The sequence below is a fragment of the Bos indicus genome, chromosome 5 (genome assembly GCF_029378745.1).
Source record: "Bos indicus isolate NIAB-ARS_2022 breed Sahiwal x Tharparkar chromosome 5, NIAB-ARS_B.indTharparkar_mat_pri_1.0, whole genome shotgun sequence".
NCBI lineage: Eukaryota > Metazoa > Chordata > Mammalia > Artiodactyla > Bovidae > Bos > Bos indicus.
Window position 1 is genome coordinate 34,140,147 of NC_091764.1, and position 144,179 is coordinate 34,284,325.

Here is a 144,179-nt window from a genome sequence, read left to right on the forward strand (position 1 = left end):
ACTAGGTTCAAGATAACATGAATTTTAAGAAAGTTGCAGAAGGATATTTAGGATATTTCAATTTATGTAAAACAAGATACTTATATTAATATATACCTATACGTAAATAGAAAATTTAAGTAAATGCCTCTGGAAGGAGTTTGTAGGAACAGACATATCTCAGTATTCACGCTTGTACTCTATAAATGTTTACTATGTTCATATATTATTTTTAAATTAAACTAATGATAGAGAAATGTAGACTCAGTGTTTCTATGAGCAAAGCACTGCATCTGGAGCAAATATGCTTAATTCCCTGTCCTGCCACCAAGGAAATTGGCATTTGTTATGGAAAAGGACCATGTGTACACACGGTCTTCTTGCCAAGCAGGAATTTAGTGCTGTAAATACACAGATTTCAAATAAAAGGAAGGAAAGCTCATCTCACTGGGGTGAATAGAGAAGGTATCAGAGTAAGCAGCATTAGAACTGGACCCTGGGGCAGTATAGGGCTTAGAAGAGTGAATTCTGGACCCAAAGTCCCTAGAATCCAATCTGGCTTCAGCAATGATATGCCATGTGATTCTGGGCAAGTTATTCAGCTTCGCTGTCTTTAATTTCCTTATTAATAAATTAGAGATAATAATAGTGCTTATCTCATAGTGTGGTGATAATGTTGAAATGAGTTCTTATCCATACAGAGAATATGGAGTAATACATGGCATACAAAACACAATTCAAGTACTTGCTATTACTATTTATTTAAACAGGAAAAAAGGTAAATTATTTTCAAAAGGAAGTATGAGAATCAATTAAAATAGGAGGAAATTAAGCTCAAACCCTTTTTCAAACCTTATGCAAAAGTAATTAGCAAGTGAATTATAGATTTAAATATTTTTTAAAAATGACAAAGGTATAATAGGAAATATAGATGCATTAATCTTCTACCTTAGTCATGAAAGACACCTTTCTAAATATGATCCTCAAAGTTAATATCTCAAAAAAATCATAGACTGAACATGCTAAAAAATAAAAAACTTCTTTAACTCACACACATATACACAAACTGTTGCAATCAAAGTTCAAAGAAAAACAGTGATGAAATATTTGACTTCGCTAAGGATCAAAGAAATGCAAATGAACAACAATGATTAATGCTCATAGATCTTGCAGGTAAATGTGGCAAAACAGGCACTTATCTACAGTATCAACCAGAGTAGAAGTTGGAAAATATTTTTTGGAAAAAAATTTTGGCACTATGTTTCCAAAACTATAAAATGCACATACCCTCTGGCCTAGCAATTCCACAGTTAGGAATTTATCCTAGGAAAATAATCAGATATGTTCAGAATGCATGCATGCATGCTAAGTCACTTCAGTAGTGTCCAACTCTGTGTGACTTTACGGACTGTAGCCTGCCAGGCTCCTCTGGCAGGCCGGGAAGAATTTTCCAGGGAAGAATACTGGAGTGGGTTGCCATGCCCTCCTCCAGGGGAATCTTCCCAGCCCAGGTATTGAATCCTCAGTTTTCACATCTCCTGCACTGACAGGCAGGTTCTTTACCACTAGCGCCACCTGGGAAACCAGTGTTCAGAACCCAAGAAAACAATCTCAAGACACATTTTTAGACCAGTGAAAAATTAGAAGCAACTTTAAATTTTCATCAATAGGGAATTGGTTCAATAACTTATGATACATCCAGATAAAAAATACTATACAATTATTTACTAATATGGAAAATGACCAGATTCATTTTAGATGAAAAAGTCAAGTTCAAAGTAGTATGATTAATATGATCTTTTTCTTGTGGAAAATATTTCTGTGCATGGACACAGAAAAATGTCTGAAAAAACATGTATTGCCAAAATGCTAAGTGTATTAATTACTAGATAATAAGTTTCCAGTTGATTTTCATTTTCTTCTTTAAAAATCTCATTACTACAAAGCAATTATCCTTCAATTAAAAAGTAAATAAATTTTTTAAAATCTCTTCATGGGAAGTATTTTCTTACAATAACTAGGTATTACGTTTTTAGCAATTTTTTAAACAATACTTTCCATTAGGGAAATCAAAATAGAAGTGGATGTTGAAAAATGAATATGACATACCTTTTCCCTGCTGCTAATTTTGGGTCTGTCACCAATGTTCGTGTGTGTTTGATGGGCTGAGGAGTGAATACAGACTAGGGGGTAAATATTTTTATTATGAATGTAAATACTTGATCTGACGGTTAACCACTCAAAGCTGATTTAAATATACCAGTCCTGTGGGGTTTTTTTTCCCCCCACTAAGGTTCAGCAGAAGAGGGTTTATACAGAGTGAAGTAAGTCAGAAATAAAAACACCAATACAGTATATTAACACAAATATATGGAATTTAGAAAGAAGGTAATAATGACCCTGTATGCAAGACAGCAAAAGAGACACAGATATAAAGAACAGACTTTTGCACTCTGTGGGAGAAGGCGAGGGTGGGATGATTTGAGAGAATAACACTGAGACATGTATATTACCATATGTGGAATAGATTGCCAGTCCAGGTTCGATGCATGAGACAGGGTGCTCAGGGCCACTGCACTGGGACGACCCTGAGGGATGGGATGGGGAGGGAGGTGGGAGAGGGGTTCAGGATGGGGGACACATGTGCACCCATGGCTGATTCATGTCAATGTATGGCGAAAACCACTACAATATAGTCAAGTAATTAGCCTCCAATTAAAATAAATAAATTAATTTTAAAAAATAAAAAGTTTTTTAAAAAAGAAATTCAAAAGAGAAGAGTTAGACAATCATATTTGCTTTCTCTGAACAAATAAATTTAAGATGATCTCCAAAAAAAAAGAAGAGAGTTTATAGTTTCCTTAATCATCAGGTTTTTTAAAGGTTTCTGACTAGAATAATGATATTTTTAAACAGCACTATAAATAGGCTGGTGAACTACACCAGAGGAGGTGAATTTTTCCTTTAAAGTTAGCCCCTCCACTCAACAAACCCTTACTTTGTGCCAAGCACAGAAAATACTAAGTAAGTACTTAAACATAGTCTCTCTCCTTACAAGGATTCAGTTAAGTTCAGTTCAGTCGCTCAGTCATGTCCGACTCTGCAATCCCATGAATTGCAGCACGCCAGGCCTCCCTGTCCATCACCAACTCCCGGAGTTCACTCAGACTCACGTCCATCGAGTCAGTGATTTCTAGCAAAATGCAGACAGACGAGTAAACATGTAACACAGTTAACTCTGATAGATGCTAAAGTAAGAGTAACAAGCATAGAGGTAAGTCTACCTGGGGAGTGAGTGATGAAAGCTTCATAATGGAGAAACTCTTGAGCTGACTTGGAAGAGATAAAAATGGGGAAGGAGCTCTTGAAATTCAAGATCTGGATTTAGATCAAACTCCACCAACCAGGTGCCTCTGTCCATGGGATTTCCCAGGCAAGAATATCCAAGCAGGTTACCATTTCCTTCTCCATGAGATCTTCTCGACCCAGGGATTGAAACCCCATTTCCTGCATTGACAGGCAGATTCTTTACCACTGAGCTACCAAGGAAGCCCATATATGATATATATAGATATAGATACATGTGTATATGTGTGTAGGAGATAATAATAGTATCTAACTCAGGGATTGTTATGAGGATTGAATGGCTAATGCAAGTTAAGAGTTCAGAGCAGTTCTTAGCACAGGGTAAGTGATCAGTGCTGTGCTGTGCTTAGTCGCGCAGTCCTGTCCGACTCTTTGCAACCCCCTGAACTGTAGCCTACCATGCTCCTCTGTCCATGGGGATTCTCTGGGCAAGAATACTGGAGTGGGTTGCCATGCTCTCCTCCAGGGGATCTTCCCAACCCTGGGATCCAATCCAGGTCTCCTGCATTGCAGGTGGATTCTTTACCATCTGAGCCAGCAGGGAAGCAGTCAGTAAGTATGGTAAAGCAGTCATTGATGGAATTCAGGACACCCTACCCCCCAAAAATGATACGTATTGAATATTTCAAGCTGAAGAAGTCTGAGAAAATAGCAGAAACAAGAATGTCCCTCTAAACTTCCCTGCCCTGTCCTTCTCTCCTGAAATAAAATCATAGCACCTTCATGTGAGAGGTGCCCTCCCTACATCTCTTTCTCTTATTAATCTGCTGCTGCTGCTGCGTCACTTTAGTCGTGTCCGACTCTGTGCGACCCCATAGACGGCAACCTACCAGGCTTCCCATCCCTGGGATTCTCCAGGCAAGAACAGTGGAGTGGGTTGCCATTTCCCTCTCCGATGCATGAAAGTGAAAAGTGAAAGTGAAGTCGTTCAGCCATGCCCGACTCCAGCGACCCCGTGGATTGCAGCCCACCAGGCTCCCCGGTCCATGGGATTCCCCAGGCAAAAGCACTGGAGTGGGGTGCCATTGCCTTCTCCGTATTAATCTGCTAGTGTCAGTTTAATCTTCAGATCCAGCCAAGGACCATAAGAGAGTTGAGGAAAACCTTTTCCTCCCCTTCCACTATTCTTCTACATAGTTTTCTTGTTTCCTGGTTTTTATTTCTTTTTCAAATGAACCTAAAATAATTCTGTCCACAAAATTCTTAGGATTCCTATTCATATATGCACAGGGTATGTATCTGGAAGAGATTACAACTTGTAACCATAGTTTCCTCTATAGAAGGAAGTAATTTGGAACTTCATACAACTGAATTTCTAACTTGTGCATATATTACTTTAAAAAAAATAAAAATCTGTTTTAAGTTTTTTTTATAACATCTTAATATTCTCATTCAAATTGCATTCATATATACTGTAGCCTGGTTTTGTGTCTTTATTATGAGAATCTGGGTGCTATTGAGCTATTTAAAGACAGCTAGTATGTCTGGGCAACGGCACCCCACTCCAGTACTCTTGCCTGGAGAATCCCATGGACGGAGGAGCCTGGTGGGCTGCCGTCTATGGGGTCGCACAGAGTCGGACACGACTGAAGCAACTTAGCAGCAGCAGCAGCAGTATGTCTGGGCAGTGGAAAACTTAATGAGAGAAAAATATCTAGACCTTGAAGGAAGAATGGCTGTTTTTCTGATGAAGGGGAGTGGTGAGGGCATGCCAGAGTTCAGGAATGTTCTTGCCTGAACACAAAGATGTGAACAAGCATCGCATATGAGCAGCAGAACCCCAGATGCTGGGAATGGGGCTAGAAGGGAGAAATACTGGAATCTCTGTGAAAACAAGGACCATTCCCCTCACATTAAGCACTCTATCCCCAATTCCTAGGGCAGTGCCTGTAAGAGCTCCAAAAAGTATTTACTGAATGAGTGAATGAATAAATGAATGAAAAGAACATCCAAAACAACTGCAAATGTTTTACATAAGAAATAAAAATAGCTCTCTCAGTTTGGACTCCAGGCCTCTGTCACAACCATGCTCCACGAGATCATTGGTCAGGTGAATCCAATCTTCATGTTTACTGGAGTGGAGGAGCTAGAGCGTCGCGGTGTGTCACGCACCTGGCATTCTTCACTCCCTATGTCAGGTGGGACAGAAAAAATAGCCCAGAACCCTGGAACAAACTAGGTCCTAATGATCCGTACGAGCTCTACTCTGTGAATGTAGATTACAGCAAACGGAAGAAAGAAGGTCCAGACTTCTAAATGAAATATTTCACCATAAAGCAGCTTAGAATGAAGGTCTTCCAGAAGCCATCTGCACAATTTTCCACTTAACCACGAATTATTTCCCCTCTAAATGCATGAAATCATGTTGGTATATTGTGTTGGGGTTTACACTGATGAATAAATAGTCGGAAGGTGGATATGTGTCATTATTTAATGCTGAAATGCTACTCTGAACTTCATGACTTAGGATATGGGAAATAAACTATTGGAATTTAAGGGAAAAAAAGAAATAAAAATAAATGATGATTTTGAGTATTTTAAAAAGAAGTTAATAATAGCATGAGAAATAGAAAAAAAGATCACTGAGAAATCTGTTTTAACACTAGTGACAAGTATGTGGTGAATAGCTAGCTACTGAATCAAAAAATGCATTTACTGTGGGTCTGAGAGCATTAGGAAAACTTCTTTTTTGTGGGAGACACACCCCCACCAAGTTCATACTTGAAAACCAATACTCGAAAATGCATTATTAAAATAGTGTAACCACAATAATTGAGGAGGCTGGGAAAGCAAAAGTAAGGGACTTTAACAATGGTCAAAGATGGAAACCTGAATAGAGATTTGTGGAGCAGCTACTTATGGCACCTCGTCACAGTTGTCAGGATGGAGATGGGGGGTAAGTCAATGACACGAAGAGGCTGTTGAGTTTGGTGGCAGCAGCTCTGGCATGGATTCAGGACACCTGGGCTCCAGTCCCAACTCTCACACTCACTCAGCAGCCCCTGTTCCCAGCTCCTCCATCTGTAAATGATTCCTAAGTCCCCAGCCAGCTCTGATACTCTGTGTTTCCAAATCATGAAGAGAAAGGAAAGAAGTTCTGCAGGTTGGAGATTTAAGGTTAGAACATCATCCACTGGCTATTGCAGTCATTTTAGGAAAGAGCTATCCATTTAGTCAACAAATGTTTATCTGTCTCATGCACTGTCCAATGGTAAAAAATTGATGTAGCATAATCCCCGCTCTCAAAAAGCTTACAAGTTAGTAAAACAGAGGATAACAAATATTTTAAAATAGAAATTCAATGCAGAGTGTGGCAAGCACCGTGTGTGTGTGTGTGTGTGTGAGTCGCACAGTTGTGTCTGACTCTTTGCAACCATTTAGACTGTAGATCGCCAAGCTCCTCTGTCCATGGGATTCTCCAGGCAAGAATGCTAGAGTGGGTAACCATTCCCTTTTCCAGGGAATCTTCCTGACCCAGGGATGGAACCCAAGTCTCCTGCATTACAAGCAAATTGTTTACTGTTTGAGGCAGCACCATAGAAGAAATACAAACGAAATGTTACTGAGCATCTAAGAGCAGTTGGGTGAGACTCCCCAGCTAACGCAGAGCACAGTTTGAAGGTGAGGGCACTGCAGGAAAGTGGGCTACTGCAGCTGGCCCTGCCATCCTTTCTGGAGCCACGTCCACTCAGTTTACACAGGCCAATTTACAGCACTGGCTTGTGGAGCTAAGTCTATTCCCAGGGCTACAGTTGCCTTCAATGTAAACAGTTCCCTACTAACAAACAGGTGAACTCCAGAAATGCATTTGCTAGTTAAATGTTGGGTACTCAGATTGCACACATCATTCTTTATTGGTGATGAGGTCCTCAGATCAGCCCTTAAAGGAAAACTTAAGCCATAACGTAACTGAGATATAGTGTTGAGACTATTTAGACATCATTTGGGATTTCCTGGTGGCTCAGGTGGTAAAGAATTTGCCTGTAATCCTGGAGAGCCAGGTTCAATCCCCTGGAGAAGGGAATGGCTACCCACTCCAGTATTCTTGCCTGGAAACTTCTCTGGACAGAGGATCCTGGAGGGCTATAGTCCATGGGGTGACAAAAGAATTGGACATGACTGAATGACTAACACTTTCACTTTCAAACATCATTTAACTCCTTACATTCTGCATTACCCAAAGTGCAATTCTGAATTTCAGAAACAAGAATATATAATTTCAGAACACAACAGACTTCTCCAAAAGCAGATTCTGAGGAAACTGTTCCATTTATATGTTGCTGGGTGACAAAGAAGCTCACCTCCAAAATGGTGACTTGAACCAACAATCATTGTTACATCATGATTTTGTGGGCTTGAACAGATTTGAAAGAGAAACTTTCTCTACTTACAGTGTTCCTACTTGAAAACTTTTAATTAAAAATGAGATTTTTTTAAAATTAGATGAGCCCTAATGCTTGAGATGAGACAGAAAAGCAATATTTTTAAGGGCTTTCGGGTGATTCTTCTGTTTCTTCTGGTGGAGGAAGAAACACTTCCACTTCTTCTAATGGAAGTCACTCAGTGGTTAGCTGACAGATGGTGGATTTGGAGGAGACAAGATGGTTCATTCACACATCTGGCTCCTTGGCAGGGCTGTCTGGAAGGCTGGACTCAGCCCGGACGGCCCACCAGAGCACCTACAGGCTGCCTCTCCCCTCTCCAGCAAGGTGACCACAGGCAGTGGGACTTCTTACATGGAAGATCAGGCCTCCAAGAAGCACAAGAAGTCTTAGCCTGAGAAATGACACAGCACCATTAAGACACTTTTATACTCTAGCCTATTGGTTGAGGAGTCACAAATCTCCCCAGATTTGGGGGAGGGACTCTAGATGCTGCCTCTAAATGGAAAGTGGGCCAAATAATTTGTGGCCTTGTTTTAAAACTTCCAAAGGGATGGAATTCACTGGAGGATAGAGGCATGTCCACCACAGCACAGGATGGGACTGGGAAAGAAAGGTAACAAAAACAAAGATTTGACCCGGGCTTGAAGAGTTCTTCCCATTTTGGGAATAGATGTTTCATTAATATTCATATCAAATCTTGAGTGTGCTAAGCTCCCACTCAGCTCATCAAGGAGCTCCCTTGTGAGGTCATTTGGGATCCCTTAGGAGTTCCCAAGGAAGGTCTTGCACACACTTAAGAATCAGTCTGTGTCACCTCTTGCATTGGTGTCCCTGACACCATTTCATGCAATATTTTTGAGGGGCCTTAGAAGATGTTCAAAGGTGCAAAACTCCTTAAAGAGATACCACAGAAAAGGTCTGTTTCAGTTTATCACTACATCTGCTGGCTACTGGCAGTCTAAACCGAAGAGCGCTGCTGGCCTCAGCTGCTCCAAGCTCTGCATGGTCCCTACTGAGAATACTAATGAAACATCTATTCCCAAAATGGAAAGAACTCGTCAAGCCTGGATCAAATCTTTGCTATTGTTACCTTTCTTTCCCAGTCCCATCCTGTGCTGAAGCAGATTACTGATGCTTATTGCATTGACTACTGATCCTAGCCATCTTCACCATGCTGTAACATCTCTGTAATCTCTTGTGAAATGAAGAAGATGCACTTTATTCTCTATTGGAGATTATTTAGAGTGGGGGTCCCCAGCCCCCCAGGGCTACTAACTGGTACGAGTTTGTGGCCTGTTAAGAACTGAGCCACACAGCAGGAGGTGAGCAGAGGGCAAGAGAGCAAAGCTTTATCTATCACTCGCGTTACTGCCTGAACCATCCTCACCTACACCCCCATTCATAGAAAAGTTGTCTTCCATGAAACTGGTCTCTGGTGCCAAGAATGTTGGAGACCGCTGATTTAGAGTCCTGCCATAGAAGGTTGCTTAAACTTCAAAACAGGAGAAATTTTTAACTCACACACAGAAATACAGGATGCTAGAAGACAGAAGGAGTTCAGAGGTCAAGGCCACAGTACGTAGGAAGCACGAACTTGCCCCCACCCTTGCTCAGTCCTTTTGCTAAGTTTGGCTCGGCATATCAGAGTCCACCTTCCCGTAATATGGCTTCTACCCTGTCCCCGACACATTTCAAATGTGACAAACAATCTCACACCAGATATGCTTGAATATGCCCAGATTCAATTTTAAACACATTTTCAAGTTCTCCACCTATTATGTGGAAAGAGTATGATCTTAAGAAAGAGATATGGCTTTGTTTCACATTTCAATGTAGCCAAGCCTCAATTTCAGCCCAGTGAGGATGGCTACTCTACCCCTAATTATAATCCTTTATTTATCTGTCTCCACATGTAGACTCTGAGCTGCAATCAGGGAGGATACTAAGCCAAGTCTGTAGGTCACTAGTTCAACCTTATATCCTAGTGGCCGGCATGCCCCTGGGCACATGGTGGGTATCCATAAAATATTTGTTGAAAAACTGACAAAAGGGAATTCAAAACAAAGCCACAGGTCTATAAAGTAACCACAGAGTCTCAGTTATATAAATAACTGTCAACAATCTGTCTTCAATAATAATAATCATTTAATATTTCCCTAATAAAACAACAATGTATCTTAATAAGCATGCAATAAGAGATGACACTATCAACTGCAACTCCAAACATAACCTCATCAAAGTGTAGGATTTCAGTAGTCTGTTCATCTGTGTATCGTCTGTGAAATGTCACTGTTTCATACGTATAATCAGAGCCCTTCCTGTATAATTTTTTTAATTTGAAGTGAAAAAGATAGAGAAACTAAGGGAGAGCTTTTGAAAAGAGTTGTTCAAGGTCTCAAGGGGAAGGAAATTAGGGTGTGAAGAGGCATCTATGATTTTTTACTATAAATGAACAATGTGCAAATTTATGCAAATTCTATGCCAACCAGAGCCTGCAATTCCCAATAAATAGCCTACGTTCCCAGGAAGCAGTAATTCTTTTCTACAGTAATTCTTTTCTATGTTGTAGCAAAATAACAACAAAGGAATATTAATCTCTGCCAATATTATGATCAATATGATACTTTTTCAATGGGATGAGGGGAATGAGATAGTCCCTAAAATGAAGTCCATCAAGTGGACAAAAGAAAAAATGCATTAATTTTCCTAAGCGATGTTGCTGGCTTGAGTTTGTTATCCGGACAGGTAGTTCACATCAGAGCCGAGGTGCCCTGGTACTGTTCATCTGGGGCCACATGCAGTGGACAGCAGGCCTCCTCACATGGTGTGCCAGTGCTTCCTCACCCCGGCACAGAGATAGAGTGTGGTGATGACTACCCTGTCCCCAGCCTCCCACTGGGCTTGTTAACAATGGTGCCACTCGGCACCAGCTCTGAGGCCCTGCAGCACTGGGAAGGGACCACCTCATTTCCCCTGGATGACAACATGGTCTGCAGATGTCCACAGGCAAGTCACCACCAACCTAGACTGGATTTTGACATGATCTAGTGATCCCCCACGGACATGAGTTGGACACAACTGAGCGACTTCACTTTCACTTTTCACTTTCATGCATTGGAGAAGGAAATGGCAACCCACTCCAGTGTTCTTGCCTGGAGAATCCCAGGGACGGGGGAGCCTGGTGGGCTGCCATCTATGGGGTTGCACAGAGTTGGACACGACTGAAGCGACTTAGCAATAGCAGCAGCAGTGATCCCCCAAATCAGTCTTTCAAAGAATGCATGCTACGTAGATAACAGCCATTCTCCAACGGCCATGCTTGTTAGATGAGTCCAGTATAAAGACTTTCCATTTGCCGTTTGACCTGATTAGACCTGAAAGGAAAAGCCAGGAGACGTACAAAAGCCTAAAATTATCTTAGGTCCCCAAGAGAAAATACAGTGCTCAATACAAGGGATAATGTACCATATGTTCAATTATTAAAAAATGTATCTGGACTGTGCATTCTTTTGAACATTTCCACATGAAACTGGGAATGTAGACAAAATTTTAGTGTGCTGTGATATGACAGAGAAAGAGAGACTGTCTGCTCTGCAAGGCAGCTGGATTAACAACTCAGACAGAACTGATGTCAATTTTTTTAAGCCAGCTAGTCAGTTCAGTTACACATTAAGTCATTTAAATAAATGCTTGGTCTGTTTCTCTCCTTTTCAATGAATTAACTGGTTGCTTGGAGGAAATGCTCAAAGGGGTTTGATATTTTAATGTTGGTAGGTATAAGAAAAGACGCTTTGTCAACAACTTAAAAAAGGCAAGATGCTGCTGCTGCTAAGTCACTTCAGTCGTGTCTGATCCTGTGCGACCCCATAGACAGCAGCCCACCAGGCTCCCCCGTCCCTGGGATTCTCCAGGCAAGAACACTGGAGTGGGTTGCCATTTCCTTCTCCAATGCATGAAAGTGAAAAGTCAAAGTGAAGTCGCTCAGTTGTGTCCAACTCTTAGCGACCCCATGGACTGCAACCTACCAGGCTCCTCCGTCCATGGGATTTTCCAGGCAAGAGTACTGGAGTGGGTTGCCACTGACTTCTCCAAAAAAAAGGCAAGAGGAAAATCAAAACTGCCTAGCATATACTTTAGATGCTTCTGTCAGTAAAAATACAGTACCACCAGCACCACTCTTCCAATAGAAAGGTTTAAAGACTTTCTCACCCTTTCATCTCAACTGTTCAATCCAGCAGCATTACAGAACAAAGTGTCTGGTGCTTATGATCAGTGTCTTATTTTAGTGAGTGGTAAGAAAAGGGATTCATATAAAATATATTGTATTTGGGCAATATTATCTTCCACAAATGGTAACCCATTCTCTTCCACAATTAAGTTCCTGCTGCTGCTGCTAAGTCGCTTCAGTCGTGTCCGACTCTGTGCGACCCCAGCCCACCAGGCTCCCCCATCCCTGGGATTCTCCAGGCAAGAACACTGGAGTAGGTTGCCATTTCCCTCTCCGATGCATGAAAGTGAAAAGTGAAAGTGAAGTTGCTCAGTCGTGTCTGACTCCTAATGACCCCATGGACTGCAGCCTACCAGGCTCTTCCATCCGTGGAATTTTGCAGGCAAGAGTACTGGAGTGGGGTGCCATTGCCTTCTACAAATTAAGTTCCTACCCTGCCCCATATAAGTAGGAGCTTCCTTTGTGCCTCCCTTTGCTGTCATCGCTTCCCTCGTGGCTCAGCTAGTAAAGAATACATCTACAGTGCAGGAGACCTGGGTTCGATCCCTGGGTTGGGAAGATGCCCTGGACAGGGGAAAAGCTACCCACTCCAGTATTCTGGCCTGGAGAATTCCATGGACTGTATAGTCCATGGGGTCGCAAAGAGTTGGACACGACTGAGCAACTTTCACTTTCACTGTCATTGTTCCTATCAAAGGGAAGAGAGGTGACCTACCCAGTAGTTTGATTGGAATGCCTAGGAAGCAGGAACTGAGTGGGGAGGTCCAGCTCTGTCTTTTTTGCCTTTTTCTCTCAATCTCTTAGGATGGACTGACCTTAAGACAAGCACATTCCCTGCTCTAAACAGGCAGGAAGTGGCCTGCTCCTTGGAGAGAGAGCCACAGCCTGTGATGGTCCAGCAATGGTGTAGGTGAACTCAGTTCAGGCGCAAGGGATTTGGACACCAGCTTGGCTACAGAGCTAGGCTGTGACTCTTATCAGGTTTGCTAGTCATTAGTTGAGATATTGATCTTCTGTCTTTCCCTTGATTCCAAACTCAGGAGGGAAGAAGAAAGGGATGTTACTTATTGCCCTTCCTAGAAAATTCAATATATGTAAATTCTAATTGTCTTTATAGCTAATATTTTGATTCTTCATTTGAGTTTCTAATTCTAGCACCAGCTTAATGCTGAGTACAGAAATGAGAAAGTTTGGACTACCTATCTACTAATATTGATGAGCTGGTAAATATTCATCAGCCAGCTTTCTGGGAAGAAAAAGCTCTGTTTTGTAGTATTCAATCATTTCTGTCATGTAAATACTGCTATCATGGCCAATTTCAAGCCGCCAATATCAGTGACATCACTGCCTCAAAGTGGAAAGAGAGGCTCATGATGCTGAAACCAACTGCTATCTACAAAGCATGCTGAAGTCCTGTTACTTCCTAAAAATTAAATTCCAAGGATTATTGTGCCACTTTTATAAACAAAATACCACTTTATCATCTATTGAAACTGATAAGTGACTACAATACTTATTATCCAGCTATTTATTAAAGAAAAGATTCAATATGGAGTTCAAATAAAATATCATTAGTTGACTCCTCCACCGTTTCTTCCCCCCACATCTTTTCTTTTTGCCTTCTCTCTTCCTTCCTCTACAAACCAGACTGTTTGACTGTCAGTAGTAGCAACAGAAAGAATCCTGTGAAGGGCTATTCACAGTAGTTTGAGAGATGTTGATGACAATGTTCACTAAAATTAAAACTAAAGACACATGAAAAGGTATTCATATTTGTGGAATCCCCTAGCTAGGACCTCCTAAAGTTTGGACAGAGTGTGACGTATGGGAAATAATGGACTTGCAAGTGAGAGAGAGCTGGATGTGAGTGCTAGCACTGATGTTTATGGGCTCTGCCACCCTGGAAAGGTGAGCAACAGCAGGCCTGTAACACATTCTCTCCCTTTATTGAGGTAATATCCCTGGGAAAGATGGAAGAAAGATAATTTGGACAATTTGCTTGCAAGTATGTAATGATAGACCTCCAGGAAAACACACGACTAGTGCTTGCAGCGAAATAATCCTTATCTATGGAATGCTATAAGCAGGTGAGCCTGATCTGTCTAGGACTGATTACCATGGTAATCAAATCTGCAATTTGTAGATTTATGGAATTTCATTTTCCTAAAAAAATATCATGTGGTCTATGTAACTACTGGAGTACAAAATGGAGACATTTCATGAAAGAAACAGCTCTCTTCTGCATAAGTGATGTGACTGCACACATCACTTAGAGACCCTTTTTGTAAGCAGGGACAGAACTAACTCCAATGCGGCAGTAAACGCCCTGGGAGTTGTGTTATGGTCCCCAGACTTTACCGTTTCATCTGTGCCTTGAAGCTATTCATACCTATTGACTTAAAACAAAGAGACTACCAGTTATTTCTCTAGCAAAGATGGGTTTATTCAGGATCAGCAGAGAATTGAAATTCAGGGTCTGCAACCATGGCAAGCCGCATGCAAGTCCCCACATGAAAGGGGAAAGAGACTGCTTTTCCAAGGGAAAAGGGGACTTTGGAGAGCTACAGTAAACAAAGAGTCTATGGTTTTTTATTGGCTGAGTCTTTGCCAGGAAAAAGAGTCTTTCTTCTTCCTATTAGGCTCTGCTATTAGCACAGGATATGAGAGCTCCCACTTCAGTCTCCTGACTCTAATTGAGGCTTCGTCCAGTTTATTAATTTTTTACATTTCCCTCTTTTGATCAAGATCTTTGAAAGCACCATTTTCAGTTTCACCACTTCCAGTTGCTTTTCCCCTCTCAGTACAAGGAAGGACCTTTCCTGGGTGTAGTGTCTCATTTTGAAGGAAAATGCAGATTTAAAACCTACTGAGGTCACATATGAATAACAAGGAGAGGTAGGAGTGTGATCTCTCAGTCACTTTTAATTTAAAGTTAGTATGTTGTCAAGATCATGATGATGTTATGTCTTTATCAAAGGTTTATCTGCAAACTTCCAACAAGCCATGTCTGGATATCTTGGGAAAACTGTCTCATCAGATGTCATCTGCTTCAATTGTGGGAAACCTTTACTTTCATGCCACCAGATGATGAGAAATGTTAAGTCAGGGTTTGACGTTTTCTGTAGATGTGTCAGGTGTATCCAAGAATCTATTCCCTGGAGTTTGGCGGTGTAACAGTCGGTTAGCAACACCTGATGACAGGCTTTTCTGCAAGGTTGAAGAGAATCTTTCTGGAAGTGTCTTTCCTAGTAGGCAAAGTCTCCAGGTTACAGAGATGTGATGTATAAGGTCTCCATCTCCCAGAAGTACACTGTGAAAATTGCTCTATCAGAACATAATTACCATGGATAGAAAAAATTAAGCCATTGAAATATTGTATTATTGTTCCTTTTATCACTTGTGGGTCAAAAGAGGCAGAAGTGCATTGGGTGTCCGGTGACTATCTCAAAAGTTTAAGAGTTAATGAATTCCAAAATCCTAATCCTAAAATGATGGTGTGAAAGGGCAGCACTCAATATGCCAGTAAATTTGGAAAACTAAGCAGTACCCACAGGATTGGAAAAGGTCAGTTTTCATCCCAATCCCAAAGATAGGCAATGCCAAAGAATGTTCAAATGACCACACAGTTGCACTCATCTCACATGCTAGAAAAGTAATGCTCAAAATTCTCCAAGCCAGGCTTCAATGGTATGTAAACCAAGAACTTCCAGATGTTCACACTGGATTTTAAAAAGGCAGAGGAACCAGAGATCAAATTGCCAACATCCGTTGGATCATCAAAAAAGCAAGAGAGTTTAAGAGAAACATCTACTTCTTCTTTACTGACTACACCAAAACCTTTGACTGTGTGGATCACAGCAAACTGTGGAAAATTGTTCAAGAGACGGGAATACCAGACCATCTTACCTGCCTCCTGAGAAATCAGTATGCAGGTCAAGAAGCAACAGTTAGAACCAGACATGGAACAACAGACTGGCTCCAAACTGGAGAAGGAGTACATCAAGGATGTATATTGTCACCCTGCTTATTTAACTTATATGCAAAGTACATCATGAGAAATGCTGGGCTGGATGAAGCACAAGCTGGAATCAATATTGCCAGGAGAAATATCAATAACCTCAGATGTGTAGATGACACCATCACTATGGCAGAAAATGAAGAACTAAAGAGCCTCTTGATGAAAGTGAAAGAGGAGAGTAATAATGTTGGCTTAAAACTCAACATTCAGAAAACTAAGGTCATAGCATTGGGTCCCATCACTTCATGGCAAATAGATGGGGAAACAATGGAAACAGTGACACACCTTATTTTGGGGGGCTTCAAAATTACTGCAGATGGTGACTGCAGCTGTGAAATTAAAAGAAGCTTGCTCATTGGAAGAAAAGGTATGACCAACCTAGACAGCATATTAAAAAGAAAAGACATTACTTTGCCAACAAAGGTCTGTCTAGTCAAAGCTATAGTTTTTATGGTAGTTATGTGTGGATGTAAGAGATGGATGAAAAAAGCTGAGCACCTAGAATTGATGCTTTTCAACTGTGGTGTTGGAGAAGACTCTTGAGAGTCTCTTGGACTGCAAGGAGATCCAACCAGTCAATCCTAAAGGAAATCAGTCCTGAATATCCATTGGAAGGACTGATGCTGAAGCTGAAGCTCCACTACTTTGGCCACCTGATGCAAAGAACTGACTCATTTGAAAAGACCCTGATGCTGGGAAAGATTGAAGGCAGGAGGAAAAGGGGATGACAGAGGATGAGATGGTTGGATGGCATCACTGACTCGATGGACATGAGTTTGAGCAAGCTCTGGGTTTGGTGATGGACAGGGCAGCCTGGTGTACTGCAGTCCATAGGGTCACAAAGAATCAGAGACAACTGAGCTACTGAACTGACTTATGAATTCCAAAAGGGGTGGATTGAGATTTAGAAGAACCAACAGCAGTGCTTTTGGCCAAGGTATGTAGAGAGCCTCTACAAATTTTGCCAATTTAGTCTTATTAATGTTGTCATTGTGCTCAGTCGCAGTCGCTTAGCATGCCCGACTCTGTGTAGTCCCATGGGCTGTAGCCGGCTAGACTCCTCTGCATAGCATTTTCCAGGTAAGGATACCTGAGTGGGGTGCCATTTCCTCCTCTGGGGGATCTTCCCCACCCAGAGATTGAACCTGCATCTCTTGCAGTTGCCTGCATTGGCAGGCTGATTCTTTACTGCTAGCACCACCTGGGAAGCTCAATAATGTTGTTACTGTGTTCGATTACATCAGAGGACGGAGGGTAGTAAGTGCAGTGAAAGTGCTGCAGAACCAGCCAGACGGCTCAGGCTTGTCAAAGTACCCGACCAGTAAGATGGGTTTCTTGATCATCTTTAAAGTTCAAGAGCCATTCCCCAGGTAATAATGTTTTCCAGAAGGATTTTCACCACAAAAGAGGCCAGTCTGCAAGGGAAGGCTTCGGTCCAGTTTGAAAACCTACAGGCTGTGACAAAAACATATTTGTATCCATTAGATGGAGAAAGTTGTATGAAGCCCATTTGCCAGACTTCAAATGGTCCATTAGACAGTTTAAAATGTCTGGGAACAGTACAGACAGGCTTCCCCAGGCTGCACTTCAGACAACTGGACAAGTGAGGTAGGCACTTTTTGCAATCTTGTTAATGATCCCCATCAATAATGATTCATGAAGTCTATGGTTTTGTCAGTAAACCAGTGGTTTAATGCATGTACGGTGGTGAGGAGTGAGAATTTTAAAGTTCCCAATAGTTTTAGGTTGTTATTTAGTCAAAATCAGAGCTTTTTCTTTGTATCAAACCAACAATTGTTAAATTTCAAATCTTGTTTTTCCTTTTCTGAGATCAATTATTAGTCTTCTCCAGACAGTTTTTCTAAGTTATCATTTGAGGAAATATCCTTTGGACAGACAGAAATCTGGCTGCTCTTGGTTTCTTTAAGGACAGAATCCTTGTAAATATGTCAGCAAGGTGATTTCCCAAAACTTCTAGAGACTCAAGTTTAGAAGCCCCAGAATCTAAATCAGCCCCACTTCAAATTGTTTTTACTGAAGTGTAGTTGATTTACAATGTTGTTATAGTTTCTGATGATTCAGATATATCTATATCTCCATATATATACATTTTCATATTCTTTTCCATTATAGTTTATTACAAAATATTTAATATCGTTCCTTGTGAAGCCCCAGAATCCTGATAACAGCTAAAGCACGTAAAGGTATTGCATCCAATAATTCCTAACCACAGAGGCCGTTTTTAACTTTATTTATGCTGGAAATAAGAAACCCATGCTGCTTCCATGGTATTCACAAATCGTGAGTGACTCCAAAGGCCTATCTGCTATCAGTATAAATGTTGGTAGTTTTGCCCTTGGCTAAGGACAAGCCGTATATAATTCAGCCTGTTGGGCCAAGTAGCCATAGGTAAAGCTACCACCTCAACAACTTCAAAAGGAGTTGCAATAGCATACCCAGCACAATATTTGCAACTGCCTTTTAAATTAGAACAGTCAGCATTAAGCAGTTGTAAAGGGCTTCATCAGTGACGGAGAGGAGAGTAGCTGAGTGAAGTGAAGTGAAGTGAAGTCGCTCAGTCGTGTCTTATTCTTTGCGATCCCATGGACTGTAGTCTACCAGGCTTCTCTGTCCATGGGATTTTCCAGGCAAGAGTACTGGAGTGGGTTGCCATTTCCTTCTCCAGGGGATCTTCCTGACCCAGGGATCGAAGCCAGGTCTCCTGCATTGCAGGCAGACGTTTTACCCTCTGAGCTACCAGGGAAGCCCAGCTGAGTTAAGGTTATTACATAGAAGACTTACGTGAAAAGAAGTTAATGAAAGGAATTCATAGGAGGTGGGAGTTGCTGGCTGAGAAATGTTGGAATGTGATGAGAATTCAGGATGGCTTCTTCTGCATGAGGCACAAAAATGGTTAGAGGAGATCCCCAGTAATTTTCTCAGTGCCCTTAATCAAAAGGACCGTGGCCCTAGTGGCCCTAAGGCAAGAGGTATCCCCATGGCACTGGCTCCTGTTGTTGGGTGTAGTATTCTATGGGTCAGTGGTGGTCCCTGTATTATGGGGTGAGTACCCCAAGGGCATTCCCTTCCTTTTTATATACAAAAAGGGAATCAGATAATTGGATTAACTACACTAAAGCTTTTGACTGCATGGATCACAACAAACTGTGGAAAATTCTTAAAGAGATGGGAATGCCAGACCACCTTACCTGCCTCCTGAGAAATCTGTATGCAGGTCAAGGAGCAACAGTTAAAACTGGACGTGGAACAAGGGACTGTTTCCAAATTGAAAAAGGAGATGTCAAGGCTATATATTATCACCCTGCTTATTTAACTTATATGTAGAGTACATCATGCAAAATGCCAGGCTGGATGAAGCACAAGCTAGAATCAAGATTGCCGGGAGAAATATCAATAACCTCAGATATATAGATGACACCGCCCTTATGGCAGAAAGTGAAGAAGAACTAAAACACCTCTTGATGAAGATGAAAGAGGAGAACGAAAAAGCTGGCTTAAAACTCAGCATTCAAAAAACTAAGATCATGGCATTGGAACCCATCACTTCATGGCAAATAGATGGGGAAACAATGGAAATAGTGACAGACTTTATTTTCTTAGGCTCCAAAATCACTGTGGATGGTGACTGCAGCCATGAAATTAAAAGATACTTGCTCCTTGAAAGAAAAGATATGACCAACCTAGACAGCATATTAAAAAGCACAGACTACTTTGCTGACAAAGTTCCATCTTGTCAAAGCTATGGTTTTTCCAGTAGTCATGTATGGATGTGAGTGTTGGACCATAAAGAAGACAGAGCACCAAAGAATTGATGCTTTCAAACTGTGGTGTTGGAGAAGACTCTTGAGAGTCCCTTGGACTTCAAGGAGATCAAACCAATCAATCCTAAAGGAAATCAACCTTGAATATTCATTGGAAGGATGATGCTGTAGCTGAAGCTCCAATACTTTGTCCCCCTGATGTGAAGAGCTGACTCATTTGAAAAGACCCTGATGCTGGGAAAGATTGAAGGTAGGAGGAGGAGTAGGGGGCAACAGAGTATGAGGTGGTCTGATGGCATCACGGATTCAATGGACATGAGTTTGAGCAAACTCCAGGAGATGGTAAAGGACAGGGAAGCCTGGCATGTTGCAGTTCATGGAGTTGTAGAGTTGGACACAACTGAGTGACTGAACAATAATGAAAGGCAGATGGGTTCATCCAAGTTTCCTTTAAGGCCTTAAAAACTGCCAGCTGGTTCTTCCCATAAAACTGGATCAGAGTTTTTATTGTTCAGTAAAACCGATAGATTTGGCCATAGGACAGAAATTTGGAATCCAATTTTGGAAATAACCACCTAGTCTGAGAATACCTTGCAAAGTACAGTTAGTTTTGATTTGGGGAAACGTAGGGCACTGGAAAGCCTATCTGGATGTAGGCATGCCCATCAGATGCCCAAATACCAAACTGGGGTTTAGGAAAACTGCAATTTTTCTTTGGTTATCTTATGTCGCCTTAAGGCTGAAAGCTTTAGTAAGGGGATGCTGTCTTCCATGAGGAGTCTTGAAGAAGAGAACAAAGAAGAAAATCATCCACTTATGGCAACTAAGTAGAATCTCTAGGGACGTTTATATCAAGATCAGCTGTCAGGATTTGTGAGACGTGAGGACTCTCAGGAAAACCCTTGTTTTTCTTCCTAAGTGGAGACAGATTGGTACTGGCTAGCATCAACCAGAATACTGAAGATGCACTGCTTTAATCAGTCAGGGTGGAGAATCTGCTTCTATTGGGAATGGATGTTAGTAACATGTGAGGGTTAGGAACAACAGGCTCTTAAGGGATAACGATGTTCTTTACTGCTCGGATGTCCTGGTCAAACCTGCACTCTTGGTCCTTAGATTTTCTCACCAGTAAAATGGGAAGGTTAGAGGGGCTAAAACAAGGGATAATGAGGCCTGGAGCCCTGAAATCTATTATGAGCATTCTGCCTTGAAGGGATTCTTTCCTTATAGGATATTGATTAAATATGGGAAGGGGTTTTAAAGGGTTTATTTGAATCTTGATGGGAGCTTCTCTTTGAATTTAACCAATATCTGTTGGAAATTTTGCACATAAGGAAGATGGTAGCTGATTTTGCCCATAAGGAGGATGGTACTTCAGTCATTTCCTGAGCCTTGCCTCTACCCCCAAATTTCATCATCTTTTATCCATCCCTTTACCCCTCAATCTGAGACCTAGACATACTTGAGCTAGAAAAACTGATGCCAAAAATGAGATACGTCAGCAACATAAGATACATCAGATAACTTAAATGCATTGCAAACGGGATATTCTAAACCTTAATATACATGTTGCTTAACATGCAAATTTCAAACCCCAAGGCCAGAAGAGATGTTTATTAAACTGAGACAACTGTTTAGCATCCCCCAAATTACAGCATGAAGTGGCATCCCAAATTCTTAGTTTATCTCACATTTCTTTTTTTTTTTTTTGTAATCTCACATTTCTTGACTCAATATCTTCTCTAACTCAATCCCAACAGGGTGATTCTGTTTCACGGTTCCAAGCACATCACATTCTTAGTTCAAACTCACTTAGAGGTTCTTTTCCTGCTCCCATCCCACCCTCCTTCAGTTGGCAGAACATACTTTGCCAATGCCCCCACCTATATCGCTGGGGTGGGAAGTAGTTAGGGCCAAAGAAAATAATGCATTCTTTCTTTTCTTCCATTTCTATACAGAGATCACAGAAGAATTCTCTACCCAGGAATCTGTTGAAGCCCTGAAAGTAGAGAAATATATTTACTTTTCTGTGTATGTAGGAATGGCAGGGAGAGGTTAGGGCAATCTTAATTTTGTTTTTAATTTTTATTGGAGTATAGTTGATTTACAATGTTGTGTTAGTGTCAGATGTACAGAAAAATGAATATGTATATATTCATTCTGAATGAATTCAAATGAATTGATTCAAATTCAATTTAATTCATGTGTATTCAAAATGAATATACACACACACACACACATACACACACACACATATTCACTCTTTTATAAAAGATTCTTTTCCCATATAGGCCACTACAGAATTTTGAGTAGAGTTCCCTGTGCTGTACGGCAGCTTTTTATTAGTTATCAGTTTTATATATAGCAGTATGCATGTCACTCTCAATCTCCCAGTTTATCCCTCCCCCATTATCCCCTGGTAACCATAAGCTTGTTTTCTACATTTGTAATGCTACTTCTGTTTTTTAATTGAAATTTTTATGGCAAAATTTGTGATTTCACATGCAGTTGTGAGTAGAGAGATCTTTGGTTGTACCGTTTCTACCCATGATAACACTTTTCAAAACTATAAAATAGGGACTTCCCCGGTGGTCCAGTGGTTGGGAATTCACCTCCCAGTGCAGAGAACATAGGTTTAATCCCTGGTTAGGGAACTAAGATGCCATATGTGCTACAACTAGAGAGCCCATGCACCACAACTATTGAGCCTGGTGCTCTAGAGCCTGTGCCCCACACTAAGACCCATCGTTGCCAAATAAATACATAAATAAATATTTTAAAAACTGTAACATAATATCCCAACTTTCATGCATTGGAGAAGGAAATGGCAACCCACTCCAGTGTTCTTGCCTGGAGAATCCCAGGGACGGGGGAGCCTGGTGGGCTGCCATCTATGGGGTCACATAGAGTCGGACACGACTGAAGCAACTTAGCAGCAGCAGCAGCATACTGACATTGATACCACTCAGCTTTCTTATTTAGATTAGATTCCTCCAGTTTTATTCAAATTCGTGTGTGTGTGTGTGCATGTGTATATTAAATTCTATGCAATCACTTGTATGGGTTTATGTATTCACCATCAAGAAACTCTCATGTTGTCTTTTTATAATCACAGCTATCTCTTTTCCCTCAGACTGCAGTCCCCATGACCTAGCAATCACTGATCTGTTCTCCATTTGTAAATGTTTACTTTCGTAAATGTCATATAAATGGACGGTATAGCATGTAACTTTTTTACGTGACTTCTTTGGCTCAGCCTAATTCCCTGGAGATTCATCCAAATTGTTGTATGTATCAAAAGTTCAACCCTTTTTACTGCTTAGCAGTATTCCATGGTATGTATATGCCACTATTTGTTTAACCAGACAACTGTTAAATGGCATCTGGATTGACTGCAATTGTCAACTATTCCAAATAAAATTGCTATGAACATTCGTGTACAGATTTTTGCGTGAACATAAGTTTTCATTTTTCTGGGGTAATGCCCAAGAGTGCCAGTGCTAGGTTGAATGGTAATTGCATGTCTAGTTTTTTCAGAAACTTCCAAACTGCTTTCCAGAGTGACTGTATCATTTGCATTCCCACTATCAATGTATGTGTGATTCACATTTTCACTCAGACTTTCTTTTGGTCTTTCTTTCATCAAGATGTGCTATCAGAAGGTAGTAGCTCTGATATCTCACTGATGGTCCTCACTGATGAAGATTTCTGATCAAACTCCAAAAGCAAGAGGATGAACAAAAGGAAACTACTGCTCATCTGGATAATATAATAATAATGTGTGCTCAGTCACTCAGTTATATCCAACTCTTTGCAACCCCATGGACTATATATAGCCTGCCAGGCTCCTCTATTCATGAGATTTTTCTGACAAGAATACTGGAGTGGGTTGCCATCCCTCCCAGTGGATCTTCCTGACCCAAGGATCTAACCCGAATCTCCTGCGTCTTCTGCACTGGCTGGCGGATTTTTTGCCACTGAGTCACCTGGGAAGATAATAGAACAGTAGTAGTTGACATTTATTGAGTGCTTACTGTATGCCAGGCACTGTGCTAAAGGCTTCCTATGTACAAATCCATTTATTACTCACAACAGCTACATGGGTAGATTCTATTATCATCCTCAATTTGGAAGCTGAGGCTTAGATATAAAAATACTTGGTTTGTGGTTACACAGCCTGTTGACTGGCAGAGCTAGGGTTTGAGCATAAGGGGCTGTGCTCTCAGCTACCACAATATACTGCCTTCAGTATAGTAATGAAAGAAACATATTTGTGTTCCCAGAAGCAGCTATATAGGTTACATCATAGTTAAGACAATGTTTTTCTTTTTAAATATAAATTTAGATTTTACCACCTGGGGAATTAAAGTACATCCTTGGGATGTATGTGTGTATGTGGGTGTGAGATTCAATTAGATATGCATTGATTTTCCCTTAAAAGCTGCACACATCCCCAGCTGATGTCTAGTCTTATCCTCTCCCAGCTTCATATACTTCAGGTAATAGGAGAATTAATAAATACAGCACCCTGGTGTTCATCTGCAACTTAAAAGAGACAACTTAGTTCATATGAGAAGGGAATCAAGAATAATTTATCCACAGTATTCAAAGTAAATCAAAGTTCCTGGCAAATGATTTCCCTGCTAAGCATGAGCAACAGGAAAATAAATACAATGATCAAGCAAATATACTAGAGCAAAATAAAAAGCAAACAGTTAAAAGAAGGGCATATAGAACAAGCATATACAAGAGAAGTGAAAGACCAGTCTAAAATAATACATGATTTAAAAAATTAGAAAAAAAATTTCCTGCCAATGTTTACACTATCAGTTCAGTTCAGTTCTGTCACTCAGTCGTGTCAGACTTTTTGTGACCCTATGAATAGCAGCATGCCAGGCCTCCCTGTCCATCACCAACTACTGGAGTTCACGCAAACTCACATCCATCGAGTTGGTGATGCCATCCAGCCATCTCACCCTCTGTTGTCCCCTTCTCCTCTTGCCCCCAATCCCTCCCAGCATCAAGGTCTTTTCCAATGAGTCAACTCTTCGCATGAGGTGGCCAAAGTACTGGAGTTTCAGCTTTAGCATCATTCCTTCCAAAGACCACCCAGGACTGATCTCCTTTAGGATGGACTGGTTGGATCTCCTTGCAGTCCAAGGGACTCTCAAGAGTCTTCTCCAACACCACAGTTCAAAAGCATTAATTCTTCGGCGCTCAGCTTTCTTCGCACAATTGCACTCATCTCATACGCTAGTAAGGTAATACTCAAAATTCTCTAGCCAGGCTTCAGCAATACGTGAACCATAAGCTTCCAGATGTTCAGGCTGGTTTTAGAAAAGGCAGACGAACCAGAGATCATATTGCCAACATCTGCTGGATCATCGAAAAAGCAAGAGAGTTCCAGAAAAACATCTATTTCTGCTTTATTGACTATGCCAAAGCCTTTGACTGTGTGCATCATAATAAACTGTGGAAAATTCTGAAAGAGATGGAAATACCAGACCACCTGACCTGCCTCTTGAGAAACCTATATGCAGGTCAGGAAGCAACAGTTAGAACTGGACATGGAACAATCAGATCAGATCAGATCAGTCACTCAGTCGTGTCCAACTCTTTGCGACCCCATGAATTGCAGCACGCCAGGCCTCCCTGTCCATCACCAACTCCCGGAGTTCACTCAGACTCATGTCCATCCAGTCAGTGATGCCATCCAGACATCTCGTCCTCTGTTGTCCCCTTCTCCTCCTGCCCCCAATCCCTCCTAGCATCAGAGTCTTTTCCAATGAGTCAACTCTTCACATGAGGTGGCCAAAGTACTGGAGTTTCAGCTTTAACATCATTCCTTCCAAAGAAATCCCAGGGCTGATCTCCTTCAGAATGGACTGGTTGGATCTCCTTGCAGTCCAAGGGATTCTCAAGAGTCTTCTTCAACACCACAGTTCAAAAGCATCAATTCTTCGGTGCTCAGCCTTCTTCACAGTCCAACTCTCACATCCATACATGACCACAGGAAAAACCATAGCCTTGACTAGATGGACCTTTGTTGACAAAGTAATGTCTCTGCTTTTGAATATGCTCTCTAGGTTGGTCATAACTTTCCTTCCAAGGAGTAAGTGTCTTTTAATTTCATGGCTGCAGTCACCATCTGTAGTGATTTTGGAGCCCAGAAAAATAAAGTCTGACACTGTTTCCACTGTTTCCCCTGGTTCCCCATCTATTTCCCATGAAGTGATGGGACCAGATGCCACAATCTTCGTTTTCTGAATGTTGACTGGTTCCAAATAGGAAAAGGAGTACGTTAAGGCTGTATATTGTCACCCTGCTTATTTAACTTATATGCAGAGTACATCATGAGAAATGCTGGGCTGGAGGAAGCACAAGCTGGAATCAAGATTGCCGGGACAAATATCAATAACCTCAGATATGCAGATGACACCACCCTTATTGCAGAAAGTGAAGAAGAACTAAAAAGCCTCTTGATGAAAGTGAAAGAGGAGAGTGAAAAAGTTGGCTTAAAGGTCAACATTCATAAAACAAAGATCATGGCATCTGGTCCCATCACTTCATGGGAAATAGATGGGGAACCAGTGGAAACAGTGTCAGACTTTATTTTTGGGGGCTCCAAAATCACTGCAGATGGTGACTGCAGCAATGAAATTAAAAGGCACTTACTCCTTGGAAAGAAAGTTATGACCAACCTAGATAGCATATTGAAAAGCAGAGACATTACTTTGCCAAAAAAGGTCCATCTAGTTAAGGCTATGGTTTTTCCTGTGGTCATGTATGGATGTTTACACTATAGCAAAACATAATAAGATCTTAGAGATAAAATGATAAAGCAACAGAGGTGAAAAGAAAAGCAGTTGAAACCATGACATGAAGACAAAAACACCACCATGAGAAAACTAATAAAACGAGAAAGATCAAAGATCAAATAAACTGAAAATGGAATTAAAATACTGAGAGAGAGGGAAGGCTTAGTACAGTCATTCAGTTCAGTTCAGTTCAGTCACTCAGTCGTGTCCGACTCTTTGTGACCCCATGAATTGCAGCATGCCAGGCCTCCCTGTCCATCACAAACTCCCGGAGTTCACCTAGACTCACGTCCATCGAGTCAGTGATGCCATCCAGACATCTCATCCTCTGTCATCCCCTTCTCCTCCTGCCCCCAATCCCTCCCAGCATCAAGGTCTTTTCCAATGAGTCAACTCTTCGCATGAGGTGGCCAAAGTACTGGAGTTTCAGCTTTAGCATCATTCCTTCCAATGAAATCCCAGGGCTGATCTCCTTCAGAATGGACTGGTTGCATCTCCTTGCAGTCCAAGGGACTCTCAAGAGTCTTCCCCAACACCACAGTTCAAAAGCATCAATTCTTTGGCACTCAGCTTTCTTTACAGTCCAACTCTCACATCCATACATGACCACAGGAAAAACCATAGCCTTGACTAGACGGACCTTTGTTGGCAAAGTAATGTCTCTGCTTTTCAATATGCTATCTAGGTTGGTCATAACTTTCTTTCCAAGGAGTAAGTGTCTTTTAATTTCATGGCTGCAGTCACCATCTGCATTGATTTTGGAGCCCCCAAAAACAAAGTCTGACACTGTTTCCCCTGGTTCACCATCTATTTCCCATGAAGTGATGGGACCAGATGCCATCCAATATCTTTGTTTTCTGAATGTTGAGTTTTAAGCCAACTTTTTCACTCTCCTCTTTCACCTTTATCAAGAGGCTTTTTAGTTCCTCTTCACTTTCTGCCATAAGGGTGGTGTCATCTGCATATCTGAGGTTATTGATATTTCTCCCGGCAATCTTGATTCCAGCTTGTGCTTCTTCCAGCCCAGCATTTTGCACATTCAGAAAAAAGGATAAAGGATTTGAAAATTAGAGAGGAAATAACAGATGTGAAAGAGATAGTGATGATATTATACAAGGATAATTGGTGTCTCTGGAGTAGCGAGACAAAAAAATGAAACAAAAAAAAAGTATTTTAAAAAGAAAATTTCCCTACAATTAATGAAGAAATCATTTTGGATATGAAGTAGGCAGTTTGTGTTCCAGGGAAAACTGATACAGAATAATACATAGCCTGGCTGAATTAATTAGCTTTGTGGATTAAAAGGAAGAGTTAGGGGAATCAAGGTAGAGAAAACAAGTCACTTACCTGGGAAAACAAAGCCGGACTGGCTTAGACTTTCCACAACATCAGTGCCAGAAGAGAATGGGGCTTTGTATACAAAGTTCTGAGGGAAAAAAGTGTGACTTAAGAGTATTCAGACAGTTTTGTTGTTTGCGAATAAAGGCAAACATACATATTTTCAAATGTGAAAGCCCTTAGCAGCTACAGCCGTTCTGGGAAGAACTACCAGAGACAAAAACCAGCTATACAAGGAGGGGACACATGAGGGGAAAGTACTGGCATTACATTCGGTGTTTAAAGGAGGCAGTGTATGCAGAGAGTAGTTCGGGAGTCAGATCACTTGAATTTGAATTTTAGCTTTGTCAATTCTCATTTTTGTCCTCAGACAAATTATCCAACTTGCCTCTGTTCCCTTACCAGTAAGATGATGATAATGACAATATCATTGTCAGTATCAAAGTGAAACAATCCATATAAAGTTCTCAGCATAGTCTGCAGCATTAGATACTACTACAAAAAAAATTAAAGCATATCATTATGAAAACATAATAGCTCTAAAATTTTAAGGCTTCTTATAATCTTTTTGTTTCTTAATCTTAAAAAAACCCAATATCTCTGTGATAAATTTTTTAAACACTGAACTCTCTAGAAAGGTGGACAAGAAATTGACAACAAGTTACCTCTGGGAAAGGACAATGGGTGGATAAAAGATGGTTGGTGTGGGGGGGTAGTTTTTCACTGGCTTTTCATCAACATGTAGCTTTTGAAATTTGTACCATGTGAATGTACCACTTGTTTTTTTTTAAAGTAAGTAAAATTAAAGAAACATGTACCTAAAGATTCCATAATTCCTTCGTTTTTAATCACAGTTTATTTTTATTCTTTTTAAGTTCAGGCAGAACTAAATTCAGTATTTCAATGTAAAATTGGCATGCACAGTATGGTCCCATTTTTGCACAATTTTGTCTGAGGTACACACTGCCATCTGTATATATGCAAAGAAAGAGGTCTGCAGTGATACCTAAAGTTAACAGTGATTATTTTCTAGGTGATGAAATTTGGGGTGCTTTTTCCTTATTCATATTTTTTCAGAATTGTTTCAATTTTTAATTAAGTATATATCATCTTTAAAAAATCATTGTTCCAAATAAGCAAAGACAAATGGTTAGCACTGTGACCTTGGTTGACAAGGCGTTTGTCCACACCTCACAAGAGACTGGGCTCTAAATACTAAAGGCCACCCTGGAGTGTCCCATTAATGCTCCAGCCATATGAGTCAACGCCCTAACTGTCTAGCAAATGCACTGCCAGCGGCTTATGATGTCCCATTGTGGGCCTTACAGGTGGATTAAGTGAAAGGTTGATTGATTCCTGAGCTACTCTCTAGACAAACTGGACCACTTGTCATTTCCCAAAGTGACTTCATTCCTAGGACTTCAGTCACCTAGAGTGCCACCTCCCTGACTCCTCAGTCATATCTGTTCTCTAAGCCACAGCACAAACTGTGCCTACCACATATCTTTCCCCAACCTATAGACCCGATGTCTCCCTTTGAAGCTCCAAAGCACGTTTTAACAACTATTTATGACCATTTCATTCAATGAATGCTTATTATATACACCCATGTGCTTTATAGTATATTTGATTGTATATATCTTATCTTCTGTCTTAGAAAAAATACCTGAGGACAGGAAGTATGTCATATTCATTTGGTATTTCTATAGCACCCAGCACACTACTTTAAAGATCAAAAACTGTTGGACAGTTAAATAAAGGAACTCTAGTGAGATAATTGGAGAAGGCAGTGGCACCCCACTCCAGTACTCTTGCCTGGAGAGTCCCATGGACGGAGGAGCCTGGTAGGCTGCAGTCCATGGGGTCGCTAAGAGTCGGACACAACTGAGCGACTTCACTTTCACTTTTCACTTTCATGCATTGGAGAAGGAAATGGCAACACACTCCAGTATTCTTGCCTGGAGAATCCCAGGGACGAGGGAGCCTAGTGGACTGCCATCTATGGGGTCGCACAAAGTCGGACACGACTGAAGCGACTTAGCAGCAGCAGCAGCAGCAGTGAGATAATACAAATGGATGTATTAGTCTTTGCCCCTGGTTCCTGGCACAAAGCTCCTGAGACCCTTGTTGCTGTTGTTGTTGTTGTTTAGTCACTAAGTCATGTCCAATTCTATTGTGACCCACTAGGCCATAGCTCACCAGGCTCCTCTGTCCATGGGATTTCCCAGGCAAGAATACTAGTGTGCATTGCCGTTTCCTACTCCAGGGGATCTTCCCGATCCAGGGATCAAACCTGCATCTCCTGCATTGGCAAGCTGATTGTTTACCACTGCACCACCTGGGAAGTCCTTGTAAATTTCTAAATGAGTGAGAAGAGCACTGGAAGCAGCTTTTGTTCCAATGCAGCAACTCTGGGTGGCTCCTGGATGGGGACTGGTCACCAGAAGGATCAAACCATAATTAGAAACTTGGGATATTCAGCCCCAATCCTTATCCCCCAGAGAGGGAAGAGGAGCTGAAATTAGAGTTAATAATTGATCATGCTTATGTGAGGAAGCTTCCATAATATCCCAATAGTATGTGGTTCAATCACACCAGGAGGGTGACACAGGCTCCTCCATCCCTGGGATTCTCCAAGCAAGAATACTGGAGTGGGTTGCCAATTCCTTCCCCAATGCATGAAAGTGAAATGTGAAAGTGAAGTCACTCAGTCGTGTCTGACTTTTTGTGACCCCATAGACTGTAGCCCACCAGGCTCCTCCACCCATGGGATTCTCCAGGCAAGAGTACTGGAGTGGGTTGCCATTGTCTTCTCTGAGGGGATCATGAAAGCCCTTGATTTGCAGTTAAGTCAGACAGAAATTGTGGGTAACCAACCTGGGGACCTACGACTTACAACTGCATCTCAAGTAGGGTGGGGGCAGTCTTGCTGGACAGAGCCTTTGACTCGTGAGAACTGACGCTGTTTTCAAGTAGATAGTGTCAGAATTGAATGTAACTGTAGGACACTCAGCTGATGTCACACAGATTTTTTGTTGTGGGGAAACACACACACATTTGATGACCATAAGTGTCAGAAGTGAAGTGTGTTCTGTGTAAGCAGTAAAGGAGACAAAACTGAGTCTTTTCTCATACAAGCACCCAATGATTGTTTGTTGACTAGAATTGATTACTTAGTCCTTACATATTTTTTTTTGAAGGTTTAAAGACTTTTAGGCCTTAAAAAGCAAGCGATTTACACGCCTTCAAGATTATTTTGAGTTTTTCCAAAAAGCAAGTGTGCTCCCTTCCTTTAAAAATACTGGCATGCTTTTGCACAGCAAAGGAACCATAAACAAAAGAACCATAAACAAAATATATTCTCCTCAGAATGGGAGAATATATTTGCAAATCAAACAACTGACAAGGAATTAATCTCCAAAATATACAAATAGGTCATGCAACTCTGTATCAAAAAACAAACAACCCAACTAAAAAATGGGCTGAATATCTAAACACTTCTCCAAAGAAGACGTACAGATGGCCAAAAAGCACATGAAAAGATGCTCAACATCACTAATTATTAGAGAAATGCAAATCAAAACTACACTGAGGTATCACCTCATACCGATCAGAATGACCATCATCAAAAAATAAACAAATTATAAATACTAGAGAGGGTGTAGTGAAAAGGGAACCCTCCTACATTGTTGATAGGAATGTAAATTGGTACAACCACTATGGAAGTTCCTTAAAAAACTGAAAATAGACCTACCATATCATCCAGCAATCCCACTACTGGGCAGACACCCAGTGAAAACCATAATGCAAAAGAATGCATGCACCCTGATGTTCACTGCAGCACTATTTACAATAACCAGGACATGGGAGCAACCTAAATGTCCATCTACAGAGGAATTGATAAAAGAGATGTTTTACATATATATAATGGAATATTTTGAACTGTGGTGTTGGAGAAGACTCTTGAGAGTCCCTTGGACCTAAAGGAGATACAAAAAGTCCACCCTAAAGGAAATCAGTCCTGAATATTCATTGGAAGGACTGATGCTGAAGCTGAAACTCCAATACTTTGGCCACCTGATGTGAAGAGCTGACTCATTTGAAAAGACCCTGATGCTGCAAAAGATTGAAGGCAGGAGGAGAAGGGGATGACAGAGGATAAGATGGTTGGATGGCATCACTGACTCAATGGACATGAGTTTGAGTAAACTCCAGGAGTTGGTGATGGACAGGGAGGCCTAGCATGCTGCAGTACATGGGATGGCAAAGAGTCGGACACAACTGAGCAGCTGAACTGAACTGAATGGAATATTTCTCAAAAAAAAAAAAGAAAGAAAGAAAGAAATAATGCCATTTGCAACAACGTGGATGGACCTAGAGATGGTCATACTGAGCAAAGTAAGTCAGAAAGAGAAAAATATGGTATAAAAGAGCTTATATGTGGAATCTAGAAAAATGGTACAGATGGACCTATTTGCAAAACAGAAATAGAGTCAAAAATGTAGAAAATAACTTAGGGTTACCAGTTGGTGGGGGGGAGGAGAATGAATTGAGAGATTGGGATTGACATATATGCACTGCTATGTATAAAAGAGTGTATAAAAGAGGTATCTCATGGGAACCTACCATATAGCACAGGGAACTCTACTCAGTGCTCTGTGGTGACCCAAATGGGAATGAAATCTTAAGAAGAGTATATCTAAGTATGTGAAGTCTTCAGTCGTGTCCGACTCTGCCCGACCCCATGGATGGTAACCTACCAGGCTTCGTGGTCCATGGGATTTTCCAGGCAAGAATACTGGAGTGGGCTGCGATTTCCTTCTCCAGGGGATCTTCCCAACCCAGGGATTGAACCCAGGTCTCCTGCATTGCAGACAGACGCTTTACCGTCTGAGCCACTAGGGAAGCCCATATCTAAGTATATGTACAACCAATTCACCTGATGTACACCTGAAGTTAACACAAGATTGTAGAGCAACTATACTCCAATAAAAATTAATGTTAAAAAATACTGGCAAAAATCAAAATCCTTGGAAAGGGAAAAGGTCCAAAGAGGAAATAACAAATTAGTGATTTTTATTCCCATCTGTTTCACCCTGATATAATAATAACCTTAAAAACTGAAATAGGGAAGACAATTTCTCACCTGAGTCCCCCAATCCCTAATGCCTCATGTTGCTCAGAGAAAATAAATTCATATTACTCAGGATTTTCATCTTTTAATTGAGTTCTTTAATAAAGAAAACCTTCATTTCTCAAAATCTAAATAAAGCTAATTTGGCACATATAATTGTGTGTCAGTGAAAATGTGGATAAAATTTAAAGGTATCTCAAATACAAAATAATATATAGAATTATGAGAATACCTTTATGAAATATGAGGATTATACATGGAAATTAGTTACCTTGTTCCAGGGCTATCCTTCCAAAACAGAATTTGAAAAACCTATTTCCTCTTTTTCTCCTTCAAAGGTGAGCAAAAACTAATGTGCTGACACCTACTGACAAAGGAATGAAAGTGAAGCTAAGAACACTTAAAAGGTGTTTCATCTTTTTAACTGTTGACCCCAAACTTCAGAATACCTGTTTATATTATCTTATTTTAAACATAGTAAAGAACACCTTCAAGATTCTTAACCTTCAGTTAAGTTCAGTTCAGTCCCTCAGTCGTGTCCGACTCTGCGACCCCCTGGACTGCAGCATGCCAGGCCTCCTTGTCCATCACCAACTCCCAGGAGTTTACTCAAACTCATGTCCACTGAGTCAGTGATGCCATCCAACAATCTCATCCTCTGTTGTCCCCTTCTCCTGCCTTCAATCTTTTGCAGCATTGGGGTCTTTTCAAATGAGTCAGCTCTTCACATCAGGTGGTCAAAATATTGAGGTTTCAGCTTCAATATCAGTCCTTCCAATGAACATTCAGGACTAATTTCCTTTAGGATGGACTGGTTGGATCTCTTTGCAGTCCAAGGGACTCTGAAGAGTCTTCTCCAACACCACAGTTCAAAAGCATCAATTCTTCTGAGCTCAGCTTTCTTTATAGTCCAACACTCACATCCATACATGACTACTGGAAAAACCATAGCTTTGACTAGATGGAACTTTGTGGGCAAAATAATGTCTCTGCTTTTTAATATGCTGCCTAGGTTGGTCATAACTTTTCTTCCAAGGAGTAAGCATCTTTTAATTTCATGGCTGCAATCACCATATGCAGTGATTTTGAAGCCCCCCAAAATAAAGTCTACCACTGTTTCCACTGTTTCTCCATCTATTTGCCATGAAGTGATGGGACCAGATGCCATGATTTTTGTTTTCTGAATGTTGAGCTTTAAGCCAACTTTTTCACTCTCCTCTTTCACTTTCATCAAGAGGCTTTTAGTTCTTCTTCGCTTTCTGCCATAATGGTGGTATCATCTGAGGTTATTGATAATTCTCCTGGCAATCTTTATACCAGCCTGTGCTTTTTCCAGCCCAGCATTTCTCATGATGTACTCTGCATAGAAGTTAAATAAGCAGGGTGACAATATACAGCCTTGACGTACTCCTTTCCCGATTTGGAACCAGTCTGTTTTTTCATGTCCAGTTCTAACTGTTGCTTCCTGATCTGCACTCAGGTTTCTCAAGAGGCAGGTCAGGTGGTCTGGTATTCCCATCTCTTTCAGAATTTTCCATAGTTTATTGTGATCCACACAGTCAAAGGCTTTGGCATAGTCAATAAAGCAGAAATAGATGGTTTTCTGGAATTCTGCTTTTTTGATGATCCAGCAGATGTTGGCAATTTGATCTCTGGTTCCTCTGCCTTTTCTAAATTCAGCTTGAACATCTGGAAGTTCACGGTTCACATATTGTTGAAGCCTGGCTTAGAGAATTTTGAGCATTACTTTACTAGCATGTGAGATGAGTGCAATGGTGCAGTAGTTTGAGCATTCTTTGGCATTGCCTTTATTTGGGATTGGAATGAAAACGAACCTTTTCCAGTCCTGTGGCCACTGCTGAGTTTTCCAAATTCGCTGGCATATTGAGTGCAGCACTTTCACAGCATCATCTTTTAGGATTTGGAAGAGCTCAACTGGAATTCCTTCACCTCTACTAGCTTTGTTTGTAGTGATGCTTCCTGAGGCCCACTTGACTTCATATTCCAGGATGTCTGGCTCTAGGTGAGTGATCACACTATCATGATTATCTTGATCATGAAGATCTTTTTTATACAGTTCTGTGTATTCTTGCCACCTCTTCTTAATATCTTCTGCTTCTGTTAGGTCCATACCATTTCTGTCCTTTATTGAGCCCATCTTTGCATGAAATGTTCCCCTGGTATCTCTAATTTTCTTGAAGAGATGTCTAGTCTTTTCCATTCTATTGTTTTACTCGATTTCTTTGCACTGATCACTGAGGAAGGCTTTCTTATCTCTCCTTACTATTCTTTGGAAATCTGCATTCAAATGGGAATATCTTTACTTTTTCTCCTTTGCTTTTTGCTTCTCTTCTTTTCACAGTATTTGTAAGGCCTCTTCAGACAGCTATTTTGTTTTTTGTATTTCTTTTTCTTGGGGATGGTCTTGATTCCTGTCTCCTGTACAATGTTACGAACCTCCATCCATAGTTCATCAGGCACTCTATCAGATCTAGTCCCTTGAATCTATTTCTCACTTCCACTGTATAATAGTTAGGGATTTGATTTAGGTCATGCCTGAATGGTCCAGTGGTTTTCCCTACTTCCTTCAATTTAAGTCTGAATGTGGCAATTAGGAGTTCATGATCTGAGCCACCATCAGCTCCCAGTCTTGTTTTTACTGACTGTATAGAGCTTCTCCACCTTTGCCCCCAAAGAATATAATCAATCTGATTTTGGTGTTGACCATCTGGTGATGTCCATGTTTAGAGTCTTCCCTTGTATTGTTGGAAGAGGGTGTTTGCTATGACCAGTGCGTTCTCTTGGCAGAATTCTATTAGCCTTTGCCCTGCTTCATTCTGTACTCCAATGCCAAATTTGCCTGTTACTCCAGGTATTTCTTGACTTCCTACTTTTGCATTCCAGTCCCCTATAATGAAAAGGACATCTTTTTTGGATGTTAGTTCTAGAAGGTCTTGTAGGTCTTCAAACTATTCAGCTTCTTCAGTGTTACTGGTTGGGGCATAGACTTCTTAACCCTAGGGGGAATAATAATCTGTAAATTGGTGTAATTAAAAAAGAAAAGCACACCCCCACCCCAACCCCCGGGGAGCGGCAACAGGTCTAAAAAAGTAAAAGAAAAGCAATGGATGAGTGTGAATTTCACAGATTAGAAACCTTAGCTGCATGCTTCAGTGGAGGATTGAAGAGAGAGTCATTTCCTTAACAAGGAAAAGGGACAAAGAAATGTAAACAGTTCTATACTAAGATACACTAACCGCCCAGTCAGTCCAGTGTTAGGTCACCGAGGAATTTTGTGCAGGAGGCAAATGGTCGTTTGTGAGACAGGGTGTGCTACCCATCGTAGGGAGAGGAATCTGTTCTCCAACAGCACTATTTCCCCCTTACATATCTATAGAAGGAAGCTCAATTCTCCTTGAAAGCAGGTTTCCAGCTGGCCCACTCATTGGGTGAGCAGTTTCCCAGTCAGCACACAATGAATGCTATATGCCAAGGACAGCAAGGATCTGCATTTTTCATATCCCACAGATTTCTGGCTCTATGTGCAGTCCCCACCACATGGTAGGGGCTTTATCAATATTAGCTGTCACCCTGCTTATTTAATTTGTATGCAGAGTACATCATGAGAAACGCTGGACTTGAAGAAACACAAGCTGGAATCAAGATTGCTGGGAGAAATATCAATCACCTCAGATATGCAGATGACACTACCCTTATGGCAGAAAGTGAAGAGGAACTCAAAAGCCTCTTGATGAGAGTGAAAGTGGAGAGTGAAAAAGTTGGCTTAAAGCTCAACATTCAGAAAATGAAGATCATGGCATCTGATCCCATCACTTCATGGGAAATAGGGAAACAGTGGAAACAGTGTCAGACTTTATTTTTTGGGGCTCCAAAATCACTGCAAATTGTCATTGCAGCCATGAAATTAAAAGACGCTTACTCCTTGGAAGGAAAGTTATGACCAACCTAAATAGCATATTCAAAAGCAGAGACATGACTTTGCCAACAAAGGTCCGTCTAGTCAAGGCTATGGTTTTTCCTGTGGTCATGTATGGATGTGAGAGTTGGACTGTGAAGGCTGAGCGCCGAAGAATTGATGCTTTTGAACTGTGGTGTTGGAGAAGACTCTTGAGAGTCCCTTGGACTGCAAGGAGATCCAACCAGTCCATTCTGAAAGAGATCAGCCCTGGGATTTCTTTGGAAGGAATGATGCTAAAGCTGAAACTCCAGTACTGTGGCCACCTCATGCGAAGAGTTGACTCATTGGAAAAGACTCTGATGCTGGGAGAGATTGGGGGCAGGAGGAGAAGGGGACGACAGAGGATGAGATGGCTGGATGGCATCACTGACTCGATGGACGTGAGTCTGAGTGAACTCTGGGAGTTGGTGATGGACAGGGAGGCCTGGTGTGCTGCGATTCATGGGGTTGCAAAGAGTTGGACACGACTGAGCGACTGAACTCAACTGAACTGAACTGAACAAGTAAATGGAACCTCTTTCTGTTTCTCCTTCATTTTCTGTGTTTGAGCTCCAAGGAGTGCATCAGAATCTGTTTATATATTGCTTTGATTAGTTTGATATTCTTGGTGAAAATTAGCTTGGGCCTGAATCACTAAGATAATGCCTCAGTTTTCCACTTCAGTCAATGTTATTTGTCAATTAAGTTTTTAGTAAATTTTAAACTGAAATGTAACACCTGCCTCCATTAAAACCTTCAGTCTCCATTAGTGTGAAATCTGAAGGTTAACTCTCAGCATGTCATCCACAGGCAAAATCCAGGGAGAAAGTGGAACGAGCGCTTATGCTTAATTAGGAGGATTAGAAATAGTTTTGAAAACAATTAGTTTAGCCTTCCTGATTAAAAGAAAATTATTTAGTTTAGGGAGGCACCTTCCTTTTTCACCAAGACTTTTTCTACCAAGACTTCCCTGGTGGCTCGACAGTAAAGCATCTGCCTGCAGTGCAGGAGACCCGGGTTCAATTCCTGGGTCGGGAAGATCCTCTGGAGAAGAAAATGGCTATCCACTCCAGCACTCTTGGCTGGAAAATCCCATGGATGGAGGAGCCTGATAGGCTACAGTCCATGGGGTCGCAAAGGGTTGGACACGACTGAGTGACTTCACTTCACTTCACTTCCTTTTTTTAGGTCACTGAAACTAGACTCATGAAGCTAAAGCCAGGAAGGGGTCAGGCAATTGCTGCTGTTGTTGTTCAGTCGTTCAGTCATATCCAGCTTTTTGCGACCCCACGGACTGCAGCACGCCACACATGCTTTCCTATCCTTCACCATCTCCCAGAGCTTGCTCAAACTCATGTCCATTGAGTCGACGATGCCATCCAACCATCTCATCCTCTGTCGTCCCCTTCTCCTCCTGCCCCCAACCCCTCCCAGCATGAGGGTCTTTTCCAATGAGTCAGCTCTTCACATGAGGTGGCCAAAGTACTGGAGTTTCAGCTTAGCATTAGTCCTTCCAATGAACACCCAGGACTGATCTCCTTTAGAATGGACTGGTTTGATCTCCTTGCAGCCCAAGGGACTCTCAAGAGTCTTCTCCAACACCACAGTTCAAAAGCATCAGTTCTTCAGCCCTCAGCCTTCTTTATGATCCAACTCTCACATCTGTATATGACTATTGGAAAAATCATAGCTTTGACTATGTGGACTTTTGTTGGCAAAGTGATGGTGATTTTACATTAATTGTATTAAGTAATCACCTGTTCACATTGGCCAGGAGCACAACAGGTTATGGTATGGAAGTCTAACTTGTTCAAAGGTCTTCAGCTCTAAATTAAGCACTTATGCATAGACCAGGCACGGAGTCTAACACCTGGAGCCTTTGCAAATTTTCCAGGATCTTTTTATCAAACCATCCAATGTAATGCACTTCACAATGTATGACTAAGAGCTCTTATCTTAGACAAGAAGGAGATCTAAACAGCAGCAAAAGATAAAGTGAACAGATGATTAAAAATTTGAAACTTTGTAAGATTCCTCCTTCATAAGGAAGACAAGATCACAAGTTGGAATGATGGTGAGTGACATCATGAAGGAGGTAGGGTTTGAACAGGTCTTTAAGAATAAGTGGAATTTTGCAGTTTGCGTTTGGGAAGGGAGAAAAAATTCTCCAGTGCCATCCAAAAGAAACTGAATATGTTTATCTGAATATGAATATGAGCAGGATGTGTTCAACTTGGCTACTGTGAGCCTGATCTTCGCTGCCAAAAAGTAGCAACTAAGTTGGGATAACAACATAATGTACATGCTCTGAAATCAGGTGCCTGGGTTGAGTCCTGGCCTCATCACTCATTTGTCATGTGACTTTGAGCAAGCTATTTAGTATCCTGATCCTCAATTGCCTTTTATGTAAAATGAGGACAATAGAAGGGCATACTCCATACAATTATTTTAAGGATTAAAAGAAAGAATTCCTGTGCTGTGGTCAGTGCCTGGAATACAGCAAATGACAATAAACATTATCTATTATATTCGGTGAGTTTGTACTTGATTTACTAAACAATGAGGAGTTACCAAAGGTATCTGAACAGAAGAGCTATATGTTTCAAGCTGAAACTCTACAGTAAATAATTTATCAGTGAAACGTCAGTTCAGTCGCTCATTCGTGTCTGACTCTTTGCAACCCCAAGGACTGGAGCGCACCAGGCTTCCCTGTCCATCACCAACTCCTGGAGCTTACTCAAACTTATGTCCATAGAGTCGATGATGCCATCCAACCATCTCACCCTCTGTCGTCCCCTTCTCCCACCTTCAATCTTTCCCAGCATCAGGGTCTTTTCCAATGAGTCAGTTCTTCACATCAGGTGGCCAAATATTGGAGTTTCAGCTTCAACATCGGTCCTTCCAATGAATATTCGGGACTGATTTCCTTTAAGATGGACTAGTTGGATATCCTTGCAGTCCAAGGGACTCTCAAGAGTTTTCTCCAACACCACAGTTCAAAAGCATCAATTCTTTGGTGCTCAGCTTTATTTATAGTCCAACTCTAACATCCATACATGACTGCTGGAAAAACCATAGCTTTGACTACAGAGACCTTTGTTGGCAAAGTAATGTCTCTGCTTTTTAATGTGCTGTCTAGGTTGGTCATAGCTTTTCTTCCAGGGAGCAAGTGTCTTTTAATTTCAAGGCTGCACCACTCACCATCTGCAGTGATTTTGGAGCCCAAGAAAATAAAGTCTCTCACTGTTTCCATTGTTTCCCCATCTATTAGCCATGAAGTGATGGGACAAGATGCCATGATCTTAGTTTTCTGAATGTTGAGTTTTAAGCCAACTTTTTCACTTTCCTCTTTCACTTGCATCAAAAGGCTCTTTAGTTGAAAAAAAAAAAAGTTGAAAAGCTATATTTAAAAATACCAGATAGGGAAACTTTGCAACTGTCCAGGGAAGAAGTCATAAGAATCAGAATTATAGGTAAAGTGATAGAAAATAGAAGGAGGAGCAGAAGAAACAGTTTTGAAATCTTTGAAGAGAACTTATTGACAGGACTGAATGTGAAGTGTAAGGGATGGGCAGGAGTCAAAGACAATGCTAAGCCTTTTTACCTGGAGACCAGAAAAAGTTTAGTGAGGAAAATAGATGTGAGGAACCTAAGTGGTTCAGGGGAAAGTTACCCAAATGGAGTTCCCAAAAAACAGTCACCAATTTAAATATAGATCTCAGAAGAGAAGTCAAAATTAGATTAGGTATCTTCAATTTAGGGGTGAAAGTAACTGTTGGATGACAAGAACATCAATGAAGGTTAACAATGTCAAACCATCTGAGTCAAGATTCCTTGTTCTTCCTGCCTATGGGTATTAAATGAGTTCATATCCATCAGAAGAAAAAGAAAGGGTCTTATATATGTTAAACGTTTAACTCCTGAATTTTCCATCTCCTAGCCATATGTCACTTTAGGAATCAGCTTCCTCATCTGGAAAATAAAATCAATGCTAATAACTTCTTCAGAGTTATTCTGGGTATCAAATGAAGTCCTGTTTCTTTCTGGCTAGCTCAACATGATCATCCACAGATACAAGATGAAATTTCTCTTCTTGAAGGTCCCTGCTGCCCTGAGCTTGTTCCTACACACTCCTGTGCCCACAATCTCTTTCTTCTTCTCCAGTAATCACTTGAACTCATCTTGCTCAAACCTTCCAATTCTTGGTCAAATTCTAAAAGGCTGCTATTCCAACCTCTTCTAACTCAGAAAACCCATCCCTGGACCTCATCTGCCTCACCTCCTCCACTCCTATCTACTGTCTAATATTATTCTTTTAACTCCCTCATTCTCTCCTTTTTCATTTTCATTTCATTATAAAGTCATATCTAATCTTAGCTTATCAACCCCATAACTACTTAGTTGCTTGCTTGTTAGCCCTCAACCCAATCAAAATTAACATTCCCCACACCATTATATGCAACACACACACTCACACATATACATGTAACAAAGTTGTTGTGTCTGCAGGAAAAAAAAGAAAAAACCCTATTGATCTCAGAACAGATTTTTTCCTACTCTTTGGCCATGAGAGGTGGAGATCCCAAAGATCACAGTGTGAGTCCATTGGTCCATTGGTCCATTCTCCCCTTCCCTCATCTTATACCACAAATTCTAATCAAGTAGTTTTTGACTCTGCTTAATTTCACCTTGAGTGGGCCCCCAAGACCTCCGTAAATGATATTATCTCTACTTACAAGACAGCTTAACAAGATGCCTTCAAATTTGCCGTAAATTGCTGCAGACTTGGGATGTCTTTCGCTTTCAAGGAAAGCCAGAATGCTGCTTTCTGTACTAAGTACGGTGACCTATAATTTCAAAATCTTCTGTAGCCTGTATTTTGGTTTCCCTGACCATTCATTAGTCTGACAAATGTCTGTTATCACCTGAAGCATTTACATTCCGAACCTAAAAGAAATTTTCTACTCAGCATCTCTTTGTTCTCAGGAAATAATCTGGGTCTTACCAAGCAATTTCCCAGAAAGAGCACAGGCTACAGTATATGCAGTGCAGTGAAACCCTGAACTCTCACTATAGCCTTCAACATCAGCAGCAAGTGTAGTCTTTATATGTATTTTGCTTCATATTACAATCAATAGTGTGTGTTATTAGGTGTTAATTATAGATTCTGCACTACTTTAGTTGATGTGGGAGATTTGGAAGTAGAAATAAGGATTGCATCTGGTTTGAATATGAGTTTATACCCAGCGCTCGGTATATTGTCTGGCAAATGAAAGACAATAAGAATAATAATTGAACAAGTGAATAGGAGCTCTGAGAAAATTAACACTTGAAAAGCTATAGAGAAGGACACAAGTTAACTCACAGGCACCTTAGGCAGTGGTGCAGCTATAATGGATGTAGGAATTCAGAAAAAAAAGAGAGATTAATGTGGACTGAAGTCATTATGGTGAAGCACACACCTTTCGGGTTAAGTGCTACTGGCCGAAGCATGGGAGAGAGGGCTTACATTTCAGGTGGAAGAGGAAGACTGTAAACAAGGGCCAAAAGCTAAAGTATTAAATCAGAGAGAAATCAGAGACATGTAGTCAAGAATAAAGTTAGATAATAAGTGGGACAAGGTAACAAAAGGCAGTAAAAGGCAGAGGAATTATCTGTGAATCAAGTGCCAAAGTTTGGTTTTTAGTTTCTTCTTGAGAATTCAAAACTTGTTTTCATGTACAAAAGCCTACGAGTTGTGATCTAGACTCATGAATAGCCCTAATATACACATTTCTCATTTTTCATGAGATGACTAGAGAGATATATCCATAATTAATTATCGAGCCTATCTGGTCTTTCTTGGAGAATTTTAGTTTTCATCGACCTCTCAGAAGAATACTGGAATAAGTTCAGTCAAACTCAGGAACAGCTCAGCAATCCTTTTAGTCAAACTTCAATCAACTCCTCTTCAGTGACCATTTCAAGCCTTCATCAGTCTCCTTGAGATCCTTGCCACTGTTCTTGGTAGCAAAGAACTTGGACCATCACTTTTGGATCAAATGTAATCATCAGTGAATTCCTTTAATGTCAGCATGCCCTCCAAAGTGCATATATTGCCCCTCTTTTTAATTTATTATCCTCCCCTTATCATCTATCCTTGATCCCTCCCCTCCATAATCCTCTTATATCCCTTCCTTTCCCTTCTCTGCTCCGTCTGTTCACGTTTCCATCTTGAGCATCTCCAGACCTACAACTTCAGTTACAAATACACTGATAACCTCCTTAAATCTTTGTCACCAGATAAATTTTTTTACTGAGCTCCAGATTCTTCTTTACAGCAACGTCTAGGAAATTCCACTTGAATATACCACAGAGACATGTCCAAAATTTAGCTCTGTGTGGCAAAGCTTCCCAGGTGACACAGTGATAAAAAATCTTGCAATGTGGGAGACCAGGGTCCAATCCCTGAGTCAGGACGATCCCCTGGAGAAGGAAATGACAACCCACTCCAGTACTCTTGCCTGAGACATCCCATAGACAGAGGAGAATGGCGTGTTATAGTCCATGAGGTCACAAAGAGAGTCGGACACAACTTCAGCTACTGAGCACGCAAATACACATGTGGCAGGCCACATAATGTAACCTCAGAGGTATCTACATCCTAAAACATTCGTTGGATTATAGAGAAAGCAAGAGAACTCCAGAAAAAACATCTACTTCTGCCTCATTGACTATGCTAAAGCCTTAGACTATGTGGATCACAACAAACTGGAAAATTCTTAAAGAAATGGGAATACCAGACCGCCTTACCTGTCTCCTGAGAAACCTGTATGTGGATCAAGAAGCAAAATTAGAACTGGATATGGAACAATGGACTGGTTCAAAATTGGGAAAGGAGTATGTCAAGGCTGTATATTGTCACCCTGCTTATTTAACTTCTATGCAGAGTACATTATGTGAAATGCTGGGCTGGATGAATCCCAAGTTGGAATCAAGATTTCTAGGAGAAATATCAACAAATTCAGATATGCAGATAATACCACTCTAATGGCAGAAAATGAAGAAGAACTAAAGAGCCTCTTGATAAAGGTGAAAGAAGAGAATGAAAAAGCTGGGTTAAAACTCAACATTCAAAAACTAAGATCATGGTATCAGGTCCCATTAGTTCATTGCAAATAGAAGGGGAAAAAGTGAAAGCAGTAACAAATTTTATCTTCTTAGGGTTCTAAAATCACTGTGAATGGTGACAGCAGCCATGAAATTAAAAGATGCTTGCTCCTCGGAAGGAAAGCTATGACAAACCTAGATAGCATATTAAAAAGCATTTTGCCAACAAATGTCCATATAGTCAAAGCTATGGTTTTTTCAATAGTCATGTATGGATGTAAGAACTGGACCATAAGGAAGGCTGAATGCCAAAAAACTGATGCTTTCAAACTGTGGTGCTAGTGAAGACTCTTGAGAGTCCCTTGAACATCAAGGAGATCAAATTAGTCAATCCTAAAGGAAATAGACTCTGAATATTGATGAGAAGGACTGATGCTGTAGCTGAAGCTACAATACATTGGCCACCTGATGCAAGGAGCCAATTCATTGGAAAAGACCCTGATGCTGGGAGAGACTGAGGGCAGGAGAAGAAGCAGGTGGCAGAGGATGAGGTGCTTAGAAAGCATCACTGACTCAGTTGATGTGAATTTGAGCGAACTCTGGGAGATAGTGGAGGACAGAGGAGCCTGGTGTGTTGGGCTCCAAAGGGTATCAAAGAATCAGACATGACTTAAAGACTGAACAACAACAGCAATTCCCAAAATCTATGAATATATTCGGTTTCACGGTAAAGGTGAATTAAGGTGGTAAAGGGGAATTAAGGTTGCAGATGGAATTAAGGTTGCCAGTCTACTGACCTTAAACTAGAGAAACTATCCTGGATTTTCTAGGTGGGCCAAATGTAAGCACAAGGGTCCTTAAAGGTAAAAAAGGGAGGCAGAAGAGGAGAGTTAGAGTGAGTTAGTGACTATGGTGAAATGATTAGAGGGATGCAATATTACTCACATTGAGGATGAAGGAAGTGAGAGGACATTAGCCAAGGAATGTGGGTGACCTCTAAAAAACTGAAAAAAACAGGGAAAAAGATTCTTTCCCAGAACCTCAAAAAATTAAAAAAAAAAAAAAAAAACTAAACGCAGTCTTGCTGATTTTAGCCTCAGTTCACTTCAGTTCAGTCGCTCAGTCGGGTCCGACTCTTTGAGACCCCATGGACTGCAGCATGCCAGGCCTCGCTGTCCATCACCAACTCTCGGAGTTTATTCAAACTCATGTCCATTGAGTCAGTGATGCCATCCAACCATCTCATCCTCTGTCGTTCCCTTCTCCTCCTACCTTCAGTCTTTCCCAGCATCAGGGTCTTTTCACATGAGTCAGCTCTTAGCATCAGGTGGCCAAAGTATTGGAGTTTCAGCTTCAACATTAGTCCTTCCAGTGAACACCCAGGACTGGTCTCCTTTAGGATGGACTGGTTGGATCTCCTTACAGTCCAAAGGACTCTCAAGAATCTTCTCCAACACCACAGTTCAAAAGCATCAATTCTTCTGCACTCAGCTTTCTTTATAGTCCAACTCTCACATCCATACATGACTACTGGAAAAACCATAGCCTTGACTAGATGGACCTTTGTTGGAAAAGTAGTGTCTCTGCTTTTTAATATGCTGCCTACTTTGGTCATAACTTTTCTTCCAAGGAGTAAGCATCTTTTTATTTCATTGCTGCAGTCACCATCTGCAGTGATTTTGGAGCCCCCCAAAAATAAAGTCTACCACTGTTTCCACTGTTTTTCCATCTATTTACCATGAAGTGATGGGACATCATGAAGTGATGCTATGATTTTTGTTTTCTGAATGTTGTGCTTTAAGCCAATTTTTTCACTCTCCTCTTTTACTTTCAGCAAGAGACTCTTTAGTTCTTCTTCACTTTCTGCCATAAGGGTGGTGTCATCTGCATATCTACGGTTATTGATATTTCTCCCAGCGATCTTGATTCCTGCTTGTGCTTTATCCAGCCCAGTGTTTCTCATGATGTACTCTGCATAGAAGTTAAATAAGCAGGGTGACAATATGCAGCCTTGATGTACTCCTTTCCCTATTTGGAACCAGTCTGTTGTTCCATGTCCAGTTTTAACTGTTGCTTCTTGACCTACCGGGATCCAGCCCTGGTAGGATCCAGGGATTCCCTCGGGAGGACGGTGTCGGTGATTGAAAGAATAGATAAAGAGATAAGGAAAGAATTTTGCAGTTGAGAAAATAGAGGAGAGAAAAGAGGCTGATATTCCTTCGTTTACTCAGAAAGCCAATAAAGCCCCAGCACGGGACTTGCTCTGTTCAAGTAGGCCGCAGGCGCCCTCTCAAATTGCGGAAGGTGCCCCACCTTAGGCACATTCTCGAGTGGGTCTTAGAAGCCCAGGCAGGAAAGTGAACGCAGAGAGCCCCTGCGCTCCATGGAGTCAGCCTGAATAGGAAAAGGAAAGAGAAAGAACGACATGGGGAGACCAAGCTTCGGTGAGCAAAGCCTGCACTTTATTTTCCAAAGTAATTTTTATACCTTAAGTTGTGCATAGAGGATAAGGGGTGGGGGGCGGGGGTGGGTGGGTGGGTAGAGTCACGCAAGGTCAGCAGTCCTTGATCCTTATCGAAGCCAGGCTTTCTTTCTGCAAACTTATCATATGCAAAAGCTTTAGGTGATTTATATCATCTTCTGGCCAAAGTATTTGTCTCTAAAGGTGATTATTCTAAAGTCAGGCGCCACCCTCTGAAAGCATTAGATAAAGTTGCATTCCTATAGGGCAAAAGTGTGGTGGGCTATAATAAGAAAAGAATTAACTCAAGGGTCCAAGGTTACAAACATTAAAGCTACTACTTACATTTCTATACACCAACTATATTAATCAATACACTCCCAAGGACACAGTGGGTAAGGGATATGGAAATTTGACAGCAAGCATTAGCTCAACAAAGAAATCCTCTACTAGTTCTATTCTAACAATTTTAACTCTCTGAGAAACTCTGCATTGTTAGACTATCTTAAGCTTCCTGTGCCTCTCATGGTTGGGAGGCTGTGAATCTGAACAAACCTGTCAGGCAAGCTAGAAAGTCATCAGAGGGGTTTGATGAAACACTCCTATTATGCCCAGGAGACTTATTAACTAGAGTTTTAAGTTGATTTTCTTACAGAGAAAGGTGGTCGGGGAAAAGCCCCCGTTAATGTCAGAAGAGTTGGTGAAAGTCGTGAAATTGGAAAACAGACAGATTTTGGTTTTGGGGTAGATGCTCAGGCAGGTCCGGGGGCCCCTCGAGTTCTGATTCACCTTTGCATGTCAGATCCTCTCTGTACGACCTTTGTCATGGGTGGGAACTCCCATGCTGGCTCCCAGCGTTGACCTGCATACAGGTTTCTCAAGAGGCAGGTCAGGTGGTCTGGTATTCCCATCTCTTTCAGAATTTTCCACAGTTTATTTGATCCACACAGTCAAAGGCTTTGGCATAGTCAATAAAGCAGAAATAGATGTTTTTCTGGAATTCTCCTGCTTTTTCAATGATCCAGTGGATATTGGCAATTTGATCTCTGGTTTCTCTGCCTTTTCTAAAGCCAGCTTGAACATCTGGAAGTTCACAGTTCACGTATTGTTGAAGCCTGGCTTGGAGAATTTTGAGCATTACTTTGCTAGCATGTGAGATTAAGTGCAATTGTGTGGTAGTTTGAGCATTCTTTGGCATTGCCTTTCTCTGGGATTGGAATGAAAACTGACCTTTTCCAGTCCTGTGGCCACCGCTGAGTTTTCCAGATTTGATGGTATATTGAGTTTCACAACATGATCTTTTAGGATTTGAAACAGTTCAACTGGAATTCCATCACCTCCACTAGCTTTGTTTGTAGGGATGCTTCCTAAAACCCACTTGACTTCACATTCCAGGATGTCTGGCTCTAGGTGAGTGATCACACCATCGTGATTATCTGGGTCATGAAGATCTTTTTGGTACAGTTCTTCTGTGTATTCTTGCCACCTCTTCTTAATATCTTCTGCTTCTGTTATGTCCATACCATTTTATTGAGCCCATCTTTGCATGAAATGTTCCTCTAGTATCTCTAACTTTCTTGAAGAGATAGATCTCTAGTCTTTCCCATTCTATTGTTTTCCTCTATTTCTTTGCACTGATCACTGAGGAATGCTTTCTTATCTCTCCTCATTATTCTTTGGAACTCTGCATTCAGATGCTTATATCTTTCCTTTTCTCCTTTGCTTTTCGCTTCTCTTCTTTTCACAGCTATTTGTAAGGCCTCCTCAGATGGCCATTTTGCTTTTTTTCATTTCTTTTTCTTGGGGATGGTCTTGATCCCTCTCTCCTGTACAATGTCATGAACCTCCATCCATAGTTCATCAGGCACTCTGTCGATCAGATCTAGTCCCTTGAATCTATTTCTCACTTCCACTGTATAATCATTAGGGATCTAATTTAGGTCATGCTTGAATGGTCTAGTGGTTTTCCCTACTTTCTTTAGCTTAAGTCTGAATGTGGCAATTAGGAGCTGAGCCACAGTCAGATCCTGGTCTTTTTTTTTTTTGCTGACTGTATAGAGCTTCTCCATCTTTGGCTGCAAAGAATATAATCAATCTGATTTTGGTGTTGACCATCTGGTGATGTCCATGTGTAGAGTCTTCTCTTGTGTTGCTGAAAGAAGGTGTTTGCTATGACCAGTGGGTTCTCTTGGCATTTAAAATAGCATTAAAATAGCAATGGCATTTAAATTCCATTAGCCTTTGCCCTGCTTCATTCTGCACTCCAAGGCCAAATTTGCCTGTCACTCCAGGTATTTCTTGACTTCTATTTTTGCATTCCAGTCCCCTATAATGAGGACATCTTTTTTGGGTGTTAATTCTAGAAGATCTTCTAGGTCTTCATAGAACCATTCAACTTCAGCTTCTTCAGTATTACTGCTCAGTGCATAGACTTGGATTACTGTGAGATTGAATGGTTTGCCTTGGAAATGAACAGAGATCATTCTGTCATTTTTGCAATCGCATTCAAGTACTGCATTTCGGACTCTTTTGTTGACTATGATGGCTACTCCATTTATTCTAAGGGATTCCTGCCTGCAGTAGTAGATATAATGGTCATCTGAATTCACCCATTCCAGTCCATTTTAGTTCACCAATTCCTAAAATGTTGATGTTCACTCTTGCCATCTCCTGTTTGATCACTTCCAATTTGCCTTGGTTCATGGACTTAACATTCCAGGTTCCTATGCAATATTGCTTTTTACAGCATCAGACCTTGCTTCCTTCACCAGTCACATCCACAACTGGCTGTTGTTTTTGCTTTGGCTTTGTCTCTTCATTCTTTCTGGAGTTATTTCTCCACTGATCTCTGGTAGCATATTGGGCACCTACCGACCTGGGGAGTTCATCTTTCAGTGTCTTATCTTTTTGCCTTTTCATACTGTTCATGGGGTTCTCAAGGCAGGAATTTCTACTCATTTGAAGTGGTTTGCCATTCCCTTCTCCAGTGGACCACATTTTGTCAGAACTCTCCACCATGACCCATCCATCTTGGGTGGCTCTACATGGCATGGTTCATAGTTTCATTGAGCTAGACAAGTCTGGGGTCCATGTGATTAGATTGTTTAGTTTTCTGTGACTGTGGTTTTCGGTCTCTCTGCCCTCTGTTGGAAAAGGATAAGAGGCTTATGAAAGCTTCCTGATGAGATAGACTGACTGAGGGTGATATTGGGTCTTGTTCTGATGGGCAGGGCCATGCTCAGTAAATTTTTAATCCAATTTTCTGTTGATGGGTGGAGCTGTTTTTCCTCCCTGCTATTTACCTGGGGCCAAACTATGGTGGAGGTTATGAAGATAATCATGACCTCCCTCAAAAGATCCCATGCATGTACTGCCACAGTCTGTGCCCCCAATCCTGCAGGAGACCACCACTGACCCACACCTTCACCAGAGACTCCTGGACAACCACAGGCAAGTCCAGGACAGTCTCCTGTGGGGTCATTGTTCCTTTCTCTTGGGTCCCGGTGCACAAAGTTCTGTGGTGCCCTCCAAGAGTCTATTTACCAGTCCTGTGTAAGTTCTGGCAGGTCTATGGTGGGGTTAATGGCGACCTCCTCCAAGAGGACTTATGCTATACTTACACCCAGAGCCCCTGTCCCTGCAGCAATCCACCGCTGACCCGTAACTCCATAGGAGATCCTCAAACACAGTTCTGTCTCAGTCTCTGTGGGGTCTCTGCGTCCTGTTGTGCACAAGGTTTGTTTGAGCCTTCTGAATGTCTCTGGCAAGAATGGGGTTTTATTTTAAATGCAAATTCACCCCTCCTACCATCTTGCTGGGGCTTCTCCTTTGCCCTTGGACATGGGGTATCTCCTCACAGCCTCTCCAGTGCCTACCATCTTACCGGGGTTTCTCTGACACAGCTGCTCCAGCAAAGCACAGGTGCTGCTCCTGACCTTGGATGTGAGGTATCTCCTCTGGGCAGCTCGAGCACCACGCAGCCACCGCTCACTGCTACAGCACCCCGCAGCCTGGGTTTCAGCCTAGAAAGACCATATTGAATTTCTAAGCTATGGAAGTGCAAAATAATAAATTCCTATTGTTTTAAGGCACTAAGTCTGTAGTAATATGTTACAGTAGCAGTAGAGAATTAATACACCATTTCTAATCCAAACCTGATGCATTTTGTTTTGGAAAGGAACACTTTTATTGGTCATACCAATTTTTTTTCTCTCAGGAGGTTTTAGAATGTCTATAATAGAGTTTTGCCAAGAGAATGCACTGGTCATAACAAACACCCTCTTCCAACAACACAAGAGAAGACTCTACACATGGACATCACCAGATGGTCAACACCGAAATCAGATTGATTATATTCTTTGCAGCCAAAGATGGAGAAGCTCTATACAGTCAACAAAAACAAGATCAGGAGCTGACTGTGGCTCAGATCATGAACTCCTTATTACCAAATTCAGACTTAAATTGAAGAAAGTAGGGAAAACCACTAGACCATTCAGGTATGACCTAAATCAAATCCCTTATGTTTATACAGCGGAAGTGAGAAATAGATTTAAGGGCCTAGATCTGATAGATAGAGTGCCTGATGAACTATGGAATGAGGTTCGTGACATTGTACAGGAGACAGGGATCAAGACCATCTCCATGGAAAAGAAATGCAAAAAAGCAAAATGGCTGTCTGGGGAGGCCTTATAAGTAGCTGTGAAAAGAAGAGAAGCTAAAAGCAAAGGAGAAAAGGAAAGATACAAGCATCTGAATGCAGAGTTCCAAAGAATAATGAGGAGAGATAAGAAAGCCTTCCTCAGTGATCAATGCAAAGAAATAGAGGAAAACAACAGAATGGGAAAAACTAGAGATCTCTTCAAGAAAATTAGAGATACCAAGGGGACATTTCATGCAAAGATGGGCTCGATAAAGGATAGAAATGGTATGGACCTAACAGAAGCAGAAGATATTAAAGAGAGGTGGCAAGAATACACAGAAGACCTGTACAAAAAAGATCTTCACGACCCAAATAATCATGATGGTGTGATCACTGACCTAGAGCCAGACATCCTGGGGGAATGTGAAGTCAAGTGGGCCTTAGAAAGCATCACTACGAACAAAGCTAGTGGAGGTGATGGAATTCCAGTTGAGCTCTTCCAAATCCTAAAAGATGATGCTGTGAAAGTGCTGCACTCAATATGCCAGCGAATTTGGAAAACTCAGCAGTGGCCACAGGACTGGAAAAGGTTCGTTTTCATTCCAATCCCAAAGAAAGGCAATGCCGAAGAATGCTTAAACTACTACACAATTGCACTCATCTCACATGCTAGTAAAGTAATGCTCAAAATTCTCCAAGCCAGGCTTCAGCAATATGTGAACCGTGAACTTCCTGATGTTCAAGCTGGTTTTAGAAAAGGCAGAGGAACCAGAGATCAAATTGCCAACATCCGCTGGATCATACAAAAAGAAAGAGAATTTCAGAAAAACATGTACTTCTGCTTTATTGACTATGCCAAAGCCTTTGACTGTGTGAATCACAATAAACTGTGGAAAATTCTGAAAGAGATGGGAATACCAGACCACCTGACCTGCCTCTTGAGAAATCTGTATGCAGGTCAGGAAGCAACAGTTAGAACTGGACATGGAACAACAGACTGGTTCCAAATAGGAAAAGGAGTACGTCAAGGCGGTATATTGTCACCCTCCTTATTTAACTTCTATGCAGAGTACATCATGAGAAACGCTGGACTGGAAGAAACACAAGCTGGAATCAAGATTGCCGGGAGAAGTATCAATCACCTCAGATATGCAGATGACACCACCCTTATGGCAGAAAGTGAAGAGGAACTAAAAAGCCTCTTGATGAAAGTGAAAGTAGAGAGTGAAAAAGTTGGCTCAAAGCTCAACATTCAGAAAACAAAGATCATGGCATCTGGTCCCATCACTTCATGGGAAATAGATAGGGAAAGAATGGAAACAGTGTCAGACTTTATTTTTGGGGGCTCCAAAATCACTGCAGATGGTGACTGCAGCCATGAAATTAAAAGATGCTTACTCCTTGGAAGGAAAGTTATGACCAACCTAGATAGCATATTCAAAAGCAGAGACATGACTTTGCCAACAAAGGTCCATCTAGTCAAGGCTATGGTTTTTTCTGTGGTCATGTATGGATGTGAGAGTTGGACTGTGAAGAAGGCTGAGCACCAAAGAATTGATGCTTTTGAACTGTGGTGTTGGAGAAGACTCCTGAGAGTCCCTTGGACTGCAAGGAGATCCAACCAGTCCATTCTGAAGGAGATCAGCCCTGGGATTTCTTTGGAGGGAATAATGCTGAAGCTGAAACTCCAGTACTTTGGCCACCTCATGCGAAGAGTTGACTCATTGGAAAAGACTCTGATGCTGGGAGGGATTGGGGGCAGGAGGAGAAGGGGACGACAGAGGATGAGATGGCTGGATGGCATCACTGATTCGATGGTTGTGAGTCTGAGTGGAGTCCAGGAGTTGGTGATGGACAGGAAGGCGTGGTGTGCTGCAATTCATGGGGTTGGGAAGAGTCAGACACGACTGAGCGACTGAACTGAACTGATAATTTCATAGAATGTCTAAATAGACTATCTTTACACTATTAAAATGCCAAGGTAAAAAGATGAAAATATCATCCTTAAATTTAAAGAGGATCAAGAGCAGAAACTTGGCAGTGTTTCTTCAGATCATTCAAAATAGCACTTTCACTTAGTTTCTTTCTCTCACAAAATTGTAGGCATGGCTATGTTATTAATTTAATGCAATAACTAGAATGGTGGCTTTCTTTTCATTCTCTGATAGATCTGAGACACTAAGAGTTTGAAAATTGTTTTCTCTGTGCTTCAAAGCACACTAGATGAAGTTAAGACACTTAATAATATGTTGCCTACATTGATGTCTGCTTTGTTGTTACTCTTCAGTCTCTCAGTCGTGTCTGACTCTTTGTGATTCCATGGACTGCAGCACACAGGCTTCCCTGTCTTCCACCATTTCCTAGAGCTTGCTCAAACTCACATCCATTGAGTCAGTGATACCACCCAACCATCATCCTGTCATCCCCTTCTCCTTCTGCCTTCAGTCTTTCCCAGCATCAGGGTCTTTTCTAATGAGTCAACTGTTGGCATCAGGTGGCCAAAGTATTGGAGCTTCAGCTTCAGCATGGTCCTTCCAATGTATAATCAGGGTTGGTTTCCTTTAGGATTGACTGGTTTGATCTCCTTGCTGTCCAAGGGACTCTCTAGAGTCTTCTCCAGCACTACAGTCCAAAGGCATCAATTCTTTGGCACTCAACATTTTTTATTGTCCAGTTCTCACATCCATACATGACTACTGGAAAAACCATAGCATTGACTATATGGGCTTCTGTAGACAGAGTAATACCTCTGCTTACCTAAAATCTATTCCTTCTGATTCCTCAAAGTTTTTCAGTAAATTCTGCTCTTTAAATTCACTGCCTTTCTCAGAAAATAGTTTATGTTTCTTCAGATAAACAGCATCTTCTTTTGTTTTGGTTGTTACAGTGTTGAATGTCTTCTCATCTTCTTCATCTCTACATTGGCAGTTTTTTCTTCCACCTGCTTTTTTTTTTTAGAAAAACAAAGAAATAGGACTATGGAAAGATGGTAAATCAAGATAACATGGAGATTTCCTTCTATAGACATTTAGAAAACAAAAGTAAAAGAAAAAAATGGAAGTGTGTACCGCAGACAGCAAAAAAGTGGTGGGGGCAGGAGCGGGCATGAGGGGTATAAATTTCAAGTGCAGAAACTGAAAACTGGGGCAGTACCTACATGAGCAGATACTGTCGTACTCTGGGGAGTGTTTACTAGTCTCTATTACCCTCTTGATTTTAACGTCTCAAGCAGCAATAGAAAATGAATCTTTCAGGCCTACATAAGGTGGGGTTAGAATTGAAATATCTGATTAAAAAAACCAGGAAACTCAAAGGACTACCCCTCAGTGAAACTGCATTCTAGATAAACAGGAAGCAAGCAAGAAAGCCCTTCTTCCTGGGTGGAAAAAATAAAAGCATGTTGTTAAGAAATCAAACCCCTGGTTGTACACCTTGCACAATCCAAGTGGTCAAGGAAGTCCCATGCCAAGAAATTAGCATTAAAAATTGTCCCATGCAAGTGCTTCCTTGTGTGCAGTACACACAGCTACTGTGGAGGCATAGCCCTGCAATACACACCACATGTGATTATCAAAGGACACACAAGGCCACGAGGAAAACTGCCAAACACAAGAGGAAAAAACCATCGCTAACTGAGAGCCCAAGGATACAAAGACCAAGGTAGGCCACATGTCCAAGAACTTGAGGTGAGAAACAACCAGAATAAAAACTATAAATCCAGTACATTTAAAAGCATCAGAATCATAGTAAGTTATCAAAATATGACAAAACTAAGATCCTAAGAGGAATAAATGGAAATTTTATAAAGCACTATATAAAACTTCTTGAAAAGAAAAACATATTATCCTTAAGAACTGGTAATATATGGCAAATTTAACACAGGCACATTCAAGTGGGGCATTCCAGAATGAAAATGAAAATAAAAAGTAAAGAATTAAAAATAAGAAACAAACCAGAGGGCCAGAATGTTTGAATTAAAAGTATTACTATCACTATCTTGACAAAATTAAATGATTTAATAATGTCCCTAAACACTGGGTTTCCTTTTTCTTTGGAGACATAGCTTTGGTGTTTTTTTTTTTTTCTTCTCTAGCTTCAGTTGTTGTTATGATACAAGAGTATTGATTCTTTCTGAAGTTTTAGCAATTCTAGTAGGAAGCAGCCAGAGCTCCAATCAACATTAATTTCTTGTTTGTTTGTTTAATTCTCTCTTTTTTTAACTTTTTTTCAACATAATTAAGATTTATACAATTTTCACACAACAGCAGGATGCAAATTCTATTCAAGTTCCCATAGACTATAAATCAGAAGACACTGGAACATATCCAGGGACATAAAACAAGGTGCAAAAGTTTCATGGTCTAAAGGTTTTGAAATCATACAGAGTCTGTTCCCTTATCTTATCCCTTATGTTAGAAATCGATGTCAAAGATATTTGAAAATGACCCACATATTTTCAAGTGCAGTGTAACATTTACCAAGAGAGAGCTTTAAGTTAGCCATTGAAATCCTCATTAAAGTTAAAAGACTTAATCACCCTAGAGGGTGATTGCAGAGTAGAAAGAATTTAAATAAGAAATTAATATCTAAATGAGAAATTAATACCAAAGATACTTTTTAAACCCCATATATTTGGAAATTAAATGTCCACTTTTAAACAACATCAATTTTATATGTTTCTTTCAAAACTACCATTGTTACTTTCTCTACCACCTACCTAGCCCAGATTCTTAATAGCTCTTTTAGATTCTTCCTTTTTCTCTACCCTTTAAAATGCAGTTGATGTTTAAAAAATTAAAAATGGAGCTATCATATGATCTATCAATTCCACCCCTGGGTATATATCCTGAGAAAACCATAATTCAAAAGGATGCATGCACATCAATGTTCATTGCAGCGCTATTTACAATAACCAGGACATGGTGTCAACCTAAACGTCCATCAACAGATGAATGGATAAAGAAGATGCGGTACATATATACAATGGAATATTACTCAGGCTTAAAAAAAAAAAAGAATGAAATTATGCCATTTGCAGCAATGTAGGTGGACATCCGCTGGATCATGGAAAAAGCAAGAGAGTTCCAGAAAACATCTATTTTTGCTTTATTGATCATGCCAAAGCCTTTGACTGTGTGGATCACAATAAACTGTGGAAAATTCTGAAAGAGATGGGAATACCAGACCACCTGACCTGCCTCTTGAGAAATCTGTATGCAGGTCAGGAAGCAACAGTTAGAACTGGACATGGAACAACAGACTGGTTCCAAATAGGAAAAGGAGTACGTCAAGGTGGTATATTGTCACCCTGCTTATTTAACTTCTATGCAGAATACATCATGAGAAACGCTGGACTGGAAGAACCACAAGCTGGAATCAAGATTGCCGGGAGAAGTATCAATCACCTCAGATATGCAGATGACACCACCCTTATGGCAGAAAGTGAAGAGGAACTAAAAAGCCTCTTAATGAAAGTGAAAGTGGAGAGTGAAAAAGTTGGCTTAAAGCTCAACATTCAGAAAACGAAGATCATGGCATCTGATCCCATCACTTCATAGGAAATAGATGGGGAAACAGTGGAAACAGTGTCAGACTTTATTTTTTGGGGCTCCAAAATCACTGCAGATGGTGATTGCAGTCATGAAACGAAAAGACACTTACTCCTTGGAAGGAAAGTTATGACCAACCTAGATAGCATATTCAAAAGCAGAGACATGACTTTGCCAACAAAGGTCCGTCTAGTCAAGGCTATGGTTTTTCCTGTGGTCATGTATGGATGTGAGAGTTGGACTGTGAAGAAAGCTGAGTGCCGAAGAATTGATGCTTTTGAACTGTGGTGTTGGAGAAGACTCTTGAGAGTCCCTTGGACTGCAAGGACATCCAACCAGTCCATTCTGAAGGAGATCAGCCCTGGGATTTCTTTGGAAGGAATGATGCTAAAGCTGAAACTCCAGTACTTTGGCCACCTCATGCAAAGAGTTGACTCATTGGAAAAGACTCTGATGTTGGGAGGGATTGGGGACAGGAGGAGAAGGGGACGACAGAGGACGAGATGGCTGGATGGCATCACTGACTCGATGATGTGAGTCTGAGTGAACTCTGGGAGTTGGTGATGGAAAGGGAGGCCTGGCGTGCTGCGATTCATGGGGTCGCAAAGAGTCAGACACGACTGAGCGACTGAACTAAACTAAATTCAGATGGACCTAGAGATTATCATACTAAGTGCAGTAAGTCAGACAGAGAAAGGCAAATATTATATGGTATCACTTGTATGTGGAATCTAAAGAAATGGTACAAATGAACCTATTTACAAGATAGAAGTTGAGTCACAGAGGTAGAAAACAAACTTGTGATTACCAGGAGGGCATGGGGAAGAGAAATAAATTGGGAAATTGGGATTGATATATACACACTACTATATATAATATAGATAACAAATAAGGACCTACTGAATAGCACAGGGAACTCTATTCAGTACTCTGTGATTAGCTACATGGGAACAGAATCTTTAAAAGAGTGCATATATGTGTATGTATAATTGACTTACTTTGCTGTACAGCAGAAACTAACACAACATTGTAAATCAAGTATACTCCAAAAAAATTTTTTTAATAAATAAGACAGTTGATGCTAATCATTTGCACATTCTGTATTTACAAATTCACCTACTTCCAAACATTCATATGGCACTCCAATATTAATACTTGTGGCACTTCTGTGGTCATTTGCAAATGTCTGCTAAGCAGTGAAAAATTTGAGTCACCCCACATGCACGTTCCCAACTGAGGTCAAATAAGGTGACATTCTGCCTTCATTTTTGGCTCTCCTGCTGTAAATAAGTGTAGTCTATTTAGTGCCATATTTTTCTCATTTTTTTTGTGCTTTTTGTTGGTGATTTCACTCTTTAAAATGGCCCCTGAGTATAGCTGGAAGAGCTAATGGATATATACAGCAGTAATAAAACAGGCACCCTTTCTGTCTTACATTCTGATGGGAGAAGACAAACGATAAACAACAACTGAGAAACCTAGTATATTAAGTAATTATACGAAACAAACCAAAAACATCTGCAGAAGAGAAAATATGAAGTTTGGGGAAGGTTGTTATTTTATATAACTTGGTCAGAAGGCCTGTCTGAGAAGAAAAACCAAGCAATGAAAGCTGGAGGAAGTAAGAGGGTGGTCCAGGTGGATTGCGGGGTACAGGCTTAAGGCAAGACTTAACCTGGTACGATTGTGGAACGGCAAGGAAAACACACACGCACACACGCGGAATTCAGAGTTTCATAGCTCCTATCTTTTAAGGGAAAAAGAAAAATGCCTCTCAAAAGATGAGAGGGAAGTATATGTCTGATTCTGCAGAGACATCAAACATTCTCACTTATATTTTTTTGGTGAGCAAGTCCAACAGTAATATTAAATGAAAGTGGTATTTACCATTAGAATTACCCAGCATTGGAGGTGGGGACATCCCTTCTGGGAGTGCAGAAAAGGAGAAATATGATTTGAGTGATATGAAAGGAAGGTAAAAATAGTCTCCTTTATCTCACATTAAAGCCTGTGTAATACACAAAATAAAATCCCTGGAGGACATTAATTATTTATGAAGCCAAAGATATGCTTTTAACCTATGACACTTGAATTCTGAGCAAGAGGCTGTAACTGCTGCTTTTTTCATAACCTTGTTTTCCAGGAAAGCAAAAGTTAAAACAGAAAGAATACAAGGAAAAACAGGGAGCAGTTATAAGGTAATCCTCTGTAATATTTCAGTTAGATTTTCATAGCCAATATTATACATCGTCTTACCATTTCTTATGTGACAGTGGTCAATCAAATACCCGACTTGTTGTAGCCACAAGTTCTGGGAAACAAACTCACTCAGAAGGACAATGCAGATAGTGGAGTGCAGTTATTACCCTGCGGGCCCAAGGCAGAGTCTCCTCTTAGCCAAGGACCCCAACCAGTTTTTGTGAAAACCTTATATACCTTAAGTATATGTGCTCAAAGCTACCTTTCCAAATTCTCTGAAACTAGTCTGAACAAAGGAAAAGAAAGACACAATCAAAGTTTACTCATGATTCATCAGGCTTAAACCTTAAGCCCAGGTCGTTAACAGTGGACAATTATCAATAGGCCTGTGCTCATACCCCAATAAGCATAATAGAATTTATGATTCTATTTGGTTACACAGATAATTAGGGTATTCTTTCAGGCAACAGAAAGTCTAGGTATGAGCCCTGGGGTTCTTCCATCCGGGGGGTCTGATTTTCCAGTTGACATGTCATTTTCATAGATGCTGGACAGAGAGCTCAAAGTTCACACTCCAGCCCAAGATGGAGTCCTGCTTTCAAGATGGAGCCTGTTCTGTCTGTTTGCTCCTTCAGACTGAGTAATTATAAACCTGGCCATTAGAGACTAAGAGGTTATATTTCAAAGCTATTCATTGTTTTAATAAACAAATAAGATTTCATCTATTTTTGTAAGTAACACCAGCATCAAAAATTTTAAAGTTAGATTCAAAATGTTAAAAATACAAAACAACTAGGCCTTAGTACAATTGTGTACCTATAATCTAAACACTAATAAAAAAGAACTCAGGTCCAGATACCATAACAACTGCTTCCCAGGTGGTGCTAGTGGTAAAGAATCTGCCTGCCAATGCAGGGGATACAGAAGATGAGGGTTTGATATCTGGGTCAGGAAGATCCCCTGGAGGATGGCATGGCAATCCACTCCAGCATTCTTGCCTGGAGAATCCCAAGGACACAGGAGCCTGTCAGGCTACAGTCTATAGGATCAAAAAGAGTTGGACACAACTAAAGTGACTTAGCACACACACACACACTATAGAAAATTTATGCAGCATGGAAGGGGAGTTTGAAGGAGAATGGATACATGTATATATATGACTGGCACTTCCCGGATAGCTCAGCTGGTAAAGAATCCACCTGCAATGCAGGAGACCCTGGTTTGATTCCTGGGTCAGGAAGTTCCCCTGGCGAAGGGATAGGCTACCCACTCCAGCATTCTTGAGCTTCCCCGGTGGCTCAGATGGTAAAGAATCCACCTGCAATGCAGGAGACCTGGGTTTGATCCCTGGGTTGGGAAGATCCCCTGGAGGAAGGCATGCAACCCACTCCAGTATTCTTGCCTGGAGAATCCCCATGGACAGAGGAGCCTGGCAGGTTACAGTCCGTGGGATTACAAAAAGTCGGAAAAGATTGCGCGACTAAGCACAGCACATGTGTATGACTGAGTCCTTTTGCTGTCCACCTAAAACTATCACAACATTGTTAATCAGCTATACTCCAATATAAAATAAAAAGTTGAAGAAAAGTAAAATTAAAAAATAACCGCACACAAAAAATAAATCTACCCAGCAATTCCACCCAAAGCTTTAGATGAAACCACATCCACTAGACTGATTGGCCAAAGGAAATCCATTGCTACCAAAATATCGCCACTCTAAACATACTGTTTACTTGAAAGATGTTTAAGAGATGTACATAGCTGAGATGTGTACAGTTTTATGGAAATGATACTAAGCTAAGACAGATGCCAGTGCTGCCTCTAAATGCAAATATTATGGGAAAGAGTCGGGCCATTTGTATTTTGCTTTGGCTTCTTCCTCCCTCTTGCTCTGCCAGAATGCTCTCACATTGAGTTTGCCTTCGGGGTTCAGGGCAGCAGAATCCCTGTGGTCTGGCCTGTGCTCACGAGTAAAAGTCAGTTTGCCATTTGCTAAATTATTTATGAGATCAGCTGCTGTTGGGACTTTTTATTGAACAATTTTTAAAATAAATATTTTATAAGCAGCCAGAGGCTATTGTTATTTGATGCATTTCAGAAAATTAAAGAATAAAATTTAAACTGTAGTGTAAAAAAATGAAAGGATCACTGTGCCTTTGTTGATAGAACACTCACACCACACATGCAGTGGATGGATTTAGACATTGTTTAAATAGACTGCTTATGAAGCTATGTTTTAGAATTTAGATAAATTCTCCTTTCATAAGGAATAAAAAAATCATAGCACTTCAGTTTCCTCTTTGATATTCAGTACTAAGTTGGATGTTGATATTCTTAGTGCTTTCAGAATTAGATGTAGACTCTAGGCTTTATTCTACATCTCAAATTTGCTATTTTGCATTGCTTTAAGCCATTGCTCTAGTAGTGATTTTTATCAATAATAAATTGCCTACTATTTTCAAAATCTCTTATATTTCACCTGAAATTAAAGTTTCAATTCCTTTTAAATACGAATTCTGTGCTTATAAATACAAAGATGAAGATCCAGAGGATAAATGCCTTTAGAAACTCATTAAAAAAGCAAGGCAAATTAGAAGTGGTCAAACAGGAGATGGCAAGAGTGAACATCGACACTTTAGGAGTCAGTGAACTAAAATGGATGGGAATGGATGAATTTAACTCAGATGACCATTGTATCTACTATTGTGGGAACAATCCCTTAGAAGAAATGGAGAAGCCATCATACTCGACAAAAGAGTCCAAAATGCAGTACTTGGATGCAATCTCAAAAATGACAGAATGATCTCTTCATTTCCACAGCAAACCATTCAATCTCACGGTAATCCAAGTCTATGCCCCAACCAGTAATGCTGAAGAAGCTGAAGTTAAACAGTTTTATGAAGACCTTCTAGAACTAACACCCAAAAAAGATGTCCTTTTCATTATAGGGGACTGGAATGCAAAAGTAGGAAGTCAAGAAACACCTGGAGTGACAGGCAAATTTGGCCTTGGAATACAGAATGAAGCAGGGCAAAGACTAATAGAATTTTGCCAAGAGAACGCACTGGTCATAGCAAATACCCTCTTCCAACAACACAAGGGGAGACTCTAAACATGGGCATCACAGAAGGCCAACACTGAAATCGGATTGATTATATTCTTTGCAGACAAAGGTGGAGAAGCTCTATACAGTCAGCAAAAACAAGAGTGGGAGCTGACTGTGGCTCAGAGCATGAACTCCTTACTGCCAAATTCAGACTTAAATTGAAGAAAGTGGGGAAAATCACTAGACCATTCAGGTATGACCTAAATCAAATCCCTTATGATTATACAGTGGAAGTGAGAAATAGATTCAAGGGACTAGATCTGATAGACAGAGTGCCTGATGAACTATGGACGGAGGTTCGTGACATTGTACAGGAGACAGGGATCAAGACCATACCCAAGTAAAAGAAATGCAAAATGGCTGTCTGAGGAGGCCTTACAAATAGCTGTGAAAAGAAGAGAGTGAAAAGCAAAGGAGAAAAGAAAAGATATACCCATTTAAGTGCAGAGTTCCAAAGAATAGCAAGGAGAGATAAGAAAGCCTTCCTCAGTGATCAGTGCAAAGAAGTTGAAGAAAACAATAGAATGGGAAAGACTAGAGATCTCTTCAAGAAAGTTAGAGATACCAGGGGAAATTTTCATGCAAAGATGGGCTCAATAAAGGACAGAAGTGATATAGACCTAACAGAAGCAGAAGATATTAAGAAGAGGTGGCAAGAACACACAGAGGAACTGTACAAAAAGATCTTCATAACCAAGATAATCACGATAGTGTGATCACTCACCTAGAGCCAGACATCCTGGAATGTGAAGTCAAGTGGGCCTTAGGAAACATCACTATGAATAAACCTAGTAGAGGTGACGGAATTCCAGTTGAGCTCTTTCAAATCCTAAAAGATGATGCTGTGAAAGTGCAGTATACCATCAAATTTGGAAGACTCAGCAGTGGCCACAGGACTGGAAAAGGTCCGTTTTCATTCCAATCCCAAAGAAAGGCAATGCCAAAGAATGCTCAAACTACTGCACAAATGCACTCATATCACACGACAGCAAAGTAATGCTCAACATTCTCCAAGCCAGGCTTCAACAATACATGAACCGTGAACTTCCAGATGTTCAAGCTGGGTTTAGAAAAGGCAGAGGAACCAGAGATCAAATTGCCAACATCTGCTGGATCATCAAAAAAGCAAGAGAATTCCAGAAAAACATCTATCTCTGCTTTATTGACTATGCCAAAGCCTTTGGTTGTGTGGATCACAATAAACTGTGGAAAATTCTGAAAGAGATGGGAATACCAAACCGCCTGACCTGCCTCTTGAGAAACCTGTATGCAGGTCAAGAAGCAACAGTTAGAACTGGACATGAAACAACAGACTGGTTCCAAATCGGGAAAGGAGTGTGTCAAGGCTGTATATTGTCACACTGCTTATTTAACTTATATGTAAAGTACATCATGAGAAACTCTGGGCTGGAGGAAGCACAAGCTGGAATCAAGATTGCTGGGAGAAATATCAACAACCTCAGATATGCAGATGACACCACCCTTATGACAGCAAGCAAATAACTAAAGAGTCTCTTGATGAAAGTGAAAGAGGAGAGTGAAAAAGTTGGCTTAAAGCTCAACATTCAGAAAACTAAGATCATGGCATCTGGTCCTATCACTTCATGGCAAATAGATGAGGAAACATTGGAAACAGTGGCAAACTTTATTTTCTTGGGCTCCAAAATCACTGCAGATGATGACTGTAGCCATGAAATTAAAAGATGATTACCCCTTGGAAGGAAAGTTATGACCAACCTAGATAGCATATCCAAAAACAGAGACATTACTTTGCCAACAAAGGTCCGTTTAGTCAAGGCTATGGTTTTTCCTGTGGTCATGTATGGATGTGAGAGTTGGACTGTGAAGAAAGCTGAGCGCCAAAGAATTGATGGTTTTGAACTGTGGTGTTGGAGAAGACTCTTGAGAGTTCCTTGGACTGCAAGGAGATCCAACCAGTCCATTCTAAAGGAGATCATCCCTGGGTGTTCTTTGGAAGGACTGATGCTAAAGCTGAAACTCCAGTACTTTGGCAACCTCATGCGAAGAGTTGACTCATTGGAAAAGACTCTGATGCTGAGAGGAATTGGGGGCAGGAGGAGAAGGGGACGACAGAGGATGAGATGGCTGGATGGCATCACCGACTTGATGGACATGGGTTTGGGTAGACTCTGGGAGTTGGTGATGGACAGGGAGGCCTGGCATGCTGCAATTCATAGGGTAGTGAATAGTTGGACACGACTGAGCAACTGAACTGATAGTATCTATATGGTATATTACTATGAAATAGAATATGTCTCTTTTCTTTCCCCTCTAATATAGTGTGGGGATCTAGGATAGCCAAAGAGTATGATGTTTTTTAAACTGACCTACTGCACTTCCTCCAACAAAAGGATGAGACCAACTACAAAGGACCTTGTAAATTGTAGCTAGATCTTAGCACAAGCCCTAACATCTCTATTACTAGCTGTGTGTCACTAAGCAAGTCATTTAAAATTTCTGAGTTACCTTCTGTGTGAGATAAAGATACTGAACCTGTGATATTGTGATTTATAATAAATATATACTTTAGTCTTTATTAGTGGTTCCTGGTTCACAGTTTCAGGAATTTCCTGAGCAATAAGAGCAATGTGTACATCTTTTGTTATAATACTTGGTCTCTTGTCCTCGGTTGCTGAAAACACTTCAGAGCTCTAAAGGGAAAGGGGTTGTCTTATCATCACAATAAGATACTTAAAACCACAAGGAAGTTTATATTAATGAGCTGACTTTTGGAAATCCTCTGAAGATGGGATTACTGGTTGTCGGGAGAACAAAATAAAGTGATGAAATTTTCTGTCCCATCCTCTGATTTCTGGGGTGTGGTGAGGGGCTAGAGGTTGAATTAATTACCATGGCCATAGATTTGATCAATCATGCCTATGTAATGAACCCTCCATAAAAACCCAAAAGGAAGGGGCTCAGAGAGCTTCCAGGTGGGTGAGCCAGAATATTTCCAAGTGTTACTGTGCCAAGCTCAACTCCAAGCAGTGTGGGCGGTGGGGGAGAGGGGGTGCTCTTTTGTCCAGGATCTTGCCCTGTCTTTCTCTTCCTCTGGCTATTGATTCACATTGTTAATATCTTTCATAATAAACCAGAAATATAATGGATAAACTGTTTTCTTGCATTCTGTGAGCCACTCTAGCAAATTAACTGAACCCTAGAAGCGGGTCATAGGAACCTTTGATATATAGCCAGTCAGTCAGAAGCACAGGTAACAATCTGGACTTGCAATCGGCATCTTAAACAGAGGGCAATCTGGTGGGACTGAGAGCTTAACCCGTGGAATATGATGCCATTTCCAGAGAGAGATTATCAGAATTGACTTGGTTATAGGACACCCCACATGGTGTCTGAGAACTGCTTGGTGAGTGTGAGGAAAAAACCCACTATGATGGAATCAGGCACAGAATTGTCAAACCCATCTATCTGTGCAGTTACTGTGCCCATCTATCTTGCAGTTATTGTGAGGCTCAAACAAGACCCGTTAAGTGAAAATGCTCTACAAACATGAAAAGCATAAAGCAAATATAAGCTGATATTACTAACGTTAATGTCAAGAGTTTGTAGCCATTCATGTTTCTAAAAGTATTCCCAACCAGGAAATTAGATAGAAATTGACTTCCAGAATAAAGTTTCTCCTCCTTTTCAGTTCATGCACACAATCTCTATAAAAAGGAACTTGTAACATCTACACTGCGAACCTCTTCATGGAAGCTGGGTTAGAGAATTGTCACAGAAGAACTGGGTACCCACGAATCATGCCATGACGGCTGTGCACCTGTAGATACATGTCAGGAGATGAGACAGAATGTTAAAGTTGGTGACAGAATTTTCATTGAGTTCTCTTAATTAGGTCACGCCAGGGGAGTGAATGTAATCCACTCTGCCCCCTTTCCAGAGGCTTCCAATGTGTCGGGAGTCTATTTTTATTACACAGATTAGTTTACCACAAGCACAGTGCGAAACATCAATGTCTTATTAAAAAAACATGTTAATGCACCAACTTGTGTAGAAGCCAAGAAGAGAATAAGAGAGAATTTAATGGGCCAAACTTGAATTTTTTCCCAGCCAATACCATTGAACACCTGTTAGCAATCAGGAAGAAGTTACAGAGAATATTGAACATCAAAGCACATTGAGCTAAATTCCATACTTCTCAGCGGTGCTGATTAATTTTTCTCTTGAGGCTCCCATGGCTAAACTTTCTCACCAAAGGGTTATCCTTGAAAAGCCCATATATCTCTCTACAAGACTCTCAGAGACATTTAGAATGGGCTAAAACTGAAAAGTAACCAGGCTCAATAAGTTGAGCTTTGAGTCAAAGAAAATTAAATTCCATAATTTTTTAAAAGTGTTTTCTTGGAAAGAGACACTATAAACAAAGTAAACTAAAATCACAAACTTGGGGGGGGGGTGGGAATCATCTTATATCACAGAAAGAAAAGTAATGGTCTTATTACATAAAGAACTTCTAAAAAATGGAGAACAAAATCTCCATTAACTTTACAGAAAAATGGGGTGGAACCTAGAAAAAAATAAAAACTACTCTTAACCATAAGGAAAAAGCAAATAAAACCCTCACTGAGTATAATTCTATAAATATCCAAACATACAACAAAGTTAAGAAAATAACATTCACAAATATATAAAAACACTGTATAGATCTACACTGTAGGGAACTACCTGAGGAACAGACTGGGTTCTACAACACATTGCAAGGTTAGAAGGAAAGAATGCAGAGGTGGACTCTATACTCTAAAAGAGATACATCTCTCAAGACAGGTTTCCTAATTACAGTGAAGGACCCTGATTTAAATCCTAGTTCAAAAAATCTTTAAAAAAAGAGAGAGAAGTAATTGGAAATTTGAGCACCGATTGGCAATTTGATATTAAAGAATTATTATTTTTTATGTGTAGGGCTTCCCTGGTGGCTCAGATGACAAAGCATCTGCCTGCAATGCAGGAAACCCCGGTTCAATTCCTGGGTTGGGAAGATCCTCAGGAGAAGGATCTTCCTTCTTCATTATTTTTTATGTAGTACTATATAAAATTCTCCAAACCAGGCTTCAGCAATACGTGAACCATGAACTTCCAGATGTTCAAGCTGATTTTAGAAAAGGCAGGGGAACCAGAGATCAAATTGCCAACATTCACTGGATCATCAAAAAAGCAAGAGACTTTCAGAAAAACATCTATCTCTGCTTTATTGACTACGCCAAAGCCTTTGACTGTGTTGATAACAATAAACTGTGGAAAATTCTGAGAGAGATGGGAACACCAGACCACCTGACCTGCCTCTTGAGAAACCTGTATGCAGATCAGGAAGCAACAGTTAGAACTAGACGTGGAACAACAGACTGGTTCCAAATAGGAAAAGGAGTACATCAAAGGTGTATATTGTTACCCTACTTATTTAACTTCTATGCAGAGTACATCATGAGAAATGCTGGGCTGGAAGAAGTACAAACTGGAATCGAGATTGTAGGGAGAAATATCAATAACCTCAGATATGCAGACGACACCACCCTGATGGCAGAAAGTGAAGAAGAACTAAAGAGCCTCTTGATGAAAGTGAAAGAGGAGAGTGAAAAAGTTGGCTTAAAACTCAACATTCAGAAAACTAAGATCATGGCATCCGGTCCCATCACTTCATGGCAAATAGATGGTGAAACAATGGGTGACTCTATTTTTGGTGGGCTCCAAAAACACTGCAGATGGTGATTGCAGCCATGAAATTAAAAGACGCTTACTCCTTGGAAGGGAAGTTATCATCAACTTAGACAGCATATTGAAAAGCAGAGACATTACTTTGCCAACAAAGGTCTGTCTAGTCAAGGCTATGGTTTTTCCAGTAGTCATGTGTGGATGTGAGAGTTGGACTGTGAAGAAAGCTGAGCGCCGAAGAATTGATGCTTTTGAACTGTGGTGTTGGAGAAGACTCTTGAGAGTCCCTTGGACTGCAAGGAGATCCAACCAGTCCATCCTAAAGGAAATCAGTCCTTGGTGTTCATTGGAAGGACTGATGTTGAAGCTGAAACTCCAATACTTTGGCCACCAGATGCAAAGAGCTTAATCACTTGAAAAGACCCTTATGTTGGGAAAGATTGAGGGCAGGAGGAGAAGGGGACATCAGAGGATGAGATGGTTGGATGGCATCACTGACTCATTGGACATGAGTTTGGGTAAACTCTGGGAGTTGGTGATAGACAGGGAGGCCTGGCATGCTGCGGTCCATGGGGTCGCAAAGAGTCGGACACGACTGAGTGACTGAACTGAACTGAATAGTTACGTTTAAATTAAAGATAGTCCTTTTCTTTTGGGGCTAAAATATTTAGAAATGAAATAGTACTGACTGAAATTTGTCTCAAATTAACTCGGGAGGGAAAAGTAAGAAGGGCAGTCCTGTGCTCAGATCAGATAAGATCAGATCAGTCACTCAGTCGTGTCCGACTCTTTGTGACCCCATGAATCACAGCACGCCAGGCCTCCCTGTCCATCACCAACTCCTGGAGTTCACTCACATTCACGTCCATCCAGTCAGTGATGCCATCCAGCCATCTCATCCTCTGTCGTCCCCTTCTCCTCCTGCCCCCAATCCTTCCCAGCATCAGAGTCTTTTCCAATGAGTCAACTCTTCGCATGAGGTGGCCAAAGTACTGGAGTTTCAGCTTTAGCATCATTCCTTCCAAAGAAATCCCAGGGCTGATCTCCTTCAGAATGGACTGGTTAGATATCCTTGCAGTCCAAGGGACTCTCAAGAGTCTTCTCCAACACCACACTTCAAAAGCATCAATTCTTAGGTGCTCAGCTTTCTTCACAGTCCATCTCTCACATCCATACATGACCACAGGAAAAACCATAGCCTTGACTAGATGAACCTTTGTTGACAAAGTAATGTCTCTGCTTTCGAATATGCTATCTAGGTTGGTCATAACTTTCCTTCCAAGGAGTAAGTGTCTTTTAATTTCGTGGCTGCAGTCACCATCTGCAGTGATTTTGGAGCCCCAAAAAATAAAGTCTGACACTGTTTTCACTGTTTCTCCATCTATTTCCCATGAAGTGATGGGACCGGATGCCATGATCTTAGTTTTCTGAATGTTGAGCTTTAAGCCAACTTTTTCACTCTCCACTTTCACTTTCATCAAGAGGCTTTTGAGTTCCTCTTCACTTTCTGCCATAAGGGTGGTATCATCTGCATATCTGAGGTGATTGATATTTCTCCCTGCAATCTTGATTCCAGCTTCTTGGGTGCTTCTTCCAGCCCAGCGTTTCTCATGATGTACTCTGCATAGAAGTTAAATAAGCAGGGTGACAATATACCGCCTTGACGTACTCCTTTTCCTATTTGGAACCAGTCTGTTGTTCCATGTGCAGTTCTAACTGTTGCTTCCTGACCTGCATACATATTTCTCAAGAGGCAGGTCAGGTGGTCTGGTATTCCCATCTCCTTCAGAATTTTCCACAGTTTATTGTGATCCACACAGTCAAAGGCTTTGGCATAGTCAATAAAGCAGAAATAGATTTTTCTCTGGAACTCTCTTGCTTTTTTGATGATCCAGTGGATGTTAGCAATTTGATCTCTGGTTCCTCTGCCTGTTCTAAAACCAGCTTGAACATCAGGAAGTTCACGGTTCGCATATTGCTGAAGCCTGGCTTGGAGAATTTTGAGCATTACTTTACTAGCATGTAAGATGAGTGCAATTGTGTGGTAGTTTGAGCATTCTTTGGCATTGCCTTTGGGATTGGAATGAAAACGGACCTTTTCCAGTGCTGTGACCACTGCTGAGTTTTCCAAATTTGCTGGCATATTGAGTGCTATTAAATGCTAAACCACCTGCTTGGGGCTGGAATAGCTGATTTGTAACATATGTTCATTTGCAGATTGCCATGGTGCAAATATTCACACTGTGACTGATTTCAAGCTCTCAAGTTATGTACTGAACTTGGAACTGTGAAAAGATGCTCACCATTCACTCTCCATCAGGTCTGGGCTGGTCCCAGCACACCACCAGGGAATGTGTACAGATTACAAGGTTGGCCAAGAGTTGATAAGTTCTTTACTCCAGTGATGGATTCAAGCACCTTCACAACCTTACCTTATATGTTTGAAGTTCTCCATCATAAAACATTTGAAATGAAATTACTAGCTTTCCTTCCCTCATAAAATATTCCATATAGTTAGATCACATTAGATGCCTAAGACAATAAGGAGTTTTTTCTGTGTGCTGTTTTGCACTTAAATTTGTGGTCAGTCATCATCTCAGTTAAGAATTCTTGCTTGCTCTTGCTTTTTACTAAATCACAGGGATGAGAGTGAAATAATATTTTTAAAATATGGGTATGTATATGTAAATATATGTGTGTCTGTGTATCTATGTGTGTATACATATATATCTCCAATTCTCCTTGTGAGTTGGAAGACCTGAGCTTAGAATGTATCCGATATAGGCAATGATGACTACTGACTACTTTCCCAGGTATTTCACTGCAAACTACAAAGAGAGTAGAAACAAAGTTTCCCAAACAAAAATAACATTGGAACTATCTCCCAACTAAAATAATGCAAAACATATAAAAGTAGAAACTCCTACTATGTGGGCTGTGCTTAGTCACACAGTTGTGTGCGACTCTTTGCAACCCCATGTACTGTATGTAGCCTGTCAGGCTCCTCGGTCCATGGGGATTCTCCAGGCAAGAATACTGGAGTGGGTTGCCATTTCCTTCTCCAGGGGATCTTCCTGACCCAGGGATGGAACGTGGATCTCCCACATTGCAGGCAGATGCTTTACCGTCTGAGCCACCAGGGAAGCTCCCTTATTATGTTTCAGTTCAGTTCAGTCGCTCAATCGTGTCCGACTCTTTGCGACTCCATGAATCGCAGCACGCCAGGCCTCCCTGTCCATCACCAACTCTCAGAGTTCACTCAGACTCACGTCCATCGAGTCAGTGATGCCATCCAGCCATCCCATCCTCTATCGTCCCCTTCTCCTCCTGCCCCCAATCCCTCCCAGCATCAGGGTCTTTTGCAATGAGTCAGCTCTTCGCATCAGGTGTCCAAAATATTGAGGTTTCAGCTTCAACATCAGTCCTTCCAATGAACACCCAGGACTGATCGCCTAATGGACTGGTTGGATCTCCTTGCAGTCCAAGGGACTCTCAAGAGTCTTCTCCAACACCACAGTTCAAAAGCATCAATTTTTCGGCGCTCAGCCTTCTTCACAGTCCAACTCTCACATCCATACATGACCACAGGAAATGACACAACTTTATCAGGAAGTAAACTGATCCTTTTTCTGTAAATTTCAAGAACATTTCTCAAAAACATTTATGATATTCTACATTAAATTTTGCATCATGAAATCTAGACTTTTAATTGCAAGTATAATAATGATGACTAGGCTTCCCCGGTGGCTCAAAAGATAAAGAATCCTCCTTCCAATGCAGGAGATGCGGGTTCAATCCCTGGGTGGGGAAGATACCCTGGAGAAGGAAATGGCACTCAACTCCAGTATTCTTGCCTGGGAAATCTCAGGGACAGAGGAGCCTGGTGGACTACAGTCCATGGTCGCAAAACAGACACAATTTAGTGACTAAACAATAACAAAACAACGACAATTTAAATTTTCCATATGCTGGAAAACTGTTCTGGGCATTTTATCAAGATAACTAATTTAATCCTTTCAGCAACACTATGCAGCAAGTACTATTATTATCCCATTTTACAGATTAGGAAAGAGAGAGAGAGGTTAAGGTTACAACACTAGTGAAGGGTACAGCCAGGATTTCAATCCAAGTCGCTTGGCTCATGGGCTTCCTTGGTAGCTCAGATGGTAAAGAAGCCACCTACAATGCAGAAGACCCTAGTTCGATTGGGTCGGGAAGATCCCCTGGAGAAGGGATAGGCTACCCACTCCAGTATTCTTGAGTTTCCCTGGTGGCTCAGACAGTAAAGAATTCGCCGCAATTTGGGAGACCTGGGTTCAATCCGTGGGGTTGGGAAGATCCCCTGGAGGAGGGCATGGCAACCCACTCCAGTATTCTTGCCTGGAGAATCTCCATGGGCAGAGGAGTCTGGACAGCAACACTCCATGGGGTTGCAAAGAGTCAGACATGACTGAGTGGTTAAGCACACAGCACAGCTTGGCTCCCAGAGTTAAGTTCTGGACCTAGCTCTTAGCAGGAACAGAGATTAGTCTCATTTATCCAGAGTGGAAAAAAACAAGGCAGTGGATGGCTTCTACCTCAAAATTGTTATGCATTCTCAGCAAGTTACTAAATCACTTTTGAGTTCCAATGTCTCATCTATTCAGTATAGATAAATACTGCAGATGAACTTATTTACAAAACAGAAACAGACATAGAAAACAAACTTATGGTTACAATGGGGAAGGCAGGGGTGGGGTAAACATAAATTGGGAGTATGGGATTAACAGATGCACACCAAGTATAAACAACAAGGATTTACTGTGCAACACAGAGAGCTGTATTAAATATCTTGTAATGAACTAATGGAATAGAATTGGGGAAAATACAAATATATACACATATACGTATAACTGAATCACTTTGTTGTACACTTGACACCAACACAGTATTCCAAAGCAACTATGCTTCAATAAAAATAAATGAATGAATGGATGCAGATCTCTAAGGTCTTTTGCAGGTCAAAATTTCTAAGCTAATCAGTAACAATTTTGATGAGTGATATTATTAGCACACATTTAGTCAGTTTCTAGCGCTTCCTTGGTGGCTAAGTGGTAAAGAATCTGCCTGCAATGTATAAGCCACAGGAGATTCAGTTTCTATCCCTGGGTTGGGAAGATCCCCTTGAGGAGGGCATGGCAAGCCACTTCAGTATTCTTTCTTGGAGAATCCCATGGGTAGAGAAGCCTGGCAGGCTTCCGTCTACAGGGTCACAAAGAGTCGGACACGACTCAAGCGACTTAGCAGTCAATTTCTAAAATTCAAGCATATTTTCCCAACTTTGTCTACAATGAAGGATGTCTACAGTTTATAGAGTCAGATACCTTAGATGGCAGATGGGAATACCAGAGCACTTGACCTGCCTCTTGAGAAACCTATATGCAGGTCAGGAAGCAACAGTTAGAACTGGACATGGAATAACAGATTGGTTCCAAATAGGAAAAGGAGTACGTCAAGGCTGTATATTGTCACCCTGCTTATTTAACTTCTATGCAGAGTACATCATGAGAAACGCTGGGCTGGAAGAAGCACAAGCTGGAATCAAGATTGCTAGGAGAAATATCAATCACCTCAGATATGCAGATGACACCACCCTTATGGAAGAAAGTGAAGAGGAACTAAAAAGCCTCTTGAGCAAAGTGAAAGAGGAGAGTGAAAAAGTTGGCTTAAAACTCAACATTCAGAAAACTAAGATCATGGCATCTGGTCCCATCACTTCATGGGAAATAGATGGGGAAACAGTGGAAACAGTGTCAGACTTCATTTTTCAGGGCTCCAAAATCACTGCAGATGGTGACTGCAGCCACGAAATTAAAAGATGCTTACTCTTTGGAAGGAAACTTATGACCAACCTAGATAGCATATTGAAAAGCAGAGATGTTACTTTGCCAACAAAGATCCGTCTAGTCAAGGTAATAGTTTGGTTTTTCCTGTGGTCATGTATGGATGTGAGAGTTGGACTGTGAAGAAAGCTGAGCACCAAAGAATTGATGCTTTTGAACTGTGGTGTTGGAGAAGGCTCTTGAGAGTCACTTGGACTGCAAGGATATTTAACCAGTCCATTCTGAAGGAGATCAGCCCTGGGATTTCTTTGGAAGGAATGATGCTAACGCTGAAACTCCAGTACTTTGGCCACCTCATGCGAAGAGTTGACTCATTGGAAAAGACTCTGATGCTGGGAGGGATTGGGGACAGGAAGAGAAGGGGACGACAGAGGATGAGATGGCTGGATGGCATCACTGACTCGATGGACGTGAGTCTGAGTGAACTCCGGGAGTTGGTGATGGAAAGGGAGGCCTGGCGTGCTGCGATTCATGGGGTTGCAAAGAGTCGGACACGACTGAGAGACTGAACTGAACTACAGTCTAGATCCTGCATTCTTCCTATATGCAATTTTGATCCAGTATCTTTAATACTTATTTTTTTAACTGTTATCCAAATAAATCGGAAGAAAGCATTGCCTTTTGGAAAATTAAATCCAGTTGTCACAGTTAACTTATGTACAGCCATTATTTACAAGTTACAATACTGTTGTCACTCATTTAATATTTTAACTTCTAGTTCCTAGTTTTCCCTATTTTATGAAGTTTGTATATAGGCATCAGCTTGAAATCTTTAGAGTAGGAGGGTTAGAATACAAAGAGAAACTGTCATCATGAATTGATTTCAAATGTCTTGCCTACCTTTGTCTAATTGCTCTTAGGTATCACCAGATATTCTTCATAAGCCCTATATATCAGAATACTTTATACAACATAATTAACATGGAAGTTTACCACCTAAATGGCAGCTTTTTATTTTCTGTTACAATTTTAAACTTCTCTGTGTCTCTATTCCCATTGTTCTTTTTTCTCTGTATTCAAACACTCTCCTGAAATGGGCCCAATGAAACATTTTATATTGCTACTCCATCACCCACTCTATTAATCAAGATATTAAACATGAAGAGTGCAATCCCACTCAGATTCCATTTGGAGTTTCACACATTGTTATTACCATGACCTCTTTATCTATAGATCCTCAGCCAGTTTTCACTGAATCATTCCATTTTGTGATTGCTCATGTTTAACTCTAATCTGAATTATTTAAAATTGCATGAGCAATTGGCAAATGATTTGATAATGTTCAAATATAACCATCATCCCATAAAGGAATGATTTTATAATTCTATCAAAGCTGCAATTGGTTTTGTCAGAAGCAATTTGTTTTGTAGAACCCACTGCTTACTCCAAATTATGATTCCCTTAGCCTTTAGATATTTGCATTTTCTTTTAATGTTTCTGACATTATGTAATGGTGCTGAGGTCAGATTAAACAAATTTATTGCTGCCTTTCCTATTTAAATATGATGGTATACTGCTCTATATATTAGAACAGCTGAGAGATTGAAGGTGACCCCAGGGTCTGTCTGAATGTTACACATATTTATCAAATATTCTCTTTGTGTGGTTTTGCTCTGAAAGTTGCATGGAATGTATGCTTGACTTGAGCCACCCAAGTCTCCAATTACAGTATCTCAACCTGCTACCGTCAGTTCCTAGCAATAACCTACTAGGCTCCATTACCCACACTAGTATTTTTCCTGGGCCACTGGCTTTCAGATTTCTGGGGTATCTTGTTGTCAGTCATTACTCCTGTTGTTACTATTTCACTGTCATTATAATCACTATCATCAGGCTACATATCCTGAACTTTATATATCCTAGGTTGGCACATATCAGAGAGAAGGCTCATTTTCTGTTTGTGAAAGAAGATGAAATGGTTATATAGATGTCTCTTATCACTAATCTTACTTTAGCAATTAGTGCCACTTATTATGTGCCAGATGCCATGTTATGCAATTTATAAGGATTATTTTATTTAATCCTCAAGGTAGGAAATTTTATCTGCATTTAATGGATGATAAATGGAAATTCAGTGAAGGTAGGTAATTTGCTGACAGAGAAATGCATTGATGGGGCCTTCCCTGGTGATCCAGTGGCTAAGACTGTGCTCCCCAGGCAGGGGGCCCAGTTTCAATCCCTGGTCATAGAACCAGATCCCACGTGCTGCTACTAAGAGCCTGTATGCCACAACTCAGAGTTCAGATGCCACAACTAAAAAAGATCCTGCATGCCACAACTAAGACCTAGTGAAGCCAAATAGATTAATAAATACTTTGTTTAAAAAAAGAAAAGAAATGCATCAGTGGAGCCAGCTTTTAATTCTTGTGAGGGAAGGATACGTAGGGATGGAGGGACAGAGCAAGTTGGAACCTATGTCACCTTAATAGAATGTAGAGTATGAGGCAGATTGGAGGAGGCTCAGGGAAGACAGAGTAAAGAAAGTCCTAAGTGGACTGATAGGAAGAGAACAAAGAGGGAAACAGGAAAGAGTAACACAGTTATAGCAGGCTTCACTTCATTAATATAAAATACCCTCCTTGGTTTTAGTTAATACTTTCCATCTTGAATTCCAATGAATCTTATTTTAATGCAACACTTGTACTGAATGAGCTGAGATTAATAGTATACAATTATAAAACAAATACGTTCTTCCCTGCCCCTCCTTACTAACCTTTCTCCATCAAACAATTCATTCCCTGACCCTGGATGAAATCTTGAACAGGCCCCATGTTTCTTTGGGTCACTCTAAGGTAATATACAAATTATCCTTTTGTTTTTACATATAGAGGACAAATCCAATGTGATAAGAACTGCAAGCTCCTTTTTACCCATTTTCTCCCTTATGCCGACTTGAGTCTGCTCCAACCACGGAAGTCTGCAGCAGAGCAGAGGGCTGTGGTCCAATTCTCTCTCCTTTGCTCACCTCCTTCCAGGCCAGGGAAGAGTAGTATCTACTAATACTACTATAATCTGGATGTTCCAAGCCTACTCTTTTGAAGAGCAATTTTGTGGATTTCCAGAGATTTCCCTAATGGAACTATCGCACTGTTGATCACTTGATATAAGCTAACTGCTTTCTATTCCTCCCTCAGCCCTGGCCTCCAATGGATCATCATTGAATAGGATGCCATCATCCCTCTCAGATTCTGCTTCTCTCCACATAATCAGACTGAGCAGCATTCATACAATCTATTGTCTTTTCTTTTCAACTAGCTAAAAATTCTCCCCGCCATATGAAGAAATGACTCTTCAGGTTCCCCAGCCTCAGGCTCTGGCACCCTCTAGTGGCTGTTGACAGACGTACAACGTCAGCCCTGAGTTCTAGACTCTTGCCTCTCAGCTGGGCTTTCCAGGTGGCTGTAGTGGTGAAGAACCCTCCTGCCAATGCAGGAGACATAAGAGAAGTGGGTTCCATCCCTGAGTTGGGAAGATCCCCCTGGAGGAGATGGCAACCCGAGTGGCAACCCACTCGAGTATTCTTATCTGAAGAATCCCATGAACAAGAGGAGCCTGGCAGGCTATGGTCCATAGTGTTGCAACGAGTTGGATGAGACTGAAGCGACTTAGCACAAATGCACACCTCTCAGCTGTTCTCCCCAAAGACATCACCTTCCTGTAGTAGCTATCCAAATGCAAGACCAAGGATGGGGATTGAAAAGAGCACTCGGCACACTCTCTTACCATCACCACCAACACTGTCCCCTCTCCTGCTAACTCTCCATCTGAAGACTTTCACAGACATCTTGGAGACACTCTAAACTCCCTTTTTTAGACGTGTTTATGTATGGTTTTCACACAAGGCAAGAAGGCTGTCTTCTGGTTCTCAAATTTGAGGGAGTGTCTGAGGTCAGCAGTGCTTCTGGTAATGGACAGCCAGAAAACCTCTCCAGATTCTTAGCAGCATTAAGCTGCAGGTTCAGTGTCCCTATTAGTGAAACGAACACTGACACCATCTTCAAACTTTGCCAGGAATCTGTCAGCAAGTTGCACCCACAGGAGAGGTACCTCACTTAAAATATGAAAGTAAACAATCCAATCATGAGGCTCTAATTCTTTGAAGGACTCCAGAGTGACTAGATGAAAAGATGTAATAAATATTGCCGGTAGCATGGACTTGCCCTGCCTCCCAGGGACCCACCTCTAATCCTCTCCCACTGCTTCACCCAAATGCAGTGTGGAACAACAGACTGATTCCAAATAGGAAAAGGAGTACGTCAAGGCTGTATATTGTCACCCTGCTTATTTAACTTATATGCAGAATACATCATGAGAAACGCAGGGCTGGAAGAAGCACAAGCTGGAATCAAGATTGCTGGGAGAAATATCAATAACCTCAGATATGCAGATGACACCACCCTTATGGCAGAAAGTGAAGAACTAAAGAGCCTCTTGATGAAAGTGAAAGAGGAGAGTGAAAAAGTTGGCTTAAAGCTCAACATTCAGAAAACGAAGATCATGGCATCTGGTCCCATCACTTCATGGGAAATAGATGGGGAAAGAGTGGAAACAGTGTCAGACTTTATTTTTCTGGGCTCCAAAATCACTGCAGATGGTGATTGCAGCCATGAAATTAAAAGATGCTTACTCTTTGGAAGGAAAGTTATGACCAACCTAGACAGCATATTCAAAAGCAGAGACATTACTTTGTCATCAAAGGTCCGTCTAGTCAAGGCTATGGTTTTTCCAGTGGTCATGTATGGATATAAGAGTTGGACTGTGAGGAAAGCTGAGCGCTGAAGAATTGCTGCTTTTGAACTGTGGTGTTGGAGAAGACTCTTGAGAGTCCCTTGGACTGCAAGGAGATCCAACCAGTCCATCCTAAAGCAGATCAGTCCTAGGTGTTCATTGGAAGGACTGATGCTGAAGCTGAAACTCCAGCACTTTGGCCACCTCATGCAAAGAGTTGACTCATTGGAAAAGACCCTGATGCCGGGAGGGATTGGGGGCAGGAGGAAAAGGGGACAACAGAGGATGAGATGGCTGGATGGCATCACCAACTCGATGGACATGAGTTTGGGTAAACTCCGGAAGTTGGTGATGGACAGGGAGGCCTGGTGTGCTGTGATTCATGGGGTTGCAAAGAGTCAGACACCACTGAGCGACTGAACTGAACTGATCCTCCTTTTCATGGCAGGGCCAGGATCAAAGAAGTACATTCTGGAGACATAACGTGGTATAAGTAGGTAGGAAGGAGTGAATGAGAGGAGAATTCTGAGGTAGGGAGCCCAGTGGTGAGGAATAAAAACTGAAGTCTTGAAATAAGAAGAGTCCAAGATGAGGAAGAAGTGGTTACTGGTGGCATGCTGGGGACATTGGCAGAGAGCAGCAGACAGACTGTGATCAAAGAAGCAAAGACAAAGAGGCTGAGGCTATCAGTAGAACGTAGTAGTCAGACATCAAGAGGCTGTGTCTATAGGACCGAGGGACATCCCCAGGGTAATCCGGGTTTGCCAGCTGGTATCATTCTTAACCAGATAATCCTGCAAGTAGATTTACTTTTGCTTTCTGTTAGCATCTTTAAAATACAACCTAGCACCTGACAGATCATAGACATGGAACAAAGGGATGGACACAGGAGGTAAGAAATTCAAGATTGATGGACATCATAGGTAGACATGGCTGGAGGACTCTCAAAGTCTTTTTCAAATCCTCCTAAAACATCAACTTCTGCCCAGACACCTCTGCACTCCTTGCCACACATTTTCATTAGGTTGAAATTAACTGATATGATCAGAGTTATTAAGAAGAAATCATCGTAATTTCTAAAGAAAAATAGACTATGTAATTGTTCCTATAAAATTATATCAGAAATAAGCTATTATCTCAGCCCTGAAATTTTCTATGAGCAAATCTGTTTACTCCAGGAAGGGGAGAACAATGGCTTCAATATTTTTTAAAAGGAAGCACACTGCAATATGAAAACAACTTTACCATATTACTTTACTTTACACATGGTACTATATACACTTTTAGAACTCATCCTCAGTCTTTAAATGTCCTAGAAAATATACGGTCCAAATTAAACTTTAAGACTCCAGTGACTTTAACTGTAATGGAAAGAACAGTTATTTTTATCTTTTACATTTCTATTTTAGAGTGGAGAAATTTTTTCTATGAGAATTACTTAACAGCAGCATAGATAGTTGCAATAGACATTGATGGGATTTTTAAAATAAAAATTCATGTTGTAAATATTTGCAGAGCACAAATTTGAGGGTAAGTACCTAAAAATTTTGTGTTTAATTTTCTCTTATCAGTCTCAGATTTCCTTCAATACTCTTAGTTCATCAACTTACTATTACAGAACCTACTTGCTCAAAATACCTTTTGAAACGATGTTACATCTGAGTCAATAAGATGGGAAGACTTTCTGAGAGTTTTAGCCACAAAAAGTTGATGATGCCCATAGCATATCCAAAGCTATACGAGAAGCAGTGACCAAAATCGAATTAAGACTTTCAGAATACCTAAACTATACAAATGTGAAATACTCCAAATGACTTTCAAAAATCATTATTTCAAAAGCAGTTCTTAATATAAAAATGTAAACATTTTATATCTATATATAGAAATACCACATTGAAAGAGATAAATAAGGAGAGAAATTTAAAAATAGGGGAGATATTTAAATAAAAGACAAAAACAGAGAGAACATTGGCCCATTTTTTATGTCCTTTCTGTTCTGTCTTCTCCTGAAACTGAATGACTCACATCAACTTTCATTCCTCACACACACACACACACACACACACACAAAAACTGTCAGTGAAGCTTCTGCTTTCTGGCTCCAGTTGGCCATTGCTTAAAATGTAATGTCTTCAGGGGGTGTGGCCGAGATGGAGCAAGAAGACCCTGAGCTCACCTCCTCCCACTTACACTCTACAACTGCACCATTTACAGAGTAACCATCTAGGAGAACAACCTGAGGATGAGCAAGGAAAAAAAAAAATCCACATCTAAAGATACAGAGGAGAAACCACAGGGACTTCCAGTGGTTAAGATTCTGTGCTTCCAATGCAGGAGGTGTGGGTTCAATCCCAGGTCAGGGGACTGGGAGCATGCCATATGGGATGGCCAAAAGCTAATATTAAAAAGAAGAGGAAGGAAGAAATCACAACCAAATAAATAGGAAGGGTGAAGAGACAGTGTCGTCAAGACAGTGGGACAGTCATGTAACAGGAGGCAAAGGGGCAGGGCACAACTTTTGAAAGAATGACATAGCTCAAGAACAGAGCATAAACTGATTAGAATCAAATGGGACCGAGATGGCAGACAAGACTAGACCTTGATCCTCACTCAGCTAGTGAGACGACACACCCAGAGGTCAAAAGCCTTGTTTAACTCAATGGAACACAGCCTTGTCTAACTCAATGAAACTAATAGCCATGCCATGTAAGGCCACTCAAGATGAATGGGTCATGGTGGAGAGTTCTGACAAAACGTGGTCCACTGGAGAAGGGAATGGAAAACCACTTCTGTATTCTTGCCTTAAGAACCCCATGAACAGTGTGAAAAGGCAAAAAGATAGGACACTGAAAGATGAATTCCCCAGGTCGGTAGGTGCCCAACATGCTACTGGAGATCAGTGGAGAAATAACTCCAGAAAGAATGAAGAGACAGAGCCAAAGCAAAAACAACACCCAGTTGTGGATGTGACTGGTGATGGAAATAAAGTCCGATGCTGTAAAGAACAATATTGCATAGGAACTTGGCATGTTAGTAGGTCCATGATTCAAGGTAAATTGGAAGTGGTCAAACAGGAGATGGCAAGAGTGAACATTGACACTTCAGGAGTCAGTGAACTAAAATGGACCAGAATGGGTGAATTTAACTCAGATGATCATTATATCTACTACCGTGGGCAAGAATCTCTTAGAAAAAATGAAGTAGCCATCATAGTCAACAAAAGATTCTGAAATGCAGTACTTGGATGTGATCTCAAAAATGACAGGATGATCTCTGTTCATTTCCAAGGCAAACCATTGAATATCACAGTAATCCAAGTCTATGCCCTGAGCAGTAATGCTGAAGAAGCTGAAGTTGAACAGTTCTATGAAGACCTACAAGACTTTCTAGAACTAACAAACAAAAAAGATGCCCTTTTCATTATAGGGGACTGGAATGCAAAACTAGGAGTCAAGAAATACCTGGAGTAACAGGTAAATTTGGCCTTGGAGTACAAAATGAAGCAGGGCAACAGCTAATAGAGTTTTGCCAACAGAACACATTGATCATACCAAACACCTTCTTCCAACAACACAAGAGAAGACTCTACATATGGGCATAACCAGATGGTCAATACAGAAATCAGATTGATTATATTCTTTGCAGCCAAAGATGGAGAAGCTCTGTACAGTCAGCAAAAACAAGACAGGAGCTGACTGTGGCTCAGGTCATGAACTCCTTATTGCCAAATTCAGACTTAAATTGAAGAAAGTAGCAAAAACCACTAGACCATTCAGGTATGACATAAATCAAATCCCTTGCAATTATACAGTGGAAGTGACAAATAGAGTCAAGGGATTAGATCTCATAAAGTGTCTGAAGAACTATGGAGAGAGGTTTGTGACATTGTACAGGAGGCAATGATCAAGACCATCCCCAAGAAAAAGAAACGCAAAAAGGCAAAATGGTTGTCTGAGGAGGCCTTAAAAATAGCTGTTAAAATAAGAGAAGCAAAAGGCAAAGGAGAAAAGGAAAGATATACCCATTTAAATGTAGAGTTCCAAAGAATAGCAAAAAGAGATAAGAAAGCCTTCTTAAGTGATCAATGCAAAAAAATAGAGGAGAACCATAGAATGAGAAAGACTAGAGATCTCTTCAAGAAAATCAGAGATACCAAGGGAACACTTCATGCAAAGATGGGTAGAATAAAGGACAGAAATGGTATGGACCTAACAGAAGCAGAAGATATTAAGAAGAGGTGGCAAGAATACACAGGAGAACTGTACAAAAAAGAGCTTCATGACCCAGATAATCACGATGGTGTGATCACTCACCTAGAGCCAGACATCCTGGAATGTGAAGTCAAGTGGGCCTTCAAGCATCACTACAAACAAAGCTAGTGGAGGTGATGGGATTCCAGTTGAGCTATTTCAAATCCTGAAAGAAGATGCTGTGAAAGTGCTGCACTCAGTATGCCAGCAAATTTGGAAAACTCATCAGTGGCCACAGGACTGGAAAAGGTCCGTTTTCATTCCAATCCCAAAGAAAGGCCATGCCAAAGAATGCTCAAACTACTGCACAATGGCACTCATCTCACACATTAGTAAAGCAATGCTCAAAATTCTCCAAGCCAGGCTTCAACAGTAGGTGAATTTCCAGATGTTCAAGCTGGTTTTAGAAAAGGCAGAGGAACCAGAGATCAAATTGCCAACATCCATTAGACAATTGAAAAAGCAAAAGAGTTCCAATAAAACTTCTGCTTTATTGAGTAGGGCAAAGCCTTTGACTATGTGGATCACAACAAACTGTGGAAAATTCTTCAAGAGATGGAAATACCAGACCACCTCACCTGCCTCCTGAAAAATCTGTATGCAGGTCAAGAAGCAACAGTTAGAAACGGACATGGAACAACAGACTGGTTCCAAATAGGGAAAGGATTAAGTCAAGGCTGTATATTGTCACCCTGCTTAGTTAACTTACATGCAGAGTACATCATGAGAAACGCGGGGCTGTAAGAAGCACAAGCTGGTATCAAGATTGCTGGGAGAAATATCAATAACCTCAGATATGCAGATGACACCACCCTTATGGCAGAAAGCTAAGAAGAACTAAAGAATCTCTTGATGAAAGTGATAGAAGAGAGTGAAAAAGTTGGCTTAAAGCTCAACATTCAGAAAATGAAGATCATGGCATCTGGTCCCATCACTTCATGGGAAATAGATGGGGAAACAGTGGAAATAGTGACAGACTTTATTTTGGGCGGGCCGGGGTGTGGGTGGAGCTCCAAATTCACTGCAGATGGTGACTGCAGCCATGAAATGAAAAGACATTTACTCCTTGGAAGAAAAGTTATGACCAACCTAGACAGCTTATTAAAAAGCAGAGACATTACTTTTCAACAAAGGTCCATCCAGTCAAAGCTATGGGTTTTCCAGTAGTCATGTATGGATGTGATAGTTTGACTATAAAGGAAGCGAGTGCTGACGAATTGACGCTTTTGAACTGTGAGTCTCTTTGACAACAAGGAGATCCAACCAGTACATTCTAGATGAAATCAGTCCTGAATATCCATTGGAAGGACTGATGCTGAAGCTGAAACCTCAATATTTTGGCCACCTGATGCAAAGAACTGACTCATTTGAAAAGACCCTGATACTGGGAAAGATTGAAGACAGAAGGAGAAGGGGACAACAGAGGATGAGATAGTTGGAGGGCATCACCAATTCAATGGACTTGAGTTTGGGTAAATTCCAGGAGTTGGTGATGGACAGGGAAGCCTGGTGTGCTGCAGTGCATGGGGTCACAAAGAGTCGGACACCTTTGAGTGACTGAATTGAACTGAACTGAACTGAGGTCAAAATCCCAAGGAGTGGGTGGTGGCCCAAATCCTGGAAATCTATACTCCTTCCCAAAAATAGTTGGAATAATCCTCCCACTCACTGGCATATGAAATTACCCAGCTGATAAAATCTAACCATGCCACATTTCACTGCCCCACTTGCCCTCTGTGATGGCCCACACTCTGTGGAGTGTGCTTCTCTCTGAATTTGAATCAATCCATTTCTTCTTTTTAATTAATTTATTTTTTATTAAAGGATAATTGCTTTTCAGAATTTTGTTGTTCTCTGTCAAACCTCAGCATGAACCAGTCATCAGTTCAGTTCAGTTCAGTCACTCAGTCGGGTCTGACTCTTTGTGACCCCATTGACTGCAGCACACCAGGCCTCCCTGTCCATCACCAACTCCTGGATTTTACTCAAACTCATGTCCATTGAGTCTGTGATGCCATCCTACCATCTCATCCTTTGTCGTCCCCTTGTCCTCCTGCCTTCAATCTTTCCCAGCATCAGGATCTTTTCAAATAAGTCAGTTTTTCACATCAGGTGGCCAAAGTATTGGAGTGTCAGCTTCAGCATCGTCCTTCCAATGAATATTCAGGACTGATTTCCTTTAGGATGGACTGGTTGGATCTCCTTCCAGTCCAAATCAGCCATAGGTATACATATATCCCTTCCCTTTTGAAACTCCCTCCAATCTGCATCCCCATCCCACCCCTCTAGGTTGATACAGAGCCCCTATTTGAGTTTCCTGACCCATACAGCAAATTCCCATTGGCTATTTATTTTGCATATGATAATACAAGTTTCCATCTTACTCTTTGCATACATCTCACCCTCTCCTCCCCTCTCCCCATGTCCATAAGTCTGTTCTCTATGTTTATTTCTCCACTGTTGCCCTGTAAATAAATTATTCAGTACCATTCTTCTAGACTCCGTATATATGTGTTAGAATATTGTATTTATCTTTCTGTTTCTGACTCATTTCACTCTGATAATAGGTTCTAGGTTCATTCACCTCATCAGAACTGACTCAAACGTGTTCCTTTTAATGGCTGAGCAGTATGGATGTGAGAGTTGGACTGTGAAGAAAGCTGAGAGCTGACGAATTGATGCTTTTGAACTGTGGTGTTGGAGAAGACTCTTGAGAGTCTCTTGGACTGCAGGGAGGTCCAATCAGTTCATCCTAAGGAGATCAGTCCTTGTGTTCATTGGAAGGACTGATGTTGAAGCTGAAACTCCAATATTTTGGCCACCTCATGAGAAGAGTTGATTCATTGGAAAAGACCCTGATGCTTGGAGAGATTGGGGGCAGGAGGAGAAGAGGACGATAGAGGATGAGATGGCTGGATGGCATCACTGACTCCATGGACATGAGTTTGAGTGAACTCCAGGAGTTGGTGATGGACAGGGAGTCCTGGCGTGCTGTGATTCATGGGGTTGCAAAGAGTCGGACACGACTGAGTGACTGAACTGAACTGAACTGAACTGAACATTCCATTGTGTATATGTACCACAACTTCCTTATCCATTCACCTGTTGATGGACATCTAGGTTGCTTCCATTTTCTAGCTACTGTAAATAGCGCTACAATGAACAATGGTATATATGTGTCTCTTTCAATTTTGGTTTCCTCAGGGTATATGCCTAGGAGTGGGATTGCTGGGTCATATGGTGGTTTTATTCCTAGTTTTTTAAGGAATCTCCATACCATCTTCCATAGCAGCTGTATCAGTTTACATTCCCATTAACAGTGCAAGAGTTTTCCCTTTTCTCTACACCCTTTCCAGCATTTATTGTTTGTAGATTTTTTGATGATGGCCATTCTGACCAGTGTGAGGTGATATCTCATTGTAGTTTTGATTTGCATTTCTCTAATAATAGATTAAAGAAACAAGAGAGTTCCAGAAAAACATCTATTTCTGCTTTATTGACTATGCCACAGCCTTTGACTGTGTGGATCACAATAAACTGGAAAATTCTGAAAGAGATAGGAATACCAGACCACCTGACCTGCCTCTTGAGAAACCTATATGCAGGTCAGGAAGCAACAGTTAGAATGGGACATGGAACAACAGACTGGTTCCAAATAGGAAAAGGAGGACGTTAAGGCTGTATATTGTCACCCTGCTTATTTAACTTATATGCAGAGTACATCATGAGAAACGCGGGACTGGAAGAAGCACAAGCTGGAATCAAGATTTCCGGGAGAAATATCAATAACCTCAGATATGCAGATGACACCACCCTTATGGCAGAAAGTGAAGAGGAACTAAAAAGCCTCTTGATGAAAGTGAAAGTGGAGAGTGAAAAAGTTGGCTTAAAGCTCAACATTCAGAAAACGAAGATCATGGCATCTGGTCCCATCACTTCATGGGAAATAGATGGGAAAACAGTGGAAACAGTGTCAGACTTTATTTTTGGGGACTCCAAAATCACTGCAGATGGTGGCTGCAGCCATGAAATTAAAAGACACTTACTCCTCGGAAGGAAAGTTATGACCAAACTATATAGAATATTGAAAAGCAGAGACATTACTTTGCCAACAAAGGTCCGTCTAGTCAAGGCTATGGTTTTTCCAGTGGTCATGTATGGATGTGAGAGTTGGACTGTAAAGAAAGCTGAGCGCCGAGGAATTGATGGTTTTGAACTGTAGTGTTGGAGAAGATTCTTGAGAGTCCCTTGGACTGCAAGGAGATCCAACCAGTCCATTCTGAAGGAGATCAGCCCTGGGATTTCTTTGGAGGAAATGATGCTGAGGCTGAAACTCCAGTACTTTGGCCACCTCATGCGAAGATGGGAGGGATTGGGGGCAGGAGGAGAAGGGGATGACAGAGGATGAGATGGCTGGATGGCATCACTGACTCGATGGACGTGAGTCTGAGTGAACTCCGGGAGTTGGTGATGGACAGGGAGGCCTGGCGTGCTGTGATTCATGGGGTTGCAAAGAGTCAGACTCGACTGAGCGACTGAACTAAACTGAACTAATGTTGAACATTTTTCATGTGTTTGTTAGCCATCTGTATGTCTTCTTTGGAGAAATGTCTGTTTAGGTCTTTTTCCCACTTTTTGATTGGGTTGTTTGTTTTTCCAGTATTGAGTTGTGTGAGCTGCTTGTATATTTTGGATATTGATCCTTTGTCAGTTGTTTCATTTGCTGCATATTTTCTCCCATTCTGAGAATTGTCTTTTCACCTGGATTATAGTTTCCTTTGCTGTGCAAAAGCTTTTAAGCTTAATCAGGTTCCACTTGTTTACTTTTGTTTTTATTTCCATTACTCTAGGAGGTGGGTCATAGGGGATCTTTCTTTAATTTGTGTCATCAAGTGTTATGCCTATGTTTTCCTCTAAGAATTTTATAGCTTCTGGTCTTACATTTAGGTCATTAATCCATTTTGAGTTTATCTTTGTGTATAGTGTTAGGAAGTGTTCTAATTTCATTCTTTTACATGTAGCTGTCCAGTTTTCCCAGCATCATTTATTGAAGAGGCTGTCTTTGACCCATTGTATATTCTTGCCTCCTTTGTCAAAAAAAGGTACCCATAGGTGCATGGGTTTATCTAGGCTTTCTATCTTGTTCCAGTGGTCTCTATTTCTGTTTGTGTGCCAGTATCATACTGTCTTAATGATTGTAGCTTTGTAGTATAACCTGAAGTCAGGAAGGTTGATTCCTCCAGCTCCATTCTTCTTTCTCAGGACTGCTTTGGCTATTCGGGGTCTTATGTGTTTCCATATGAATTGTGAACTTTTTTGTTCTAGTTCTGTGAAAAATGCTATTGGTAATTTGATAGAGATTGCATTGAATCTGTAGATTGCATTGGTAGTATAGTCATTTTCACAATATTGTGAATCTAAATAAATCCATGTCTTACCTATCACTTTGTCTCTCACTGAATTCTTTCTTTCTTTTTTTTTCACTGAATTCTTTCTGCAATGAGACATCAAGAACCTGAGCTTCATTAGACCCTGAAACCAGGTACTGTGGGTTTTCACTGGGTTTGAGTCCCAGCCATGTGGGTTCAAGTCCAAAACTGGGTTTTGGCTGGGTTCGAGTCCCAGGCACAGAGGTTTGAGTCCCAAACTGGGTTTTGGCTGTGTTCAAGTCCCAATCTGAAGAAAACAGTTTCAGCCACAACTGCAGAGGGTCTTTCCAAAGAATGAGGGGTCTAAGACCCACATTGAGCTTCCCAGCCCAGTAGTTCTTCACCAGGAGGACAAGCCCCTGGAACATGTGGCTCTGATTGCCAGCGGGGCTTGTGCACGGGGTAGCCAGAGGGCTGTAGGAAACAAAGACTTGTCTTAAAGGGTGAACGCTAAATCTCACACATTCCAAATCCCAGAGCAAAGGCATTAATTTGAAAAGAGCCTGAGTCAGACCCACTTGCTGATGTTAGAGAGCCTCCCAGGAAGGTAAAAGGCAACTGAGATCTCTCCTGGGGACACAGATGCTGGTGGCAGTCATTTGGGAGAGCTTTTTCTACCACAAGGACACTGATGCTGGCAAACAGTTATACGGAGCCCTCCCTCTAGGACTTCCCTGGTGGCTCAGATGGTAAAGCATCTGTCTGCAATGTGGAAGACCCTGGTTCAATCCCTGATTTGGGAAGATCTCCTGGAGAAGGAAATGGCAAACCACTCCAGTACTATTGCCTGGAAAATCCCATGGACAGAGGAGCCTGGTAGGCTACACTCCATGGGGTCGCAAAGAGTTGGACATGACTGAGTGACTTCACTGAAGTGAACTCATATGAATCGATTTTTCTTTTTCTCTAGTCTATATGTTCCAAGGGTTACCCACCCACCAGTGGGTTGGCAGCAGTCCCAGGACTTCTCAGGCCAAACAGCCACCCATGTGGGGGATCAGACTCACCTATAAGGAAGATAAAGCAGTCGACCCTACCACAACAGAAGGGCCCAAGCAGCCCACATAAGGAATAAGGGACACCCCTAGAGCATTTAGTGCTGGTGACCAGAGGGGAGTGTGTTGCTGAACCCCATGGGGGGTCTTCTACATAAGTCACTTCTCCAAAGTCAGGAAATGTAACCAACTTACCCAAAGCATAGAAATCAACACAGAGAAATAGGTAAAATGAGGAAACAGAGGAATATATTCCAAATGAAGAAATAACACAAAACTTGAGAACTAAATGAAGTGAAGCTAAGCAGTTTACTCATTAAAGAGTTCAAGGTAACTTGATCACAAAGACTCTGAATAAACTCAGGAGAATGGATAAACATAGTGAGAATTTTAGCCAAGAGCTGGAAAATATAAAGAAGAACCAAACAGAGTTGAAGAATACAATAACTGAAATAAAAAATACGCTAGAAGGAATTAATAATAGATAAGATGATACAGAAAAACATATCAGTGAATTAAAAGAGAGCACTGGAAATTACACAGGTTGAACAGAACGGAATTTTACAAAATGAGGAGTTTTATAAAATAAGCTACAAGTATATGTTGTATTTTTTCTTTTTAATTGAAGGATGATTGCTTTATACTATTGGTTTGATTTCTGCCATACATCAACATGAATTAGCCATTATATTTTTTGTATTATACAATTCTTATTGTATAGTTGTCTGGCCAGTTTGTTCTCAAGCTAGATAAACCTATACTCAGAATTAAATGGTTCTTAGTTTTCCAGGTTTAAAAGTTTTGAAATACATATGTACAAGCTAAATGAAACAAACTACACTCAGAGAAACACTGTGGAGCAGAACCTCTACATACACAAGATCTGTTTTATTGGATACAAAAATGATAATATTATCAAATATAAAGAAAAACAGTCATGAATGTAGACAAATTGGACCATCTTGACAAAGGATATATTAACTAAGCTGAGCCAGGACAAACTCCCTAAATGTCAGGGCAAAATTTCTTTTCTATGCCTCTGAAGCTAATTGTCTTTCCTCTTCTGTGCTGTGTTGTGTGCTTCTGAGTCATCTGCTGCTGCTGCTGCTAAGTTGCTTCAGTCGTGTCTGACTCTGTGTGACCCCATAGACGGCAGCCCACCAGGCTCCCCCGTCCCTGGTATTCTCCAGGCAAGAACACTGGAGTGGGTTGCCATTTCCTTCTCCAAAGCTTGAAAGTGAAAAGTGAAAGTGAGTCGCTCAGTCGTGTCCGACTCCTAGCGACCCCATGGATTGCAGCCTACCAGGCTCCTCTGTCCCTGGGATTTTCCAGGCAAGAGTACTGGAGTGGGGTGCCATTGCCTTCTCCGTCTGAGTCACCTAGAAGAGCTGAATTCTCCCACCCACACCCTCTTCTGCAAGGTGTGTACCTTTAGGCCTAAGAAGTGGCCATTTGGTGACTGCTGGGCTTGTGGAGGAAAAGAACTTAGGTAAGTGAGCTAGAGGGCCCATACACCATATTTGCCACCACCTTGAGTTGCAGAGCAGAGCCACAGAGACCCCATTTATGGGATCTGGGACAGGTCTACTGAAAGAAAGGACTGATTATGAGGAAGATGGTAAAATCTAGTGGTGTCAGTCATCCATGTGAACAGGTGCTATCCTGTAGAGAACCAATTCTACAACAAAGAATGACAGTGATGCAGAAAGAGACCATGCTATTTCTAAAACCTAAGTCAAAGCCACCTGACATATTCCCCAATGAAATGTGGTGGGATGAAGAGGGAAGATCCTAGGAGACTTTTGCTGCAAGGCCCATCAGTCTCTGAAAAACCAGAAATGGTTTCCCAGGGGAAAGGAAATATCAGATTTAGAGAGAGGACACCAGCAAAAGCAACTCAAGGATGACGATTGTCAGATAAAATATAGTATGCAACATTCATGGATTCTTATGTCAAGAAGCTATTTATTGTATATCTGGGAACTTTCCTGGTGGTCCAGTGGTTAAGAATTCACACTCCCAATGCAGGGGGCTCAGGTTCCCAGGTTCGATCCCTGGTCAGGGAACTAGATCCCACATGCCACAATTAAAAGTTTGCAACTAAGACCCAGGACAACCAAATAAATAAATAAATAATAAATAATTTTTTTAAAAGATTTAAAAAAGAAGCTTTTTTTTGTATATCTAAAATACAAATCTAACGGGGCATCCTGTGTATTTATTTGACTCAACTAACAATCCTATCTAGGAGAGGCTGCTGGGCTGCCCTGCCTCATCCCTTTGCACTTTACCCTGCTCCCTCTCACCATCTCTTTTATATTATTCAGCAAACATGAGTGATAGAGAGGCAGGCAGGAAGAAGTGAAGGAGAGGGCGAGAGAGAAAGGAGGGAAAAGAAAGAGGGAAGAAAGGAAGGAAAGCTGAAAGAAGAAATAAGAGAGAGAAAGAAAGAGTAGTACAAAGAGAGACAGAAGCATGCATCTAAAAAATAAAACCAGAAATTTCCAGGGATACAAATGCTTTCAAAGGTTAAGTAAATAATTTCAAAGAAATTAAAAACATGACCTAACATTAAAAGAACTGAGAAAAGAAATAAAACAATTCAAAGAGCTTATAAGCCAGTAGAGGAGATTAAAAAATGTGGGTCAAGAAAGATTAGGAAAGAAAACAGAAAAATAAGAATGTCACAGAGATAAAAAGCCATATTAGAAGCAATGAAAATAGAATAAACAAAATTTAAGCACAGTTCTGGGGGATAATATGTATGAAGAAATAAAATGAAATGAACTACAAAGATAGTTTTTGGAACATGTTATACATGATAGGGCTTCCCTGGTGGCTCAGATGATAAAGAATCTGCCTGCAATGTGGGAGACCCAGGTTTGATCCTGGGTTGGGAAGTTCCCCTGGAGAAGGGAATGGCAACCCACTTCAGTACTCTTGCCTGGAGAATTCCATGGACAAAGGAGCCTGGCGGGCTATAGTCCATGGAGTTCCAAAGAGTTGGACATGACTGAGCAACTAATACTATACATGATAGACACAGAAGATACAAAATAGCTATTATTTGTGTTTCTGAATAAGAAAGCAAAACAAAGGAAACATTTTTAATCTGGTAACAATAGTAATTATAATAATGGCTACTATTTATTTCAGCACTTGCTGTGCATAAATACTGTTCTAAGCATTCTAAGGCTTACTTCATTTAATCTTCACAACAGTCCTGGTAAGCCTATCAGGGAGTTCCACTCTTAGGCACAAGCCACCTGTTCTCCTTTCATAGCCTTTGCCATAAACCTTTCTCTGCTCCAAACTCTGTTTGGCCTCAGAGTGCTTAGACACATGAACTTGACTTCATGTGCAACCCTGTCCTTAGGCAACTTATAATCTAGTGGGGGAAGTCAGATTTAACAAGTAATTGCAAGTAGGATGCACGCCACAGAAGCATAAGTGTGCTGTCTAGGATGCCAGAGAAGGCCTCCCTGGAAAATCAGCATTGCCACGGAAGGATGAAGTAGAATTAACTGGCTAAAAGGGCAAAGATGGAGGCTGGGACTTAAAAAGAATTGCAAGTAGAAGGGAAAGACCCACAGCTGAGAGAGGGTACTATATCTATGAGGAACTACAAAAATCCAATATGGCTAAATGTAGCAATTAAGGGAAGAGTGGTATGAGATATGGCTGCAGAGAAAGTAAAGCAGAGTTGACCAGCTGTATCTACATGTCATGTGAATGCCTTTGTGTGAGTGTTTCTGATCACAGCTGTTTCCTACTTATCTTCAGTAAGAATTATTAATAACAAAGTCTACTGTGACTGATTAGGGCAGGACTCTAAATCCAGAGCATACCACCTCTGTATTCTCCTCTAACTTGGTGGGCACAGTCTCATTTGTGTTACTGATGCAGAGGTTCACAAAGAGACAGCTGGGAGAACTCATCTACCTATATCACCCCCTAATATATCCTTATGTGATCAGTAAGTTTTATATCTTTTTTGGAAAATAAACTTTTCATTTTAGAAGACTTTAAGCTTATAGAAAAATTGCAAAAGTAGAATAAGAATTTCCACATACTTCCCACACATCTTTCCCTTTTGTTGACACCTTGCATTAGTATGGTACATTTGTCACAACTAGTAAACCAATACTGATACACTATTGTCAACTAAAATTCATATTCTATCCTGATTTCCTTATTTTTTGCCTAACGGCCCTTTTTTGTTCTAGGACCCATGTGGGATATCATACTACATTTAGGCATCATGGCTTCTCAGGCTCAACTTTCCTTGCTTTTAATGACCTTTACAGCCTTGAGAAGTATTGGTCAGGTGTTTTGTAGAATACACCTTAATTTGGGATTTATCTGATTTTTTCTTATGATTAGACTGAAATTTATGCATTTTGGAGATAAAGACTTCAGAGGTAAATTACCATCCTCAAAATAACATATCAACAGTACTACCACCAATATGTTGGAGTTTGATCACCTGGCTAGGGTAGTATTTGTCTGAGTTCTCCATGGTAAAGTTACCCCTTTTCCCTCCTTTCCATACTTTATTCTTTGCAAGAAAGTTACTATGTACAGCCCACATTAAAGGGGTGGGGAGATATGCTCTACCTCCTTGAGGGCAGTTCAGTTCAGTTGCTCAGTCACGTCCAACTCTTTGCGAACCCATGAACCACAGCATGCCAGGCCTCCCTGTCCATCACCAACTCCTGGAGTCCATCCAAACCCATGTCCATTGAGTCGGTGATGCCATTGAACCATCTCATCCTCTGTCGTCCCCTTCTCCTCCTGCCCTCAATCTTTCCCAGCATCAGGGTCTTTTCAAATGAGTCATCTCTTCACATCAGGTGGCCAAAGTATTGGAGTTTCAGCTTCAACATCAGTCCTTCCAATGAACACCCAGGACTGATCTCTTTTAGGATGGACTGGTTGGATCTCCTTGCAGTCCAAGGGACTCTTAAGAATCTTCTCCAACACCACAATTCAAAAGCATCAATTCTTTGGTATTCAGCTTTCTTTATAGTCCAACTCTCACATCCATACATGACCACTGGAAAAGAGGCAAAGTATCTATAAATAATTTGGAATGCCCCTGCATAGAAAATTAGTATTTATTTATTCAATAATTCCTTTCTATTAGTATTAATAATAGATTTTATTAGAAATCATTTTATAATTTGGGTTCTAATCCAATACTACTTTTTTTTTTTTTGGCTAAAATTGTTCCAGGTTAGGCCACGGAGGAGCTCTTTCAGTTGGTTCCTGTGTCCCTTTGACATACTACATCACTGTGGTTTTTATTTCTTTGAGCATGTCCTTACTTTTTGGAACTACAAAACACCACCAGATCATTATATATGTTCCTTGCTTTGGTTTTAGAATAAGCCATTTCTCCAAGGATCCCTGGTTCCAAGGGCTGGGTGTTGGGTGTGTTCACTGTTACTGGAGTGCAATAGCATCTAGGCTGTCTTTGCTGATAGAGAAAGAAAATCCATATTTGTGTGCTGACCCATATTTACACACATATCTATGAATATTTGTGTATCCATCTGTACATATATTAAGCTAAACATGAGCTCATCTTGACATTTCTAACTCGAATCTTTGGCCACATACATAGATCATTCCAGCCTTTGCCTCTTTTCTTGTCTATAGTCACCTGCTCCAACAGTCAGAAATATAGCTCCTACTGTCTGCTATTCATTCACTTAATTCCAACATACATTTTAGTGATTTCACAATTAACTCATTACAGTGTTTTATGTACAGTTTTTTTTTTTTTTTTTTTTTTTTTTAGTCTTCGTCCCCATTCATTTACAAGGTTAGGTCAGCACACTCCTCTACCCAACTCCTTGAAATAGTTACATTCTTTCTTCACAGTCTTCATTCCATCCTGGGATTCTGCAGCTTCCTACATGACTTTTTAGATTTGCTACACTAAAGTTTACTCTTTGTGTTGTAAAGTTCTATGGGTTTTAACAAATGCACAATGCCATATATTCATTATTATAGTGCCACATAGAATATTTACCACTATAAAATAGACCTCCTACTTTACATATTCAACCCTTCCTGCCGCAAAACTAATCTGTTTATCACCTCTTCAGATTTGTCTTTTCCAGAATGTCACATAAATTGAATCATACAATATATAACCTTTTCAGACTAGCTTATTTTTCTTAGCAACATACCTTCAAGAGTCACCCATGTTTTTGCATGGTTGATAACTCATTCCTTTTTATGGTCGAAGAGTATTCCATTGTATAGAAGTACCATAGTTTGTTTATACATTCAGCTATTGAAGGACATTGATTGCTCCCAGTCTTGTGACAATTATGAATAAAGGTATTATCAACTTTTGCATGTAGGTTTTTTGTGCACATAATTTTAAAATTAATTTGGTGAATACTTAGGGACCCAATAGGGACCTGGTTGCTGAATCATATGGTAAGACTATGCTTAGCCTTGTTAACTCTAATCTTTATTATTTCCTTCTGCTTGCTTTGGGTTTAGTTTTATCTCCTTATATAAGGAACTTATCATTAGTTCCTTCAGGGGCATTAATTGATTATTAATTTGAGATCTTCTTTCTTTTTAAATATAGTTATTTACGGTTATATTTAAATGTTATATATAATATTCCTAGGGCTTCTTTGGTGGCTTAGACAGTAAAGAATCCACCTGCAATGCAGGAGACCTGAGTTCAATCCCAGGTTGGGAAGATTCTCTGGAGGAGACCATGACAACCCACTCTAGTATTCTTGCCTGGAGAAGTCCCATGGATAAAGGAGCTTGGCAGGCTACAGTCCATGGGGTTGCAAAGAGTCACACATGACTGAGCAACTAAGCACAGCACAGTACATAATGTTCCAATTAGCACTGCTTTTGTTATATCCTATCAATTTGGGTATGTTGTGATCTCTTTTTTGCCCTAAATTTATTGCAGTATAATTGAGGTATTTTGTTGTTCAGTCACCAATCCATGGACTGCAGCATGCCAAGTTTCCCCATCCTTCGCCATCTCCTGGAGTTTGCTCAAACTCATGTTCATTGAGTTAGTGATGCCATTCAACCATCTTATCCTCTGTTGCCCTCTTCTCCTTTTGCCTTCAATATTTCCCACCATCAGAGTCTTTTCCAATAATTCAGCTCTTCACATCAGGTGGCCAAAGTATTGAAGATTCAGCTTCAGCATTAGTTCTGCCAATGAATATTCAGGGTTGATTTCCTTTAGGATTGACTGGTTTGATCTCCTTGTTGTCCAAGGGATTCTCAATAGCATTGTGTAAATTTAAGATAAATTTAAGACTTGATACATTTATAGATTGAAAAATCATTACCATCATACTGTTAGTTAACACCTTCATTACATCACATATTTACTGTTTCTTTTTTGTGGTGAAAACATTTAGGATTTAGTCACTTAGCAATTTTCAATTATATAATACCATATTATTAACTATTCACCATGTTGTGTATTAGATTCCCAGAATTTATTCATTTTATAACTGGAGTTTGTACACTTCTACCAACTTGTCCCCATTTCCCCTACCCCCGGCCTCTGGTAGGCATTGTGTTTTCATCTTTATTTGTTTCGAGATACTTAATTTTAGTTTGCTTCATTTTGTTTTTATTTTAATTTGTTTCAAGATGTTTTCTAATTCCCCTTATGATTTCTTCTTTGGCCACTGGTTAGGTCTGTGTTGTTTAATATCCACATATTTGTGTATTATCCAGATTTCCTTCTGTTATTCTTGTCTACTTTCTTTTTTTTTTTTTTTCCTTCAGGTTTTTATTTAAAATTTATTGTAATGGGGTCTGTGCAAAAGGAGGGGGTGAAGGGTGGGGAACATGCAGGGGACACCAGAACACGATGACATGGCCAGGGCCACAGCTTCTGTCATGGGGGAGAGGGATGAAAAGAAAAGGCCAGGGCTGGAGCTGGGGTGGAAGAGGGAAGGGGGAGACACTGTGGCTGCATTCCCCCCACCCCCAGGAAGCACCTCTAGTCCCTGGATACCTCCATTTACCCTGGCCCCTAGGATTCCATCTCTTGTCCTGCCTCTGGCCCTAGTGGCTCCTTCTTTTGCTCCCCTTGACTTGTTTTCCCCTGACAGATTCTTAAGCAGGATGATATTCAGGGCCTGACCCCAAACAACTCCACCTGATGAAGGTACAACCTTTGCTTTCTGCCCCTTCTCAAATCTCACCTTTCCCCATCTCTGGGACAGAATCTTTGATTTCCCTCCTTCCTCTCCTCCCTCCCCCTGGGGGAAAAAAAAAAAAGGCACCAACTCCCCAGGGAGGGGCAGCAGTCAGTAGTGGTGGGGGCACCAGAAGGAGGACAGCAAGAAGGACCATCGAGGGAGAAGGCTCACAATCCCTGGAAGGGCAGGGCAAGGGGTCACAGAGAGGAGAGGGGGTGAGGGCATTGGCCACTCCTGTCCTCTGCTCCCCCCTGCCTCTTGTCTACTTTCTTTCAGTCATGATTGGAGAAGATATTTTGAATGATTTCTATTACTTTAAATTTGCTAAGACTTGCTTTGCTGTATAACATGTGATCTATCCTGTAGAATAACCCATGTGCATTTGATAAGGTAAGAACATGGATTCTTCTGCTATTGCGTAGAGTGTTCTGTATGTCTGTTACATCTAGTTGTTTTATAATGTTCTTTATGACTTCTATTTAATTCTTGATATTCTGTTTAGTTGTTCTATCCATTTTTGAAAGTAAGATGATAAAATCTATTTCTCCCTTCAATTCTGTATATTTTGCTTCACATATTTGGGGTCTCTGTTGCTAGGTGCATATATACTTACAATTATTATATCTTCTTAATAGAGTCACCATTTATTGACAGATAATGTCTTTTGTCTTTAGAAGCAATTTTTGAGTTAAAGTCTGTTTGATCTGTTATTAGTATAGCCACCCCAACTCTCTTTCGCTTATTAATTACATGGTATCTTTTCCATTCTTTCATTTTCAGCATATTTGTGTTTTTAGATCTAAAGTGAGTATTTTATAGACAGCATATAGTGGCATCCTTTTAAAAATTCTTTCTAGTATCTCTGTTTTTTAAAAAGATATTTTAATCCATTAACATTTAATGTAATTACTGATGAAGAAGGAATTGTTGCTGTTTGGTCACGAAGTCATGTCCAGCTCTTTTGCAACCCCAATCTGGTAGGACTGTAGCCTACCAGATTTCTCTGTCCATTGGGTTTCCCAGAAAGAATACTGGAGTGGATTGCCATTTCCTTTTCCAGGGGATCTTCCCAATCCAGGGATCAAATCCACATCTCCTGCTTTGTCAGGCAGATTCCTTGCCACTGGGTGACTAGGGAAGCCTGAGGAAAGAATTACTTCTATCATTTTTCCTTACATCATATCTTCCCCCACCCCTCCAACTCAATTCCTCTCTTCCTGTCTTTTATTGTTTTTCATTGTAATTTTCTGGTGTACTGTTTTGATTCCTTTATCAGTTCTCAAACTATATATTTTTAGTTGTTTTCTTAATGATTGCCTGATGATTACAACTAATATCCTACTTTATAAGAACTTAGTTCAAATTCAAGTTAGTTTTACAGTATACAAAAATTTAGCTTCTATATGGCTTCATCCCTTTTATATTATCACATATTACATCTTTATACACTGTGTGCTCATTAACATACACTTACTTATAATTATTGTATTGCACATTTGTCTTTTAGATCTTATAGAAAAAAGAGTTAGAGACCCCAAATAAATTAATACTATCTTTATATTTATCTGTGTGGTCATCTTTACAAATATTCTTTATTTCTTTAAGTGAACTTGAAGTACTGTTTAGTGTCCTTTCATTTCAGCCAGAGGAGTCCTTTTAGCATTCTTATGCACGCTCAGTCACTCAGTTGTGTCGGTATGGACTGTAGCCCACCAGGCTCCTTTGTCCATGGAACTTTCCAGGCAAGAATACTGGAGTGGATTGCCATTTCCTCATCCAAGGGATCTTCCTGACCCAGGTATTAAACCTGTGTCTCTAGTATCTCCTGCATCGGTAGGTAGATTCTTTACCATTGAGCCACCTGGGAAGCCCAGCATTCTTTTTTTTTAATTTTTATTTTAAAATAAATGTTATTGAGGTATATTTTTGTGTGCAGTTTGAAGACTCTTAATATATAAATACAGCAATGTAAATAAATATCAGGATATAGTTACAAGAGACTTCACTGATGGTCCAGTAGCCAAGGCTCCATACTCCCAATGCAAGAGTCCCTGGTTCAATTCCTGATCAGGGAACCAGATCCCACACACTGCAACTAAGACCTGAAACAGCCAAATAAATAAATACAATATTTTTAAAAATATATAGCTATAAAAGCTTGTAACTTGTATAGTTTCTCCTCTACTTTTTCCAGCCCAGGCAACTACTGATGGATTTTTGTCACTTCAGTATGATTGTTTTTCCTAGAGTTTTCTATAATTGGAATCCTATGGTATTCTTTTGTGTCTGGCTTCTTTCATCCCACATAATGGTTTTGAAATTCATTCAGAGCATGTATGTCAGTAGCTCTGTCTATTTTTATTGGAAGATTGTATTCCATTCTACGAATTGTCACATTTTCTCCATCCACCAGATGATTATTTTTTAGCCACAAATTCTGGTCATAATAAATCCTTTCATAAATAGATTGCAGAATGTGCAGCCATAGCTTTTATCAAAAGCTGAAGAGGATACATTCAATTAGAAAAAATTAAATTAATACTAAAAAATTTTTTTAAACTAACCCTGCTTAAGTCACCTGATATACATTCAATACTAGGAAGTATATTTTTTGCAAAGAATGAGAGAAAAAAGAAAAAAAAAAACAAGAATTTAAAAAGTATCAGCTTAACAACTAAAATTTTTTAAATGGTAAGTGGCTTTAGTTTTCAGAAAGTCTGCCAAGAAGGCGGCAAATTCTATAAGGCCTAAAGTAAAGAAAGTTATGAATCATTTAGGGCTTAGGGCACTAGAAAGCCAACCTGAACTTTAAAAATATACTCTGTTCAAGTATCAAATGAAAAAAGTCCCTACTAAAGCTGAGTTGATGGCTTTTTTATGAGGTAGTATTGTTTCTTAAATTTTGGAACTGAATCTACAGTGCAAATGTCATTATTTAATGTTGATACTGAATATCATAAGCTCAAAATCAAACTGAAAAAAAGTCAGTGTTTTAATTGAATGTATCCTATTCAGCTTTTTATAGAAGCCCAGCATTCTTTCAGAGAAGGTTTATTAACTCTCTGTGTTTATATGGGAATGTCTTAATTTCTTTATCCCTGAAGGATAGTTTTGCTGGGTATAAAATTCTTGGTCATTTTAGATTGCTAGGGCTACTGCTGCTACTGTTGCTAAATCGCTTCAGTCGTGTCTGACTCTGTGTGACCCCATAGACAGCCTCCTACCAGGCTCCTCTGTCCCTGGGATTCTCCAGGCAAGAACACTGGAGTGGGTTGCCATTTCCTTCTCCAATGCATGAAAGTGAGAAGTGAAAGTGAAGTCACTCAATCGTGTCCAGCTCTTAGCGACCCCATGGACTGTAGCCCACCAGGCTCCTCCATCCATGGGATATTCCAGGCAAGAGTACTGGAGCGGGGTGCCATTGCCTTCTCCATGCTAGGGCTACCATAACAAAATACCACAGACAGGGTGGCTTGAACAAAAGAAATTAATTTTTCTTACAGTTGTGGAGGCTTGAAGTACAAGATAGAAGTGTCAGGCAGGGTTGGTTTCTGGTGAGGCTTCCCTTATCAACTTGCAGATGACACCTTCTTGCTATGTCCTTGCCTGGCCTTTTTTCTGTGCATACATGCCTTAAGAGAAATCTGTGGCACCTCTGTCAGATCAGGGCCTCACCCTTATGACTTCATCTTTTCAGTAAACTTATATATATACATAATATATATATATATATATATAATATATATATATATATATATGATTGTTCTACTTGCTGTGAGCTTTTGTTTAGATTACACATTCCCCCAGAAGTTTATTCTGATAGTTTTTGCCAGCTTATTCATTGCTTTTGGAGAAGGCAATGGCAACCCACTCCAGCACTGTTGCCTGGAAAATCCCATGGATGGAGGAGTCTGGTAGGCTACAGTCCATGGGGTCGCTAGGAATTGGACATGACTGAGTGACTTCACTTTCACTTTTCACTTTCATGCATTGGAGAAGGAAATAGCAACCCACTCCAGTATTCTTGCCTGGAGAATCCCAGGGATGGGGGAGCCTAGTGAGCTGCCATCTATGGAGTCGCACAGAGTCGGACATGACTGAAGCGACTTAGCAGCAGCAGCATTCATTGCTTTTGTTAAGGGATGGACTTTTGGGGTTGTCTGTCATTTCACCGATACTCTCTTAAGGCTTATTTTTAAATTGCTCTTCTTATTGTTAAATTTTATGAGTTCTTTTTATATTTCGACTCAGTTCAGTTCCGTTCAGTCGCTCAGTCACGTCCGACTCTGCGACCCCATGAATCGCAGCACTCCAGGCCTCCCTGTCCATCACCATCTCCCCGAGTTCACTCAAACGCACATCCATTGAGTCGGTGATGCCATCCAGCCATCTCATCCTCTGTCGTCCCCTTTTCCTCCTGCCCCCAATCTCTCCCAGCATCAGAGTCTTTTCCAATGAGTCAACTCTTCGCATGAGGTGGCCAAAGTACTGGAGTTTCAGCTTTAGCATCATTCCTTCCAAAGAACACCCAGGCCTGATCTCCTTTAGAATGGACTGGTTGGATCTCCTTGCAGTCCAAGGGACTAGTTTGACTACAAGTCCTCTATTTGATATGTGATTTGCAAATATATTTTCTAAGAAAATGATCTGTCTTTTCATTCTTTAACAGTCTTTTTTCAGGGCAAAAAATGAATTTTAATGAAGCCCAAATTCATCTTTTTTCTTTCATGGATCATGCTTTCAGTGTTTTATCAAAAATCTTATCACCAAACTAAAAATCATGTATATTGTCTCATATGTTTTCTTCTACAAATTTTACAGTTTTGCATTTTAGTATTCAGGTCTAGAATCCACTTAAAGTTAATTTTTGTGCAGGGTGTAAGGTCTATGTCTATGTTCACTTTTTTTTTTTTTTTTTTTGCATATGGATGTCCAATTGTTCCAGCAATATTTGTTGAAAAGATTTTTCTTTCTCCGTTGAGCTGCCTTTATATTTTTGTCAAAAATCAGTGGATTATATCTAGGTTGGGAAAATCCCTTGAAGGACGGCATGGCAATCCTCTCCAGCATTCTTGCCTGGGAAATCCCATGGACAGAAGAGCCTAGTAGGCTATAGTCCACAGGATTGCGGAGTCAGAGACAACTGAAGCGACTTGGCACAGCACAACACATACTTATTCTGATGTCTCTGGGAAAATTGAGTAAATCTGAGGGGAAAAACAAAAAACATAGTGACAAAGGATTCTTCTAAAGGACTGTAAGAATTTCTTCAGCTTAAAGGACAATTCAGGGTTGTCACATAATTAATGTTCCTGCTTTCAAATTAGTCAAACTTCTCAGAATGATTTCTCAAGCAAGCAAGAAAGCTCAAAACTTTTACTTTTATCACAATTTAAAAGGAAATGATGCTCATTTAAATTCACCCATTCCAGTCCATTTTAGTTTGCTGATTCCTAAAATGTTGACGTTCACTCTTGTCATCTCCTGTTTGACCACTTCCAATTTGCCTTGATTCATGGACCTAACATTCCAGGTTCCTATGCAATATTGCTCTTTACAGCATCAGACCTTGCTTCTATCACCAGTCACATCCACAACTGGGTATTAGTTTTGCTTTGGCTCCATCCTTTCATTCTTTCTGAAGTTATTTCTCCACTGATCTTCAGTAGCATATTGGGCACCTACCAACTTGAGGAGTTCCTCTTTCAGTATCCTATCATTTTGCCTTTTCATACTATTCATGGGGTTCTCAAGACAAGAATACTGAAGTGGTTTGCCATTCCCTTCTCCAGTGGACCACATTCTGTCAGACCTCTCCACCATGACCTATCTGTCTTGGGTGGCCCCACACGGCATGGCTTAGTTTCACTGAGTTAGACAAGGCTGTGGTCCGTGTGATCAGATTGGCTGGTTTTCTGTGATTATGGCCAGTGTGTCGCAACACCTACTGTCTTACTTGGGTTTTTCTTACTTTGGGCGTGGGGTATCTCTTCACGGCTGCTCCAGCAAAGTGCAGCCACTGCTCCTAACCTTGGACAAAGTCGCCCCTCATGACCTTGAAAGTGGAGTAGCTCCTCTTGGCCCTCCTGTGCCCATGCAGCCACCACTCCTTGGACGTGGGGTTGCTCCTGGGTGTTCATTGGAAGGACTGATGCTGAAACTGAAACTCCAATACTTTGGCCACCTCATGCAAAGAGTTGACTCATTGGAAAAGATTCTGATGCTGGGAGGGATTGGGGGCAGGAGGAAAAGGGGACGACAGAGGATGAGATTGCTGGATGGCATTACTGACTCGATGGACATGAGTTTGGGTAAACTCCAAGAGATGGTGATGGACAGGGAGGCCTGGCATGTTATGATTCATGGGTTTACAAAGAGTTGGACATGACTGAGACTGAACTGAACTGAACTGAATGCTCATTTCTTTCTTGGAGCAGTGTAAATTTTAGTGTCTTCTCTTTAGTACTAGATATTTCAGAATCTTCAGGAAATGTTAAGGGTTAGAACTAAAACAATAAGATACTAAAATAATCAGTGGGGATTCCACTTGAAATAACTTGATCTCTACTTAAAGAAAAGCATCTATTCAATATCTTCCTCAGGAGACAATATGGCAAAGTAGCATTTTATAGTCAATTAACATCACATTTCCTTATTCCTCTAAAACACGGAAACTCTCACAGGTTCTATAATGAGAACTTTTTTCAGCTGGATGCTATTAAAATTTCCTTTGTATGTTTTAATTTGGAAGGAATGGTGTTAATGTTGGTAGGCTCTAATTTAGAATTGCATTTATTTCAAATGTGTTTGGAGTGAAGTGAGTCATTCTTCAATTTCCTTAAAAGAAACTAGGATAAGTCCTTTTTTAAAAAAAATACAACTAATACAAAACTCATTTTGAAAGTAGCATATTGTGACTTATAGGTAATAAATATTGGCATGCTTTACCCCTTTGACACTATCATAAGTCAACATGAGTTTTACTTTATGCCTTTATTAGCTGATTATATGTCATTTTAGCAGAGGTTCTTTTACTTATTTGCATCATTCACACATGTGTAACAACTTTACAACAACTTTTTATGGGAAAAAAAATCTGCTATTTCTTACTAATAGTAACAAGGGTAGAAAGAGTTTACATGTCAAGATACTGAGTAGATATTAATATAGCCAAATTTCACTTGACATCACAAATTATGTCACATTGTCACATTTTTATTAAGATTCAAATTTTACTTCCTAGTTACTGCCTACTGATGATGTAGAGTCTCTGGTTCCTTGCAAAGTACCCAGTAAGTATTTCTAGGATGTCTCACTTGTTCTAAACTCCTATCATGTATATTCTATAAACTACAAAAAAATGAAAAACCCCCTCCTACTGTTCTTACTAACAAAGCAATTCTTTGCTGATGACTATTACTACCATACTGAGCACTGGTGGGAACTTAATACCATCACATGCTGTTCCTCTGCATTTCACAGTCTCTCCTACAGCTTTGCCAGGCACAGCAGTTTTCCACAGATAAATACCCTTAGCTCTCAAGGTGCCCAAGCTGCATTGTTGTCCATTGCAGAGATGGGCAGATGGTCCCCTCAGATTCCTAACTTACTCTGAGTGCAGTGTCAAAGATGTTTGGGACCCAATGGATTAAAGATTTTAGTAAAACAGCTCTTTCAGTTTTTACTCAAAGCCATTTAGTTTTCTCTCTGTAGGATATAGAAATATGTTCAGAGGGCTAGACCCAAGGTAGATTGAGTAATAATCACTGAGCTAGACTCAGAACCTGTAATTCCACCGGCAAGAAATTTGCCCATATCTCAAGCTGAGTATCTCTATGCTTAATTAGAGGGAAGCAGCAACAAATCATTTTTTCTTACAGAGGAATAATATTTAAATCAAATACTGACAATATGTGAAGTATTCAGAGGGATAATATTTGGATTTTAAACTATTTAATTTTATCTTGAAAAAAATTTTTAATTTATTTTTTAAGGATAACTGCTTTACAGAATTTTGTTGTTTTCTGTCTAACATCAACATGAATCAGCCATAGGTATACATATATCCCCTCCCTCTTGAACCTCTCCCCCCACATCTCCCTCCCCATCCCACCTCTCTATGTTGATACAGAGCCCCTGTTTGAATTTCCTGAGACATACAGCAAATTCCCATTGGCTATCTATTTTACATATGGCAATTTCCAAAGTTTCCATGTTACTTTCTCCATATATCTCACCCTCTCTTCTCCTCTCCCTGTGTCTATAAGTCTGTTCTGTCTATTTTTCCATTGCTACCTTGCAAATAATTTCATTGGTACCATCTTTCTAGATTCCATGCAAATACGTAAGTGTACAATACTTATCTTTCTCTTTCTGACTTGCTTCCCTCTGTATAACAGGCTCTAGGTTCATCCACCTCATCAGAACTGACAAATGTGTTCTTTTTATGGCTGAGTAATATTCCATTGTGTATATGTACCACAGTTTCTTTATCCATTCATCTGTCAGTGTACAGATATCTAGATTGCTTCCATGTTCTAGCCATTGTAAATAGTATTGCAGTGAACATTGGGGTACATGTGTCTTTTTCAATTTTGGTTTCCTCGTAAACTATTTTATTTTTTATTCAACAATTCTTTGTTACTTTGTCACTTTTTTTCATCATTAAAATGATATCATGAAACTTCTGGTTTCCAATCCAACATATAAAGAGTTTGGAAGTCGCCATTCCACCTTGACAATAAGTAAAAAGAACAAAACAAAAAAATCAAAAATTCTTTTTAGATCTGTCAAAGTGAGGTCACAGAGCAAACCACTGTTCCCCAAATTAAAGAGAGATGTAGACAAATACAAAGATGTAGGCAAATACAACTTACTGGAGCAGAAACTCACACACAGAAGCCTCAGTGGGAGCCATGGCCAGGGTAGGAAAACCAAAACCATCACTGATAAATTTCTGAAAGCTCAGTGTGGATAATTCTGATTGTTTAAAGCTCCAAGGAGACCTGGTCACAGAGCAGGTCTTAATACTTTGATAAGCTTTAACTCTAGGAGCCCTAAGAGGTTTTCAGAGAGGCTACAGGGGAAAAATACCTTAATGCTTCCAGTAGGGGCAGAAAAAAGAAGTCATTTTGAACTATGCCAGATCATTCTATTCTTAACAGAACCTACCATGAAGAGAAACTATTTTGGCAGAGCATAAACTATTGAAGTTTGAGAGTCTAACTCACCTAGGTGAAGGGAATATCCAACTCCAGCCCACTGTAGCCATAATGTCCCATCTGGGAAGAAATTAGAGGGCTGAAAAGAACTTGTGAAGTTCACAGTTCAGATGTGTACACACACTGAAGACTGAGACCTAATCATTAGGACTACAGAACACTTCCCTTCTCCCCATAACTTACCACCATATTATTAGAGATCTGTTAAAGCAGTTACTTTAACCTAGTTTGTCTTAGTCCATTTGGACTACTATTACAAAAATGCCATAGACTGGCTGGCTTATAAACAACAGAAATTTATTTCTTAGTGTTCTGGGGGTTGAAAAGCCCAAGATCAAGGTGCTAACAGATTCAGTACCTGGTGAGAGCCCACTTCCTGGTTTACAGACAACCAATCATCTTCTGGCTGTGTCCTCATGTGGAAAAAGGGTCAAGAGAGCTCTTTGGGGTCTCTGATAAAGATACTAGGGGTTTCCCCAGTGGCTCAGTGGTAAAGAATCTGCTTGCAATGCAGGAGCTACAGGAGATGTAAGTTCGATCCCGGGATCAGGAAGATCCCCTGGAGGAAGGCATGGCAAGCAACTCCAGCATTTTTGCCTGGGAAATCCCATGGAAATAGGAGCCTGGTGGGCCACAGTTCATAGGGTCACAAAGAATGAGAAACAACTGAAGCGACTGACATGCATGCGAATAAGGGCACTGGTGCCATTTGTAAGGGCTCCACCCTCACAATCTAATCAAAGGCTCTACCTCCAAATACCAACACAATGCTTTCAACACTTGGAAGGAAAATTTTGTGTTTGGAGGGACACAACCATATAGCATAGATTGAATCAAGAAAAAAATTGTAAATCATTCTGAAGGGCAAAAGACAGTTTGAAAAAACAGCAAGCATCAGAACCAGACTCATTTGCAGCAAGGATATTAGAATTATCTGTCCAGGAATTTAAAACAACTCTGATTAATATGATAAAGGCTCTAGTATAAAGTAATAATGTGCAAGAACAGATGGGCAATTTAAGCAGAGAAATAGAAATTTTAGGAGAGAATTAAAAAGAAGGGCCAGAGGTCAAAAGCACTGTAATAGAGATGAAGACACAACCAAGGAAAGAAAAGTTGACCTTGAGGATATCACAATAGAAACTTCCAAAACTGAAAAGCAAAGAGAAAAAACAAACCAGAAAAAAAAAACAGAATACCAAGAGCTGTAAGACAACTACCGTTGATTCTTGAACAACACAAGGATATGGGTGCTGACTCCTTGTACTGTCAAAAATCTGCATAGAACTTTACAATTGGCCCTCCTTATGCATGGATTCAACCAACTGTGAATTGTGAGGTACTGTGGCACATGTTTATGGGGGGAAATGGCATATAAGTAGACTTAACATGGTTCATACCTGTGTTATTCAAGGGTCAACTGTGATGTGAAATAATTGAAAAAATATATATTGGTCTCTGATCCTACTTCCTAGCATCAAGCTCCCAAACCTCTTATAATTTCCCAAGTGATAAGATTATTAAAAGCATTTTTCTTCTAATATTTGGTCTTTGACTCTTGTCATTGACACTGAACTTCTAAATCCCTTGTAATTCATGAGTGATAGGAGGGTCTTTTGTTCTAGTTAAGCGACCGTTGGTGGGCTCCTGGATAGTTTGAGGGTGGGAGCTGGTCACCAGAAACACCAAGTCCTGATTAGAAGTTAAAAGTTTCTGCCCAGCCCTATCCTCTAGGAGAGGGAGAGGGCCTGGAGGCTGGGTTCCCACCAAAAAGTAAAATCTGCAAATTATTAAGAGTCCTGGAAAATGAAGAAAGGGGAAAAAGGGTGGAACACTTATTTAAAGAAATAATGCTGTGAAGAGACTTGACATCCAAGTTCATGAAGCTCATAGGCCCTTCAAACAAACTCAAGGAGATACTCTCCAAAATATAATAAAACTGTCAAAAATCAAAGAAAATTTCTGGTAAGAATGTGGAGAAAAGTGAATCTTTGTACACTGCTGTTGGAAATGTCAATTGCCTCAGCCACCATGGTAAACAGTATGGAAATGTCTCAAAAATTAAAAATAGAACTACCATTGTTGTTGTTGCTGCTGTTCAGTTGCTCAGTCATATCCAACTCTTTGTGACCCCATGGACTACAGTATGCCAGGCTTCTCTGTCCTTCACCATCTCCCAGAGCTTATTCAAACTCATGTCCATTGAATCAGTGATGCCATCCAACCATCTCATCCTCTATCGCATCCTCTCATCCCCTTCTCCTCCTGCCTTCAATCTTTCCCAGCATCAAGGTCTTTTCTAATCAGTCGGCTCTTCGCATAAGGTGGCCAAATTATTGGAGTTTCAGCTTCAGCATCAGTTCTTCCAATGAATATTCAGGACTGATTTCCTTTAGGATTGACTTTTTTGATCTCTTGCAGCCCAAGGGACGCTCAAGAGGCTTCTCGAACGCCACAGTTCAAAAGCATCAATTGTTTGGTACTCAGCCTTCTTTACAATCAAATTCTCACATCTGTAATGACTACTGGAAAAACCATAGCTTTGACTATTAGGACCTTTGTCGGCAAAGTAATGTCTCTGTTTTTTAATACGCTGCCTAGGTTTGTCATAGCTTTCCTTCCAAGGAGCAAGCATCTTTTAATTTCATGGCTACAATCACCATCTGCAGTGATCTTAGAGCCCAAGAAAATAAAGTCTGTAGTGACACTGTTTCCATTGTTTCCCCATCTGTTTGCCATGAAGTGATGGGACGGGATGCCATGTTCTTCATTTTTGTGAACGTTGAGCTTTAAGCCAGCTTTTTGAATCTATATTTAAAATAAACAAAGAGGCTTATGTGGGCTTCCCTGGTGGCTCATATCGTAAAGAATCTGCCTGCAGTGCAGGCAACAAAGGTTTGGGGTAGGGAAGATCCCCTGCAGAAAGAAATAGCTGCTCATTCCAGTATTCTTGTCCGGGAAATCCCATGGACAGAGAAGTTTGGTGGGATACAGTCCATGGGTGCGGGGAGTGAGCTCCGCCTCTGGCAAAGGTCATGAGGAAGGAGGCTTGGCATACGCAAAGGCGGGATCAAGCCTCAGGAGTCTCCCTGGAAATTCTCGAGCAATCTACCCCCAAAACCAGAGTCTGCCTACTTTCTGCTTTGTGCTTTCACCTACACCTCTGACTTTACGGGGGGCTGTCCCCCACGACCTCTCTGAAAAAAGAGTTAGCTTACAGCTCCAGTTAATAATTCCTGGGTGTGACAGTGTTTAACCTACAAACTCCTTTGGAAATCCTCTAGCCTGCCTGAATAGGTTTTTCCGGCCACATGTGATTGTTCAGAGCCTCCCAACTGTGAGAGGCAGGAGATGTTCTAAACTGTCTAAACACAGATTCTTTTGAGTAGTTAAAAGATTGATTAGAAATTGTATTGGTGAAGGGATTTTCACTTGTTGGGCCAATGTTTGCTGCTAAGTTTCCATATCCCTTACCTGCTGTGTCCCTGGCAGTGTATTGATTAATATAGTTGGTGTAAGTAGTAGCTTTAATGTTTGTAACCTGGGACCCTTGAGTTAATTCTTTTTCTTGTTATAGCCCACCACACCTTTGCTCTGTAGGAATGCAACTTTATCTAATGCTTTTTGGAGGCTGGCGCCTGACTTGAGAATTATCACCTTTAGAGAAAAAGGCCTCCGGGCCAGAAGATGATGCAAATCACCTAAACTTTTGCATATGATATGTTTGCAGGAAGAAAGCCTGGCTTACTGCATGACTCTACCCCTTCCCCCATTATCCTCTATGCATAACTTAAGGTATAAAAACTACTTTGGAAAATAAAGTGCGGGCCTTGTTCACCGAAACTTGGTCTCACCATGTCGTTCTTTCTCTTACCTTCTGGCTGAATTATTCAGCCTCTTTTCTACACTGAATTTCCTCACTGAGCTATCCTTATTTCAGCCTCTCTTCTCCACTGAATTTTCCTACTGAGCTATCCTCATTCTATTACTCTTTATATCCTTAATTAACGTTTAATTAAGCAATTGTTTCCTGATCTTCGCTGACGCCGTCCCCGCTTCGAATTCCCTGGATCAGCCGGGGCTGGTCCCCGGCACATGGGGTTGCAAACAGTTGGACACGACTGAGTGACTAACGTTTTTCATTTGTATTATTTTTTAGATTCCACATATCATATAGTATTTATCTTTTTCTGATTTATTTCACTAAGCATAAGGTCCATCTCTTGCTGCTGAAAATGGCAATATTTTATTCCTTTCTATGGCCAAGTAATATACATGCCATATCCTCTTCAGCCAGTTATCTGTTGATGGCTCTTTCCATGTCTTGGCTATCATAGTGATGCTATGAACATTGGGGTGCATGTATCTTTTTGAATTAGAGTTTTCATTTCTTCCAGATATATATCCAGAAGTGGGAATGCTGGAAGGAACCTACATTCTGTTTTCCATAGTGACTCCACCAATTTACATTTCCACCACCAATGTAGTAAGGTTCTCTTTTTTCCACACCCTCTCCAGGATTTGTCATTTGCAGACATTTTGATGACAGTCATTCTGACTGGTGTGAGGTGATATCTCACTGTGGTTTGGATTTGCGTTTCTCTGATGATTAGTGATAGTGAGCATCTTTTGATGTGCCTGTTGCCCGCTTGTATGACTTCTTTGGAAAAACGTCTGTTTAAATCTTCTGCCCATTTTTTGATTGGGTTTATTTTTCCAGTATTGAGTTGTATGAGCTGTTTGTTCATTTTGGATATCAACTTCTTGTTAGTCTGATTGTTTGCATGCGTTTTTTTTCCACTTTATAGGTTATCTTTTCATTTTGTTGATAGTTTCCTTTGCTGTGCAAAAGCTTTTAAGTTTGATTAGGTCCCATTTGTTTATTTTGGTTATTTCTTTTGCCTTGACAGAATAATCTAAGAAAACATTGCTCTGATTTATGTCAGAGAATGCTTTCCCCATGTTCTCTTCTAGGAGTTTTATGATGCCATCTAGGTCTTTAATTCATTTTGAGTTTATTTTTGTTTTTGATGTGAGAGAATGTTCTAATTTCATTGATTTACATGAAGCTTCCAGCTTTCACTACACCAATTGTTGAAAAGACTCTCTTTTTCCCATTATATATTCTTGCCTTCTTTGCCATAGATTGATTGACCATAGGTGCATGGATTTATTTCTGGACCCTTCATTCTGTTCCATTAATCTGTTCCAAAAATGTCTGTTTTTGTACCAAAAAGTATGCTGTTTTGATTGCCGCAGCTTTGTAGGATGGTATGAAGTCTTGGAAGGGTTATGACTCCAGCTTTGTTCTTTATTCTCAGGATTGCTTTGGCAGTTCTGGGCTTTTTGTGGTTGCATGTAATGATTATTTGTTCTAGTTCTGTGAAAACTGTCCTGGGTATTTTGACAGGAATTGCACTAAATCTGTAGATTGTGTTGGTTAGTATGGACATTTTAAAAATATTGAATTTTCCATCCAAGAATACTAGATTTCTTTTCATTTCTTTGAATTGTCTTCAGTTTCCTTTATAAATATTTTATGGTTTTCAGCATATAGGTCTTTTACTTCCTTGGTTAAGTTTATTCCTAGGTAATTTTTTTGGACATGATTCTGAATGAGGTTTTTTTTTTTACTTCCTCTTTCTAATATTTCATTATGAATGTAAAGAAACACAAGATTTTTTATATTAATTTTGTATCCTGCTACCTTGCTGAATTCATTTATTAGTTTTAATAGTTTAGTGTGGAGATTTTAGGGTTCTTTATAGAGTATCTTGTGATCTGCAAATAGTGATAATTTTCCCTCCTCTCTTACAGTTTAGGTATATTTTATTTCTTTTGCTTGTCTGATTGCTGTGACTAGGACTTCCAATACTATGTTGAATAGAAGTGACAAGAATAGGCATCCTTGTCTTGTGGTTTGTCATAAATGGCCTTTATTAAGTTGAGATATGTTTCCTCTATTTCCACTTTGATAAGAGGTTTTTATCATGAATGGATATTGAATTTCATCAAATACTCTTTGAGATGGTCATTTGATTTTTGTCTTTCCTTTTGTTAATGTGGTATATCACATTTACTGCTTTGAGTATGTTGAAGCATCCCTCTGTCCCTGGAATGAATCCAGTTTGGTCATGGTGTATGATTGTTTTTATGTATTGTTGGATTTGGGTTGCTATTTTGTTGAGAATTTTTGCATCTATACCTATCAAAAATAGTTATCTCTAATTTTTTTGTAAGATCTTTGTTTTCATTTACTATCAGGGTGATAGTGACCTCACAGAAAAAATTTGGGAGTGTACCTTCAAATTCAAGTTTTTGGAATAGTTTAAGAAGGATAGGTAACAAGTTCTTAGTATGTTTGGTAGAATTCCCCAGTGAAGCTATTTAGTCCTGGTCTTTTGTTTGCAGGGAAATTTTTTTTAATGACATATTTTATTTCACTTCTAGTGACTAGTCTGTTAAAATTGTGAGTTTTTTTAATTGACTTAGTCTTGGCAGGATGTGTGTTTCAAGAAACTTGTCCATTTCTTCTAAGTTGTCTATTTAGTTAAGACTCTTCAATATTTTAGGGCAGGTTTAATTTTGCTGAATTCTTTTAGTTTCTGTTTGTCTGGGAAAGTCTTTATCTCCCCTTCTATTCTAAATGATAATCTTACTTGGGTAGAGTGTCCTAGCTTACAAGTTTTTCCCTTTCAGGATTTTGAATATATCATGTCACTCCCTTCTGGCCTGCAAAGTTTCTGTAGAGAAATCAGTTGATAGATTAATGGGATTCCTTTGTAACTGACTCTTTGCTTTTCTCTTTCTGCCTTTAGAAACCTCTCCTCTCACTCTCTTATTTTCTCTGTAGAAAGCTGTCTCTATTTTTAGCCACTTTTATAATATGTCTTGGTGTGTGTCTGTTTGGGTTCATCTTCTTTGAGGCCCTCTGTGCTTTCTGTACATGGATATCTGCTTCCCTCTTTAGGTTTGGAAAGTTTTCAGTCATAATTTCTTCAAATGTATTTTCCATCTCTTTCCTTCTCTTTTCTCCTTCTGGGATCCCTATTATGCCTAAGTTAGCATGTTTTATATTATCCCATAGATCTTACATGTTGCTTTCTTTCTCTTTTTTTATCTTTCTCTCTGCTGTTCTGACTGAGTGGTGTCCATTATCCAATCTTTCAAATCACATATTCATTCTTCAGTGTCATTTAGTTTAGGTATTCATTGCTTCTAGATTGCTTTTTATCTCAGTGAATGAGTTATCTATTTTTGATTGGTTCATCTTTATAGTTTCTAGTCCCTATTGCAGTGATCTGCATTTCTGTTGAGGATCTTGGGTGAGATGCATGCCCATATATGGGAGGATCCTGAGATATATCAAATACGAACTGTGAACCAGGCAAATCAAAAGGAATTGGCCAAAGGAAACCCAGAAAGTAGTGCCTCATATAAGTGATTCACATGGTCATGAGGGAGCGACTTTCACTGAGTCCACCCATGTATATTCACGTGTTGTACTGATTTTTCCCCCTAATGAAAATAGCTGAGAAAAGAAGAGAAGGAAAAGGGAAAGGAGAAAAGGAAAGATATACCCATCTGAATGCAGAGTTCCAAAGAATAGCAAGGAGAGATTGAAAAAAAAAAAAAAAAAAGCCTTCCCAAGTAATCAACACAAAGGAAAACAACAGAATGGGAAAGACTAGAGAGCTCTGGAAGAAAATTAGAGATACCAAGGGAACATTTCATGCAAAGGTGGGCACAGTAAGGGACAGAAATTGTATGGACCTGGCAGAAGCAGAAGATATTAAGAAGAGGTGGCAAGAATAGAAGAACTACACAAACAAGATCTTCACTACCCAGATAATCACGATGATGTGATCACTCACCTAGAACCAGACATCCTGGAGTGTGAAGTCAAATGAGCCTTAGAAAGCATCACTACAAAGAAAGCTAGTGGAGGTGATGGAATTCCAACTGAGCTGCATCAAATCCTAAAAGAAAATGCTGTGAAAGTGCTGCACTCAATATGCCAGCAAATTTGGAAAACTCAGCAGTGGCCACAGGACTGGAAAAGGTCAGTTTTCATTCCAATCCCAAAGAAAGGCAATGTCAAACAATGCTCAAGTGACTGCACAACTGCATTCATCTCATATGCTAGCAAAGTAATGCTCAAAATTTTACAAATTAGGGTTCAACAGCATGTGAACCAAGAACTTCCAGATGTTCAAGCTGGATTAGAAAAGGCAGAGGAACCAGAGATCAAATTGCCAACATCTGTTGGATCATACAAAAAGCAAGAGAATTCCAGAAAAACAAGTACTTCTGCTATAGTGACTGTGCCAAAGACTTTGACTTTGTGGATCACAACAAACTGTGGAAAATTGTGAAAGAGATCGAAATAGAAGATCACCTGACCTGCCTCCTAAGAAATCTGCATGCAGGTCAAGAAGCAACAATTAGAACTAGACATGGAACAACAGACTGGTTCCAAATTGGGAAAGAAGTATGTCAAGGCTGTATATTGTCACCCAGCTTATTTAACTTACATGCAGAGTACATCATGCAGAATGCCAGACTGGATGAAGCACAAACTGAAATCAAGATTTCTGGGAGAAATATCAATAACCTCAGATATGCAAATGATACCACACTTACAGCAGAAAGCAAAGAGGAACTAAAGAGCCTCTTGATGTAAGTGAAAGAGGAGAGTGAAAAGCTGACTTAAAACTCAACATTCAGAAAACGAAGATCACAGCATCCATATCTATCACTCCATGGCAAATAGATGGGGAAACAATGAAAACAGTGAAAGACTTTATTTCTTGGACTCCAAAATCAATGCAGGTGGTGACTGCAGCTATGAAATTAAAAGACACTTGCTCCTTGGAAGAAAAGCTACGACCAACCTATACAGCATATTAAAAAGCAGAGACATTAGTTTGCCAACAAAGGTCCATCTAGTCAAAGCTATGGTTTTTATAGTAGTCATGTATGAATGTGAGAGTTGGACTATAAAGAAAGCTGAGCACAGAACTGATGCTTTTGAACTGTGGTTGGAGAAGACTCTTAAGAGACCCTTGGATTGCAAGGAGATCAAACCAGTCAATCCTAGAAGAGATCAGTCCTGAATGTTCATTGGAAGGACTGATGCTGAAGCTCCAATACTTCGGCCAACTGATGTGAAAAACTGACTCATTAGAAAAGACTCTGATGCCAGGAAAGATTGAAGGCAGGAGGAAAAAGAGATGACAGAGAATGAGATGGTTGGATGGCATCACTGACTCGATGGACATGAGTTTGGGAAATCTCTCAAGGAGTCAGACACGACTGAGTGACTGAACTGAACTGAACTAAATAAATACTCTACTTGCTTTGTGCATAAGTGTGAAGTTGCTTCAGTTGTGTCCAACCACTTGTGACCCCAAGGACTGTAGCCCACCAGGCTTCTCTGTCCATGGGATTCTCTAGGCAAGAATACTTGGGTGGGTTGCCATGCCCTCCTCCAGGGGATCTTCCCAACCCAGAGACTGAATCCGGGTCTCTTATGTCTCCTGCATTGGCAGGTGAGTTCTTTATCACTAGTGCCACCTGGGAAGCCCCCTATTAGCTTCACTGCTTTCCATTTTTGTGGAAATTCTTTTCTGTAAAGCAGAAGAGCCAGGGCTTTTTTCATAGATCACTGGACTAGTGACTAGGATCTGGTGGTCTCACTGCTGACCTGGCCTCAGTCTCTGCCTGGGTACCCAACCCCCACTTCAAGCCATTGCCGGCTGAGGCCACTGGAGATCAGTTCCACATGAAACCAAGCAGGACCCTGTGGGGCTCTCAGGCATTGAGGCCTTTCTGTCTCCCAATTCTTGTAGGCAAGACTTCAGCCTCCATGACCTTCCTTGTGTTCCAAAGGGCAGATTGGAACAGTTGCTAATGAAAGGAGAAGCAGCCAAGAAACCACTCAAGGCAAGATTAAAGGGATCAAAGAAGCTCATCAAGACTGTAGCCTGCCAGGCCCCTTTGTCCATGGGATTCTCCAGGCAAGAATACTGGAGTGGGTTGCCATGCTGTCCTCCAGGGGATCTTTCTGACCCAGGGATGGAACCTCAGTGGTCTCCTGCATTGTAGGCAGATTCTTTACAGTCTGAGCCACCAAAGTACTCATTGAGATAAGGAGATGAGATTAAGGGAGTGCAAGCCAGTTCACACCCTAATCTTGTCAGAGACCCCACCTTTGACCCACTGTTATAAAAACCCTCATTAAGTTCTCTGGAGTTGAGATACATAGTTTTTCTGAGGCAGAAGCCTGGTGTGTCACCTTTTGCCTGGCAAAGCAATAAAGCTAACCTTTTTTACATCACCCAAAACTCTGTCTCTAGGATTTGATTCAGTACAAATACAGAGATGTGTACAGAGAGGCTGAGTAAGATGTAGATATATTTTGATGTATTTTTTAGGGGAGATGAGCTCCATGTCCTACTCTTCCATCTTAATCCCCCTCCACCAAAACCTACTTTAAATGTAAAGACATATATACAGTAAAAGTAAAGAGATGGAGAAAGATATACCATGCTAAAACTAATCAAAAGTAAGCAGGAATAGCTATATTTGTTTTAGACACAGAAGACCTCAGAACAAGGAAAGTTATCAAGAATAAAGATGGGCATACATAATGGAAAAGCATTCAATTAATCTACAACAAAGCAGACAGGAATATATGATGGGGAAAATACAGCTTGTTCAGTAAATGCTGTTGAGAAAACTGGACAGTTACATGCAAAAGAATCAAACTAGACTACTGTTTCACACCATGCACAAAAATAAATTCAATGTGGATTAATACTTAAATATAAAATCTTAATATCTTATGGTGAACGACTCAGATCTCTGAAGAAGGTTTAGCTTCAGGACCCGGGACCAGGCTTAATCACTCAAGAGCTTTTGTGTAGCGGAGTTTTATTAAAGTATAAAAAGGGACAGAGAAAGCTTCTGACATAGACATCAGAAGGAGGACAGAGCGTGCCCCACTTACTAGTCTTAGCAAGGGAGCTATATACTTTTTCAATTGGTTATTACAGTAAATCAAAAGAATGTCCTAAGGTTGTAAGAGTCTTACCAGACCCACTCCCACAATATACATTTTAAGATAACAAGATTAAAACTAACAATAGAAAGATCTTAGCAGACCCACAGGAGAAGGCAATGGCACCCCACTCTAGTACTCTTGCCTGGAAAATCCCATGGATGGAGGAGCCTGGTAGGCTGCAGTCCATGGGGTCGCTAGGAGTCGGACACAACTGAGCGACTTCACTTTCACTTTTCACTTTCATGCATTGGAGAAGGAAATGGCAACCCACTCCAGTGTTCTTGCCTGGAGAATCCCAGGGATGGGGGAGCCTGGTGGGCTGCCATATGGGGTCACACAGAGTTGGACACGACTGAAGCGACTTAGCAGCAGCAGCAGCAGACCCACTCCCACAATAAACATACTAAAATAACAGGATTAGTCAGAAGATTCTTAAGAAGGAGAAACATGTCCTAGAGCAGGATACATAGTTGTTATATAATCCTTAGTACAGAGTTTTAGATGAGTTATTTTGTTGTGTAATCATCAGCTCTGGGCTTACAGAAAGAAATGTTTTATGTGATTAAAATGAAGGAATGTAGAAGAAGAGTTTGTCCTTTTCTCCTTCTGGAGAGCCCCAGACCCCTTTCTCCTCAGGGACCCCAGACTTCTTATCAATCTACCTAAGAATTGACTTTCTCAATCTGAAACTATATATCTTCTAGAAGAAAACAGACAGTAATCTCTTTGACATCAGCTTAAGTAATATTTTCTTCGATTTTTCTCCTCAGGCAAGAGGAACAAAAGTAAAAATAAACAAATGGGACTACAACAAACTAAAACCTTTTGTGCAGTGAAGGAAATTGTCAATTAAAAAGGCTGCCTACTAAACTGAAGAAGATATTTGCAAATGATATATCTGATGACGGGTTCAAACAATTCACACAGTCAACAGCTCATATAACTCAACATCAAAAGAACAAGCCACCAGACTTTCCTGGTGGCTCAGTGGATAAGAATTTGCCTGCCAGTGCAGGGGACACGAGGTCAACCCCTGGTGTGGGGAGATTCCACATGCTCCAGAGCATCTAAGCCCATGCATCACACACTGAGTCCACCCTCTAGGGCCCACAGACCACAATTACTGAGCCTATGTGCCACAACTACTGAAGCCCGAGGCCCCATAGGCTGCTACTACTGAACTCACATCCTGCAACAACTGAAGCTCACACACCCAGAGCCTGTTCTCTGCAACAAGAAAAGCCACCACAAGGAGAAGACCACACACAAGAGTGGAACAAAGAGTAGCCCCCACTCGCCACAACTAGTGAGGTAGAAATTACTAGGCAGTCAATGTAGAAGTCTGAGACCTTGGTCTCATTTTCGGGAAACATCCCACTCCATTGTCCTGAACTCCTGGAATGTGTCTTTAGTCTGATAAATTATCAGCACTCAGATCCAGGGAAGGGCAGTAATTAAATTCTGTTCCATATGCTTGAGGAGAAAAAAATGGTGATTATCCATCTTAAGCCCATACATCTGGTCCTGATAAAATGGCCAAAGGACAAGAAAAAGGGTGGTGACTTAATCCAAGGATCAAGAGAAGCCATAAAGATGTTAAGTATCTTGACCTTTAAATTGATTGGTTAGAAATAATGTGACTTAAGGAAGGGTATAAAAACTGCTGTAAGTCCCACCTAGGGGGCATTCTTTACCCCCTCTCAGGGTCAGTGCTGAGAGCTGTGTACTTTCCTCCTCTTTAAAACGTCCTATTCGTTTGCTACTATGAGTGTTTGCGTGTTTGTGGATTCCATTCTTCAGTACTCCAGGGACAAGAACTCTAGGGAAAGCCCAGAAAGTGAAGTCACTCAGTAGTGTCTGATTCTTTGTGACCCCAAGGACTATAGCCTGCTCCTCCGTTCATGGGACTTTCCAGGTAAGAATACTGGAGTGGGTTGCCATTTCCTTCTCCAGGGGATCTTCCCAACCCAGGGATCAAACCCGGGTCTGCTGCACTGCAGGCAGTCTCTCTTTACCATCTGAGCCACCACGGAAATCAAAGCAACAAAGACCCAGTTAGTTCAGTTCAGTCACTCAGTCATGTCCGACTCTTTGCGACCCCATGAATCACAGCACGCCAGGCCTCCCTGTCCATCATCAACTCCTGGAATTCACTCAAACTCATGTCCATCGAATCGGTGATGGCATCGAGCCATCTCATCCTCTCTCATCCCCTTCTCCTCCTGCCCCCAATCCCTTCTCATGAGGTCAACTCTTCTCATGAGGTGGCCAAAATATTGGAGTTTCAGCTTCAGCATCAGTCCTTTCAATGAACACCCAGGACTGATCTCCTTTAGGATGGACTGGTTGGATCTCCTTGCAGTCCAAGAGACTCTCAAGAGTCTTCTCCAACACCACAGTTCAAAAGCACCAATTCTTTGGTGCTCAGCTTTCTTCACAGTCCAACTCTCACATCCATATATGACCACTGAAAAAACCATAGCCTTGACTAGACGAACCTTTGTTGGCAAAGTAATATCTCTGCTTTTTAATATGCTATCTAGGTTGGTCATAACTTTCCTTCCAAGGATTAAGCATCTTTTAATTTCATGGCTGCAATCACCACCTGCAGTGATTTTGGAGCCCCCCAAAATAAATTCTGACACTGTTTCCCCATCTATTTGCCATGAAGTAATGGGACCAGATGCCATGATCTTCGTTTTCTGAATGTTGAGCTTTAAGCCAACTTTTTCACTCTCCTCTTTCACTTTCATCAAGAGTCTCCTGTTCCTCTTCACTTTCTGCCATGAGGGTGGTGTCATCTGCATATCTGAGGTTATTTATATTTCTCCTGGCAATCTTGATTCCAGCTTGTGCTTCATCTAGCCCAGCATTATTCATGATGTACTCTGCATATAAGTTAAATAAGCAGGGTGACAATATACAGCCTTGACGTCCTCCTTTTCCTATTTGGAACCAGTCTGTTGTTCCATGACCAGTTCTAACCGTTGCTTCCTGATCTGCACACAGGTTTCTCAAGAGGCAGGTCAGGTGGTCTGGTATGCCCATCTCTTTCAGAATTTTCCACAGTTTCTTGTGATCCACACAGTCAAAGGCTTTGGCGTAGTCAATAAAGCAGAAATAGATGTTTTCCTGGAACTCTTGCTTTTTCCATGATCCAGCAGATGTTGGCAATTTGATCTCTGGTTCCTCTGCCTTTTCTAATCCAGCTTGAACATCTGGAAGTTCACGGTTCACATATTGCTGAAGCCTCGCTTGGAGAATTTTGACCATTACTTTACTAGTGTGTGAAATGAGTGCAATTGTGCAGTAGTATGAGCATTCTTTGGCATTAACTTTCTTTGGGATTGGAATGAAAATGGACCTTTTCCAGTCCTGTGGCCACTGTTGAGTTTTCCAAATTTGCTGGCATATTGAGTGCAGCACTTTCATAGCATCATCTTTTAGGATTTGAAATAGCTCAACTAGAATTCCATCACCTCCACTAGCTTTGTTCATAGTGATGCTTTCTAAGTCCCACTTGAGGTCACATTTCAGGATGTCTGGCTCTAGGTCAGTGATCACACCATCGTGATCATCTGAGTCATGAAGCTCTTTTTTGTACAGTTCTTCTGTGTATTCTTGCCACCTCTTCTTAATATCTTCTGCTTCTGTTAGGTCCATACCATTTCTATCCTTTATTGAGGCAATCTTTTCATGAAGACTCAGGCAGCCAAAAATAAATAAAATTATATATCTATATAGGTAAAAGCAAGACATCCAATTAAAAAATGAGCAGCAGGCCTGAATTAACATTTTTCTAAAAATGACAGAGATGGCTAACAGGCACATAAAAAGATTCTCTATATCACTAATTATCAGGGAAATGCAAATTAAAACCACAGTGAAATAATCACCTCATACATGTCAGAATGACAATTATCCAAAAAACAACAAATAATAAGTGTTGAGAAGATATGGAGAGAATGGGACCCTCATGCACTGTTGGTGGGACTATATTATAATTGGTGCAGCCACTATGGAAAACAGTATGGAGATTCCTCAAAAAATGAAAAATAGAACTACCATATGATCTAACAATTTCACACCAATTGCCAGATTGGGGAGCAGGGGAATCAGATAAGGGCAGTCAAAAGTTATTGTAGTTATAAGACACAAACTCTCAGTTATAAGATAAATAAATACTATCATGTACAACATAAGTATAATTAACACTACTCTGTGTTATATATGAAAGTTGTTAAGAGACTAAATCATAAGATTTTTCATCACACACAAAAAACAACTCTTATTTCTTTAATGTTGTATCTATATGAGGTAATGGATGTTCACTAAACTTACTGTGATAATCATTTCAGGATGTATGTAAGTCACATAATTAGGCTGTACACCTTACATTCATACAGTACTGTATGTAAATTGTATATCAATAAAATTGGAAGGGATAAAAAAGACAAGCCATAGACTGAAGGAAAATCTCTTCAAAAGACACATCTGATGAAGTACTGTTATTAAAAAAAAAAATAGAAAACTCTTAAAAGTCAACAGTAAGAAAACAAACAAACCAGATTAAAAAATGGGCAAAATATCTTAACAGATACTTCAACAAAGAAGATATGCAAATGGCAAAGAGGTCTATGCATATTATGTCTAATGACATCATATGTCATTAGAAAAATGTTAATTAAAACAACAAAATGCCATTATACACCTACTAGAAGGCAATGGCACCCCACTCCAGTACTCTTGCCTGGAAAAATCCCATGGGTGGAGGAGCCTGGTAGGCTGCAGTCCATGGGGTCGCTACGAGTCAGACAGACTGAGCGACTTCACTTTCACTTTTCACTTTCATGCATTGGAGAAGGAAATGGCAACCCACTCCAGTGTTCTTGCCTGGAGAATCCCAGGGACAGGGGAGCCTGGTAGGCTGCCATCTATGGGGTCACACAGAGTCGAACATGACTGAAGCGACTTAGCAGCAAAATGGCCAAAGTCCAGAACAGTAACAATACCAAATCCTGCCTAGGATGTAGAGTAATAGGAATTCTCATTATTGCTGTTGAAATGCAAAATAGAACAGTGATTTTTTTAAAGCTAAACATATACTTACCATATAATTCAGCAATCACCTCTTTGTTATTTACCCAAAGGAGTTAAAAATTTATATCCACACAAAAACTGCATACGGATGCATACAGCAGCTTAATTCATAATGCCAAAACTTTGGAAGTCACGAAGATGTCTGAGGCTCGATCCCGCCTTTACATTTGCCGAGCCTCCTTCACGAGTGGAATGCCTCACCGGCTCCCGGCAGATGTCCTTTAATAGGTTAGTGGATAAATAAACTTGGTATATCCAGACAATGGAATATTATTCAGTGCTAAAAAGAAATGAACTCCTAAGCCATGAAAAGATATGGAGGAACTTTAAAGTCATATTACTAAGTCAAAGAAGCCAATTTGAAAAGTCCACAAACTGTATGAGTCCAACTATAAGACATTGTGGGAAAGACACAACCAGGCACATGGATTTGTGGGGAAAGGAAGGATGAGTAACCAGAACACAGAGGATTTTTAGTGCAATTAAACTATTCTGTATGACTCTATATTGGTAGATATGTCATTTTATATTTGTCAAAACTCATAGAATGAATAACATCAAAAATGAACATTAAGTGAAATGACTTTAAGTGAAAATGATGTGTCATTGTAGATACATTAACTGTAACATATGTACCAATCTACTAAGGGATGTTGATAATAGAGGAGGCTATGCATATGGAGTTTTCCAGTAGTCACATATGGATGTGAAAGTTGGACTGTAAAGAAAGCTGAGCACCGAAGAATTGATGCTTTTGAACTGTGGTGCTGGAGAAGACTCTTGAGAGTCCCTTGGACTGCAAGGAGATCCAACCAGTCCATCCTAAAGGAGATCAGTCCTGGGTGTTCATTGGAAGGACTGATGTTGAAGCTGAAGCTCCAATACTTTGGCTACCTGATGAGAAGAATTGACTCATTGGAAAAGACCCTGATGCTGGGAAAGATTGAGGGCAAGAGGAGAAGGGGGTGACAGAGGATGAGATGGTTTGATGGCATCACTGACTCAATTGACATGAGTTTGGGTAAATTCCAGCAGTTGATGATGGACAGGGAAGCCTGGCATGTTGCCGTCCATGAGGTTGCAGAGTTGGACACGACTGAGCAACTGAACTGAACTGATACATAGGGAGGGGTTGGGGTGAGGAGGTCACAAAGAGGCTTAGAGAGGGGCTGGGTGGAGAGAGTGGAGAGAGGTCCTAGATCATGAGTGAATGCCATCATGTGTGGAGTGGATCCTTCCCTGACAAGGAAGAAAGGCCACAGACATGAGCAGATGCAACACAAGCAGAGGCTCATGCCCAAGCACCTACTAGGAGAAAGATATATCTTCCTATCATTAATCTGTGGAGATCAAAAATCACGGATGAAATACCCTTTTGTCTACCATGCCTTGGCTCCTAAGTTCTCCCAGAATTCAGATAATCTCCCTAGAAGAGGAAAGTATAAACTGAATTAACCAGATTTAAATTAAATTCAAACAAGAAATGGCAGCAAAGCACTACTTTGACGGAGTCGATCTGGAAGTGACCAGATTAAGTTTTTGAATTAGTTATAAAGGGGCCTTGAGACAGAAAACATATTCAATTATTTAAAAATAAAGTTACATTTTGTGGTCTAAGTTTCTGATTACAGATATTCATACCCACTTTTTGGATGCCTCGGCTCTGTAATCACATCTCACTGATGCAAAGGACACCTTAACTACTGTTGGAGCCCACTCTCAGCCACAGTGAGTGTGGGAAGGAGGCTTCTTTGCACAAGGATGCCTCTTTGTGCACAATATTTTGTAGCCAGAACACATTTTGGGAAAAGAAGCACTAACTCCCCAGCTTGAGTCAACTCAAGCCAGCACCTGTCTTGTTTTGCTTCCTTTCTGTGACATTTAACTCAAATAAAACTAAAACATTTAAGCCTCATATGTATTGGAAAATATTTCTTTTTCATAAAAAGAGTGTATTTCAACACTTTCACAACAAATCATCTCCAGTAAACACATCTACAGTGGAGTAGTGATAAGCACCCATCACAACCCCCTTGGGTGTGCCTAGTTGACCTGCAGAGGCTGGGAAACCAAAAATTCATTTCCTGATGTCCCTTACACCTTGGGCTCCAGAGGTGGCCTGGGTCCTTCCAGACAGACAGGGCTGTACAAGACTTAATAGAAAGAAGTGAGCAACATGAGATAAGACACACATGAGGAAACTGATTCTTCTTGCAAACATCATGGCAGTTACTGGTTTTTCTGGAGAAGGTCTGAGGAAGTGCTAGGTCTGGTGCCAGTACAATAGGGGACAATCAGTGTGAGGTAGTGGCAGTATTTTGCTAGGACAGTCCTGTGGTGTGGCTGGATGTTTCTCCTGGCTGCCATTGCTGTTGGCTGTGGAGCTACCCACATCTAGTTTTCTGGCCCTCTCAGAGTTTTTATAAACTACCTGTTAACATCTAATAAATCCCTCTTGCTTAATCTTGCTAGAATAGATTCTGTTATCTGTAATCAAAACTCTTGATCCTTTACATTTGCCCATACCAGAGTATGGGGCTTCTCAAATGGCTAGGTGATGAAGAATCCATCTGCCTTTGCAGGAGATACAGATTGGATCCTTGGGTCAGGAAGATCCTCTGGAGGAGGAAATGGCACCCCGCTCCAGTACGCTTAACCTGGGAAATCCCATGGACAGAGGAGTCTGGTGGACTATGGTCCATAGAGGTGCAGAGAGTTGGACATGACTGAGCACATACCAGAATATAAAGCGATCTTTGCAAAACACTGCTGCTGCTGCTAAGTCACTTCAGTCGTGTCCAACTCTTAGCGACCCCATGGACTGCAGCCCACCAGGCTACTCCGTCCATGGGATTGTCTAGGCAAGAGTACTGGAGTGGAGTGCCATTGCCTTCTCTGGATGAAACACTACTAAGCTTTAAATTATATTAACATCACAGTAAGTTCAATAAATTCTATCAAAATGTCACTCAATCTGGATATCTCTGTAGCTATATATACACACATATATAATGAATGTTCTGGCATTGTGTTTAAACAGCCTGACAGAGATCTCTCAGGCAAAAGTTTTATATCTCTGGGAAAGAGTTAAAGTTTTATAAGACGGCAAAGGAAAAAGATAGATTAGTTATAAAGATCTCAACTGATGTTAGATTTAAGAAAATTTATCCTTCCAGCTGTTCATATGACATGATTAAATAGGCAACAGATAAGATAAACTTTTAATTTCCAGCTAAATAGTCCATAAATGGTCATAAAATCATCAGCATTTTAAAAAAATCCAGTTCTGTTATTCTGTTCCTATTTTATCATGGAACTGCTCCCAGTTGACTCTAATGAGCCACCATACAAGGAAAAGAAATTAGTTACACAAAGCTTTAGAGTGCTGTCATAAAAAATGCTTCATCAGTTGGTTTAATAATAGAAAATTCTCTTCTGTGTTCCTCTCTGATTATTTACAATGCTCTTAGGAAACTCGTCTTTGTACTAGGAAGACACTAAACAGTTTCCAATAGTAGTGGCTTTAATCTTCTGCAGTAAAAGATTCTAGTGTTCTTTTAATCTCGAAGGATCCTGAATCCAGTACTGATGTTGCTGTTTGTTTTTCTTCACTAATCCGGACTAGGGCTGGGGTCTGAGGTGGCAAGAACTGACAGGAAATGTCACTCCTATCTTCAAGACGTTACTTTCCTATATTCTTTAGAGCTAGTGAAAAATCTAGACTTGTGGGACTTCCCTGGTGAGCCAGTGGTTAAGACACTAGGCTTCAACTGCAAGAGGTACAGATTTGATATCTGGTAGGGGAGCTAAGATCCCACATGCTGTGTGGCACACACAAAAAATCTAGACTTGCAAAATTATTAAAAAGTTTATTACCTGTGCCTATGTTAACCTAGAAATTTGTTCAAGACACATTCAAAAAAGAAAGAAAGCTACATAGCAATGGGTATTGTTGTTGTTTTAGTCACTAATTCATGTCTGACTCTTTACAACCCCATGGACTGTAGCATGCCAGGCTCCTCTGTCCATTGGATTTCCCAGCAAGAATACTGGAGTGGGTTGCCATTTCCTTCTCCAGGGGATCTTCCCGACCCAGGAAGAACCTGGGTCCTGCATTGACAGGCAGATTCCTTACCACTGAGGCACCTGGGAAGCCCAGCAATGGGTATAGCATAATTCTGTTTTTTTTTTTAAAGAAAAATCTTTTTTATTTTAACATAGTGTGTGAATCTGGAGATCTGGTGAGCAGGGAGATAGACTTCATTGTTAATAACAAGTTGATTGTTTTCTTTGACTATGTCCATGTTCTCTTGCAGTTTCCAGAAGGCACTTGTGAGATCTTTTTAATTTTAATTTTTTATTTATTCATTTTTGGCTGAACTGCAAGGCAAGTGGGATCTTAGTTCCCCAACCAGGGATCAAACCCATGGCCCCTGTATGGGAAACATGAAGTCTTAACCTTCTCCAGGGGACCACCAGGAAAGTCTCAAGAATTTCTTAAACAGCTTTACAAAAGAAAATATTTGAATAGGAAATTATTTAGATGATTGTGTGCTGTGCTCTGTGTGCTGTGTTGCTCAGTTGTGTTTGACTCTTTGTGATCCCATGGGCTGTAGGCGACCAGACTCCTCTGTAGGATTCTCCAGGCAAGAATACTGGAGTGGGTTGCCATGCCCTCCTCCAGGGGATCTTTCCAACCCAGGGATCAAACCCAGGTTTCCTGCACTGTAGGACAATCTTTTACCATCTGAGCCACCAGGGAAGCCCAAGAATACTGAAGTGAGTAGCCTATCCCTTCTCCAGGGGATCTTCCCAACCCAGGAACCGAACCAGGGTCTTCTGCATTGTAGGTGGCTTCTTTACCAACTGAGCTACCAAGGAAGCCCATGAGCCAAGCTACTTGGATTGAAATCCTGGCTGTACTCTTCACTAGTGTTGTAACCTTAACCTCTCTCTCTCTTTCCTAATCTGTAAAATGGGATAATAATAGTACTTGCTGCATAGTGTTGTTGAAAGGATTAAATTAGTTATCTTGATAAAATGCCCAGAACAGTTTTCCAGCATATGGAAAATTTAAATTGTCGTTGTATTGTTGTTGTTTAGTCACTAAGTTGTGTCTGACTGCTTTGTGACCTCATGGACTGTAGCCTGTCAGGTTCCTCTGTCCCTGGGATTTCCCATGCAAGAATACTAGCGTGGGTGCCATTTCCTTCTCCAGGGGATCTTCCCGACCCAGGGATTGAACCCACATCTCCTGCATTGGCAGGTGGATTCTTTACTGTCTGAGCCACCAGGGAAGGTGATGATAATTGAATTACTTCCTAAAACACTAATCTGTCTACAGATAACAAGTATAAACTTTGGACAAAATAACAACAATTACTTGAAGAATCTGGAGAGCAAGTAAAAAATAACACTCAGTTTTTGGAGGAAAAATGAAAAATTGAGAGAGAAGATAGCACACGACATTGCACATTTTTAGAAATTTTTTATTTATTTATTTATTTTAATTGGAGGCTAATTACTTGACTATATTGTAGTGGTTTTTGCCATACATTGACATGAATCAGCCATGGGTGTACATGTGTTCCCCATCCTGAAAACCCCCTCCCACCTCCCTCCCCATCCCATCCCTCAGGGTTATCCCAGTGCACCAGCCCTGAGCACCCTGTCTCATGCATCGAATCTGGACTGGCGATCTATTTCACATATGATAATATACATGTTTCAATGCTATTCGCTCAAATCATCCCACCCTTGCCTTCTCCCACAGAGTCCAAAAGTCTGTTCTTTACATCTGAGTCTCCTTTGCTATCTCACATATAAGATCATCGTTACCACCTTTCTAAATTGCATATATATGCATTAATATACTGTATTGATGTTTTTCTTTCTGACTTACTTCACTCTGTATAATAGGCTCCAGTTTCATCCACCTCATTAGAACTGACTCAAATGTATTCTTTTAGTAGCTGAGTAATATTCCATTGTGTATATGTACCACAGCTTTCTTATCTATTTGTCTGCCAATGGACATCTGGGTTGCTTCCATGTCCTGGCTATTGTAAACATTGCTGCGATGAACATTGGGGTACATGTGTCTCTTCAATTCTGATTTCTTTGGTGTGTATGCCCAGCAGTGGGATTTCTGGGTTGTATGGCAGTTTTATTTCCAGTTTTTTTAGGAACCTCCACACTGTTCTCCATAGTGATTGTACTAGTTTGCATTCCCACCAACAGGGTAAGAGGGTTCCCTTTTCTCCACACCCTCTCCAGAATTTATTGTTTGTAGACTTTTTAATAGCAGCCATTCTGACCAGCCTGAGATGGTACTTCATGGTGGTCTTCATTTGCATTTCTCTGATAATGAGTGATGTTGAGCATCTTTTCTTGTGTTAGCCACCTGTATGTCTTCTTTGGAGAAATGTCTGTTTAGTTCTTTGGCCCATTTTTTGATTGGGTCATTTATTTTTCTGGAATTGAGCTGCATGAGCTGCTTGTATATTTTTGAGATTAATTCTTTGTCAGTTGCTTTGCTTGCTATTATTTTCTCCCATTCTGAAGGCTGTCTTTTCACCTTGCTTATAGTTTCCTTTGTTGTGCAAAAGCTTTTAAGTTTAATTAGGTCCCATTTGTTTATTTTTGCTTTTATTTCCATTACGCTGGGAGGTGGGTCATAGACGATCCTGCTGTGTTTTATGTCAGAGAGTGTTTGCCTATGTTTTCCTCTAGGAGTTTTATAGTTTTTTGTCTTACATTTAGGTCCTTAATCCATTTTGAGTTTATTTTTGTGTATGGTGTTAGAAAGTGTTTGTTTCATTCTTTTACAAGTGGTTGACCAGTTTTCCCAGCACCACTTGTTAAAGAGATTGTCTTCTCCATTGTATATTCTTGCCTTCTTTGTCAAAGATAAGGTGTCTATAGGTGCATGGATTTATCTCCAGGCTTTCTATTTTGTTCCACTGTTCTATTTTTCTGTCTTTGTGCCAGTACCATACTGTCTTGATGACTGTTGCTTTGTAGTATAGTCTGAAGTTAGGCGGGCTTCGCTAGTGGCTCAGACGGTAAAGCATCTGTCTGCAATGCAGGAGACCTGGGTTTGATCCCTGGGTTGGGAAGATCCCCTGGAGAAGGAAATGGCAGCCCACTCCAGTATTCTTGCCTGGAAAATCCCATGGACCGCAGAGCCTGGTAGGTCACCGTCCATGGGGTCGCAAAGAGTTGGACACGACTGAACGACTTCACTTTCACTTTCACTTTCTGAAGTTAGGCAGGTTGATTCCTCCAGTTCCATTCTTCTTTCTCAAGATTGCTTTGGCTATTCGAGTTTTTTTGTATCTCCATACAAATTGTGAAATTATTTGTTCTAGTTCTTTGAAAAATACCATTGGTAGCTTGATAGGGATTGCGTTGAATCCATAGATTGCTTTGGGTAGTATACTCATTTTCACTATATTGATTCTTCCAGTGCATGAACATGGTATATTTCTCCATCTATTTGCGTCATCTTTGATTTCTTTCATCAGTGTTTTATAGTTTTCTATATATACGTCTTTTGTTTCTTTCAGTTCAGTTCAGTTCATTTCAGTCGCTCAGTCGTGTCCGACTCTTTGCGACCCCATGAATGCAGCATGCCCGGCCTCCCTGTCCATCACCAACTCGAGGAGTTCACTCAGACTCATGTCCATCAAGTCAGTGATGCCATCCAGCCATCTCATCCTCTGTCATCCCCTTCTCCTCCTGCCCCCAATCCCTCCCAGTATCAGTCTTTTCCAGTGAGTCAACTCTTTGCATGAGGTGGCCAAAGTACTGGAGTTTCAGCTTTAGCATCATTCCTTCCAAAGAAATCCCAGGGCTGATCTCCTTCAGAATGGACTGGTTGGATCTCCTTGCAGTCCAAGGGACTCTCAAGAGCCTTCTCCAATACCACAGTTCAAAAGCATCAATTCTTCGCTGCTCAGCCTTCTTCACAGTCCAACTCTCATATCCATACATGACCACAGGAAAAAGCATAGCCTTGACTAAACGGACCTTTGTTGACAAAGTAATATCTCTGCTTTTCAATATGCTATCTAGGTTGGTCATAACTTTCCTTCCAAGGAGTAAGCATCTTTTAATTTCATGGCTGCAGTCACCATCTGCAGTGATTTTGGAGCCCCCCAAAATAAAGTCTGACACTGTTTCCCCATCTATTTCCCATGAAGAGATGGGACCGGATGCCATGATCTTAGTTTTCTGAATGTTGAGCTTTAAGCCAACTTTTTCACTCTCCTCTTTCACTTTCATCAAGAGGCATTTTAGTTCCTCTTCACTTTCTGCCATAAGGGTGGTGTCATCTGCATATCTGAGGTTATTGATATTTCTCCCGGCAATCTTGATTCCAGCTTGTGCTTCTTCCAGCCCAGCGTTTCTCATGATGTACACTGCATATAAGTTCAATAAGCAGGGTGACAATATACAGCCTTGACGTCCTCCTTTTCCTATTTGGAACCAGTCTGTTGTTCCATGTCCAGTTCTAACTGTTGCTTCCTGACCTGCATATAGGTTTCTCAAGAGGCAGGTCAGGTGGTCTGGTATTCCTGTCTCTTTCAGAATTTTCCACAGTTTCTTGTGATCCACACAGTCAAAGGCTTTGGCATAGTCAATAAAGCAGAAATAGATATTTTTCTGGAACTCACTTGCTTTTTCCATGATCCAGCAGATGTTGGCAATTTGATCTCTGGTTCTTCTGCCTTTTCTAAACCCAGCTTGAACATCAGGAAGTTCAGGGTTCACATATTGCTGAAGCCTGGCTTGGAGAATTTTGAGCATTACTTTATTAGCATGTGAGATGAGTGCAATTGTGCGGTAGTGTGAGCATTCTTTGGCATTGCCTTTCTTTGGGATTGGAATGAAAACTGACCTTTTCCAGTCTTGTGGCCACTGCTGAGTTTTCCAAATTTGGTGGCATATTGAGTGCAGCACTTTCACAGCATCATCTTTCAGGATTTGAAATAGCTCAACTGGAATTCCATCACCTCCACTAACTTTGTTCATAGTGATGCTTTCTAAGGCCCACTTGACTTCACATTCCAGGATGTATGGCTCTAGATGAGTAAGGGAGATTTATTCCTAAGGTAAAAGATAGTTTAGCCTGAGGTCAGGACACAATTGTGACAATGTTCAGGACTCAATCTATAGTCTATCTGGCCTACAGAATGAAAATACAGAGTTCAGGGTAACTGTTGTCCCCAGAAAGTGTGAGTGGAATTCTAGAAAAAATTCCAAAGAAGGATGCCTAAATTCTGTATCTAAAATATAAACAAATTTCTAGCTTACCCATGAACTATGAGCACACTGAAAATAGCTTAGGTGTAAAAGAACTAAACAGATGTGACCCATCACTAAAAGAGTTTGCTCTTTAATAACTGATTTAACTGCATGCTCATCCAATGAGATCAGCAGTCTTTGTAACATAATCCAAAATCTTCACAACATAAAATTCACAATATTCAAGATACAACCCAAAGTTATATGGTACATGAAGCATCATGAAAATGTGATTTCTTATCCAAAGGAAAGACAATGAATGGAGGCCAATCTAAAGATGACTCAGACACTAATATTAGCAGACTTAAGTCAGCAGACATGAACTTAATCTAACTATTCATCCATAGTTAATGAAGTAGAGAAAAATGTACTGTAATGAATTGAAAAGAGACTCATAAGAGAAAAACTATGAAAAAGGATCAAATGGAAACATTGGCACTGAAAAACACAATATCTGAAACACAGATTCACTAATTTTAACAGCAGAATAGCGATAACAAAGAAAAGAATCAGTAAACTTGAAGATAAATCAATAGGAATTATCCAATCTGAAGAACAGAGAAAGAATGATTAAAAGAAAATGAACAGATATTAACAGACCTGTGTGATAATACCAAAGTCCCAGGACATATGAAATTGAAATGATAGAACGAAAATAATAAGAAAATGAGGCAGAAAATTTTTTTAAAAAAAATAATAGTTGAATATGTACTCAATTTTCAAAGAAAACAAACAAAAGAAAGAAAATGTCAGGTTCATGTGGATTCAGTAGTGAATTCTGCAAAATATTTAAGGAAAAGTACTACTAATGTTACACAAACCTTTTAGAAATTAGCAAATAAGGAAACACTTCTGAACTCATTTTATGAGACCAGCATTCCCAAACACAAAATCTGAGAGACAATATTAAGTAGAATAGATAAAACTTTTGTTTTAAAGGAGCTGGAAGTAAATATTTCTGTAAGCAAATACTCTTCCCTGCCCCCCTCCCTCTAATGTATGGAAACTCACATCTCTGTACCCGCAGGCTCACACTTTTCAACCTAGGTTGTCTTATTACAGCTATATGAAGGAATATTGTGGAAAGTTAGAGCTATTTAGGGCTTCCCAGGTTGCATTAGTGGTAAAGAACCAGATTGCCAATGCAGGAGATGTAAGAGACAAGGGTTTGATCCCTGGGTTGGGAAGATGCCCTGGAGAAGGGCATGACAACCCACTCCAGTATTCTTGCCTGGAAAATTCCATGGACAGAGGAGCCTTGCAGGCTACAGTCCATAGGGTCACAAAGAATTGGACACAACTGAAGCAACTTAGCACGTGGAGCTATCTAGTTAATTAATGCTGTTTCTTGTTGTTGCTCTTCAGTCTCTAGGTCATGTCAGACTCTTTCTGACCCCATAGACTGCAGCATACCAGGCTTCACTGCCCTTCACTATCTCCTGGAGTTTGCTCAAACTCATGTTAATACTGTTTCTTAGCTTCTTCATTTATTAAACTCTTTACAAAGCTTTATTTCTAGTACTTGGAAAGAAAAACAATAATTAAACTATAAATGATCTTATAGGAATATTGTAAAAACTCAGTTATGTCAATCAAATGACAATAGCAAAGGTTTTATGACAAAATAATAATGGAAAAATACAAGAAAATAAATAATAACAGAAAAATAAAAACATAAAATAACTTGAATTATAACTATGTGCTCTGTGTACTGTATGAAGAAATATTGAAAGAAAAAGCATGCATAAATGAAAAAAATTATAGTATGAGTGGGATGATGATTGCTAATTTTTCCTGTTCTGTATTTTAAAGTTGCTTGACTGTTATAAAATGTTCATCATAATTATTGAAACAGAAAAATTAAGAACAAATTCACTTATATTTATTGTAAAAAGCAGGTATAAACAGGTGGGTACTGAGGATATTTCCTAGACGTTGGAACTTAATCAAAGTAATGCACGTGTATGTGTGTGGTTGTTCAGTTGTGTCTGACTCTTTGTGACCCTATGGACTATAGCCTGCCATGCTCCTCTGTCTGTAGGATTCTCCAGGCAGGAATACTGGAGTGGGTAGCCTTTCCTTTCTCCAGGGGATCTTCCCAACCCAGGAATCTAACCCACATTTCTTTTGTCTTCTGTATTGTAGACGGGCTCTTAACCCACTGAGCCACTGGGGAAGGCTAATCAAATAAAGACTGTACTTAAAAGTCTTTTGTTGTTATATAAAACATCAAGACTAAATTAGTTTAAAACTGAATTCACCTAAGAAAAGAGTCAATTTGGAAAATAATCAATTATTGCTTGTCTGTATACTAAAATAGATCTTTCTGAGAATAATTTTATCTCACAGACATATGTTCTTTTATTTAAAAATGAACCTATAATAGAAAGAAGAAATTAATTAAAGTCATTTGTGAATTCATAAGAAATGAATGTATATCCAGTGAATGTTAATCTTCTGCTTGTTTGAGAGGTGTGCAAGTACACTTGTTAAAAATAATAAGATATAAGAATTTCTTTCATATTCTAATAGTTGAAAATTAATAATAATTTATGTAGCTGGCAAAAGTGTGCTCTTAGCTGAATATGAGTGTATAAATTTTTACATGCCAAATATCATTTCAAAAAGAATATGGTAGTGAATACCCTGTCTTCTGTACGCTCTAACTATTATAGGGTAGCTCTTGAGTAATGGGACTTAAGTGACTGGTTTATTAAACTGATGCAAAATTTCCCATATATTTTAATAAAGGAATTCTCAAGGGTGAGTATATATTTGTCTAATAAATCCCATTGTGTCCTTTGGATTGTGTTTTTGAGAAAGTATTTTCTTCCTATTTCCTAGGAGAGCAACAAGAAAATAACCAGAATTTTTAAAGGAAAAAAAATCTCACTTAATATTAAATAAAATTTTTAAGTTAAACAAAGTATCACTATTTATAACTGCTATGAATAGGACTGCCATCTCTTTCATAGTCTATTTCTACCTTTAATTAGTTGTATAAACATGGGAAAGTCATTTTTATCAATCTGGACATCAGTTTCTTAAATTTTAATGAATTATAGATGGAGAAGAAAAAAAGACAGGTAAATATTTATATGACCTTGGGGCCATAGTCAGTGGGAGAAGCTTTTCTAAGCATGGCACAAATCTGGACTTTATGAAGGAAAAGTTTGAAAGGTTTTATTTTCTAAAGACCAAAGCCAAAATTTCTGCTTGATAAAACAAAAAAAACTTCATTATAAACAATGCCAAGTGGGGAATTCTCTGGTGGTGTTAGAGAAGACTCTTGAGAGTCCCTTGGACTGCAAGGAGATCCAACCAGTCCATCCTAAAGGAGATCAGTCCTGGGTGTTCATTGGAAGGACTGATGCTGAAGCTGAAACTCCAATACTTTGCCCACCTGATGCAAAGAGCTGACTCACTGGGAAAGACCCTGATGCTGGAAAGATTGAAGGCAGGAGGAGAAGGGGACAACAGAGGATTTGATGGTTGGATGGCATCACTGACTTGATGGACATGGGTTTGGGTAGACTTCAGGAGTTGGTGATAGACAGAGAGACCTGGCGTGCTGCAATTCATAGGGTCCCAAAGAGTCGGACACAACTGAGCAAATGAACTGAACTCGTAGTCCAATGGTTAGGACTCTGAGCTTCCACTGCTTGGGGAATGGGTTAGATCCCTGGTTATGGAACTCAGATTCCACATGCAGTGTAGCCACAGAAAAAAAAGAAACCACACAAATGGCAGACAACCACTTGGGGAAATTATTTGCAGTATATATGTTGCTAAGTCACTTCAGTCATGTCCGACTCTGTGTGATCCCACAGACGGCAGCCACCAGGCTCCCCCGTCCCTGGAATTCTCCAGACAAGAACACTGGAGTGGGTTGCCATTTCCTTCTCCAATGCATGAAAGTGAAAAGTGAAAGGGAAGTCACTCAGTCGTGTCCGACTCTTAGCGACTCTATGGACTGCAGCCTACCAGGCTCCTCCACCCATGGGATTTTCCAGGCAAAAGTACTGGAGTGGGGTGCCATTACCTTCTCCAGCAGTATATATGATCATATACTAATATTCCCTATACATAAAGGACTTGAAAGAATTTATAAAATAAAGAGAAAAAAAACCCTGTGAGCAAAATCACAGGTAATTGCCAAAAGGAAGAAATGTTAGTCTTCAATTAAAAAAAAAATGAAGTGACTCAACAAATGTAAGCTTTTATAAGTGTGATATCCTTGTTTCTTGTCAGTTGGTTATGACAAAGCAACATGGAATATCTAGTATGGTGAAATTTAAAAAATATGTGACTAGTTTGCTTTAGGGAAAGAGCTGCCTTATTTGTGAAAAGATCTTGGTAACTTATTCGGGATTGGCAGAGGAAAGAGAATTAGCTATGTCATTCTACTTAAGAAATGAACAGGGATTTGGGATCAGGTAGAGATAAGAAAAAATAGAGAATGGGGTAAAGCTCCTTTTAGAAGACTGAAGCTTGTGTGGGGAGAAATGGCCAAAGTTCTTTTCTTAAAGTGAAAGTATTAATCACTCAGTCGTGTTCAGCTCTTTGTGACCCCATGGACTGTAGCCCACCAAGCTCCACTGTCCATGAAATTTTCCAGGCAAGAATACTGGAGTGGGTTGCCATTCCTTCTCCAGGGGAGCTTCCCGACCCAGGGACTGAACCCAGGTCTCCCACGCTACAGGCAGATTTTTTACCCTTTGAACCGCCAGGGAAGTCAAATATTTAATTTTAAATTATTTGCTGTATGGTTCTTTGATGAATCTCTGACATCATCTCCTGAATTAGCAGTTTAAGTTGAGTAACATTAATGTCTTGCTTTTATCTGACGAAACTACCAGTTGCCATTAATAAAAGTGGACTCTGATTGAGTTAAGCAAAAAGGGATTTACTAAAAGGATAGTAGGCAGCTCAAGGAAGCACTAGGAGAGCTAGAGATTTAGACTTGGAAAAAACACTGAAATGATGCCTTAAGCCTGGTTCTGATAGGAAAACACAACTGTGGAGAGAGAGAGAGACTGAGTCTTGCCTTATTTTTAATGGTGCTAGATCCCAAGTTATGTACAAACTAGCACGTGTCCGATTGATTGTACACCCCTGCCTGAGAACCAAGGTAAGTTACAGAAGTGAACTGCTTTAATTCTTACAGTAAGAAATGGATTTTTCTCCTTATCAAGACTCACAAGTTCAGATTTCAAGTAACAGGTAAATGAGAAAAGGTCACCACAGGGGTGTTTGGAGGAAAATCAAGGAGAAGTAGCCATGCTCCATATTTGGACTAACAGCTGGACATTGGTGAAGAATCAAATGCAAAAGACAGAAGTGAACTAACAAATTGAATGCAGCTACGTATGAAAAGGATTACAGAGCATATATATATATATGCGCTCTTGTATGTAAAAAATCCTAAGGAATCCACCAAAAAACCATGAGCACTAATAAATGTGTTAAGTAAGATTGCAGGATATAAGATCAATAAACAAAATTCAATTGTACTTATAAACACTTGCAAGAACAAATTGGAACAAAAGTAAGAAACAATTCCACTTGCAATAGCATCAAAAAGAATAAAATAAAAATAAATTTAACCAAAACCTCATACAACTATACACTGGACACTACAAAATATTACCTTAAAAAAATGAAAGAAGACCTGAATAAGCAGAAAGGCATCCCAGGTGTCAGACTGGAAGACTTACTATTATTAAGATGGCAATAGTACCTAAATTGATCTACAGTTTCAACCTGATCTCTATCAAGATTCCAGCTGCCTTTTTTTTTTTTTTTTTGCAGAAATTGATAAGATAATCCCAAAATTCATAAGAAAATTCAAGAGACTCAGATTAGCTGAAACAATCTTGAAAAAAAAGAACAAAGTTGAAGAACCCATACTTTCCAATTTCAAAACTTACTGTCATAATCAAGACATAAGATCCACTGACATTAGAGTAGACATATAGGTCAATGGAATAGAATTGAGAGTCTAAAAATAGACCTTCACATTTATGTCCCATGCTGTAATTAGTTGTGTCCCACTCTTTGAGACCCCATGCTAGGCTCCTCTGTCTATGGGATTCTCCAGGCTCCACTGGAATGGGTTGCCATTTTCTTCTCCAGGGGATCTTTCCTACCCAGGGAACAAACTTGTGTCTCCTGTATTGGCAGGTGGATTCTTTACCTACTGAGCCACCTGGGAAGCCTCACATTTATAGCCAATTGATTTTTGACAAAGCTGCATGATGATTTCATGAGGGACAGAAATCTTTTCACTAAATGATGTTAAAACAACCAGATATCCACATGTAAAAGCCTGAAGTTGCATAAGCACAAAATGTATGCATATACACATACAAAAATTAATGGATCAAAGACCTAAATGTATGAGCTAAAGTTGTTAAATTCTTAGAGTAGAACATACGCATAAATCTTTGTGATCTTCGATTAGGTAATGGTTTCTTAAATATGACATCAAAGCACAAATGACAAAAAAAAAATAGGATTTTAATTGGAGGCTAATTAATTTACAATATTGTGGTGGTTTTTGCCATAAATTGACATGAGTCAGCCATGAGTGTACATGTGTCCCCCTGTCCCGAACCCCACTCCCACCTCCCTCCCCATCCCATCTCTCTGGGTTGTCCCAGTGTACCAGCTTTGTGTGCCCCGCTACATGCATCAAACTTGGACTGGTCATTCATTTCACATATGGTAATATACATGTTTCAATGCTATTCTCTCAAATCATCCCACCCTTGCCTTCTCCCACAGAGTCCAAAAGTCTGTTCTTTACATCTGTGTCTCTTTTGCTGTATTGCATATAGGGTCGTCATTACCATCTGTCTAAATTCCATATATATGTGTTAATATACTGTATTGGTGTTTGACTTGACATTTTCACTTCGTTAAATCCCTGGTGGAGGAACCAAGATCCCACAAGGCTTCTGGAGCAGCCAAAAAAAAAAAAAGAGAGAGAGAGATAGAAACAGATAAATTTAGATACCATCAAAATTAAACACATTTATGTTTCAAAGGATACCATCAAGAAAGTGAAGGTAATTCATAGAATGGAAGAACATATTTGCAAAGTATGTATCTGACATGGGACTTGTATCTAGAATATATAAAGAATTATTACAACTCAGTAATTAAAAGAAAAATATGACTCTGGGAACTCAAACAGGGGCTCTGTAACAATCTTCTAGACTGATGCAGAGGGAGATGGGGAAAAGGTTCAGAAAAGAGAGGACATGGGTGTACTTATGGCTGATTCTTGTTGATGTTTGACAGAGAACAACAAAATTCTGTAAAGCAATTATCCTTCAATTAACAAATAAATTTTAAAAATCCACAAAACCAAAAAAAAAAGAAAAACCCCCCTCAGACCACCCCCCCTCAGCCCTACTAAATCCAATGTATATTATTTCCAAATATGGATTTAAATTTTGCCTCACATTTATATCTCTAAACTGTACAAATAAAATTGAAATAAGGAGTTTTTTCCTTTAAAAAAATAACAAAAAATTACAAGTGTTGAGTGTGCAGAAGTTGGAACCCTTGTACACCAATGAGAATACATTCTTGGAACTTTCAGAATATGGAGCAGGGTGGGGAGACCTCCAGATTTACCCCAGGACATGAAACACAAGTTTTAAGACAATTTTATCTACTTCCAATTAAGAGCTACTTCCAAGCATTAAGATTACATTGCTGTTGGTGAGTATGTGAGGGAACTGGCACTCCCATGTCTTGTTGGTATGTGAATAAATTGGTGCAGTGTGTGAAGATTTTAAAATGCATACCCTTTAACATAGTGAACTCACTCCAAAAGATGATTGCATAAAGATGTTCATCAGCACTTTCATAATATTGAAAATAGGAAATACTCTATGTCCATCTACAAACAAAGCTTTTTAACCGCAGCCAACTCAGTCCCCTTCTTACAATAAATATTTTATAACACTCCCTTTATAGTCCTGAAATGAAAGTCACAGATACCTACAACAAAATATACCTAATATAAAAGAGAAAGAAGAGAAAGTAATTTGCAATAAAATAATATGTATTTCAATGTGTAAATATTCAAGACACAAAACATACTCTAGAGGGCAGTACCACCCAGTTAACACTACAGAAAACTTGTTAAATAATTTATGTAGATCAGATTCATTGACAAATTGACTCAAAAAGCAGATTGTAAAATTACATAGGTCATTTTATTTATGTGAATACATATAAGATCTAAAAAGAGGCTCACTGGGATGTTAATGATTTGACAAGAATTGTCCCTAATAATGAGATTTGTAAGGATTTTTCCCTCATGAATTTGTATATTTGAAACTTCTTGTCTGTGCAAAAATTTAAATTTATGGTAAGCCCCAATGGGAGATAACAACACAGTTACCGAGGGTTCTGGAATCAGAGCATATCATTTGCAGGAGAGCTTATATACCTTTTGTATTTAGAATAGTTTCTTGACTTTTCCCAGAGAGCTGCCAAAGAAGTCGAGGGGCAGGTCCTGGAACTTGAATAGCTGTGGCCACCTTCTGGTCTCCAGGCAATCATTGTGGTTAACTAGTAACACCCAGGCAGGAAGGTGGTGTGGTCTTGTGCTGTGAGGACATCCACATTCCTGGTACTTTCTATAGAAGTGAGCTGTGTTATCTGTTCTTCCATAAATGTATGAACACCAACTTGTGCTGAAGTCCCTACCACGTCTGGGCCCCTACCACTTCCAGGCTTCTCCTTGCTTCTGTTGGTAGAATCATGCGAAGTACTTTGCTATTTAAGATCAAGTGAGGCCCAGACTTGGACTACTTAAAGGTATTTGATGGGATACAGCCCTGCTGCTGCTAAGTCACTTCAGTCGTGTCTGACTCTGTGCGACCCCATAGACGGCAGCCCACTAGGCTCCCCCATCCCTGGGATCCTCCAGGCAAGAACACTGGAGTGGGTTGCCATTTCCTTCTCCAATGCATGAAAGTGAAAAGTGAAAATGAAGTCGCTCAGTTGTGTCCGACTCTTAACGACTCCACGGACTGCAGCCCGCCAGGCTCCTCCATCCATGGGATTTTCCAGCCCTAGCTCCCGCTAACTCATGAGATGAAAAACCATATAAGGGGGAAAGATAGGGAGAGGGGAAATTAAGAGGTCTGGAAAAAGAGACATTTCATACTCATGAAAGCAGTATGAAATATGGAGATCTTTGTTTCACGTTTCTGCCCAATGGAGAGCATCTATCACAGAACAGGCACTGGACAACCACAGGAAACAACGACTTGTCCAGATGACATTGGCCAGGCTCTGCCACTGGCTACACTACTGCCTGTCCAACAGAAACAGGCGTGTTTTGTGGTAAGAATCGGGGCAGGAATGGAGATTATACTTGGACCCAGTGGCAAGGGCTCCCACTTACCAAGACTTATCTGTTTATGGCCACTGTCAAATACCCAACCTGCCAGTAACAGAGACCAAATGCTTGGCTTTCAATATGGTACCATCCCTGTAGGAAACCTACCAGATACTTGGTGGCATTTTGGACCCATCCCCTACATTGGACCTATTCCTTCCTGGAAGTAGTATCAATCTATCTTGACTAGAATTTAGACATATTGCAACTTAGACCTCCTGCTTGAAGGGAATTAGCCAGTATCACTGAGATCACTGAGGGTTTAAAGTGTGTGATCTACTGACCTGGGTGTTGGTGTAGCAGTGGGCACATGACCATGGACTCCACTGATTTTTTTAAGCTACTACACCACCTAGACAAACTGCCTGACAGAGCATTGGAAGGACCTGTTGAAGATTCAGTTGAGGTGCTAGCTTGCAAAGAATACCCTGTAAGGAGAGGCACCACTCTCCAGGATTCAAGGTCCACCCTAAATCGATGTTCATTACATGGCACAGGATCTCCAATAGGAAGAACATATGAGTTTGCTAGGTAAAGGTTGGAAGTGGTAGTAACTCTGTATACTGGTTCCCAGTGATCCATCTGGGGAATTTTTAACCTTTCCCTAGAGGTTAGAGGTTATGGCCTCCAGAGGGGTAAGCATCCAGTAAGAGTCCTACTAAACCCTAACTGCTGCCTGGTCACTTCAGGCTCCTCATTCCAAGAGACCAGCAGGCAAGGAAATTGACCTTGATTTTCATTAGATAGCTGTTAGGCAACAGGGATAAGAAAGAAAATGTTTGATATTTAAGTAATCCATCTGTGTCTTGGTTTTCACTTGCTGAATTCAGATGGTACATGATAGGTGCAGCAGTAGCCACAACTAGAAATGGACCTAGTCATGAAGGTGTCAGGCCCCTTAGTGAAAGTGAACAGGGTCTGTATCACTGCACTAAGTAAGCTACCTAGACCAACAGAGAGTGAGGGCCATCTACAAGGAATAGCAGTGGATGATCTGCCTCAGTTATGGCCCCAAGAGCGGCCTCCAGGGCTGTAGTTAACCCTACCAATTATTTTCTAGTAAGCTTCTCCCTGAGTACAGCTACCCAACAGAATTTTTGAAGAGCTGTTCCTAGAACTTATTACATGTAAATGGGTAGTCAGTTGTGAACATCCTGGTGCAGAGATCTCCCCATTCAGGATTGAAGCAGCCATTCCACCAGCTGCGGGAACTGTTGGAGGCTGATAGTTTTCAACTGAACCCTTCTCCAGAACTTACCCTTGACTCAAGAAAGTCACCTTACTTTTCTGGTTTTAGTTAATATGATCGGTCATTAGGTGGCATAAAGTCTTCAGATCTCCTCGTAGGCATGGCTGAGGCCTTTGTTGGATTATCTCCAGGTGTGTGAGTGCACGCAGGCTCAGTCATGTCTGACTCTTTGTGACCCCATGGAATGTAGCTCACCAGGCTCCTCTGTCCATGGGATTCTCCAGTCAAGAATACTGGGTTGCCATAGTGGGTTGCCATGGCCTCCTCCAGGGGATCTTCCCAACTCAGGGGTCAAAACAGCATCTCTTGCATCTCCTGCATTGACAGGCAGATTCTTTACCACTGTGCCATCTCAGTTCAACTTCTTTCTCTGCCCACACCTGCTTTCTTCACTTTTTACACAGATGTAACCCCCAAAACACCCCCCAATGAAATTTCTGTACCCCAATCTCCCATGTCAGAGTATATTTCCTCAGGAATTCAATCTATGGTTGGTTCCTTTCCCTGTGAATCCTGTAACTGTTAGGATCTTTTGCACTGTAAGTTTTAAAATCAAAATTGCTTAAATAACAAAGGGGATTTACTGGCTCACATAACTGGGTAGGTATCAGGATTAATTTGACTTGGTGGCTAAGTGATGTCAAGGATCCAGTCTTCCTCTATTTCATTGCTCTGCCTTCCAAAGAAGCATCATGATTCTAAAGCTAGCTTTGCTCATGAGAACAGTAGATGTAGTAATCCCAGGGTTTACGGTCTCAGCTCTCTCCATCCAAATGGAAAGAGAGCAGGCTTTTACTAGCTTTCTTTGAAGAAAAAGGAAAAATTTTTCTGAGAGTCACCAGCTCTTCAAGTTTCACTGACACAAATTGGCCAAAGTCCGGGTTTTGTAAACTACTTACTGTACAGGATTGCCTTGAATGGCTTAAATAACCAGAGTTCATTGCTGGAATGAATTTAATCCTTGCTTCCACAACCACATGGATGGTACACAAGGGGGAGTGATGGAAGAGATGATATGGAGACAAACTTATTGGTTTGCTAGAGCTGCCATAACAAAGTACCACAGACTGAGTGGAACAAGTTGTCTTAAACAGAGGAACCTATTGCTATTTTCTCACAGTTCTGAAGACTAGGAGTCTGAGATGAAAGTGTTGGCAGGACGCTTGTTCTGAGGCCTCTCTCCTTGGCTTGCAGGTGATTATCTTCTGCCTTCACATGGTCTTCCCCTGGGTACATATATCTTGTTATATGGACACCAGTCACATTGGATTAGGGCCTACCCTAAAGATGTTATTTGAATGCAATCCCCTCTTTATAGACTTTACCTCCAAACACTACATTCTAAGGTACTGGGGGTTAGGACTTAAACACAAGAGTTTTTTTTTGTTTTGTTTTGTTTTTTTGCAGGGGTGGAGGGGGTGGGGGCAGGGGAGGCACAATTCAGTCCATAACACAAACTCAACATCTAGCATCAATTACATATTGAAATTATGTTCATCTGCTTGACTGTTGCACTAAATTGTAAATTCTTTAAGGACAAGGACAATATCTTATTTTTATATCAATAGCACAGTTAATAT